This window comes from Acomys minous, assembly GCF_964271855.1.
Source record: "Acomys minous genome assembly, chromosome: 12".
In the NCBI taxonomy this organism is placed as follows: domain Eukaryota; kingdom Metazoa; phylum Chordata; class Mammalia; order Rodentia; family Muridae; genus Acomys; species Acomys minous.
This window is the reverse complement of record NC_140493.1, coordinates 83,594,736-83,738,914: the sequence shown is the minus strand read 5'-3', so window position 1 is coordinate 83,738,914 and position 144,179 is coordinate 83,594,736. Positions and strand designations below refer to the sequence as shown.

At 39.7% G+C, this 144,179-nt stretch overlaps 1 long non-coding RNA gene across 1 annotated transcript; it reads left to right on the top strand.

The window, feature by feature from the left end:
• The first annotated feature begins 35,408 nt into the window (after positions 1–35,408).
• On the top strand, positions 35,409–93,513 carry LOC311578323. The gene is made up of 4 exons (XR_014772833.1): positions 35,409–35,624; positions 70,548–70,574; positions 92,156–92,277; positions 93,315–93,513. It is a non-coding gene; the product is annotated as an uncharacterized lncRNA (long non-coding RNA).
• The last annotated feature ends 50,666 nt before the right edge of the window (positions 93,514–144,179 follow it).

Sequence of the window (144,179 nt, the reverse complement as noted above, 5' to 3'; positions counted from 1 at the left end):
CCCTCTTGATTAAGATCTATTTTAAAATATCTTTAATAAAACCCAAACTCTGATTCGTAAATTAACTAGTTCTAATTTTTTTTTCTGCGTAGAATCCATGATTTTTTTTTTCAGTTTTGCTTGAGTTGAGGTCTCTAAAGGATTTCAGGGATGACTGGGGCTGCTAAGAGTGACACTGTAGAGCTGTGTTGCTATCTTCTCACCACTGACAGAGTCATTATGATTTAGAACAGAAACAAAAAGTGTTCTTTATACTAGAATACACTAACATGACAGCAGCAAACTATACTAACTTTTCATTCTTAGTAGAATCAACTGCTGGATTTTTTTTTTTTTTTAGGTTTCAATTAAACAGTTCAGTTTGTCAAAGCACGTGACGTTTAGGCAGCTGGGCATCACTGTGCCTTTGTCACTGTGGATTCCAAAGGGCACAAAACTTCTCCCAGGTATCTTATTATGTTTCTGCAGTAAGTTTAGTCTCTCCTAGTTTTTATTTTATTTATTTATTTGTTTGTTTGTTTTGTTTTGTTTTTCGAGGCAGGGTTTCTCTGTATAGCCTTGGCTGTCCTGGACTCACTTTGTAGACCAGGCTGGCCTCGAACTCACAGTGATCCACCTGCCTCTGCCTCCTGAGTGCTGGGATTAAAGGTGTGTGCCACTACCGCCCGCCTCTCCTAGTTTTTAAATTCATTTCTTCCCCAGTAACTTAAAAAACATCTTGTAGCCAGTGAACTCATCTGGAATTTCCATTAAAAAAAAAATACAACCTGTCTAATACAAATGGCTGCTGCTTTCTTATCGTTACTCAGTTACCCTCTTTTGTTACTCCAGGCCCAGTCACTCTTCGGCCAGTCTTGGGGTGTGGCTTCTTCTTTTGGACATCACCTCTTCATCTACAATTCTGGAATTTGCTGGAAATCTAAACTCTTCATATTTTTTATATCTAACATAATCATCTTTGTCTCCATGTGAATGCCATTTCTAGAAACAAACCCTTTGATCTCCTTCCCTATCCCGGCCAGGAAATGGTAGCACTAGTTACAATGCCTTTGAAAGAAGGATTGTTATTGGGTAAACAAGACCATAAATTCCTCAGGAATCTCTTATGGTGGGTTTCTGTTTATCAGGAACCTTCCCCAACTGTCAGCTACCTCAGGCAAGGGCATATAGTTCTAGACTGATCCTAATATCCTGCATCAACTCCAAGACCCCATCTTGCCAACTATATAAAAATCCTCTTGTTTTCTGGCCAAGTTGCTGTCCTCTGTTATTCTTGGAGCCAGAGAGGCAGTTTATTCCCCAAATAAACTTCTCTTTCACCCCACAAAGTGGTCCAGTTTGCTGGTTTCAATGAGTCTCCACTTACCCTCCTCTCAATTCTACTCTTTTGTAATATCCTGTATTATAAGGTTTTTAGTGTAATGATCATTCTTTATAAAGAGACTTTTGCTACTGTATGTTTAGTACGAGGATCTGTACCTTCTATGCTTGACACACTGGACTACCATCTGCAATGTCAAATACAGAAGCGATTCCATGATTGTTATAGTAATTTAATGTGTTAGAAACTAACTTTCTGTTAAGAGGCTGCATAATCTGCCTTAGAAAACTTAGAAATTAATAGAACTGAAAACTCAAAATGTCTCTGTTCCCAAATTAAGAATTTTCATTTTACACACACACACACACACACACACACACACACACACACACACACACGACGCATTTGAGCCTTGGAGGCTTGATAATCTGGGAATGAGTGCTTCTGCACTCATACGGTTCTGAATGCATTTTTGAACACACACACACACACATCAAAGTTTTCCTCTCGTTTTAAAAGTTTTACCTTTTAGTTATCAAGTCTTAGCTTTGAATGATGAGAACCTTTAAAGGTCATCCCTGCTCTTTGATCTAGTAGAATATCATTACTAGATGTAACAAGCTTGAGATCGGCCCTCAGATCTTCCTTCAAGGAAGGTCTTCATTCAATTGCAGCCCATGTGGGCAGCCTTTAGTTATTGGTGTACACGGGAGCTACCCGAGTACAGCTCACTCACTTCCCAGGAAGTCCTCAGCCACCGGGCCAGCATTTGAAGCTGAGGCCCCTCCCCCACCACCCCATCGCACTCATTTCCTCTTTCCTTTCATTTTTATAGATTACAGGTCTGCCTTACAATCCTGTGAAGTTTGCGCGGATCAATAAATCTTTTTCACTTCTAAGGGCATCCCAAATGTCTGTTCCAAGGGAACTCAAATGTCAGCCTAGTGTAGGACCCCTTTTCTGTGCCATTGGGCAAGTCATCTCAATCCAGGGCACCAGAAGCTTTTGAAAAGTGTGTGCGTAAATAGCGTGAGCCAAGGATGTTTTTCAACTTGTGAATCGTTCCTTATGGCTCTGTGAATTAAATGTATGATATGTATTTATAACGACAGGCTTGCATGTGCACGTGTGTGAGGGCAGGTGTCTGCAGATGACTACATGAATGTGGAGGCCAGAGGATAACATCATGTGTCCGTTCTTGCTGACAACCTTGTTGGAAACGGGGTTTCCTGTTTGCTCCTGTGTGTGTGTCAGTAAACTTCCAGGTACTCATCAATCTCCACAGTCAATCCCAGCACAATATTACCAAGAAAAGGTACGGTTGCCTTTGGAATTCTTAGTCTTATTAATAAAATCATAGATAAATCATAGATAATAAAAACGTAGAGACTTTTTTTTTAAGCTGAAGAAAAAAACAGTATGGCAAGTGAGGTTGAAAATCCTATCAGTTGTTGAGGGGCATTAGATGGAAAATAGGAAGAAAGAAAGTCATGCCTTTAAATTTATAGTCTAAAAGAACCAATACATTTGTTAATGGAGTTTGGCAAGCAGTTGCATGGAGGAAGAGTAGGGAGTGGCAGAAAATAGTGAGAAACCTCGTAGTATCAAGGAAAGCATATTCCTACTTTTAGCCAGTATCTAAAATTAAACACACACACACACACACACACACACACACACAAATTTAAGAGCATAATGAAGCATGTCTTTAATCCCAGCACTCAGGAAGCAAAGGCAGGCAGATCCTTGAATTTGAGGCCAGCCTGGTCTACAGAGTGAGTTCCAGGACAGCCAGAGCAAGCCTGTTTCGAAAAGCCAAACACATCAACAAAGTTACATTTTTATTTTGTCGTTGTCACTGTCATTCATCCCTTTTAGTTTTAACAAAGGAAAGCAGGACCTGTTGGTAAGCTAGAAGTCATGAAAGTGGCTGCATCTTGGGAGGGGCTTGTGGGGAGAACCGAAGCGCCCTGTGTCATTAAGGGGATACTTGCTCTTCTCGTCGCTTAGCTTTTCTTCAAGAGAATTGGCTCTCCGCAGGAGTGGCCAGGCCGAGTGATTGATGGGGCCCAGCTGAACTAACTCTTCACAAAGGAGACAGTACTATGTTATCCTTAATGTTTGGAGTAGATAATAATGTCCTAGGGCCCAGAGCCAGAAGTACTTTCTATTCTTTCGACCAGGAGGAAGTAGCTTTTCCTGAACGGGCCTGTTCAAAGCCCTTACGGTTCCATCTTTTACTGTGGTGTTTCCACTACTAACAGGGCAATAGTAATGTTTTCTTTCTTAGGGTAATCAAGAAAATGGGAAGTAGGGTCCAAGGTAGACCGTGAAAGAAGGATCCTGAAGCCTGCTGATCTCTGGAACATTGCCCGATCGAGAGTTGACAACACCCTAACATCATTTAAGAGATGGATGAGTGTCAAAGGTTTTAGGGCCTCTACTCTTGTCGGCTCTCAGGCCTTGGAAGATGAGATCAAGGGGACCCAGACAGATGGAGTAAAATTGTAGTGAGACCATCTGCATATGGGTCAACGGCAAGAAGCAGAGATAAAAATTAATGTAGCAATTGAGTACACACTGATTAACAATGAATGAGTTATTAGGATTACAATAGATATCACCAATTTTCACTATGAAAATCCAGAGGCCTAATTCTAAAACTGCTCACTAAATGGAATAGCAGCATCTTGACTGGAGTTCTACTCACACTCAAATGTACAGCATCTAGACAGAACCTGAGCTTCTCTGCCATTCCTGCTTTCAGAGCAGAAATAAGGACATTTGTGGTTGCTGGCCAAAGAATTAGAACTACTTGCTTTCGGGTTCTTTTTCCTAAAGCTACCTGATTATCTCCTATCTTTATCACATGAGAGCTGAGTTTACAGACATGTGCTACCACACCTGGCATTGTGCTCGCTCTGTGTGTGAGAACGTTACCCAGTGAACCATCTTCCTAGTCCTAAAATACATTTGAAAGGCTCATCATGTACAGAGCAAGTTATGTATGTTAGTTTGGTGAGTCTTTGCAGTATCTTTTGATATGGGTATTCTCATTTTAAAGGGAGGTAACGGGAAGCTTAAATAGTTAAATATATTACCTTTTTTCCTCCCCCAGGAAGCCAGCTGCAGAGTTATCAATAACATATCACCGTGTGTATCCCTGAATAGTGCACTCTGACTATTAGACACATGACCTCCATTAATTAGGTAATATGTTCTTTCCTTTAATGATACAAGAATATCAAGATTCTCTTTGCCCCTTCAGCATTTCTAAGACTTCTTGATACTACTAGGAAGGTGGTAGTTTGTGAAATATGAATTAAATTTTCTTGATCGTCGATAAGGCTTGCAAAAGAAAGCTGTACTCCACGCAATGGCCATTGGCTCTTAACTCTTACAGCTAGAATTGTGCTACATCATATCCCAGATTTGAAACTGAATGTCAAACTAAATTTAACTGAGGGGGCCTGAAGCTCAAAGTCGGTCACAGATTATAGCACCGAGCCTGACAGCTGCTTTAGGGACCAGTCTGATTAGAAGTGTGGATGATACCTTGCTAGTGCATTCTGGCTTACTGCCAACAAGCCAGCTCAACATTCAGAGGTTGACTTGTTTATTTTTATATGTTAATATTAAAGAAAATGTATCACTTCTGATTGTGGAGAGAGCTTAGCCTCCAGAGTTCTGCCACCATGTGATCTTTATATCTCTCTGTCTTTCCAAATACTAATTTTCAAGATCAACTCCAAATACACCTATAAGAAGAAAGCACATTTATTCCATTGTCTGACATTCTAAATCTCTTTTTTCTGTATCCAAGACTAACTATGATTTAATAAGTGTTAAGATCTTATATTTTCATTCTGTCTAGCCCATTTATTGACCACTTAAAATTAAAACTAAAAATTAGGCACTATAGAAGACCAACAGGTAAACAAAGGTCTTGGCCATTAAAATCTGAAACCTAGTTGGAGGGTCAGATAGTCAAATAACTAGGTATGAAGGAAAAAAGAAAGAATATAAACTATAATTCATATTTGCTTTCCAAGCACCAGACAAATAAGGTTAAGCTATTTTCTTCTGCTGATATTTCTTGACATAAAAAAGCACAAACAAAGCAAAAATATTGCAAGCATCAAATGAAATAAGATACATAATTTTTTCACAGTAAATACCTATATTCTTTTAGATGTTGATAATATTTTTAAATGATTGATGAGTATTTTGTCAGTGGCATATTAAGATGGAAGCGTTCTTTACAAACAGATGATGGTTTGTAGAAATGTTTTCGCTAGTAAGGGGGAGAAACATTTTAGCTATGGAGAAGGGAAAGTTCAAAGATAAAGACTGAGAAACAACGATTCGTAACTACTAGGCTACCTGAAAATATGCAATGTGTGTGAGAAGTAAGTGTCCTGGTTTGTTCCAGAGATGGTCATAGAAGGGACCAAAGTCTGAAGAGACAAAGTGGCCCTCTCCTGCAGTGCCCTGATGTTCCTGCTAAAGGAGCATGGGCATTATTACGGCAGGAAGTTCTTGGAGTGACATGTGCTTGCCCTGTGTTTTACTGCCCCTGCTAAGCATCCATCCACGATGTTACTCAAGTGTGATTTTTCTTCATGAGACATCAGCTCACTCCAGACACTGTCATGCAGCTTTACCTAAATCAATCAAATGCCCTGCCCGAGAAGTTTGTGTTTTGAACAGAGCCTTAGCTGAGCTATTCAAAGGCAGGGTTCTAGAAAATTCTTGACCCTCTCAGATCTCTGTAGCTGTCCTACTCTTGCTCTCTGGCAACTGTGGTCTCTCAGCTTTTCTTTTGATCCACTGTTACAGCCTGCAACAGAATCTCTTTTTATGGCTGCTGCCACACACTTCTTCTGACCTAGTAAGAAAGAGCGTTGAGAAATTTTAAATGATCCGACTTGCGGTGATCTAAAATTAGCTTTTAGAGAAAAGTTCAAATGAGAAATTATTATAATGATGAGCACTTATAATTATTCAAACACATTCATTCTAATTCAATCTTCCTGAAACATATCTATAACTCTCCTCTGCTTACAAGTCTTCAGAAAACTCCATGGAATCTATAGGAAAATCACAATTCTCTGGTTAGTATTGTGATCAGAGAACGTCTCTCAGTTGCATAGTACTTAAAAGCACCTTTCTGCCTGTATTGTCCTTGGCTGGTGCCTTAGTTTGAGCGGGACCCCCGGGCACAAATCTGCCTATCATAATGTTCTACTTGTAGGTTTCTAGGACCCTCTGGATCCTTCTACTTTGCTATTCTCCCATGTTCTCTCACCTAGAGTCCCATTAGGATGTCTTCTCCTCTGTCCCAGCTTCCTGGCGGTAAACTTTAAACCCCTACCCAGATCTAGCCAATGGTCAGAACATTCTCCACAGTTGAGTGGAGAGTGGGATATGACTTTCTCACGTACTAATGGTGCCTCACATTTGACCATGTTCCCTGGAGGGGGAGACCCGGTGGCACTCAGAGGAAGGACAGCAGGTTACCAAGAAGAGACTTGATACCCTATGAGCATATACAGGGGGAGGTAATCCTCCTCAGGAACAGCCATAGTGGAGGGGAATAAGGGGAAAATGGGAAGGAGGGAAGAATGGGAGGATACAAGGGATGGGATAACTATTGAGATGTAACAAGAATAAATTAATTAAAAAAAAAAAGAAAAAAAAGCACCTTTCCAAGTATCCTATTCCCAAATTTGCTGGAAATCACATACTGCTACCTGGATAAAAATCAACGACAATGATGATGATGGTGATGATGATGATGATGACATCTCTATGTTTTACCTGAATTCTTGTCCATAAATGTCTCACTGAAAATGTAGCTGTAGGAAAAAATAAACTGAGGTCAAAGGAGAAAGCCCATTTTTTTTCCCCTAGAGCAACAGACTATAAACATTCCCCTTAATAGCCTGCCCCTTGTGTCTCTCTCTGAATGGCATCTACATATTTATTAGCAGGCTAGTCACCCTTGGAGGAACAGTGACATTATCATGTTAATGCCTTCGAAGATAAAAACAGTTGACGTTGTTCTGTTCCGAAGGTATTGCCCTTTTTCTTTTAATGGCAGAGTTTCTGCACCACACCAGGCAGATGAGCCCTGTAAATCTTCCTAACAATGAAGACTCCCTGAGTGTTCTTCTAGACAGCTTGGATTGTAAGCCAGAAGGAAGCCACCTGCTTTTTTGTGTAACAAGGCTCAGGAGAAGCTTGGGCAAGGAGTGATTACAAGTAGTTGATTGTGGGTGCTGTGTACTGAGCACCCAGGATGTTCAGAGACTGTAGATCTGCCACTATTTTAAGGGGGAAAAACTTCCCAAAACTTCAAGTGAACTCCCAGTGAGTTTACACTGGAAGTGTAAAACACATGCCTTGTGAAGAAAGTGAGCATTGGTTTAAGAAAGAGCAGTTAAATAGTGAGTACAGGTAAAGGCGGAGGCAAATAGAGATGTCATTCTCCACTCCCGTTCTTCTCCTCTCCTCACCCCCATGGCAAGGGACATCATCTTCCAATCGCCATGGGTGCTTATCTCTGGCACTTGTCAGCTTGAAGCCTAATTAGTGTTTACTTGTCCGTCTTCTTCTAGGTTTTAAATTCATATCAGATTTACAGCCATAACCCACCCACTGTTTGCGTATTACCTGGCACAGAGGAAAAACTCAACCCTACAACACTGAATAAAGAAACAGATGTCACCATGTGGATTTCAGTTATCAGAAAGAGATGAATTTTTTTGTTTCTGGGTGGATCTCCTCAGCATGTTAACACATTATCTATTTTTTGTATTAGAACTGGAAAGGGAAAAATTTTAATTAGCATTAAAGCAACCAGAACAGCAGAGCTCTCTAACTCATAAGTACAGGTCGACAGGTATGCTAGCCCAAGGTCCCAGATGATAAGTCACAAAGAATGCGGAGCTAGGAGACAAAGGCCTATTGAGTGTTTCAGGGACCGGCTGGCCATAAAAGATAGGGAGGATACACAAGGACAAATTCCTGAGAGAAACAGGTACCGGACATGGTCGAGTGAGTAATGAGCCAAGACCCCTCATCCGATCTTATGGTGTCTGCTTAATACCCCCTTGAGGCCTGCACACAATGTTCCAGGTTTGAGTTTAACCAGATGTGTCCTTAGCTCAGATAAACATCTACTCTCGGGTTCCAAGAAAAACAGGAACCAAGGACTGTTCCCATGTGATTAAGTCTGAGCTTACCCCAGATCTGCCTATGCAATTTGCTGATGTTCAAATGTTTGAAACAACCAATCGTGTGTGGCCGCGCCAAAACTTCCCACTCTCCCTGACCCTTGCCCATATAAACCCCTAACCCCTGGGCTTCTGGGTCGACCCCTCTGTCTCCTGCGGGAGATACGTGTCGACCCGGAGCTCCGCCAATAAACTGCCTCATGTGTTTACAGCAAGATGGTCGTTTGTGTGTCTTTGGGTGCGTGCCATCCCGAGGCTTGAGTGAGGGTCTCCCTTCGGGGGTCTTTCAAACTAAGACTCTGAGATTCCACTTCATATGGTGAAAAAAAGCAATCTCTCGTTTTTCTCTCATCCCATTAGTGCATTTCATCAAATTTGCAAATTAAAGTTGTGTAATTATTAAAATTAAATCTTTTTTGCACTGTTCTTTCAACATTTAAAAACAACCATTATTGGAGGCACTGAAGTATTTCATTTTGAGAGGGTGTGCATGATCAAAAATAGTGAAATTATGGAACATTTTGTCCCTGGATTTTAACAAAAAGAAGTAAGTATCTTTTAAAGTAAATAATAGAAAGTAAACATATTTTCTTTCTATTCTCGATTTAATATATTCTTAACAATAATTCTGATTCCCTAGGAGAATAATAGTAGCTGTTGCCATAGGCATGTGAGCTTAGGTACATGTGAGCGTTCCTGAACTCGCCACAAGTAGTCTTTGAATAGTAAAGTAATTCCAAGGTCTATGAAATTATCAACTATATTTAACAGTGTACAGAGCATGTTATATTTCAGTGCAGTAATTCAATACATATTTATTGGGAACCAACTCTATACAGAACACAAAAACTGAAACACAGCCTTTATTCTCTAAATCTGGTGGTATAGTAAAGAAGAAAGACACATAAATCGATAATTTTAATGGCACTTTGCAGAGAGGAAATAATATGGTGAATGCTCAATGGAAAAAATACACTTCGGTGCCTTATATAACATAAACGGGAGCACGTGCTTCTCTCTGGGAAGCACCGTAGCACAAAAAGATTTAGAAAGTAAGTCATAAGAGAAAGTAGTTGTTGGGGGATGGTCTGATGCATTTTGATGCTAATTATTGTTTGCTGCCTCTGTCACCCACCTTTTAATTAATAAAAAGCCATCCCACCTGGGCAGGGCAAAGGAGATAGAGGTGTGGCTAGGACTCCCTGGTTTAGGGGAGAGAGAGAGAGAGAGACAGAGAGAGAGAGAGAGAGAGAGAGAGAGAGAGAAAGAAAGAGAGAGAGAGAGAGGGGGGGGGGAGGGAGAGGGAGAGGGAGAGAGGAGAATTCCAGGAAGAAGAAAAAGACCAGGAGAGAGATCTGAAGGGAGAGGAGTGGAAGTCCGCCAAGGGTTAGATGGAGGAGAAGCATATGGCCGGGGTAGATGAGGATTTGGCTCAGATGAAGAACATTAGCAAGTATTAGGGATTATGGAGGGGAGGTAACTTGATAGAACTTATTGGAAGCAGATGGCATGGGATTGAGGCAGGTATCACATACCTGCCCCACTGTGGGAGTAGTTGGAAGATTAATATCTGCCCTGCCCCAGGTTAACTAAGGCTATTTTAAAATATAACAAGTGTCAGCATCTTAATTGATCGTTAGCCGGACCTACTGATCATACAGGTGATACTGATAATTTTAAATCAATAAGTAGTACTAGTTATTAGTGTATCTAAGAAATTAGGAAGAGACTCACTTCCTGTAGGTATAAACTGACTCATGAGGTCTCAATATAACAGGGTGCAATGCAGCAGCAACAGTAGGAGATAGCGGTGGAAAGGAGGCAGCAGCTGTATTGCAGACAGGGACTTACGCTGGATTTATGATCTTGTGCTATTTCAGTTGGTCAAAATAGTCAACTTTTGCTTCCGTTTTAAGGTAAAGAGATGAAATATGTGGTTAATTGGTTGCATCTAGTGGTGATAAATCTAGAGTTTATGTAATTCTAAATGTTCTCCATTGCCTGTGGCATGTTCTTCAATGATGCTAAAGGCTACCATATACTTAGTATAAGCTATATGCTGGACACATTTCAAACATGTTAGCATATTAATGAGCTGGAGAGGAATTTTATCCAGCAGCATAGTTGTTTTGGTAAGGGATTACATCCAAAGACCTAGGTCTGTGTGATTCACTGGAATACAGATGTGCCCGTAGTACATATCTTTAACCCCGCTGGTTGAAATGTGTTCATGCAGTTCAGTGTGTTCATGAAGTTCAGAGGCAGTTTTTCGAGGTAGAGTAATTCAGTGAGAAACAGAGAGAAGCCAGTTTGAACAAGTCATCTTGGGGAGGACTTTTGAGCAGGAACAGGTGAATTAAACCAGCCAGCCAGAGTTCAGAAAGAACTAGAAAGGGTAAGCTTATTTCAGCAGTAAGTCTCAGAGGCTGAAAACATTCTAGGCCTAGGTTAGCTGGAATGCTGGAAGCTGAAGCCTTCAAGATCTAGCCTTGCAGAATATTAGATTGTATGGAGGATGGAAACTTCCAGGCCTAGGCCTGGGGTAATTAGATAGAAATATTTTAGGCTTAGCCCCAGTCATGTATTCATGAAGCCTGGGTATGGTTCTCATCTTATCCACTCTTAAGAAATGAAAACATTTACAACTACTCTCTCTGTCTCTCTCTCTCTCTCTCTCTCTCTCTCTCTCTCTCTCTCTCTTTGTCTGTCTCTCTGTCTCTTTCTCTTTGTCTGTCTCTGTCTCTCTCTCTGTCTCTGTCTCTCTCTGTCTCTCTCTCTCTGTCTCTCTCTGTCTCTCTCTCTCTCTGTCTCTCTCTCTCTGTCTCTCTTTCTGTCTCTCTCTGTGTCTCTGTGTCTCTGTCTCTGTCTCTGTCTCTGTCTCTCTCTGTCTCTCTGTCTTTCTCTCTGTCTCTCTCTCTGTCTCTGTCTCTGTCTCTCTCTCTCTCTCTCTCTCTCTCTCTCTCTCTCTCTCACACACACACACACACACACACACACACACACACACACACCACATACACACAAACCAATAGTGCAGGAATATTTTCAGATGTCATGGGGGAACACAGATATTACAGCTCGAGTTCCTGAAAAACTCAGAGTGAGTCAGAAACCAGACAACAAAATGATCATCACAGATAAACATTGGGTAGAAAAGGAGAGAGAAAGCAGGTATGAAACAGACTGCACCCAGCACTTAAGGAGATTAAGTTATGCAGGTTGTTCTAATATGGAGAATAGATATGCCTCAAATAGATGGATCAAATCTGGCTGCATAGAACCAAAATTGTCTGATAGTAGGGAGGGAAGGCAAACAGATCTAGCATGCTTTCCTCTACAGGAGAGTTAACCAAAGCTTGACACAGAACCTCTACAACAGCATCAACAGTCCTCAATAGTTAATTAAACTATGGTACTCAGTCTTAAAAGTGGTATGGTAGTTGAATAGAATGACCCTCTCCCCCGCCCCCCAAAGCTCCTATATTTAAATGCTCTCTCATTAGGAAGTGGCACTATTTGAAAAGGATTAGGAGATGTCTCCTTGTTGGAGTAGTTGTGGCCTTGTGGAAGGGAATGTGTCAATGGGCATGGGCTTTGGGGTTTCAAAACTCATGCTAGGTGCAGTGTCTCTCTGCGTCTGTGAATTGAGATGGAGGGCTCTGCTACTGCTCCAGCCGTGCTTGCTGCCTGCCGTACTCCCCTCCGTGTAGATAATAGACTAAACCTCTGAAACTGTACTCAAACCCTGACTTTCTTTGCTAAGTGTTACCTCGGTAATGGGGTCTCTTCACAGTACTGGGACAGTGACTAGGACACAGGGGTAGGTTCAATATGCCCACTCTTCAAGCACATTGCATTATAATCGCCCTGAGCATGTCCATTCTCAGACATACTGTATCATCCTCACCTTGGGTAGGCCTGTCTTCAGACATACTGCATCGTATTCCCTGCAGCTGCCAAAGCTGTGGCATTCTAAAAAAAAAAAAAAAATCACCTTCCTTTCAAAATATGGAGCCTATTTGACTAAAATCTCCTTTTAGTAATACCAGCTTTGATATTCACACAAAATATCCACTCAAAATATTTGATGTCCACACAAAAAGGCTCATAAATAACAAAGCTCTTACATCCTTGATAATGCTCATTGATTTTTCCACCTGGAAAAATAATCTAGACTGACAAAGTTCTTGGAAACTCTTACGCTGTCTTGCAATCCAACCATCCTTCACATCATGTTTTAAAAGTAAAATATCTCCAATGTCAGAAATCAATTATTAAATTTTTAGCTCTACCATATTGAGAATGATTCAAAATCAAGATAATTTTACAAGTAGAAAAACTCTCATTGGTTAAAGTTACTTTTAAATGCTCATCCACTGAAACATACTTTGAGTAATGCCTCAGATAGTAAATCTTCTCAGGTTAAGGAAACATATACCCTCTGTTAAAAACTACTCAGGGCTATCATTTTTCTGGAAATAATCTATAAATAAGCACACACAACTGTGCCCCAATAAAGCTTTCTTTAAAAAATGCAAGGGGTTGACTCCTGAATTAACTAGTCAAAGCACAATCAATGGCTTTGAAGAAGAGAGCTATGGTTCTCCATACTGCTGCCCTGTTTCAGACAGTAGTATAGGATAAGTTGCTGATCCTTTTTTTTTTTTTTTTTGGCAAAATCCTGATCTCACAGAGTCAATAAAAATATAATTAAAGTGATCCCTTGTCAATAGGACCATCAGTAAAGGGCAGTCTCCTTTCAACATACTAAGAAAGAAAACAGAAGTTGAACAAGTACATTTGGCTCAAACATTTTGAGCTACTAGAAAACTAGGTCACCAGGTCTCTAGGGAGGCTATATTGACTAAATAAGTTCCATAGAGAAAGATATCCCATAAAAGTGCAAGGGTTGTCATTTTTTAATGTACAATTTAATATTTTGAGCTGAATTTAGTAGATTTAAAAGAATGAGCTGCGTAATTATTGCCAGCAGGGGACTATCTAAGCAGTGGTCTATCACACATGGTAGAAAACACAGCTGGAACCAAGTCAGCTCCTATAAAACAGGAGAAGAACGTGCATGAAATGTGGGAATGGTTAAGATAGTCTGTATCTGAAAAAAGAAAACATTAAACTGAAGAAAAAGTCTCAACAATAATTGTAAAAGGCAATTTATAAACCAGAGCTTTCCTTGGGTGTTTTATGATTTGACCAGGACCTTCACCTTCAACACCCATTGTTTTTTTGTGGTTAATAGTCAAAGGATAGTCTCACAATAATAGGCTCTCAGTGGAGGAGGAGGAAGAGGAGGAGGAGGAGGAGGAAAAGCAGGAGGAGGAGGAGATGGAAAAAGAAAGAAAGAAACAAAGAAAGAAGAAGACAAGAAATGAAGGAAGATAACTGCCGACAGGTGTCTTTTATTTCAAATTAAGGATTATATTCTCACAAAAATATCCCTGTAACTCATGACTCTATAGACTCTCCTTTCTACATGCTGAGTAGTTGTGGTTCATAGGCATCATAGCCAGATAGGAATATTGGGTCACTTCCCTCTTATGAGAGTTTGCATAGTAACTTCATTTGGGTAAGGGGCTTTTAGGACAGAGCCAGCCTGTGTCCAAAGTATGTGGTATCTTTAGTAGTAGAGACTTAACTTCCACCTCTAGGAGTCAACTGAGGCCAACAGCAATAGCCCGTACCATTTTGGGTTTTGTGTAGTTCTTAACCCTCCTCAAGGAAACTTGTCTTTGCAATAAACAGTGACTATTACAGAAAACCAGAACTGATCCAAATGCAGAGCTGTGGAGCACAGGCCGAGCTGATACATTTACAACACAACTCCTGTGTCTAAGGCTCAGGGATCACTGGTGAAAAGAGGATCAGAAAGATGATAAAGGCCAGAGGAACAGGAAGTTTGCTGTTGTCCTAGAAAGGTTAGAGAAGATGCACTCATGAAGTCTCATCAACATGGCCTCCAACAAATGACTTGAACAACATGACACCAATAGATCAGCTAATGTTGAGCTAATGCTCAAGACTCCTAAATCCTTGACAAAGAAAGGCAGACAACCAAGAAATGTTGTGAGTAAAAAAAAAAAGTCTTCAGGGGGAAGAGCACACCAATGATTATCCAATAGCAAATGGACAACACTAAAGAATATATACAGACTGACCATGTTGTATTTAGATAGTTAGGAATACACACACACACCACCAACACCAACACCGACACCAACACCAACACCAACACCAATACCAATACCAACAACAATGAAAGAAAAAGAGCCCATGAATTTGAAGGAGAGTAATGGAAGGGGTACATTGGAAGGGATCTAGGGAGGAAAGGGAAGGCGATAATGATTCTATTATAATCTCAGAAACTAAAAAAGTATAAGCAAAGGTTAAAAACTTCTTCCAACATCATATCCATATCAACATCTGCTCTCTGTAGGCACATGTATGCTAATGTCCCTTGTGTGCACACACCCAAAAAATTAAAAAAAAAATCAAAAGTGAAGTGTGATGTTTTTATTGCCTTACTTTCTGAATAATAAACAATTCAGTATACTTGCAAATTTCATCTCTCTAATTCACACTTTCCTGATATGTAAAACAATTCACATAATATTCTATAAACTATGGACCTGTAAGCTGAACAATGTCTTAGCTTCCTTTCTGTTGTTATGATGAAACACACCGACAAAAGCAACAAGAGGAGCAACTGGCTAAGCTTATTTGGCCAAGAATTCCAGTTTACAGTCCATCATTGCGGGAATGGCAAAGTGTCAACAATTTGAAGCAATTAATACCATTAGTTAAGAGCAGAAAGCAGTGAATAAATGCATGCATGCTAGTGCAAGTCACTTTCTATACTTTTAGACAGCCCAGAATTAGCTGCCCAGGAAATGGAGCCACCCACAGTCAGCAGTTCTTCTCACTAATTAAGATAATCCCCCATTGCTGCACACTTTTAATCCTAGCACTCAAGAGGCAGAGGCAGGAGGATCTCTATGAGTTCCGGGCCAGCCTGGTCTACATAGGAAGGCCAGGACAGCCAGGGAACACACACACACACACACACACACACACACACACACACACACACACACACACACACAGTAATCCCCAATAGACATGCCCACTAGCCGACCTAGACAATCTTGCATTGACACTCCTTTCCCAAGTGACTCTAGATCGTGCCAAGTTGACAACTAAAATAACTGTCACATAAGTTATGTATCAAAAATCCTCTAATAAAGTCTGAAATACTGTTTCTATTCAATGCATAATAAATGTTGTCCCATCCAAACCAATTTTTAAATATTAAATAATTAGTCATCAAAATATTTATCTACACTTAAATGTATTCTTATAACCTTCCTAAATCCTTTATAGCACTACAAAGCAAGCTGACTTGGGAGGACAGTGAGCTACTATGGTGTGTATTTAGGTTTGCATTGAAAGACATATGTTCTTTCATTCATTTTAGACTAATCCTAAATGTTTCACCTAAAATTATACTCAAGGACAACTTAAGTATTTGAAGTACAGTGCTTTCCAGGTCAGCAGTCTCTAACCATACTGTGTAACTCATGCTAGATTTGTACACTTGATTAAGCTAGAATCCATACATTATCAACACCCTTATAGCTCCTCATAAGTGTATTTACATCAGAATCCTATGAGCACAGGTTTTTCAACCAGATTTATGGTGTTTGAATTGTTATCAACCATCTTTAATCTGCTTGCAAGTAAAACAGGAAAAGAAGCAATGCTCAGATTATAAGAAATCATAAGGATTGTGTGTGTATATATATATATATAGACTATCACTAGATCATAGGCAGAAAGCTCAAAAATGTCAGAGACTATCTAGAATGTTTGTGTTAACTGTTGTGAGCATTATGTAATAAATTATGGATAATTATGAAGACATACTTATTGTCTCCATACTGTGGGTTTATGACATCAACAACATATTGGTCTCCTTTTCATTCCAGAGCACTTTGGGTGCCACGTTCACATTTGGTTCTCAGTTGTCTTAGACGAGATCTCGCCCTGTAACCCAGGTTGCATTTAAAGTCACACTCCTCCTGTCTAAACCTCCTGACTGTCAGAAATGAAGGGTTCTACCATATCAGACCTTTTGAGGCAAGCACTAGTATTAATTTACCCATTTGTTATTTTTTACATTGTACTAGAAACATTTAAATACTAAACAACCAAAAGTATTGGTATTTTGGTTATATTTGTGGAGTTTATACATAGGTATATCTTTATCTTCATAGATTTTCTTTTATTTCCACAGGATATCATTGTGATCCATTAAAAGCATGAGTAACCTCTGATAGGAATTGCTGATTAGCCAGGAAACTTGGCTGTCATGGGCCTTTCTTTCTTTCTTTCTTTATTTCTTTTTTTTTTTTTTTTTTTTTTTTTTTTGGTCATTGGTAGCACTCTTTCCCCTACTATATATTAGAAGACTCCAGAGTATCTTTCCATATTTGGGGGAGATTATTTTTCTGCTTCTTCCTTTAAAGCATGGCAGATGTGTGTATGTGATATTCAGGACTGTCCACCGGCAATTGTTTGGATATTAGTTACCACCTAAAGCTAAGACAGCATCATCAGGAAGACTGATAGCACCAAGGCAGGTCTACTAAACCCATTGCAAGGCGACCAGCTGCTGTTAATTAACAAGTAGTTATATCTATTAGCCAGCCTTGGTGGCATGTACTAAATTAGAGAAGAATGAGGCTCTCTGGGGGGAAGAGATGGAGAGCAGAGTTTCCCATCCCCAGGCAGAGTTTCCCATCCCCTGGGTCCTCTTCCCTCTTACAGCAGAGGAGGTGGAGGTGGCAGGAGCTCTCACACTCAAAGAACAGAGCAAGGAAAAGCAAGAGACAGGAGATAGGATGGCACATCTGGCCCTTCTCGCAGAGCATGGGAAGGAATTGTGATCTAACTGTAGTCATGAGCAAGTGGGGCTGGAGGACTGGCACTCCCATACACCCTCTTCTGCTGCAGAGAAAGGATCTTATCTTTTCCCCCTATACTAGGGGCAACAAACATATTCCTGTCATGATATCTAAGTGTTAACAGATGCTTGTTGAGTTGAAGAGGGAAATATGAGAGCAGGAATGGCTACTCATTAGCATGGGGATTTGAGAAGCACTTGATGAAAGGTAAAGAAGAACAAATGATTCATTCCTCCTCCCCCACTCCCTTGGTGGGTTCTTCTTAAGCTAGGATTTCTATGGATGAATTCACATTCTTGTAATCCTAACACTCAGAAGGACGAGGCAAGGAAACCTTCATTCAAGGCCAGCTTGAGAGACGTATTCTCAAGTTCCTGTCTCAAGAAGCAACTAACCAATCAACCAAACAACCAGTTAATGACTCAGTCATCTATGCTCTACTCATCAGACCTCGGTCTCTACTCCCCCATGATGGAAGAGGTGATATATATAGAACTTACTTCTTCAAATTATTTCCTATATTACATTATTAATTCTTCATTCAGTTAAAGTAATATCCCAAAGTCCCATCAAGTAGGTAATAAATTAACCTTCTGAGCTCCAAAAGTCTGTCTTGCTATGGACAGCCATGTATTCTAGCCTCTCGGATAAGTTGAAATGCATCTTCTCATTGGTCATGCATAGAGAGTCACAAATCAGTTCATTATTTTCAATGTAATTTATTTCACAGTCTTTAAAAAACCTTAATCACCAAATTAAAGGAATCGCCTATGAATTCAAGCTCATTTTAGATGTAGTAGCAAACATTGCTTGACTGTGACAGTAGTTGGCAAGGTTCAAAGGTCATTCACCTTTTCTTCATATAGCTGCTGTCTACAGGATTCTCAATACCTGGTGAGGGATAAAACTCAGCAAGTAATTGGAGAGTAGCTAAATGCCAATTATCTGGAGGATCTATGAGTTGATGTATATTTTGATTTCTTTTAGATTTATATCTTCCCCTGGTGTTTTGTCCCTTTGCTTTGATCCATTCTTCATTCTGATAGACCTATAGTAGCTTTTGGATATGAACTTTCCCCAAATGTCTCCATCACTCTTCTGCCCGTGTCTAATCCTCTATAGGATCTAAGCAATGGTAACCCTGCAGCACAGTTTTCTACAAGAGAATGAGGCTGGTATTCATTCAGGACTCTACCTGTGAGCTCTCTATTCATCTGCTTTCAGACACACTACAGGAGAAAAAAAGTAACAACTTTGCATGTTGATGTAAACATTTGACAGCCATGTCTTGTAAAACACATAGACATGTTGTCCCATGACTATTCACAGTGACATTTTATTTTCTGATTGACATCTACATCGTTTGGTTTCAAATATTTTTCTTAAAATATGGAAATGATTCAACATTAGTAAGAAAGCCTTCCTTGTAAGCATCTAGATAACATTTTAGGAGTGACACTCAGGAAATGTTTCCAGAATTCATACTGCATTGACAAAAAAAAATGGGCACGTACTTTGAAATGATTTTTAAGAGTCTTGTCTTTATAAGCTTCATTAGTACAAGAAAGCAAAGAGGCACTCAAATCATTTATTAAATCCATAGCTGGGACCTTCTTCTGTGTTCTAGTTGCAAATCATAAAGCGAAATGAGAATATTTCAGCCTCGGTGCATTAAAAACTTCAATATGTCAGCCAAATAGCCCATGTTTGCCAGAAAGAAATATAGCTATTTTTTTAAGGGAGTTTGAAGACTCGATTATACATTTGATTTTACACAATCAAGAACACATTGTATTCCACCTCTTAACTTATTTGAATTGCCAGCTTTGACAACTAGGACCTGAGGGGTTAGTCAGCTCTCTCCCTTGGGATTACAGCCTTCATGCACTTTCAATGTCCTACACACAAGCTGAAGTGTGTCCCCAGGGTTTCTTGCTATAAAAATTAAAATAGGTGATTTTAGATTCTAATGGACAATTTAATATAGGATCAATGTTAAAGATGTGAATTTCAGTCTTTAGGAACTGTGTGTCATGAACTCCTGCTTTCCAGTGCAGAGTGGTGGTCAGCCTTGAAACTATATACACACCACCAACAAAAACAGACTAAGAAAGTTGTATTTATATATATGATGCATGTACTTACTGTATACACACATACTATATACTGTAACATACATGTATGTTACAGCAATAATCATAGCAAATTAGACTAAGAGTTAAGAATGGGGACATGGGAAAAGTTCTACAGAGGAAATAGAGGGAGGAAAAAGAAGGGTAAATGACATAATTCTATTTCCATTAAAAACATATTTGAGAAATTGTGAGAGAGGGCCTCACTGTGTAGATCTGGCTGGTCTGGAACTCACTATGTACACCAAGTCAGCCTTGTACTCAGAGTTCCACCTACTTGTGTCTAGTGTTTTGGGGCAACATCACCTAATTTTTTAAAAATATTAATAGAATATTTTGTCTCCATGAACACTAGTTAAAAGAATAGACAGTATTTACTCATCATCACTTTTAGAGAAAAAAAATGTCATCTGAAATTTTAGTTTAGAAAATACATAGCAAGCATGTTAGCATCTGTGAAAAATGTAGCAGTTTCTTGCTCTATGAGATTGATTTCCAAGCTATCTTGACCCATTTCCAATGCATTCATCCATTAATCACATTTTATTGTTAATGGTCTTTCAAATTATAATCATGTGGAACCAAATAATAAATACAAATAAAATTATCTTGCTAATGATAAAGAAATGTATGTTTCTTTGGCCAGCATATTTTTGTTTTACTTCCCTTATGTCCAGTCCTTTATAAAGTAAATTGGTTGACAAAAACATGATAGGTAAAATATCTTATGAGGCTGTCTGATTCAAATCTTCATAAAATAAGGCAAATAAATATCACAGAAAAAACAGTTTCTCTTAACAGACCAGTCCCTTAGAAAGTGGTGGTGTCGTCTTACAGAACACTGTACAGTTTGGAATGACAATTGTTGGCAAAAGTTACTGTGTAGCTCAAATACTGATGTTTTCATCCCCCATATCTGGTTGCAAGCCTTGTTCTGAGAATTTCCTGTCTTACTGCTTTACAAACTCTGCTCCCCTCTTGTCCCCTTGTACGCCAATAACTTAGCTTACAGCCAATCACTGAGCAGGGGAGAGAATAGGGCTGGACTTCCTGCCAGGTGGGGGAGGGGCATTCAGAAGCAGCAGAGGTGCAGGAAAGATGAAGAAGATTCAGCTGGAGCAAAGAAGGAACTAAAAAGCAAGTAACTCTGGGCAAATTCAGGCAAAGATGGAGTCAGGATGCCATAGAGGGTTAAGAACAGAATTAAACTGTTCAAGATTGTGTTGCGAAGCTTATTATAAGCAAATATGAAGGAGTCTCAATGATTTATGTGATATCCAGGTTAAGAGAGAAACTAAGAGAAACAAACACAGTTATATAGAAATCACATTAAGAGCCAATGCTGAGAGGTGAATGATGGAATATAGTTTCCTGTCTAAAAATATTTACTTCTTCTTGCTTAAAAATGTTGCTCACAAGCATGGCATCAAAACTGTGGAGGCTGCAGAGTCCACGTGGTACATAGGCAAACATGCAGACAGCGCATCCATGCACACATCAGATGGTGATGATGCAAATGAAGACTGAGAGCAAGGGCCTCCTCCTCCGTGCATGACACAGCCTTTGGCATTAAAACAGAGGCCCCATGGGAGACCTGGTGGCACTCAGAGGAAGGACAGCAGGTTACCAAGAAGAGACTTGATACCCTATGAGCATATACAGGGGGAGGTAATCCCCCTCAGGAACAGTCATAGGGGAGGGGAATAAGGGGAAAATGGGAGGGAGGGAGGAATGGGAGGATACAAGAGATGGGATAACCATTGAGATGTAACAAGAATAAATTATATTTAAAAAAAACAGACAACAACAACAACAACAACAACAACAACAACAACAACAACAGAACAATTGTGTCCCCATGCCCTACCATCAAATTCTGTCTCTAGCTTCTTCACAGTCAAGCCCTGCTGGTCCCATCTCGGCCAGAATTAAAGGCATTGTCACCAGACCTGCATGAACATTTTCTTGACTCTTGACAACAACTTACTCCGCCCGTCATTATTTCAAATGATAACTAATTGAATTGCTTTATATGTTGCATTTGTATTATCAATCCCATTTGCTTGTGATGAGTAGTTTCATGGTACTACTTATAGTAGGTTTTTTTGTTTGTTTGTTTAATTTGTTCACTTTACATCCCGATTGTAGCCACCTCACCTCCCTCATTGCCTCCAGGTCCCACCCTCCTTCCCTCAAACCCTTTCCCTCCTCTGTGTACTTCTCAGAAAGGGGAGCCATCTTCTCTCATGTCTGACCCCAGCCTATCAAGTCTCACCTGGACCATCTGTATCCACTTCCTCTTTGGCCTGTGAACGCCGCCTCACCAGGGGGAAGTGATCAACATGTGAGGCCAGAGTCCCTGTAAGAATTAGTCCCTACTCCCCATATTATGGGACAGACAAGGAGATTGTCCTGCCTATCTACTACATCTGAGCAGAGGGTCTAGGTCCTCACCGTGCATGGTCCTTGGTTGGTGCATCAATCTCTGCAGCAAGCACCTCCTCTTCCTGGATTTGTTGGCTCCACTGGTCTCCTTGTGGAGCTCCTAGCCCATCTAGGTCCCTCTATCCCCAACTCTTTCGTACGAATCCCTGTGCTCCACCCTGAAGTTTGGCTGTGTCTCAGCATCTGCTTGGATCTCCTGTTGGATGAAGTCTTTCAGAGGACCTCTGTAATAGGCTCCCTTCCTGTTCCTTCTCTTCAACTGCTTCCGGTGTCTATTCTATTTGCCCTTCTGAATGAGAATTAAGCCTTTTCCCTAGGGTTTCTTTAGTTAGTTTCTTTAGGTCTGTGTATTGTAACATGGTTACCCTGGGTTATTTGGCTAATATCTGCTTATAAGTGCGTATACACCATGTCTGTTTTTCTGGGTCTCGGTTACCTCACTCGGGATGATCTTTTCTAGGTCCATTCAGTTGCCTGCAAATTACAAAATTTCCTTGTTATTAATAGCTGAGTAGGATCCCACCGTGTAAATGTAGCACAGTTTCTTTATCCATTCTTCAGTTGAGACACATCCAGGTTTCTTCTAGAATCTGGCTATCACAAGTAAAGCTGCTATGAACATAGTTGAGCAAATGTCCTTGTCGTATGGTGGAGCATCTTTTGGGTATATGCCCAGGAGTGGCTTATAGCTGACTCGAGTTCTTAAATATTCTGCTGAGCAATTTTGAGTCTGTGTTGTTGAAGGTCATTATGAGTTCATTGTTATATTTCTGTAAGGGTATTGTCATGGTTAGGGTGCTGTGGACACTCATTTAATCTAAGCACTGCCATATTCTAACTCAGGTACCAGGGTTTTGTTTTTTCCCTTCTCTTCCTTTGCTGTTCAGTTCCCACCACATTTTGTGTTATTAAATTGTGTTCTAAAGCTCTAATGCTGGTTAGTTATCTTCTATGTCTCAAATCTTATAAGTCTGTATTGTTTTACCTTAGCTATTCTAAGGATCATAGTATGAGACATTTTCTAACCTTTATCTTAGCACTTTAAGTGATATATTGAAGCATTTTCTTATCATCTTTATGTCAGATCCTTCTGGTCTCCACGAGTTTTATATGAAAACTGATGTATGTTTTCCTCAGTTTTATTTGTTGCTTTCTATGTTATACTGTTTTTTCATAAACTTTTTGAAGTTTGATTAACTGTCACGGACTTCTTCTCTTTCCTTCCTCTTTTTTCCCTTCTCTTCTTAACAATATGCTATCTTCATTAATTCTTTGAAGAATTTCTATATCTTTACAGATTTATAAATCTTCATAAAATTATATATCTAATATAGCTTAATCATATCCATCTTCAGTCCTCCCCCACAACCGCTCCTAAACTCATGTCCTCAATTTAAAATGTAAATCAGAGTCCAATAAGAGTTGCTCAGATGCCCATGGATGTGATACCATCAAATCTAAGTAGAGGGGTGAATACTCGGAGACGGAATTCAAACTGAGATGGATGAGGGATGGGGAAACGATGAGGATGATGCCAGGCTATCCGAAGTGTATGAAAAGGTCATATGGAAATCAATTATCTTGCGACCTATATAAGAACAGCAGGGGATAGTACCACACTTATGATGTGAATCAAAAGTGGGATTACTGGGGAATTGGCATTTGAGTGGTTGTGATGTGCAGGTAAGAAGATGGAAGAGAGTAGAGGTTTGGGGAGCTAGTTAACTAAGGACTTATGAAAGTGCTTTCTGGAGACCCACTAGTTTGTACGTGGATCTGAAATTTAAAACAGGATTGAGCAAGGGTACAATGCCGTGAGGGATAATAATCTTCCCAAAGCTGTTGGTTATTCAATAAAAACGTTCATTGTCTAGCAAGGGATGCCTCCTTAGGACCTCCTGCTGGCAGGGAGGGTCACAAAGGGACCCCCCCCCAAACAATGAAACTGTTGCTCCTCTTTTCTCTCTTGCTCTTCCTTGAACTTCACTGAGGACCTTGAATTTTCAGATCGTCTGGCCAAACTTAGGAAGTTTTCAGCCATATTATTTAAAGGTTTTCCCAACAGTACACACTTTCTCATCTAACAATCTAACGCTTAAACTTTTTGTAGCATTCCAGCAATATCTGAGAATCTGTCCATATTTCTAAATGTTCTGCTAGGACCTAGGGGAAAAAAAACTTACTTATATTGCAGCATTGCAGGGGGTACTTAATAGAACTAGATTCAAGTAAGTGAGGCTTTGGTTAAGTGGTTTTCAACCTGTGCATCACAACCATCCACACCATTGGAAAACAGAGCTATTTATGTTACACGTCATAGCAGTAGCAAACTTACATTTATGAAGTATCAACAAAAACAGTCTTCCGGCTGGGGTTCACCACACCATGAGGAATTGTATTAAAGGGCCGCAGCATTAGGAAAGTTTACAACCACTGCTTTTGGTTAAACCTAACACTTAATAAATCTTACTGTGGGCTCATTTTCTCATATTTCTTCCTCTTTGTTTGCTAGAACAGTTTCTATTCCCCTGGTTGGTGCATGCCTGTCCTCTCCCTAAGCCTCAGTTACACTCTTCTCTTCTATAGGCATAGTTAAGCCAGGTCTATGAATCAGCTACGAGAGACCCGAATTTTAAAAAAGATGCTAACCATTCCTACAGTGTGCGGTTCTTTGCATTATGATATTTTCAACCAAGCCAGCTGGAATTGCTGACACATCAGAATTATCCAAAGGCAGCTGTATTCTTTCATCTTGGTTTCGTTCTATATTTACCAATAGAAACAGAAAAGACTGTTTATTCGCTCTTACTAATAATGCCTTGAAATTTATGTTTAAATAAAATGAATGTACAGTTTCTCTGGAAAACTGTATTTACATATGCAAATATGCACTAAAAATGATGTTATAAATTATACCAAACACACTGGAAAGCATTTGAGGTGACTAGCATGCATCTTATTCTCTCCACTTTGAATTCTTTCTCACTCCATTTTCTAGGTGTGCCTACCAGCCACAATTACTCAAAGAGAAACACACGTTGGAGATTTGCATTACAAAGGTATGAGCCTTCTTTTTCATTATGTTACAGTATTGATTATTCTTTCTGGTATACAGATGCCTTCTTATTTCCACGTATTTACTTTTAGCCTCACTCCCGAATAAAATATCAGAATTTCAGCTCTAACAGATTCCATGTGCAGGTTGCAGACAGTGTGAAAGCACTGGTCATTCATCCACTAGGTACTTAGCAGGAGAAACCAAACTAAAACTTCAGACGTTCTTCATAGAATCTGCTGTGTGGGCAAGCTACACAGGAATATTTGAAAGGTCTCTGTAAAAAAAAAAATTAAAATCTTGAGTATGCAAACTTGTATTTATATAAATTTCATTCAACCCAATCATTATTTTAAAAGAACTATGTTATGGTGTATGAGTGTATTGCCTGCATGTATGTATACGCAGCACAGGTGAAGCCTCGTTCCCTCAGAGATGAAAAAAGGCATCAGATTGCTGTATCTGGCATTACAGGAAGTTGTGAGCTACTATGTGGGTGCTACAATCAAACGTGGGTCCTCCGCAAGAGCAGTAAATATGCTTAACCACTGAACAACCCAGCCTCTACTTCTTAAATTGTCAGTGGATAAAAGGCTTCATACAAAAGTTTGTCCTAGGACTCTATTCTTTTGCCCTCTCTCTCTTCTCTCTTTCTTCCTCTCTTCCTCTGTCTCTGTCTCTCTCTGGGGTGGGTACCCTTCCTCCCCCCTTTCCTTCTCTCCCCATGCTCATTTAATAAACCTCATATAATGTTTTTTTTTTAAAAAAAAGACTCTATTCTTTTACTCTAATGGAAATTTTCTCCTTCTTTACCTTTAGACTCATAAAGATAGAGGAACCTTCACTAGCAGCATAGCCAAAGTTGCATGTTTCAACTGCTCGTGTTATAAAATCATCAGTCTTGTTTCTATGATAAATATTGATATTTGACATATTTCCAGGATGTCGTATATTTTATTTGATTTTTACATCACTTATTTACTTTTTTTTTTCTCAAGTATATCATTAGCACCTTCCTGGCAGAGACCCAGGACTGTTTGTGTGTTTTACAGCTAATACTCTAAAGAATACTCCAATGTATGACTACTACAGAGCCCATATGAGAAAAATAATTTTTAAACAAACACTGTCACTTTGAGAAAATTGAAAGCATTTCCAGATGTGGATTGAACACCAGGATGTTAAAGGTACGGCAAGGCACCATTATTATTTATTGGTAACTTTCCCCCATTAGTGTGTGTCATTATTTACCAGGTAAGTTTTACCACTACCAAGGTGGAGCAGTTAGTAGCTCTATTGCCCAAGACTCTCTGAATTTTACTGAAGAAAGCCTGCGACAGCCAGATGGAGAGAAATGTGAAAAGAATTTGTTAGCCTCAGGATGCCTGTGGGCTTAGGGCAGCAATCAACATGATATGGCAAACAGGATTTGAAAAGCACATTTTAGTTGAACTTGCAGTGTTTCTAAAAACACTTTTCCATGCCATTACATTTGCATACCTCCGTGGGCCCCACCAGCTTAATTTTGGTAATGGCCATCTTATGTCAAGGAGAAGCATTTTCCAAAGGGATAAAGTGCACGTGCTGGACAATCAACCTCAAAAACGGGTGCTTCATTCCTGAAGTGACCAAACACACTAAACAATTAGACATCCGTTCACTTTCAAAGAACTATTTATTATTGGTCACTGAGTAGAATAGAAGGAAATATATATAATACAATAATTTCATAATCTGCTAAGTGTCTGTCCAAATGCTCCTGCAATGTTCTTACACAACCCACTCTTCTCACTGCGCACGCACACACACACACACACACACACACACACACACATTTCCAGCTCTCCTCTTTTGACTTTATGGCAGCTTGAATTCCACAGACCCTCAAAGATTCATAGTTTTCTAATTTTTTTCTATAGCTATAGCTTACATTGCCCCGGTGAAAAAATCAGCCGATGCATATTTATACCTTCTCCCCTAATCAGAGATTTTCAATTATGTCTGAGCAGGCTAAGACAGTACTTAGAAACTGTGAGGCTAGACCACATCTGAGGCAGCAATAGTGGCTGTTTGGAATCAAGATTTCCAAGCATCCTCTTAGTTAGACTAATCCCAAATCTCTGGATTTAGTGCCCAGAAATTTTTAATGTTAATAAACTCTTGTGAATTCCCTTCTTTGAAGGAGAGAATGGCTGACTTGGGGCTGACTTGGGGCTGACTTGGGGCTGACTTGGGGGTCCGTTACAGGAATCACTTTGTTAGGGCAAGATCTCAGTGAATTGCCTGGGAGAAGTGTCTGTATTTAACAATGACTAGAAAGCAGCATAGCCACAGCTAGCACCTATGCACTTACCATTATCCATGTGGTGCTTTAAGGAACTACGTTTTTATATCCTTATTTATTTCAATTAATTGTTTATTTATTTTATTTTTAACTTATTCACTTTACATCCCAATTGTAGCACCCTCCCTTGTCTCATCCCCATCCCCATCTCACCCTCCCTCCCTCATCCTCCCTCCTTCTCTCTTAGTCCTCAGAAAGGGGGAGCCCTCCTCCTCTATCATCTGACCCCAGCCTATCAAATTTCACCTGGACTGTCTGTACCCTCTTCCTTTGTGGCCTGGCAAGGTCATCCCACCAGGGGGAAGTGGGCAGTGAGTGGGCACCAGAGTCCATGTCAGAGGCAGGCCCTACTCCCAACATTATGACCCATAAGGGGACTGTGCTGCCGTAAGGAGACTATGCTGGCTATCATCTACATCTGAGCAGGGGTTATATTATAGGTCCTTGCCATGCGTGGTCTTCTGTGGTGCTTCAGTTTCTGCTGCGCCACCCCCTCCCAGGCCCAGATTTGTTGACTCCACTGGGTGGAATCTTTCAGAGGACCTCTATGGGAGGCTCATCTTCCTGTTCCTTCTCTTCAACTGCTTCGGGTGTCTATTTCATGTGCCCTTCTGAATGACAATTAAGCATTTTCCCTAGCATCTTCCTTGTTATTTAGCTTCTTTAGGTCTGTGGTTATCCTGTGTTATATGGTTAATAACCACCTTTAAGTTAGTATATACCATGTGTCTCTTTCTGGGTCTGGGTTACCTCACTCAGGATGATCTTTTCTAATTCCACCCTTTTGCCTGCAAAGTTTTTAATAGCTGAGTATTATTCCATTGTGTAAATGTATCACAGTTTCTTTATCCATTCTTCCATTGAGGGACATCTAGCTTGTTTGCAGATTCTGGCTATTATGAGTAAAGCTACTATGAACATAGTTGAGCAAATGTCCTTATTGTATGCTGCGGGCATCCTTCAGGTATATGGCCAGAAGTGGTATATAAGATCAGGTAAACAAATTAAATCATCCTATATCTCCCAAGGAAACATAATCAGTCACCAAAAGTCTACCAACAACAACAACAAAAAATAGTCCAGGGCCAAATGGACATAGCACAGAATTCTACTAGTCCTTCAAATAATAGCTAATATCAATACTCTTTAAACCATTCCACAAAACAGAAACAGAAGGAACATTACCAAACTCATTCTATGAGGCCACAATCACCTTGACACCTAAACCACACAAAGACCCAACAAAGAAAAAGAATTCCAGGTGAATTTCAGGCAAATTTCCCTTATGAACATTGATGCAAAAATACTCAATAAAGTACTTACAAACTGAATCCAAGAACACATCAAAAATCTCATTTACCATGATGAAATAGGCTTTATCCCAGGCATGCAGGGGTTGTTCAATATATGGAAATTCGTCACTGTAGTCCACCATATAAACACATTGCAAGGAACTAAATCTTTAAATATTACTAGTTGTGCTAGTTTTCTCACAAAACCTTGGACTTCCTTCTTCCTTCTTCTTATGTCCATACAAAGAACAATCAGGTTTTTCTTTGATTGCCAAATCACCAATGATTGGACACCTCTTTTTCCTTCAAAAAGTTTTAAGGAAAAAAATAACATATACAGGTATTGTATTACATATAATTAATTATATATAAACATGTATGTACATAGAGATAAAACTCATACATCTATGTGCATATATGTTCATTATTATCTCTCAGAATAAATGTTGAACACTGAAGTATTAGATGATTTTTTTGTAAGACTCTTCTGTAAGCTCTAGGAAATAAATATTATGATCATTCACTTCTTCTTCACTCCATAGAGCACAATAATGAAAGATATCTAGAGATCAAGCTCCTAGCCACGTCCATAAACCTGTATAAGAAGATTACACGTGCACAGATGATTTCCTAAGCAGGAACTAGCTAACCCTTTATCAATAACATAACCAGGAGATCTTGAAAGAACCACACTGTTCAGACCTGCTTATAGAAGAAACACATAATACCATGCTGTAAACGGAAAGATGTGTTGGGTGTCTGTGACCTGCTTGTGAATATAATGGACTTCATTAGTATTGCTATTTTCCATCACATAATTTGTAAACCTTCTAAAATTGATGGAAATGAAGAAAAGTGATGGGCAAGGCATGTAGCTCACTGGTAGAGTGTATGCTGAGCATAACTGAAACCCTAAATTCCATGTCAACATTAAAACACACAAATAAAAATGTTGAAACACCTGATGTATCGAACTCTGGCCATGCATGTTAAAAGCCACCTGACTTCTCTTGGGATAAGTTTCTGATGTGTGAAACTGTTTGCAAAGTGTTATTCGAACATAGCATGTGCCTGCAAACACACTCTGGATGAAATGCGAACTCATCTTTTTTCAAGCATAATGACTATATCAAAAAAGAAAGGAACAGATTCAGGAAGGGGTCAGCTGAAGATGGAACTCAGCTGGCAAAGTACTTGCACTACACACATACACACATAAGTATGTACACAATATACCCCCACACATATAAGCATGCACACACATACACTACACAGACATATCTGTATATACACATGTACACACCTCTAAGCATGCATACACACATACTGCACAGACATATATAAGTATATGCACAATATACTCCATACACATATAAGCATGCATGTGTAAGGCCCTCTCTCTCAGCCAGCCTGGGAACGTGACCCAGACAAGCTTGGGAAAATGACCCAGAAAGAATTGAAGGCCAGCTCAGCTTCAGTTTCTGAGATCAAGGTGGCCAGCCGAGATAAACAATTTCAACTAAGGTAAACAATTACCATCTGGAAATTCTCTGAAAACTCCCCAACACCCCTCCCTGCAGTAGCCAATAACATTTAGACAAGCACCCTCAGTGACGACCAGAGCCAATCCTAACATAGGGCACGCAGCCCCTCCTAACCTTTGCGGTTTTAGCCTTTAAAAATAGTCTGTAACAGTGACTCGGGGTGCCTCCCTCCCAAGTGAGTGCTGAGGTCCTCTGACGCGTGTCAGCAATAAACCTCGTGCTTTTGCATCAACACTGTGGTCCTCGAGTGGTCTCTCGCGACGACCCCCCACCCGACTCTAGGGTCCAACACATGCAGTACACCACACACACATATAAGCATACACACACATATACTGCACTCACATATAAGTATGTACACATGTACACATATATAAACATGTACACACAGAAAGATTCTGCACAGAAAAGCAAACAATCAACAGAGAGAAAATATTGCCTCATCATTTATTTGTAAAGCAGTTGATAACACTACATAAGAAACTCAAATAGCTCAATAATGTAGAAACAAATAACCCAATTAAAAATAAGCAAAGGACCCCAATAGGCATTTCTCAAAAGAAGACAAAAGCCTCGTGAAATCATAGTCCACATTACTATTCATCAGACAAATGCCAATTACAACCATGATGAGCTACCGCCTCCCTTGTTACAAAGGCTATTATAAAAAAGATGAACAGGGCACTCATGAGCTATTGATAAACATACATTTATTGTTGTTGCTAACAATAAGAAACTGACTTGATTGGATGGGAAATCCTTGTTTATGAAAAGTCAATTCTTTGTTCCTGTTTCCAGGACTCTTTCTCTGTGGATTTTGACAATTCAATTAGAATGTATCTCCCGGCAGCTCCGCTCCCACTTGAAGTTTCCTGGGCTTTCCTGGCTGTATAATTAGTGCCTTTCATCAGATCTAGAAGGTCAGCTCTAATTTCTTTCGTTATTCTTGTTAACAGTTGGTCTTTCTCCTCTCTTTCTGGCACTTACAACACGTATGTGTTTCTATGCTGACAGTGCGGCAGAAGGCCTATAATGGAGAATTTTTAATTGTCAGCTCGTCATATATAGTAGAATCCTCCTTGGAAGGGATCCTCAATTCAAAGATTTTCTGGATCAGGCTGGCCTGTGGATATTGCCTATAGCAGACTGATCGAGGATCAGTGTTGGAGGATCCTGCTGAATGGTGCGGAACAAGGCGTGCAGAGCGACCTAAAACAAGAGGACCCTAGCGAGAATGCCTCTCTCTCTCTCTCTCTCTCTCTCTCTCTCTCTCTCTCTCTCTCTCTCTCTCTCCTCTTGACTGGGGATGTGACACTTTAAATTCCTGCCTCTGTGAACCCCCTCATAACAATGACCTGTGTCTGGAACTGTGAACCTAACAGCTCTCTTTCCCCTAAGCTGCTTTTGCTCAGGCTACTTCATCACAACACAACGAAATCAGCAGGGGCGCCAGAGAGCTTTACTATGTGCTTCAGTACTTTGTCTCTGCTATTCTGACTGGGTAACCTCAAGTGCCCAGTCTTCTTGTTTGCCTGTTTGATTTCTGGGTGTTTGTTTGTTTCTTTGTTTTGTTTTGTTTTTTTAGACAGGGTTTCTCCGGCTGTCTTGGACTTGCTTTGTAGATCACTCTTGCCTTGAACTCACAGAAATTGGCCTGCCTCTGGCTCCCCAAGAACTGAGACTGCAAGTGTGTGCCAAGTACCAGGCGTCAAGTGCCCAATCCTTCAACTTACCAATTCTTATATAATTATTCAACCCAAATACTCTTGTACCAGCTAGTGAGAAGGAAAAGAAAGAACGGGGGAGGGAAAGAGGGACGGAGGGAAAGCAAAAGGGGGGAATGAGGGAGAGAGAGAGAGAGAGAAAAGAAGAAGAAGAAGAAGAAGAAGAAGAAGAAGAAGAAGAAGAAGAAGAAGAAGAAGAAGAAGAACCATTCCAGTTTTCATCTCTGGAAAAATTTTTTGCTCCTTTTTGAAATTTCAGTCTCTTTATTAAGAAATCTTGCTTTGTTCAAATCATTCTTCAATTAATTTATAGTTTTGCTTTGAATTTACCTCGGTTCCTTGAGAATTTTAAGGAGTTCATTTAAAGCCTTTGTTTGTAAACCTAAAGCCCAGTTTCTCCAGTGGTGCCTTTGTTGGTTTACATTTTGTACAGTGAAGAGTTTCTTGGTTTCCTCGTGCCTCATAATATTTTATTGACAAATTGATATTTTCGATATTACAAGGAAGCTTACTCTGGAAATCTGATTCTTACTCTTCCCAGCTGTTAGTGCTTAATGAAAACCATTTGTTTATCATTTTTTCTTGTGTGTGTGTGTGTGTGTGTGTGTGTGTGTGTGTGTGTGTAATGTAGTGGTGTGGTGTGGTGTGGTTATGGGTTTGTGGGTATGTGTGGTGTATGTGTGGTGTGTGTGTGGTGTATGCATGGTGTTGTGTATATGTGTTGTGTATAGGTGTGTATGTATAATGTGTGGTGAGTATGTGTGTGTGTGTATGTGTGTGTGTGTTTTGCTAGGTATAGAACATAGCTTCTCCTGCACACTAGACAAACACTTTACCAACTGAGCTATAAATCCCAGACCCCTAAAGTGTTTTCAGAGGCTCCATTCCTTGACCTGTGTAGTCACCGAAGCCCCTCATGTGTATGGTCAGTGAACTCCTAAGGATCTCCTTAGATGCCTAAATGTTACAGAAAAGAAGAAAGAATGGTACTCTATCTCTTTCAACCCCTCTGTTGACTTTGCTGGGGGATCAAAACATACAATCGAGGAGTAGTTGAGGGCAAAGTCCCTGTTGTCTGTATTGGGGCTAAAAAGCTACAGAAGCAAAGCAGACCACTGTCTCCATGGTGACCTTTTCTTATGCTGTGTTCGAAAGCATGGATCAGTACAGGCACAACATAAAGTTTAAAAAAATTTACAATTAACCAGCTTCTTTTCATAAACACACCTCCGTGCCCTGCAATAATTACACTCCACAGGTCTGAATTCTTTGGTTCTCATGTTTCTTGTAGGCATAACAAGCTGTTTGAGTCGATAGAGAGACAAAATCTAGCACTTCCTACTTGAATGAGTCACTGTCCTCGTTGCTGTGAACAAATGCCTAAAAGAAGAAACTCTGAGAAAGAGGGATTTCTTTGGCTTCAGTTTCAGTTCATGACAACAAGGAAGTCACGGCACACAGTCAGGGTCCTGATGCATCAGAAAGCAATACTCGCAGGCTGGAATTAGAAGCCAACCTCACTTTCAAACTCCACTTCCAGAAGCAATGTTTTTTCCCTCCAAGCCAGGTCACTGTCTCAAGGGTTCAAACGCCTTACAATAAGCTGGGAAGCAAAGGTTCAAACACGTGGACCTGTGCTGCAGATCTCACATCCAAGCCTTAATTGCTCAACAATTCCACTGGTACAACTATTCCTTGATTTTTTTTTTTTTTAGCATTTATGCGTTTTGTATACTCAAAAGAAACTAACAAAGAAACAAACATACACACACAGAGACAGAGACAGAGACAGAGACAGAGAGACAGAAAGACAGAGAGACAAGGAGAGAGAGGCAAAGGATACGAGAGAAGATGTCTTTTATATTGTTGTCATAAAACACCATGAACAAAGCAACTTATAAATGAAAAAATTAATTTGGCTTATGGTTTCAAGGGTTGGAGTCCATGATGGCAGAGTAAAGGAACAGCTGCAACTATGAGAGGGAGATGGGGGTGGAGGAGGAAGGCTGAGAAACCTCAAAACTGCTCCCAATGGCACACCTACCTCAATTCCAAGGGCCACTCCTGATCCTTCTCCACCAACAGGAAACCAAGCATTCAAGCATTTGAGCCTACGGGAGTGCCTTGGAGACAGGGTGCCTTGATGGAATTTCCTGTTGCTGTGATAAAATACTCCCACAAGAGCCATATAAGAGAGGATTTATTTGGTTCACAATCCCAGAATACAGTCTATCATTGCTGGGATGTCAAAGTAACAGGAACTCCAAGCAGCTGGCCACATTGTATCCACAGTGAGGAGAGACGAGTAATGACTTAATGGACGCATACTCACGTTCAACTCCCTCTTTTTCCCCCCTTTCATTCTTGTATCCTCCCATGATTTGTTGTTGAGACCTGCATTCAAGGTCCTTCCTACCACGTTTAGCTCAGTTAAGAAAATCATTCACAAGAATGCCTGCAGGCCAAGCTAATCTAGACAATCCCTCTTTGAGACTCTCTTCCCAGGTAATTCTACAAGGGTGAAGTTAAGAATCCAACTAACAACAATAAATAAATAAATAAATAAATAAATAAGAAAGAAAGAAAAGAAAAGAAAGAAAAAAGTAGAACAATTTTTACAATTTTTATTGTATGACATGGTATAAACAAGTAATTTTTATACTATGTTTTTATTAATTGTTTTAGAATTCATACTTACAATGTATTTTGGTTATATTCAAACCACTCTTGCCCTAACTCCTCTCAGATCTATGTCTACCTTAGCCTTTCCCAAATTCGTGTCTTTTTTTTTTTCTATAACTCAATGAGTTCAGTTTGTGCCACCCACATACTCATGTGTGTGAAGCTATTCCCTGAAGCATGGTTGATATACCAGGAGTCACACCCTTAAAGAAAGTTGAACCCTCTCTTCCATGGAAGCCATCAACTCTCAACACCTCTTCAGCTTGGGCAAGGCTCATGAACTACTCCCCATCCACGCTGGAATGTTGGCTTGTGCAGGTCTGACAATATCATCTCCTTCCCCCGACGGCTAAAGGACCACCATCCTGGGAGAGTGTGTGGATACATTGTAAGAGCCAGTGGCTAGGAAAGACTTGGGCTATCTAAATGTTTAATTCCACACTCTAGCTGAAGTGGAAGTGTCTGGTCTCTTTAAAAACTCGTTTGAGTCATGTGATGGTTTTTCTGGAAACTGTCTTGTGAGAGGGCATGTGATGTTTAGCTGACAGGTGTGAGGAAGTGACATATTGAGAAAGACTATAAGTCGAACCACATAGACAGTTAGACAACGCTTTTACGTTGCTACTCCATGCAATGCTTTGCTCTTCACATCTCAGAAAGAAACGTTCCAGAGAACTTCTCGTGGGACTCAGGCTGATTCTGGCTGCCTCTGCTGACTGCTGCCAACTTGGTAGACCCTTGCTGTTTCTGCTGGATCATCGTTCCACCACTCCGGATTAGCATTGCTATTTGGTGTTTACGGTTAGACCGGACTGCTGGTATCCTGGCAACGCAAAGTGGAAGTGGCCGAAGGAACTACGTCTAAACAGGTGCGTCACCCCTTTTTCCTACTCTTTCTCTCCTTCCTTTGATTGGTGGGACAGACATGAGGTTGAAGTGTTTAAGAACCCTAAATAATGTAGGTTTTATTAAAAAAAAAAATCTAAGCCTACATCTAGTCGTAGGGTAAATAGAGCCTTGGTGGAGCTGAGCTTTTAACGGTAAGGGGAAGCAGATATCAGAAGCTCAGAAAAAAAAAAAGGTCGCTGCCTTGAGTTCTCTCTTTCTGCTCGATGATTATTAACTTCCTTGTGTGAACATCAGGATGAAGGAATTGCCCAACTGCTAGCACAGTTGTGCTCTTATATTTTAATATTTGTTTATCCTTTCTGGGATTATTTTTCTTTCTTACCATAATTGGTCACCCAGATAAATTTGCAGCATTGATTTTATTTTAATCAGCATCATTATGCATTCTAGTTCTTTTATTTTAATGACATTTTTCTGAAGCTCCATTACTCTCCAGTCCTAATGGACCTAGCTGAGCTGTGCTGGCAGGGGGTTCTCAATCCAGTCCTCTTCCCCTTGCCCTATGTAGTGAATTTAGTAAAACCCAAAGGGGAAAAAAAACATATTCCAAACTCTCCAAGTGCTAAATGATTAATACACCAATCTAATTACGTGATGCTTTAAAATACATATTGTGTTTAGAGGGAGAAAGGAAAGGCTCTTCCAAAGCAGTTCTAAGGAAAACAAATCCAAATTGCATTTGTTAAGCAATCCACTAAATCCCAGCAGGGGCTCTTTCCCCACAGGGCTGCAGAAACACTTCCAAGATATGACAAGGCCTGCTGCAAAATGCACAGGTCTTCAAAGGAAGCTCTGACCTACTTTGTTTCTGCCCAGTCTTGTACTGTGTGCTGGCTGCTCTGACTTTGGGAGTCACACAGAATTGGTTTTCTGCAACAGGGTTTGGTGGGCAGTCTGCTCATAGGAGCCAGAAGTCAAGTGGGGAATACGGAAGCGTCTCATCTTCACCTGATGATTGGAGGCATTGTACCAAATATTTTTCTGGGAGTTAGAGGAGCCATTTGCTTTTATGCTTTCAGTGTGCGCCTCCACGAGACAAATTACCTTAAAAATGAGGAGCAGTGTAACTTTTCATACTATGGAGCAGCACATCATTTTAAGCAGTGGAGTGATTTCTAGCATGCCCTTCCTTGGGAGGTCTCACGTGGGAAGCAAATTAAGACCCTCAGGAAAGTTCCTGCTGTAACTTAATGAGTATGAACACAACAGGGCTAGCCTCGGGAAGCAGATAGCTTGTTACACGCACGATACACTGCTCCGCCACTGTCCTTGAAATGCAGAGATGCTTCAGTGCCTCACCACCACCAAATTAGGCAGCTGCCAGTAGGCAGACTTACTGTTTTCCAACTGAAAACGATGGCTTGATTGACATCGCTGCCATATAGGTGTCATTAGGCCCTCTTGTCCCCAGGCTCTGCAGCCAATTACAGATGACGTTCTTCTTGGATGTGATTATTTCTCACCTGGTTTCTCCTACATCAGACTGGGCTTGCAATGGCTTGTGTCCCAAACTGCCCCAATTCTACCTTTTTCTGGTACCATGGACCTATCTGAGGTCCTGCATTTACCTTTGAATTGTTTCTAGCCTGAGAAACCTGATTATCTGTCCGCAATGAATAGTGTATGCTGCCCTCTAGCAAGCTCTCTGTCTACTTCAGAGTCACATACAGTGTAGATGGGGGATAAGCAGTTGTTAGAGAAACGTCTTCAAAGATTCCCCTCTTTCTAGAAGCAAAACACCTCAGCAGAGAGCAGAGACTCAAGAAGAGAAAGAGAGAAGGACAGAGAGGGAGAAGGAAAGAAAGAAGGTCTTTTGAAGATTTCAGATTTATAAAGTTAGTCAACTTTTAGGAACTAAAGTCACAGACGAAATTTTTGAGAGAGCCTAACTTTTGTGAGTCTTTTCCCTAAGGGATTCACCAACTGATAATTGATACAGACAAAAAAAAAAGGCTTGAAGCCCATCAGAGAGTGTGGTTGCAGAGTCAGAGAAGGTTTTTAAGTAGTGTTGAGGAAGCAGGACAAATTTCTGATTACAACATCAAGACAGTGTAGGCTTATCCAGGCAGTGATGGGGTACACTTTTAATCCTAGCACTCAGGAGGCAGAAGCAGGCTGATCTCTGTGAGTTTAAGGCCAGCCTGGTCTAAAAACAAACAAATAAAAAACAGCAAAGCGAACAAACAAAAAGACAGGAGGCTTCATGAGTCAGTAGTCATTGACTATAAATGGTTTAGTGTGATGGCGCCTCATCCTGAGATGCTCTGACTGCCAGGGTATCCACAGTTGAAACAATAAGAATGAGGACAAAGCCAAGCTAAAGGGGAAAAGTTAAAAAAATCAAAAACAAAAACTGAGCTTTCAAAAGTCTCATTGTTCTAGAGAGACAGGGGCTGGGGTTTAAGGATTTCTGAGTAAGAAGACCACGGATAAAGACTTTAGGGTTAGGAATTTTAAAGGCAATAAGCCCTAAGAGATAAAATATAAGAGAACACAAAATAGAGTGAAAGTTCACCTCAAAGCATCTTGACTCCTACTCCCAGCAAGAAAAGGCTATCAGCCTTTACAACACTACAGCAGACACTAAATCAGATCGCTTACAATTTTGTGGATATAAAGTGCCAACTCAGTAAAACGTTTCAACTTGATCACAAGAATCGATCAAAGGAAATGAATAAGGGGAAGAGTTTCACGGCTAATGCAGACATTAGAATGAAAAGAACTTGAACTGTGTTTGGCAGCTTTAGAAACACAAGTGGTATAGGTGGCACTCACTGCAGAATTGGGGTCTAGAATGAAGAACCAAGTCGACTTCAGACTGAAAAGTACATAAAGAGCCAGAGGTCAAGGAGGAGTTCCTTTATTCTCCTTTAATTCCTTCCAAGCAAGACCCTAAGGTCTCTCTTGAGTTTCAGATTAGGGAAGCCAAGAATTGGTGAAATATCAGACATTGACCTCTGACATTCTTTAAAAAAAAAAAAAAAGTTTCAAACCTGAAGAACAAACCAGAATCTAAGAGCTTTTCTTTCTTTCTTTCATTGTCCAAACTCAAGCTAGCTTTAAAAGTAAGTTTCTATAGTAGAAATGAATCAGTAGAACAAAAATAGACTAAACATCAAGTTGATCAAGGAAATAAAATTGTCAAATTGCTGGGAAGTGGTGGTCCACACCTTTAATGCCAACACTCAGGAGGCATAGGCAGGTGGATCTCTGTGAGTTCAAGGCCATTCTGGTCTACAAATGAATTCCAGGTCAGCCAAGGCTACATAGAGAGACCCTGTAACAGAAAAAATTGTCAAATTTGTTAGATTGCTAGTTATTGGTCTAGAAACAGACTGGTGGATCAATGGAATCGAATAGAAGACCCAGAAATAAATTCACACACCTACAGGCATTTGATCTTTGACAAAGAATCCAAAACCATAAATAAGCACTTTGCAAATCAATTTGGTACTTTCTCAGAAAATTGAGAATAGTTCTCTCAAGACCCTGCTATACCACTCCTAGGCATATGCACTTATGTGTAGACACTGGCCATTTTCAAAAAAGCAAATATAAATTCTGTGGTTTTTAGTCTCACCGGAACTTTAGAATTTGACTGCAGTGCACACTGATACTTAGCTATCACAGAGCTGAAATGGAAAAATAAACACACCCAGGAAATAGTGGTGAGTTCATACACCACAATGCTATATGTGGTATAGCATACACAAAGTATTTCCAAACATTAATCAAAAGAGCACAATAGGAAACAGAGTCACTAGGGACGCACAGGACTGGGTTTGGAACAAGGCTTTCTAGGTTTGCATCTTTACTACCTCAGCTCACAGTTATGTTGACTTGAATGGATGACTTCAGCCCTCATTGCAAAGCTGCCATGATTCCTGCAGAACTTTAAGACCTAGCTTACCACACAAGCAATCACTTAAAATACCTATAATTTTACTAACCTACAGCTTCTTACTGTCAAAGTACAAAAAAGAATGGAGAGAAGTCCTATGTGCATGCATTAAAAATAACTATATTGTTCAATTACCCAAATAGATCTACATATTTAACACAATCCTTATAAAAATACCAATGCTATACTTTTTAGCAAGAAAGTAATTATAAAATATATATGGGATACAAAGAGTCATATACTAGAGTTCTCTAGGAAAACTGAACCAATTAGATGAAATACATGCATATATATTTATTTAAAGAGTTTATTAAATTGCCTTACATTAAAATAATAACAACAGTTGTCTCACATCTAAAAATAAGACAGACATCACTGGGCATTTGGGCCAAAAATTATAAGTGTTACTCTAATATACTTTTAAAAATAAATATTGATAAAAATTTTGAAAGAAAATGTAATATAAACACATAATAGAGTAGTAGTTATAAAAAAATGAAATTCTTATTATTTGTGACAGCATAGATGGTCTTGGACATAATGAGATTAAGTTTAAAGAACATAAACTTCCCAAGATAAAAAGGAGATTTACATGTGTCCCTTACATATAGAAACCTGGAAATTAATCTATTAATATATATTACATATGCCTTAAAATACTTATATATTACTGTATTAATAAAAATAGTAATCTTGGTTATTAATGGTATAGGACTCTTTATAATCCACAAACTCTACTTTTCAAAGATATTCTAGAGATATACTAGGAAACTAGTGTCGTGTACATAAAAAGACTTTGTGTACAATATTGTTTTTACTACTGAAAATACCAAAATAGGCTACCATTTAAAAATCACAAGAAGGCTGAAGAGATGGCTCAGTGGTTCAGGGAGCACGCTGACTGCTCTTAAATTCTAAGCTACTCAAGGTTTGTATCTTGAAGGTGGATCTGCCTTCCTTCAGTATTTTTTTTCTCAGATCCCCAAGTCATGATTTAGTCACTTATTCCCATCTTATAGATATTCATGTGTAAATTCACCATGTGCTCATCTGAATATGTTTACAAATAGACTCTTAAATTATATTTAAAAAAAAAAAAAAGAAGACCAGAGTTGTTCTGAGCGCTCATGTCAAGTGGCTCACAGCCACCTGTTTCCCAGCTCCAGGCCACCTGTCACCCTCTTTTGGCCTCTTTGAACATCTGCATTTGTATGCACATATCCACACAGACACATACACATAATTAAAAATTTAAAAGGTGTCCTTAAAAATGATTAAATAATTCAAATCATGAGAAGTAACTGTAGCTTTTGACAAAGAAGGAATAGTCATCATTTCTTTTTAAATAAGATGTGTCGGTGTAGTGACAATGGTTTAACACACCACAATCAAATGCATTTCTGTGTGTGGACAGGGGTCTCACTGTATGTTTCCCAAAGTCCTGTGTTGAAATACTGATTAACAAAGGTGGCCATGTCAGGAGGTGAGGACTTTGGGACATGATTAGTTTCTGAAAGCTGAAGTGTCTTAAATGGAATCAGTTTGTTCATAGAAGACAGAGAAGAAAACTAGCTAGTCCCATTCATCATATGGGAACACAGGAAGAGTTTGCTTGTATGAAAGTGCTCTGCACTGGATACCAATACACTGGCATCTTAGGCTTCATCTACTCCACCTACAAAATGGTGAGAGATAAATTCTTGTGGTTACTAAGCTATACTGTTTATTAAAATTTTGTTATAGCAGCTCAAAAGACTGAAAGGAGCTAGAGTGATGACTCAGTGGTTAAGAGAACTGGATGCTCTTCCAGAGAACCTGGATTTGATCCCCCAGTATCCACATAATGGGTCTTTATGCAATCTGTGACTAGTTACTAGGGATCCCATGCCACCTTCTGGCCTCTGTGGACATGGTGCTGCACGTGGTATACACGCATACATGCAAGAAGAACACCCATACACATGAAATAAAAAATGGTTAAGAGTATTTTGTGCGAGTGAGCAAAGTGTATTATAATTTGGATTCTAAAAAAGCATTATCATGTTTTCATGTGTATGTCAAAATTGTAAGCTGTGTTTTAGAGTGAAGATGAAATGTACCATTCAAAAACAACTTGTGTGGTTTTAGAATCAGAATGTCTTCTTTGGTTTTCCCTCTCATATTTTTCACAAAGAAGGAAATGTGTGACAATCACAAACCACCCAAGACACATAAATAAATCAGAAGCAAAGCAAGCACGAATCCAAAAATGCAAATGAAAAACAGGCTATTTCCTCTACCCTAAAAACTACAAAATGCTTGGAATTAACACGGCAAAAAAGAAACAGGAAGCACAAACAAAGCAAAACAGCTACAAAAAAAGTTTATTGTAGAACATAAAATGGAATCTGAACAAATACAAACTCATATCTCTTTCTTTATGAGGATTTACTCTCATAAACCACTTTTCTCCCTAAATTAATATAAATTTCATGCAATTCTAGTTGGAAAGACAACATGAAATCAAGTTAAATCGTGTAAGTAGATTTTAAAGTTCACTTCAAAAGAAAATATTTCTTTTTTAAAATATATTTTATTAATTTATTCATATTACATCTCAATTGTTATCCCATTCCTTGTATCATTCCATTCCTCCCTCCCTCTCATTTTTCCCTTACTCCTCTCCCCTATGACTGTGATTGAGGGGGACCTCCTCCCCCTGTATATGCTCATAGGGTATCAAGTCTCTTCTTGGTAGCCTGCTATTATTCCTCTTCTTAAGAGAAAGAGTAAAGGAGAGAACAGTGTCCCCAGTGTGGAAGATCTTGTCTTAATTTATATCAGGGGCTAGCCCAAAACCCTTTTGCCATTGGATTGATGTGTCACTGGACTAAATCAGATGTATGACTGGATGAAACAGGATGAATAAGAAACTGACTCTAAAAACATATGTAGAGAATATTAAGCATACTAACAATAGAAATTTTATTTATTGCAAAAAAAATGATAAAGTATTTGAGAACTTGACTACTTATAAAAATGTAAACAATATAGAATAACTTGCCCATATATGTGTGAATGGTGATTTGGATATATATGATTCAACTGTAAAACTAAATCAATTTAGTAAAGAAATAGTACCTTTGTAATGAAGTAGTAGGAGTTGTCTTAAGCAATATCGGAAGTCAGTGTGTATTAATAAAACAAAATATAAGTTTCACTTATAATATATTTCAAAGCTCCATACATTAAAAGGAAATACAGGTCAAGTAAAACAAGTGTGAACAAAAATTTTTAAATAATGAATAGAAAAAACATGTACTGTCTGTAATATAGGAAAAGAAAATGTCAAATAATAATAAAAGTTACCTATATTCTATAACAAATTTATATTTAACTAGTAATTCTTAAATAACATAAGAGTGTAAATATAAACGCTGCCGTTAGTCTATAAACACAGAGCTTGAGAATAGACAGTTAAGATAGCACCTGATCTCATATGAATTTGTTAAGATTATGTTTTGGCTTAGAACATAAGCATTGGGCTTGAGGATAGATTGGGTGGAGTTCTTGCCAGGCAAGTATAAGGACCTGCGTTTGATTCTCAGAACCCCTGTGAAAAGGGCTGATCTTGGTAGAACCTGTTTGCAACCTCAGCACTCAATAAGTAGAAATTTAGGGCAATCTATCCAGCTTGCATAGCCTAAGCAGTTAGCCTAAGACCCCAGAGAGAGATCTTGTCTCAAAGAATCCGGGTGGACAATGGCTAAGGAACAACACCCAAGGTCGACATCTGCTTTCTACAAGCACAAACACTGTTCACACACACACACACACACACACACACACACACACACACACAGACATATTCACCCACCACCATCACCACACACACACACTGCATTAAGGAAAACTTGACTAGTATTTATTTCTATTACATAAAATCTACTTCCAAAAGAATCAGGCATAAAAAATGTTATGATGCTCTCCATGTAAATGTGTTTTGAAAATTGAACACTTTTAATATTTATGTTTCTTCATTTAAAGTATTGGCAGGAAACACACAGTAATCTAATAAAAGGGCAAGGTATGTGACTAAAAAGAAAAAAAAACCTTCTTTTAAGCAAATCCTAGGGTCAACAAATCTATTCTTGGGGCTTGCACTATGGTTCAGTGGGTAAAGATGTGTGCTGCCAAAACTCGCGACCTCATTGGATTTCATACACACACACACACACACACACACACACACACACACACACACACTCACATGCATGCTTGCGTACTAAATTAATTAATTAATTATTTTTAAAAGTTAAAAAGATGCCTCTGACACGGACTCCAGTGTCACTGATTTGATCACTTTCCCCTTGGTGGGGAGGCCTGGTGTCACTCAGAGGAAGGGGAAACAGGCTATCTGGATGAGATCTGATAGGCTGTGGTCATATGGTGGGGGAGGAGGTCCCCTTCTGTCAGAGGGCTGGGGGAGGTGAGTAGGGCAGAAGATGGAGGGAGGGTGGGAACAGGAAGATACAAGCTAGGGGATAACAATCAGGATGTAATCTGAGTAAACTGTAATAAATTAAAAAAAACAAAAATTAAAAAGAAGTAAGTGCTCAAACTCACTGATAATTAGGAATCTGTGAATTAATGGAACACTGACTCACCATTTCACCACCATGAAACAACTGAACATTTAAAGAGGATAGTAGCTTACTCTCAGAACACAAGAATGTCTTCAGAGGGTACAATAAAACTGGAGTTGTTTACATAGTCTTTGTAATCCAATAAAGCAACACTTCATAAAAATGATAAATACATCATTTGAATTTCCCCTTGTAGGATTGCTGCTACCTGAGAAAAGTAATCTACTCAAATACATGTGCAGAGAGTACCTGTATATGTGTGCACGCGCAGGTGTATGTGTATTTATGTGTGTGCATCATGAAAGCCCACGCAGACATCAGGAATCATTTTCTTTTTCCATTTATTTTATGTTTATTATGCATATGTGTATGTCACATGTGTGCAGGAGCCTAGGGAGGCTAGAACAGGCCCTGAAATGCCTAGAGAGTTGGAGTCACAGAATGTCCTATTCCTCTTGATGTGGGTGCTGGGATCTGAACTCAGGACCTCTAGAAGAGCAGCAACCACTCTTAACCACTGAGCCATCTCTCTAGTGCCCTTGAGTGTCTTCTTCAATTTCTTTTTAGCTCTTTTTCTTTTTTGAGGTGGGGTGTTTCACTGAACCTACCTACCACTCAAATCACCAGTTTAACTAGTCTGGCTGGATAGAAAACTCTTGGGTTCACTTGTAGAAACCTCCTCAGCTGAGGCTACAGGATCGTCCAATCGTACCTACCTGGCTTGTTCCATGGGTTCTAAAAGACTGAATCTACAACTTCCTTCTTATGGGGCAAGCCCTTTTCTGGCTGAGCCATCTCCTCAGCACTGCACATTTAAGCATCCTGCGTGGTAGAGACTGAGTCTCTATTCCATGAAACACAGGCATCAACTATAAGAAATAAGTCAGAATTGTGCCTGTTGGCTTGAAGGAAAGTGAATGAGGTATTCGTCAATAAGAAGAGCCAATGGTGAAAACTTGTGTAAAACCTCATACTGGATGGGAAGGGCAGGCCTCATGTATGTGCATTTGTATTTTAAAATTGTATGACATTAAGTAAATAGGAACATAAACTTAGGACAAGTAAGACGGGGCTATGTGTTTTCGATAGGTGAAGAGGGCTATAAGTAAGGAGCTAGGTATGAGGAAGGAAATACGAGGAGGGGAGGCAGATTTTCGTGACTGATTCTCCATGTGGGTGTACATGATGCTGATTAGGACAACCCAGTAAGAACTGACTTAGCTCACACGAAACAGATTCACGACCCACCCTGTAGAAATCTGCACAGTGCTATTACAGGAGTGTGGAGGTGGAATTCCAAAGCTTTAGGTATAAGGAGGAGCATTCAAGAAAGCTAGGTTTTCAAACTGTTAACACTTCTCTTTTGTAGCAGGATTACAGCACATAGGAGCTGACAGCACCGTGACAATGGTGACAATGGTGAGGCAAGGGATACACTATGCAGTGTAGACACAAGCCAAGTGCTGAGCAAGGTTCTGCTTCAAGCACTTCACAACAATCCACTTAAAATTAGTTCTTGGAGCTGATAAAGTCACACAGTCCAAGCCAGTGTCCCAAACTAGGACAGTGTATACTAGTTTTATAAGTTTTTTTTTTCAAATACTTGAACCCCCTCTCTCAACTGTATCCACTCCTACCCTCTCAACCCTCCATTCCCTTCCCACCCAACTTTGAGATTACTCACTTTTTCCTTCTTTCCCCATAGTATTTAATGTAAAAGCCCAAAGGTTTTGTTAGACATCAAAGGGCACAGGACATCCCTCCAGGGTCATTAACTTAGGTCACTTAATAAAATCTCTTACTATTTGTAGACGTGGGACTATTATCTTTTAAAGCCCTTCATCACTTTTAGTTATCCAGCCAAAGCAGATATTGTTTCATTATTCGCTTGGATGCAGATGGTGGGTTTTCTTGTCTTTCTGCAGTTCTTGCCAACAGGCTTGCAAGAGATGAAATGAACAGAGTGGGCCAGAGAGTAAATGAACAAGCTGACTCAGAGACTAGAAGCAGGAAAGGGCCCAAATAAGCAGGCAAAAATGATAAGAAACACAAACTTGAAATTCTCTCTACAGTCTGCTGTATCTTACAGTAGCTGGCATGCATCCTAGTCAAGTAGTCAGGAGAAAAAGATGCTGTGGCCTCAATGCTGGTGTATATCCTCATCTTTGTGATGTGAGACATGTTCGAGTTAACACCTAGCCATCTAATACTCAGCCTTTCAGAGGACAGTGATTTTTTTTTCATTGTAATAGAAACTATCAAAACCCAGAAGAACATAAAGCATTTTTCAAATTTTATCTCCTTTAATTAGTTAATAGTATAATAGGACAGAAGAAAGTCCAGGAGTTTGACAACATAGAAAGAAAGAAATAGGATTAGGCCCGGTGGCAGATTCTGTAGGGTGCTATGGGAACACAGAGAGTTGGAACTTAGGTTAGACAGGACAACTTCTGGAAAATGAGTATATTCTTCTATAATACAGAAGATTCTTTATTGTAGAAAATTACACTAGTCTAAACTATTCTAGAAACCTCTATTTAAATGTCAAGCTGTGCTTAAGCAAAATTAAAGGTCGTGCTTAAGGAACATAAACCAATTTAGAAAAGCCACACAGAAACTCACTCTCCTGGTGATGTTTCTTGATTCTCGAAAAACTTGGCCTCAGTGTTGGAATAGGTAATATAGGCTTCTGTCATGGTAGGGTACTGGAGCTAGAATCTCAAACAGATCTTTGTTCCTACATTGATTTTTTTTTTTTACTAAATTCTTCCTTCCCTAAATGAAAGTAGAGAAGGGGGTGTGTTGAAGGTGAACTAAAAGTCTCTGCTTATTGATCAGTAAAGGTGAGCAAACGGTTAATAAGCAAATCACTTCAGTCTTGTACAAATCATCTTCAAGCATATGAAACACAAGAGCCCTTTTGCAACTTATTTTTTTTAAAAAAGATGTTTCATAAGAGATTTCTTCAACCTCAATTCATGTGGTATTTCTTTGGCTAATCAGAAACTTTTGTAAGCAAATTGCAGACTTTTTGGCGTCTACAGTTTTGATGTACCACTACAAAGCAAAAATACACAAGGTAGCTTTTTTCCTAAGCAAATAAATCAATAATTTAATACCCAACCCATAGCTTGTATGTTCTAAACAACAGAATTAAGGGCCAAGTTGCCTTTACTGTCCCATTTATTTGAACAATTCCACCATTCCTCTATTGCATATGTTTAATAGAAACTTCTTTTGTGATAAGAACTCTTTTATTATGTTCATCAGTGATATAGTTCCCTCCCCAAGATCCAAAGTGATACCTTAACGTATGTTAGCTGGTACATCTCCAGTTTGTATTTTAAATACAATCATCAGAGTTGTTTGTTCCCTTCCTCAAGCTCAGAATTCCAAGCAGATTGGATAGAGAATCATAACGGGCTGAAACAGCTCCATGATAGACCACTTAAGGAAATTTTCTAAAAATGCTAGCTCCTTGCCTAATCTAATTGCTTATGTCCTAGAACATGGAGGAGTCCACAGCGTGGGAAAGGGAAGTCTTAAAGACTTCTATTAAGCAGTAACTTCTTAGGTGTAAGCTCTTTGATAATTCTGTGAGACATTTACAAAGGAGGATTGAAAGGGTGAGAAGAACGAAGGAAGTCAAAGTGGGTTGTGTGTATGTATTTATCCCCAAAGGGGCCTTATTTCTCTAGTTACCCGAACAAAATTCAGATGGTTCTATTTATGATACCCTTTGAAGAATCGTGAAAGTTTTAGCCTTGTGAAGTCTTCAGGCAACAATTCTACCTCGAACTTTTTTTTTATTAGTTGCTGAAGGGAGAAGGCTCTACACTGTGAGATTTTCTGCGCCTGCTAAAATTAAGTGGAAAGGTCAAACACCTGAAGTTAGTGAATTCTCACTGCGATGACAAGTGCCATGGCTAGCTACTTTTGCTCTAGCCAATCAGTGAATAACACTTGAGCTAAGACACAAACTGACACTGCATGTTGAAAAAGTAAATAACATGATCGTATTGTCTTGCCACGGGACAAAAGCTGATAATGTGGTACTGTTTGAGAAAGTAGCTAGTGATTATGATCATAAGGCCCAATAAAATATTTCTTGTTTCCTCCTGAACACAAAAGTACAAAACATGACCTCCATGCCACCAATACAGCTGTTTATGTGAAACAATATGTACTTAAATAGGTATATCATAGATTAATAATAATAAAAAATCACATTTACTCCTACTCACCCCTCTATAATCATATACAAGAGAAAAACAAATTTCATCATTTTACCAGGAGTTATTACAACTTTAATCCTAAGCAAGTACTCTCCTATAATTATGGGTGTCTGTGCAGATCCCCTTCTCAACTATAAAAATAAAGTTTTAGTTCCAGGTGTGTATTTTATATACACAAGAGCTTTGATTTTACAGCAAACATAGCTTCTTTCGAAGACAGGAGGATACTTAGACAATACAAATATATGCATAAATAATAGCTTACTTCCAACATGCATTTTTCTCTTAGGCTTAATTATTTGTACATTTTATAGCTTTAGTTCTGTTACTTACACAGAACAATAGATATTAGTGGGAAAAGGACCAATAATAATGTGTGCTGTACGAAACTTTGAGAAATGACCTTTGCTCCGGACAATTAGAACACGAAACAACCCAGAAAGACAGATACAGCTTTTTGTAAATCCTGAACTTTGTAATGCATTATTTCTCCTAAACCTCATTTTATTTCATCTGTTACTCCAAGGAGAGGCTGATTAATTATGTTATATACTCCCATAAGATAGAATATGCATATTCATGAGGCTTCATGAATTATTTGTGAATCTGAGATGAATAAGCCTTTGTCATATAGGAAAGCCATTGCAAGTGCTTGTCTCTCATGGAGATGAGTCAAAGCAGGCAGTATAACACCCCCCAGGGCATACACAACTTAAAGCTGTACAACATGCAGGTCCATCTTGTGCTAGGTTAGGCCTCCTGGAGTGAAAATAAGATTCTAAGTATTAACGTTACCGAATGAGATTGTCAGCGCTTTGGTATGTACAAAGGCAGAGTCCATGTTACAAAGCGAAGTGGATGATTATTTAAAGCACCTAGGACAGAGTGTTATCTTCTGACATACTTGTGTTCTGAAAACCTAAAAGGTTTTATATTCTCATTGAATTACCTGGGTGACACTGAGAACCAGGAAGACTTCTCGGGAGAGGACTTAAATTTGATCAAGCTGCACGGTGGAAAATTAACAAATGATACCGGGGCCCCGTATCTTTCTGCTGCGTTCTCTGTGCTAGTGTAATAATCAAGTGAAAGATAAAGTTGTCAAACGCAGTGGATTTAAAGGGAATTGGGGGGGGGGTGTCTATAATTGAAATGAATAGGCTGGGATGGGAGAAAGAATTGATCATATGGCACTTGCACAGAAAAGTTAACAATCTGCATGAAGCAGCTCAGAAAACAGTGTTGTGGTGGCTTCTGATCTGTCCAGGTATTTCTCTGTCTTGTTGTCGCTCGGAAGGATGACACAGTGAGAGCTTTTACCAGAGAAGACTTTGCTTTCAAGAGTGCATATGTGATATGGTCAGGAATAACCCTTCAGTTCTGATGTTCTGACGGCCACGTACCCTTAGTGGTGCTGTGCCGTAGCATTAATTGGCATCGTTTAGCATTAATTGGCATCGTTTATACTGTTGGGAATAGTTTTAGTTCTTCTAAGGTGTCAAGATGGCTACTCCAGCTTTAAGACACATTTGGGTTTTTAAATCTTGTTTGTTTTATGTGATTGCCTCTTGCTTTCCTAACAAGCCTTTTTCTGTCAAACATTCTACTTCTTAAAAACAAGACAAAACAAAAAATAACTGTCTTCTTCAGAATGCTGTAATGAAAGGTAATTGGTTTTTTCTTGTTTTTGCTTTTATCTATCATTTCTCTATCTAACTATCTATCTTTTGTTTTTGGCTTTGAGACAGGGTCTTACTATGTAGCCCTGGCTGGCTTTGAACGCTCTTATGTCAACTAAACTGGCCTCAAAAATACAGAGACCTACCTGTCTGTGCTACTCAAGCACTAGGACTAAAGTCATGCACCACCACTTTAATTTCTAATGATTTCTAATCAAATAATTCCTTATTAGATATCTTATTTTCCACGGTCTCTGAAGCCTAAGATTATTTTCTTTGCTTTAGAAGCTTTAAAAGGGTGCTTTTTTTTTTTAATTGATATAGTGCATCAATTCAAATAAGCCAATTCCCAAATAGGTAAGAATAGTGGAAGAATAGCTGGCCTGAAATTAGGATTGGAGTCATGGCAGAAACCTCATTTTGATACTTGCTATTGTTTCCTAAGGAAATTGTCTTAACACACTCAAAACCTCAGTTTCATCTATGAAGCGATAAGACTTAGTGGGATAGTGAATTGAGAGCAATGTTGCATACTGTATAGTACTGTAAAACACGGAGATCAACTGTACGATGGCCACGGCAGCTGGGATGCTGGAGCCCTCTTATCCTATGAGTGGGGCTGCAGGTGCTGATGTTGCTTGTCCCTAGCAGCTCACACCTGGATGACTGCCACTTGAGATCTTCTGTGAGGGGCTTAGGAAATAAATGGCTCAATGTGTAAAGTACTTGTTTTGCAAGGATGAGGACCATAATTCAGATCCCAAACACCTACATAAAAGTCAGGCATGGTGGTGCATGCATGCCAGTACTCTCAGAGCTGGGGCCAGAACCAGAAGGATCTCCAGGGATTGACGGCTGGACACCTGTCTAGCCAACATTGGTGACCTTCAAATTTAGTGAGAGACACTGTGTCAAAAAGAAACAATTGAGGCCAATAGAGGGAGATGTCCCAGTGTCAAACTTCAGTCTCCATATGCAGCTGCACGGCCAAGAACACTTTCTCATCTCCTCCTGACACACACCTGTAAATACACACACATCACATCATAAAAGCACACACACACACACACACACACACACACACACACACACACACACACACACACAATCTGAGTATTTTATACCACAGGCTATCTATAACCATCCAAGTTCAGGCACGCATTCATCTTTTCATTTGGAGTTCACACTAACACACAGTTATAAGTCAGCATCAAGGAAAGATATGACTCTCTGCCATCACTTACTCAACTTTGAATGTACAAAGACTACAGATGTTTATGTCTTAAAGACCAATGACCTAAAATCCTCATGTGGGTTGGCTTGATGATACTTGTGAAAGTTTCTCATGAGGGGATCAGCATACAACACCCCCCCGCCCCCGGTTTCTACCATTTTGAGACTGCAGGAGAACTGACCTACAGATGGAATCTTCCATCCCCGGTGTTCCCTTTCTCCTCCCTGTGAGACTGCAAGCCCGTGTGCCGCACGTACACAGCTTCCACTTCAGCTGTCCTGAGTAAAGGACAGTCTCTCTTCGGAGACGCTAGTCTTCTTTTATGTTTAATGTTGGCTCCATCAATACCAACCAAACCGGGTCTGGGCTGGCACCCCAGGGTCCACATTACTGACAATTTCTCAAGATGTGAAACCATCACTCTGGGAACTGCACTTTGGTTAGCAAAGCTCAAAGGCAGTGGTTCCTAACTTGGGTCTATAAATCAGAATCACCTTAGATTAAAAAAAAAAAAAATCATACTCGTGAGTTCAACTTTCCAGATCTTTGATTTAACTAGACTGAGTCCGATGAGTTTGCGTTTATATTCTCTGTGTGATTCTACTGTGCAATATTTTTTAGAATCACCATTCTTAGGTGAGATGTCACATCTCTTCAGCTGGCAGATAAATCTGTGGCTACCTCACACTCCATTTTTCAAGTAAGTCCTTGGATCTCTCATGTGGGTCTTTGGTTTTTTTTTTAAGAATCTTTTGGATTTCAGTTAGCTATGAATGTCTGCGCACGCGCACACACACATGCGTGTGCATGTGCGTGTGTGTACATGTAAGTGCAGGTGTCCTCAGGATCTCAAGAGGGCTTCAGATTTCCTGAGAGCTGGAGTAACTAAAAATGGCTGCCGGGAACCAAACTTGGGCCTTCTGCAAGAGCAGTACACACTAACTGCTATGCAATCTTTTTTAGTCATTAAGAATTTATTTAAAATAATTATGTTTCTCCTTGCGCCAGGGTTCATTTCCTGCCTCCAATTCAAGAAGAGAAAAATACTGGGCTAAAGGCTTCATGGTGAGGGATACGACAGAGGGGAAACCTAAAAATAGCCTAAAAGAAATCAGAAATCTAATTTCTCTCAGCCTTAGCCACTGGAGAATTTAGAAGTGGGCACGAGAAAGCAAATGATTAAATAGAATAAAAATGAACAAAATTCCTGAAACAAAGCATTTAAGGGAAATCCTAGGTTTGGAGGCACAAATAGTCCTATTCCCTTTTCTGAAAACCCTGTTGCCCTTCTACACACTATTTCCAAAAGAGTATGTCAGCTTCACATAACAGCTTAACCAGACCACGGGCAACATGATAGCTAAGAAATGAGCAACAGAAATGGTGGGATGTCTCAGCAGCAGGCAAGTTTATTGATAATCTTTCCCCAGACTTCTCTTCCCATTCTCTTGAAACAAATGTTTAGTATACTAGGACTCTGAACCAATTTTGAGGTCAAGGAGGAAACTCTAGAAATAACTGGTCCTGAGTTTGGGTTATTCTTTTCTGAAGAACTAGCTGAATAGAGACTTTAAGTTGAAAATAAAGTTGATTAAAGGAAATTACGTCTGGTATGCATGATGCATTTTCTTTTACCACCTCTACTACTATTGTATTCTATCATCCAAGAAATATATTCTGAATTTTATGTGTCTTTCGTGGTCAAATTAATACGTAATTGCTTTAGAATATTAGTAAAAGACAGACACAAGAAACTCGTGGGATGAGGTATGGAATTTCTGCTTATCTAAAAGAATAAATGTTCTTTTCCATAATTTAGTCTCACTCTGGATCCTGATACACTACAGGGTTTGTAATCCATTAATGAAGTAAAAGTTACTTTAGACTCTTGTAGTAGAAAAGGATTCCTGAGCTCTTGGAACATTCTGCAACAAAGCATCTTTGTTGATGTTACAATTAATGTATTTTGTCTTCTGTAGCTATTCAAACATCATTTCATTTTATTTATTTGCCTCTGGCGATTCTCTCACTACGTCTTTGTTCATTATTGGTAGAATACATTATGTAAGACTACATCAATTTTATTATACTTTTAGCTTCATGTTGTATTTTATATCTGATTTTTTTCTAAAAGTAACTTTGCTCTAAAGCTTTTGACTTTTTAAAAAAGTTTCTCAGTAAGATTTATTGTGCGTGCACACATGAACCAAGTAAGTCGAGCAAAATATAAACATTTCATGGCTACTTAACACAGATAACACTGGGTGTTTGCTCACGTTGAATAACTATTCAGAAAATAGGAACAAAGAGAACTCCTGGCAACCTCTGACCATAGTGAAAGTAAAACGTCCAGTATTTGAGCCTTGTTTCGCTTTGAACATTTCCATTTTCCTGAATGGCATGAGTTGAGAACCCAGTCACCAGTAAAAACTCAACTTCTCTATATTCAAGACTTGTTTAAGTGTTGTCTTCAGCAATGGATTCTTGCTGTCAGTTTGTGGAGAACAACTATCGTCTTGGCAAGAGTCTCAGTTGTTTGGGGGTTCATATGTAAACCCTTTGGCCACCAACTCAATTAGCTGTTAACCCATCCCAGGACTAGAAGTTTCATTTAGTAACAAGAGCTGTCCAGTTTGGGGCTATGTCTCTCTCATTATCTTTGGCAATTTCATTTAGATTGCCTTCATATATGTATATATTTTACGAAGCTTCTACTGCATTAGGTTGCCATACTACCCCTCAAATGGTCCTAAATTTTGCTGTCTTATGAGATCTATTCTGAAGATTTGAAGGTGTCTGTATAGTTTTAGTACTACAGTACTATGAATTATTTTTCTCATTGTGATGACCAAATATCTGACAAGAAACAAGAGAGGAAACATTTTTTTTCCTGGTTCACAGTTTTAAGGATATAGATGACCATGCCAAGAAAGGCATGCTGACAGGAGTGATAGGCAGCCAGAGCATGCGCAGTCAGGACACAAAGAAGGATGCATGCTGGGGGATGGAGAGATGGCTCAGTGGTTAAGAGAGCTGCCAGCTCTTCCAAAGGTTCTGAGTTCAATTCCCAGCAACCACACGGTGGCTCATAACCATCTGTAATGTTATATGGTGCCCTCTCTGGCATGCAGGAGTACATGCAAGCAGAGCACTGTATACATAATAATAAATAAGTAAATCTTTTTTTTTTTTTAAAGGATGCATACTGATGTTCAACTCAGGACCCAACAACACTAGATGGTAAGGGTCATGTTCAGAGAGGGAATCTTCCTTCTTAGTTAAACCTCTCTAGAAACTCCTTCAATGACAGTACCAGAGTTATGCATTTTACATGATTCTAAATTCAGTCAAGTTAATAATGAAGTTTAACTACTTTGTTAAAGTCTACTCCTTGTAAATTTGACACCCAAGCTCATGAGTTTTAAGTCATAAATTTCATTCCTGGTCCTCATAGGCTTTCAGACCTTTCATGGCCAAAACTACATTTGGTCCATTGCTAAGAGTACTGAAAGTCTTAACATGTATAATGTTCAGAAGCTCAGGGTCAAAAGACTCTTCTGAGATGCAAGGCAAACTTTTATCTGGAAGGCCCCCTCAAGATCAAAATAGAAGTTGCGTACATTCAATATTCTGTGGCACAGAATTAGAATACCTACTTCAAAAGGAAGGAATGAGGGCATAATAGTAAGGAGAGGCCAAATCAAATCATAATAGAAAATCAACAGTGAAAACACTAAATCATGTAGCTTCATCTCGATCTCCTGCTGGCACCATCTGAGGTCCAGCTGCCTCCAGTTATGCCACTATCAGCTCCTATGGTCTCTCTCTTAGTTCATCTCTGCCCTGCGCCTACAGCTGTCTTTGGCAGCCATCACACAGTCCTGGCAGCTACAACATCATGCATCTCCATTGCTGCTGAAGTTATTTTTAGAAAACACTGTTTGCTTCTCTTAGCTTATTTCTTAACCTGGCTATCACATAAACAATTGAGACTCTTTTATAAGCCAAGGTTTCACAACACAATCTTGAGCAAGTTAAGTCTGTTCTTCACCCTCTATGTTATTTTGTCTTACTCCCTGCAAACATCCCAGCGATACATACACTTTATAGCTTTCCTCAGCTCCAGCTCCTTGTCTCATTTTTAAAAAAGTTTTTAATCGATACATTATTATGTAATCTATTTGGGGAGATACTATATATTCTCTCGGTCTTATGATCATCTTTTAAAAATTATTGTTAGATCTTTTCATAATTATCTGACATATAGGATTATAAGTTATAGCTGTAATGGGTTTCATGTCATAATGTCCAAAAGGTTGTTGCATTTCAATGGATATAGGTAGGTGCTGAAGCCACATCGGCCTCAATTTGCAAAAGCATCTCTAAGATCACACTCTGCAGAATTTAAGGCATGGTGCATATATTTCACTTCTCTAAGCTCTGCAAAACAGAGCACACCAGCCATTGTATGACACCAAACGCGATCTCCATTTCTATTTTAAACTACAAACCTTCCTCCAGTAATTGAACCTTGACGATACACATACGATATCCACTCTGAGCATGTTGGTCTATAGCCAAAGCCTTTCTAGCCAGCATCTCAATGGGCTGCCATTGTGCAGGTTCTTCAAGCCTTTGTGGATTGACCCCATCTGGAACACTTTTGGTGTTACTGTAAGTTCCAGATTGGATTTCCCTATTTCGATTCAAGGATCCCTCCAACCTCTCATCTGTGGCCTTTAATCTAGCATGTAATCTCTGTCTCTTCCTCCTCTAAGTCTTTCTCATTCTGATCTCTCTAAAGAGGAAACACAAAGCTGAAATTGTCGCTGAAAAAAAAAATTGTTTGTGTGGTAAGAGAAACAAACCCAAAGGCAGTCCAGAAGCACTGTGTCACCCTCTACCGTAACATAGAAAATAATCTTCTTTAATCTCAAAACCTCTCCTTACGGACTTTACTTTCTTAGATCCAGCTTCCTTTCTAGAACTTACCAGTTCAGTTGCTTGGGCCTTCTCTGTCTGCCTTTGGCTCCTGCTTTTCAGAGGGAGGCTTTCCCCTCACCCCTGTCTCCTTCTCTGTATCCTGATCCCTCCCCAACTCTAGGGAGTTATTGGGTCCACAAGTTTTAGCTCCTCTGGACTGCAGGACTCATGCCTGCAAGTGCTCATTCTCAAATCAACTTAGCTTCCTGTTTGGGCTAGGAAAGTCCACCTTTAGGGGGAGACCTGGTGGCACTCAGAGGAAGGACAGCAGGTTACCAAGAAGAGACTTGATACCCTATGAACATATACAGGGGGAGGTAATCCCCCTCAGGAACAGTCATAGGGGAGGGGAATAAGGGCAAAATGGGAGGGAGGGAAGAATGGGAGGATACAAGGGATGGGATAACCATTGAGATGTAACAAGAATAAATTAATAAAGGAGAAAAAGAAAAGAAAAGAAAAGCTTGCTTGTGTTAAAGAGCCACTTCCCCCTCCCCCTATCCCCCCCACCCCGTCTGTGTCTGTCTCTGTCTCTCTCTCTCTGTCTCTGCCTGCCTGACCCCCCTCTCTCTGTGTCTGTGTGTGTGTGTCTGTGTCTCTCTGTCTGTCTCTGTCTCTGTCTCTGTCTCTCTCTCTGTGTCTCTGTCTCTGTCTCTGTCTCTGTCTCTGTCTCTCTCTTTCTCTCTCTCTCTCTCTCTCTCTCTCTCTCTCTCTCTCTCTCTCTCTCTCCCCTTAAAAAAAAAACTGCCTCTCTGGGGTGTATATCTACCAGTTTTTGTTTTCCTGCAGCTTGCTGAAGACCTTGTTGCTCTGCAGGGGGTCTGTCTAATCAGGACACTGTGAGCTCCTGCTTTAGAAACTGACTGTGGTTCCTCTCTGTTTGAACAGAACTAAGAAACTGCTTTGTAGTCTCATTTTCTACATAAGTTCTTACAAGATTACTGTAAGTTCTGTCCCTCGTTGGGATGCCATTTGTTGAAGTTATTTTTATAAAACAGTGTTTGCTTCTCTTAGGTTATTCCTTATCCTGGCTATCATACAAATAATTGAGACTCTTTTACAAGACAAGGCTTCACAATACAATCTTGAGCAGGTTAAGTCTGTTCTTAACCCTCTATGATGTTTTGTCTTACTCCCTGCAGACATCCCAGTGACACATACACTTTATAGCTTTCCTTGGCCCCGGCTCCTTCTTCCTGATCATCTTTGGACCTCTACCTGTGCCTGAATCCCCTGCATCCTCTTCTAACTCCTCCTCCCCTGGCTGGCAGGAAGTCCAGCCCTATTCTCTCCCTTGCTAATCAATTGGCTGTAAGCTGTTTTATTGACATATCAGGGGGGAGACATGGGGAGCAGAGCTTACACAACATTTAGACAAGAAATCAGAATTTAAACTACACAATAACCTGATTCCTACACATTACAATTTAACACAATGGGCCTCCTTTCGGGGATGTTGGTCCTGCCACAGCTCCTGGCCTCAGTACCTTTTCTGTATCCTCAGTGAAACATTCCTGATCCCATTCTCTTGCATTTAGTGTATTGTAAGCCCAGTGCCCTGTGAAGGATGCTGCCAAGTTCCACTTGCCAGAACATACATCAAATGGCCCGTAGTCTAATTCCCAGTTGAGTGCTCACTCTTGGGCGACACTGTGAGCCGGAAGTTGACTGTCCGCTCTTCTCTTAGCAGTTCATCTTACAAACTCCTAACATTAAGTTCTGCTTAGGGTTTATCTTTCCAATTCCTCCTGTGAACCCAGTCCACAGACAAAGTTAACCACATGATGGATATTTCTTAGCCAATTCACTCACTGGAATTGGCAATGCTTAGAAGACAGATTTTTATTTTGTTACATTTGTTATAAATTTTATTTTTAGTAGTTTACCTAAAATGTACCTTATATTTTAAGAATTTGGTTTTTTGCGTGTGTGTGTGTGTGTGTGTGTGTGTGTGTGTGTGTGTGTGTGTCTCGTGTGCATGTAAGTGGTCACAGAGTGCATAAGAGGGTATCAGATATTCTGTACTTGGAGTTACGATGGCTGTGAGCTACAGAATGTGAGTGTTGGGAGCCAAACTCTGGAAATAGTCCTTTAGAAGAACATCAAGTGATCTTAACTGCTGACCATCTCTTCTGTCTTACTGGATACATGTACTTAGATATTTGATTATAAGGCAAATTTTATGAACTTTCTTAATTATCTTAATTTTCTTGGCTTTAGGATTTTCTTATTGGATTGCCTACATTTTAGTACTATATTGAATATTTAGGTAATGATAGATCTATCTGTATTATTTTTACATTTTTATTTAGTTGTATGTGCAGGCATGTACTGCATGTGGCCGTGCCAGTGTGCTTGTGTCTGTGTGCAAGTATGAGTGCAAGTTTGCTAGCCACAGACCTCATATAGAGGACCAAGTACAACTCTGGATCTCTTCTCCTACCTTTATGTGGGGTTCAGGGATGAAACTCAGGTTGTGAGACCTGCGTGAGTTTCTGTTACATGCTGTTATTTTAGTAGCTGGCTTGTTTTTGATACAAGGCATTTCTTTAAACTTCACTGCTTTGCTTATATTTGCTACAATTTCCCTGTATGACAGCCCTTTATCATGTTAAAACTAAAATGATATTTTTCTGTTCCTGTTTAAGAAATTATATCAATGGGGCTGGAGAGATGGCTTAGTAGTTAAGAGCACTGGCTGCTCTTCCAGAGGTCCTGAGTTCAATTCCCAGCAACCACATGGTGGCTCACAACCATCTATAATGTGATCTGATGCCCTTTTCTGGCCTTCAGGGGTACAAGCAGGCAATGTATACATAATAAATAAATAAATAAATCTTAAAAAAAAAGAATTTATATCAAACAACCTTTCCATACCTAACTAAGTAGGTATACAGTACTATGGTTTACTTTTAGCTTTTAATGCGTTATTAATATGACAAAGTATTTTTAATATTTAATAATTAGTACATTGCTTTGGTATATGATATTTTGATAGTTCCATTAGTTTTGTGCTTGCATTCATCTGTGTGAATCTCCACGTTTGTTCTGGTGCACGCTCATGTCTATGTCCATATTTGTGGAAGCCAGGGGTCAACTTTGGGTATCGCTGACAAGGAACCATGATTTTATTTTCTGAAACAGGGTTTCCTACTGGGACCTGAGGTTCACCAAATTAGCTAGGCTGTCTCTCTAACAAGTCTACTCATTCCAGACTGCCCAGTCAGTGATCACCATGCTTTTTGTATGGGTTCTTGAGATTCAATTTCAATTCAGCCTTGAGGACAAGCCCTTTACAGAATCGGCTAGCTCTTTAGCTCAGTTCAGTTTTGGCATTTTGTTAATCCATGAGCATATTCAGTTTGTTAATATTGCACATACAAGTGTCAAATATTTACATTTCATCACTATCACTGGTTTATGTTTGCTGTGGTCTAATCTTGACCATTTAGAACTTGAAGCTTCTTGAAGATTCGCAAAAATAAATTGATTAAAATGATTTTTATATGCTATAAAGAAGTTATCATTTTATAAACTTTTTTAAAATTAACATTTGTTTTTAAAATTTATTCACTTCACATTCCTATCATAGCTCCTTCCCTTTGCTCCTCCCAGTCCCACCCTGTCCCTCATCCCCCCATCCTCTAATCCTCAGAAAGAAGGATGCCTCCTCCCCTACCAACTGACCCCAGCCTATCAAGTCTCATCAGGACTGCCTGGGTCCTCTTCCTCTGTGGCCTGGCAAGGCCGTCCTGCCAGAGGGTAGTGATTGAAGAGCAGACCATAGAGTCCATGTCCAAAACAGCCCCTGTACCCCTTACTATGGGACCCACATGGAAACGAGCTGCCTCTTGGCTACATTTTTTCAGGGAATCTAGGTTCCTTTCCATGCATGATCCTTGGTTGGTGCATCAGTCTCCACTGGCCCACCTGGGCCCAAATTTGTTGGCTTTGTTGGTCTTCTGGTGGAGCTCCTGGCCCTTCCAGATCCTTCTATCCCCTCACTCTTCCATGAGACTCCCTGTACTCTGCCCAAAGTTTGGTTTCTGCTTCCATCCCCTGCTGAGTAGCAGTTTTATTTGTAATAGCCAGAAACTGGAAACAACCCTGATGTCCCTCAGCTGAAGAAAGGATGAAGAAACTGTGGTACGTCTACACAATGGAATACTATTCAGCTATTAAAGGCAGGGATATCATGAAACTTTCAGGCAAATGGAAAGAACTGAAAAAGATTATCCTGAGAGAGGTTAACTCGGACTCAGAAAAAACACTCATGATATGTACTCACTTATAAGCAGATATTAGCAATATAATACAGGAAAACCATATTACAATCCATAGACCTGAGAAGCTAACTGACAAGGAGGACCCTAGGGAGGATGCTTAATTCTCATTCAGAAGGGCAAATAGAATAGACACCTGAAGAGGTTGAAGAGAGGGACCAGGACAGGAGCCTATCATAGAAGGCATTTTTTGTGTGTGTTTCTTAATAGTTTTCTATAATTTATCTATAAAAATACCTGGTCACTGTAGAAAAGACACAGCTGACAAATTCAATAAAAACTGACCTATTACATGGCCCATTTAATGTCTAGATTTGGAATAATTTTTCTGTATTCATATTCATATGAACTTCTAGTTCTATTTAATCACTTTAAGTAATAAGCTTGGGTTTTTTTTTTTTTATTCATCTCTATAAACTATATGGACAATTCGTTCTTTTCTTTTTTATCATCTTGCTCACTGTTTTGGTTAAACTTTTAATTTGTTAGTTTCATATATATTCGTTCATATATATTATACATATATATTCTTAATTTTGATTCACTTCCTTTGAATACAGATGTGATAAAAAGCTATTCCATCACTATACAGACAGCAAAATAAATTACACAGACTAGCTTGGGATTTACCTCACTTGTAGATTACTTGTCTAGTATGTTCAAAGCCCAACTTTTGTTCCCAGCATTATAAGTGAATAAACACTGTTTGACACTAGTCACTATGAGGCATCACATACTCTTACTTTTAAACTGGGACTAATCACCATGAAAAATTGGGCTTTTCTACATTTAAAAAAGCCTTCACACACAAATACATATACATATCCTGAATCTTGGATGTTTAAAACAAAACAATTTTTAAAAATCTCTTGTGACTGTTCTTGGTAGGTTTCATCCCATTCACAGAATATATTTTATGAAGCAATGAGAAGGCGTGATAATACTCTAGTTTCTTTGTTATTATCAAGTCTCTCTAGTTTTATGCTTTCAGCATCATGTGCTCCAATCAAAAGCATCATCTGTACTTATTCAAAGAGGTGAAAACTTGTTCGTTATTTTTTTTTTCATAGAGTGAAAACTGGCTTTACTGTGCAAACTTTGAAGTGGACCATTGAAGTCCACTGCTGCATCTTTACAATGAGTTATTTTAGAGTTAAGTTGTATACTTGCGCTTTCAAATGACAGGATAACTTTGTAGTCTTATATTACTTTGGGACCAGAATCATTATTAGGATTTGTTAAAAAACCCAAATTGGGAGTCTCATTCCCACAATTCTGACAGGCAAGCCTGGTGTGAGGTCAGAGTTCCAGAGAGGTTCTAGGATTTCCTATTGAATCCTCACATACTGACAGTGCTGCTGTTCAAAGGATAGACACTCACTTTAAAAAAAATAATTTGGGTGATCCCTGGACCTGGCAGCTCATTTCCAATGAACACACAGATCGTTTGTTGTGGTTTGAATGTGAAATGGCCCCCACAGGCTTATGTGTTTAAACACTTGGTGCCTAGCTAGTGCTGTTGAATGCGGCTATTGTGGAATCTGGATGAAGCCTGGGGGCGGGGTGGGGTGGGGGTGGGGTGGGTCTTGACTTTGAGGCCATCACTTCCAGCTTACTCTTTGCTTCCTGTGTGTGGCTGCCGTGTGACCAGCAAGCACTGTGTTCCTGCCACCATACCTTCAGCACCTGCTGCCATGCCTACCCTCTCCGTGGTGGATTATAGCCTTCTCCAACTGTAAGCCAAAACTAAACTTTCTCAAGTTGCTTCCATCAGAGACTTTGATCCCTTACAATAGCTGAGAAACTCAGACCTGTTTTTTACCGCGTCCAGAGGTGAAAGAAAGAATTCCACAGGATTTATTAGCTGTCACCGGTAGCATTTTCAGGCATGCCCAACCTTTTAAATGTGACACGATGTTGTTATCTACAATGTGCACGCCTGAGAAATGCACAATCCGGTTACCAGAAAAATCACACACACACACACACAAAAAAAAAAGTGTCTCATAATATTTGAGGTGAGTTTACACTTTTGTGTTAAGTCTCATTCACAGCTGCCGTGGTCCTCCTGCCGGCCAAGGGCGGATAGGTCAGAAACACCTGCTAGTTTAGAATATCTGGAGACTGAAATTACTCTAACTTGTCTGTTGCCTGTATCCTTCAGGGCCTGCTACAAAGCTGTAGTGATGTTCACAGCCATTAAGCTGTTGAAATTTCCCCAATAGCTGATAATTAACAGTTGAAGATGATGCCAGCAGCCAGTGGTTGGTGATACGTTCCTTCTCCCTTCAGTTAAAACACATTGAGCAAAGCTCTTCTTTTGACAATTTAACATTTTGGCTGAGCAATTTCTGACATTTGTTTTGTGTTTCAATGCCATGATATATATATAACCTCCTTGCTGTGGCCTGGCAGGTGTTTCTGAGTTATCCTTGCTGGGATACAGCTCCAGGTTTTGATGAAAGATTTGCTCTTTGAATCGGTTATCTTCCTTGCTTATTCTTCTCAAGATAGAAATGTCTCTTTGTAGAAGTAATAAACAAACATTCTGAATTCATCACACTCTGAAAAGGTCAGAGAAGAAAGAGGAATGTTTAAGCCACCATTTAGGCGTCCACAGTGCAGCATAGATGCCCTTAAAAAGAACTTTTACAATCAAATTGTGTCTGATACACAATCTATTTCTCTTATTCTAAAGGTTGTGCAAACACAGAAGTTCATAAGAAGGAACAAAGATTTGTTTCTTTGCCAAAGTAATAAACTGAAAAAAAAATTATTGCCTGGCTTGCATGATTGCTTGAAGTCTCATTAAATGTTAAACACACAGAGTCTCTCAAATAAATTAATAAAAAGCTCTAGTTACTAGTTAGAAAACACCCGTCTGAAATTTGTAATGATGAGCTAATTAACAGAAGAGCACTTTAAGCAGATTTATCTGACATGTGCTAACTGTGGTCTAAATATGGCAAAGAGGAATCTTCTCTGTTCTTCCTTCCCTGCCTCGCTGTTGTTTGGAGTGTGCTGCTGTGCCTGTTGCACAGTGAAGTGTCTCTGGAGTGAGGAAGGAGGTCGGAACTAGGCATGGGCTAGGCACATGCATTAGTGGCTAACATACTTGCCACACAAGGGTGAGAACCTGTGTTCGAATCCCCACAATCATGTTTTGGTTTATTATATATATATATATATATATATATTAGTATATGTCTTTAATTGCAACACTGAAAAGGGAAGAAAGCAGCAGATTTCTGTCTGAGGCTAGCCTAGTGATGTCAAGGCTAGCCAGGGCATCCCTGGACAACCCTCCCCTTGGGGGTTTGCAGGGTGGACCTGTAACTTCTGTGCTGGAATACAATTCCAGGTAGATCCTGGAGGTTTGCTGGGCAGAAAGTGTAACTGATGTGACAAACTGAAAGTTCAGTGAGAGATTCTGTCTCAGGCGGACAAGCAAACACAAATGGTGACGATTGATGGGGAAAAGCCCCTCTGTTCTCCCTACAGGCATTCAGGGGCAAAGGCATCCATTCACCCCTGTGCACACTTACACTTGACTCTGCTGAGGTCTGAACATTTTCTTTTTCACTCACACTACATTTCGTTCAGCTTTTCAGGGAGACTTTCACACTCAGCCTTCTGAAGAAAAAAAAATAGGACTCAAGGTAGATTTTATTTGTGTATTTTGCATATTTTTCTATTGAAAATATAGATGTATTTTACTCAGGAATGTTGACCATTTATTAGGGAAAATTTTAAAAATCTGATATATATATTTCCAAAGCTAGATACATGTGCTTACTGGCTTGTCACTCAATGCAAAGTAGTTGCCATAACAACCACTTTCTCCACTGGAAGCAAAGAATGCTTTTTTTTTTTTTTTAGAACAGGCAAGTGAGTTTCTAAAAGAGAATACACTAACACCTCATTCTTATTATATTGTTTCATCAAACCACCAGAGGAAAGTAACTCATTCTCCACGAATTTAAATTTATCTCAGATGTCTCTTTTGGGATGTGCATTTTTACCTCATTCCTTAGATTAAAATATACCTTGTCACAATCTCTCCTCTTGTCTGAAATCCTCCTGCAATCTGCCTGATTCAGCCTCTGGGAGCAGCCTGGTATTGGGGCCCGGGAATGTTGTATGATCTCATTGCTACTTCCAAGAAGGCTTGGTACTTTCCTTCTCAAACTCTTACCTGGTGGTGCTAGAATGTGTTCATCCTGTGAAAATTATGTCTTAACTTTCCCACCATTTAATAGCCTTCTAGTTCTTCTCCATCTTTATAGGCCATCTTTCAGGTGTGTGGCTACCACTTAGCTTCCTGCAGAGGGGCCGTTGTTAGTTGTCATCTTTGTTAAATATGGGTCATTAGGAGCCAGTTATTGTGCCATATTTAAAATATTATTTTATTTGAAGACACTCTGGTTAACGTCAAGAAGTAGTAATTCTATAATCACTGCTCGTTTGTCATCTTGTTTGACAGTTTCGTATATTTAATATGACTGAATTTTAGTTCATTTCAATCATTGCTTTTATCTCTGATCCCTCTCCTTCTCTTGTTGGGACCCTTTTGTCACTAATAAGAACCGCTTCCTAAGGGTTGAGGAGATGGCTCAGTGGTTCAGAACACTGGCTGCTCTTTCAGTGGACACGGGTTCAATTCCCAGCTCCCACATGGCACTTCACAACTGTTGGTAACTCCAAGATCTGACACCCTCACACAGATATCCATGCAGACAAAGCATCAATGCACATTTTTAAAAAAAAGAAAGAAAAGAAAAGAAAGGGGGAAAAAAGAACCCCTTCCTACTTTTTCTGTGTGGCCCACTGAGTTTAACTAGTTTCTTGCCTGAGTGGGAGAGAAGTTATTTACTGGAGCAAGACGAACTAAGAATCACTGCATTAGTAAAGACAGTGACATGACTAGACTAAATGGTGTAGCCACATCACCACCTCTAAGGCCCAGAGAACGGAAAGAGTGTAAGACTGAAAGGATGAGTGTATGTGGTGCACAATGACATCTTCCGGATATGGCTGCTGAAGCCAGGAACTCGCTGTAGCTGTGGCTCTCTGCACAAGACCAAGCTGTCAACATTTTAATACGAAGTTTCTCATTTGGATGTACTTGCTATTACATGGCACCTCATCTTAACTTTTCAGTCTTACACAAGGACAAGTTAGGCTTATTGACTTATTAAAATAAACCCAAAGGTTGAATTTACTGTGTGTGTGTGTGTGTGTGTGTGTGTGTGTGTGTGTGTGTGTGTGTGTGAAACAGAGGAACACAAGTTCAATGATACTTTAAAAAAAAAACAGAAAGACAAACAGTGGTGATCCTCAACACATTGTCAAATTTATGTTCTTTCAGCTGCTGGAACATTACAAATTACAAATTGTGAACAGCAATTTAACAGCTAGAAAAGAGAGAAAGAAACTGAATGAAGCTCTGACACACAATAAAAGCGTAGTGTGTGTTCCTTCTCTGTTTCAGAAAAGGGGGCTGTTTGATTTTGAACATCTTTGGACAAAGTCACATTCTGACCAGCAACAAGTCATATAGAGAGAGTCTCCCTTCGAGGTGCTACTGTTCTGAACTATTTTATAGATGGCTTTCTTTGCAATGATGGGACTTCCAGGATGATGTACGAAATCTCTCCTCTGGGAAATATACTCAGGACCTACTTCATGGCATTGTTAGGCTTACGATGGCCCAAAAATACATCGGAGTGAGTTTGAGGGATTAGGTTGTAGGAATTAAGTTTTAGCTCCTTATGTGAAATGGCAATTAATCTGCAGCATCGAGCAGCCCTACGATTTCAGCCGTACATGTCTCTGGACAAAAAGGCGGACAAGTACACCCTTGTCACTAGAAATCTAAAGCTGGCAGGGTGCATAAAGTATGCCACTGACTTAGACAAGCCAATTTTCTCATCAAAGCAGAAATCAGCATAATTCAAAGTGCCTGGGTTTCTTCCTGGCTGGGGAGAGAAAAGTTGCTGGAAGATTGTGTTGACATTCCAGGTGGATGCCTCTTTAAGAGAGACGTCTATAGAGACCGAGGTGCTCCATGCATATCTGCCAGTCAGGAGCATGATAGGAGAGCCTTCTATATTTCCTCTGACTTCCTTATCCAAAGATCAGATTAGTAAAAAAGAGGGAGCTTGGATTCGTGTAGCCCACCTTCATAGTAAAAGAGACTAAATATCGGAAAGTTGAGGGTTTAGCAGTCAGTAATATTTTGTGTCTTTTAAGAAACAGTAAGCCTCCAATTCAGCCCTCAATTTATCTCAAAGCTTTTCTCCCCAGCCAGGAAGGATTGTGCATTCAATCTAAGTTCAGAACTCAGTAAGGCTTTAAAAAAAAAAATGTAAGTGACAAGGCTCTTTCTAAGCTAGTTAGGGAAGTCGGGATGTGTGCAGCCTTTTAGTGGCTCTTTCCTTTTCTTTCATCCTATGTGCCGGTTCTGGTGGGATCTTACTAGTTTATGATTTCAGGTAGCAAGGCACGGCTCAAGTAAAGTACCCACCTTGAGTTCCTCAGTCGGCACGGTCGAATTGGCTATTTAAGAAACTTTGGATATCAGTTCATAATATTAAATCCTAAGTGTACTGTCACTCACATTATCAAAGGAGTCACTTGCCCACATGACCAGCTGGCTGTTGGAAACTCCCATGCCAACCCTACGCCCTCCCCTGTCCCTGTCTCTTACTTAGCAGGATCTCAGAACCTGGATGGCAGAATTTCTCTTTCATTCTTTGTTCTTCTCAAACCGAACTTTCTTTCAGATTATGAGGTGCTGCAGTAAATATTACATAATTTATTTCAACTATAGTTTTCAGGATATCAGTTTAGTTCTTTTATATATTCTATTTCATCAACACTGTTAATCACAATTCTCTACGGTGTCAGGCACTCTAGATACCTGGGGCTCCCGTGGGTCTGCTTTTATTGTCTGCTACTTCAAACATTACTACATTATGACCATGTACTCTTATTTTTTTTAACTGAATAGGTAAAGTATTTTTTAAAAAAACAATTACAGAAGTAATTTTTTTTTTTTTTTTTTTTTTTTTTTTACTAAATGCTACCCTCCCGCATAAGGCATCTACAAGCCTTTGGCAATAAGTCATGTGAGAATCAGAGCAAGTTCACGCAGGGATTTAATTCATCCAGCCTTGAGTACAAAGTAGGCGCCAGTTGTTACAATGACTTGGTGACTATACTGCCATTACCTCAGGAAGGTTTTGAATGTTTTGTTTGTTTGTTGTTATTGTCTCTTGCCTTTCATAGCAGGTTCTGAACTCCCAATTTTTGGCTCCCTTAAGTGCCATAATGTTTCAAAAAAAAAGTTTTTCTCAGTTAACTCTCTTGAATGCTTTACTAGAGACAGCGGACTTGAAGATATGATTACTCTAGATGAATTTCATTTTCCTTAGTTTCTAAGATGTTTCCTGTCTTGGTATCACTCAAATAATATTTTTGATACCTTTGAATAGTCTACTTGTTTGTTTCTCTCTCTCTCTCTCTCTCTCTCTCTCTCTCTCTCTCAATTTCTTGTTTGCTTTTTCTGGGAGAAATTCCATTGTTGTGACCTAGTTACCTTACTGAAAATAGGTGCCTGAATGCTGTACAGTGTCTGTCACAGGTCTTTGCATACTGAGCCCTTAAATATCATTTAAGCAATGCTTGCTTAAGTTGCATGCTGCTCTTTTCAACAATCTTCATAAAGTCAGAGATTAAATACTTCTTTTTACATTGATATCCAGATATCCAGATATCTGTCTTACAAAAAAGGGTTTGTTTGACTATGGTGCTACATTTGAAAAAAGAAATACACATCATTCATTCTTCATGTAGTAATAAATGAACCTTTATGTATGGATATGACATAGGCATGTATATTTTAAAAAAAGCTTCATTTCTCAATGTGTGATTTTTTTCTTGAGACATTTACACTTAAGACTTCTACTGCTGTGATGAAAGGCCATCAGCAAAGCAATTAGGGGAGAAAAGGGTTTATTTGGCTTGTAATTCCACATCCTAGTCCATCCTTGAAGGATGTCAGGAAAGGAACTCAAACAGAGCAGGGACCTGGAGGCAGGAGCTGAGGCAGAGACCATATGGTTTTTCTATTTATCATTTATGTATTTATCATGTTGTATCCTGATCCCCCACCCACTTCCTTCTCTCCTCTCGGTCCCACCCTCCTGCCCCCTTTCCCCAACACCCCACTTTCTGTCTCAGAGAAGGGGAGGCCCTCAAAGGGTACCAATCCACCCTGGCACCTCAAGTCACATCAGGACCGACCTCATCTTCTCCCGCTGAGGCTAGACAAGGCAACGCAGGTAGGGGGAAAAGATCCAGATGCAGTCAATAGAGTCAGAGACAGGCCCTATGCCCATTGTTAGGAGACCCTCATGCTGGCCACACTGTACATCTGCTGCCTATGTGTAGGGGACGTAGGTCCATCTCCATGTTCTTTGCTTACTCCTTGGTTGGTGGTCCAGTCTCCTTGAGTACAGGGGACATATTTTCAACAGCTCTTTTGTAACAAAACCTGAGAATTGTCATATAGAGTCTTTACCTTCAGGAGATTTTTTAAAAATGTAGTTGGAGAGAAAAAAAACATATTCACGTTAAGTTAAACTGAAATATACACTTCAGTTCATTTTACAAGAAATGAACACAAAAGAAGTCATGAGAAGTAATGATTAGGGGAGACTATGATTGCCTAGTTCTTTGTGACCCAGTAGGACACATTACAAGAATACTAAATTGTATCCCAGAGTTCAACTTAATTAGCATTATGCATTTACAACAAGGAATGTAAAGTCCTTGAGGTCAAAATTATAGAAGAAAGAGTTTTAAAACTTCCAGTGCTGAAAGGATGTTTAACAACCAACTGAAGGTCATGGTGTTTTATTTGTTTGTTTGCTTGCTTGGTTGTTTACTCTAAAAGAAGGCTTAGGGTGCTCACAGCAAATCCAGTGAAATAAAAACAAGTACCCCTAAAACTGCTTTGCTTTCTCCACATAACAAGCCTCAAATATTCCAGGGCATTCTAGAATAACATCACCAGTTAGTTTGTTTGTTTGTTTGTTTTTTCATGTATTTCATATTAACTTTTTAAAGCCTCCTGATTTTGTGGAGAAGCTGCACTAAGTTGTAAGTGATGTATGAAATAGAGGAAACACAGGTTCTCCTCACTCTTTCTAGGTACTAGTGTATCTTTTTTCAAATAATCAGTAAGACTACCACTCCATTATATATAAGCCTTTTAAAGAAACCCAGAACAGCCATATAAGCATGCACCAGGGAAACAGGTAAGAATCACTCTGATCAAATTCAGATTTTTATTCAGATCAAAGAACATATCACCAGCCAGGACCAGAAACATATTTTCATTCTCTCCCCTCTCCCTTCCTCTTTATCCCCCTCCCTCCCTCCCTTCCTCTCCCCCCACCCCCATGGCTTTGTCCTTCTTCATCTCCCTTCCATGTCCCTCTGGTTCTGTTACACCACAGTCTGGATGCTGCACTGGACCAATTCTCCCTCTGAGGTGTGCAGTCTAATGACCTCCTGACTGCTGATGGGCAGTTAGGGGGCCTCTGAAACAGAAAGACAGAAGGCTTCCGTGCACCCCAACTTGGCATCTCAGGCTACCTCTCTCCCTGTTTCTAAATCAAGATGAGAATCCTACCACCAAGGTGTTTGTTACTTCAGGAATATCATTGCAATTCATTGCCTTCCATGAAACCAGAATGTATGTTGACACTATTTGCTAATTTGGGGCTTGGGGATGGGGGCAGGAAGAAGGCTTACTTTGCCTCCAGGAAAAGAAATGCAAACAGAAACAGAATTTACAGATACTATGAGTCTAATCTTTCAAAATCAAAGTTGGTTGAGTGGCTCCATAATATCTGTTTTTGTCTCTTGGTTACAGGTCTCTTGGTTTGTCTCATGGCTACAGGTAAGTGTGGCAGTTCCATGGCATCCTCCGGAGACACGTACAGAAGGAGGAATAAAGGAGAGGCACTTCTGTATCCACTAATGTTTTTTATTCAAGGAAAAGAAATCAATAGTGCCCAGAAGTCTGAAGTAAATGACATTTCCCTCTCACTGGCTAGCATCTTATCTCCTGTCTCTGCCTTAATTACAGGGAACAGTGGCTATCAGATTACATAGCAGGCTTGTCCTCCATATTAGTGGGCAGATTCTGTTGACAAGGAAGAGAGCTAGAGAGCTGTTCTTAATGCCTCCAATAGCATTTCCCACTAGAAGATCAGATGGTGTGTGTGAATGTGTGTGTGTGTGTGTGTGTGTGTGTGTGTGTGTGTGTGTGTGAATGTGTGTGTGTGTGTGTGTGTGTGAATGTGTGTGTGTGTGTGTGTGTGTGTGTGTGTGTGTGTGTGTGTGTGTGTTTTGTTCAGCCGGCGTTTTTTAAGTTCTTGGGGCTGAGGTTATGCCTCAGTCACCAAAGTGCTTGCCATGAGGATCTGAGCTTGATTCCCTAGGTATGATGTTGTACTCCATGATCCCAACCCTGGGGAGGTAGAAGAAAAATTCCTAGGCCTCAGCAAGCAGCTTGTCTAGCCAAAATGGTAAGTGTCTGATTCAATGAGAAACTGTCTAGGGAAAAGAAATGCAGAAAACAACTAAGGAAGTCAGAGCTCTGGCTTCCCTGTGCACATGTATATGTGAGTGCATACATAGTATGTACGTAACAAATTTAATGATTTTTAAAACGCATATTTTATTCACTTAACACAAATATAAACCTTTAAAATATATTATTGCATTATTTATGCATTTGTGTGTATGTGTGTGTATGCTTATGTGTATATGTGTATGCTTATGGTCATGCACCTGCCACATTATTCCTAGAGGTGAAAGAACAAGTCTAGAAGTTGGCTTTTTGCCTCCACAACTCTATTATTATTGCTAAATTCAAGAGTTCCCCCTTGTTCCACAAGTACCATTTCTTTCCACATAGGATATTTAAAGTATAATTATGTGACCAAACAGCAGGATAACAAATCCTATTCTTATTCTCTTACACATTTAGTTGATATAAATAGGTAATTGTATAGAATTCAAGGAAAATACTCAAGAATATGCAGTGTTACTGAGAGTGTTGCATGCTCTATATTGTATAAGTGTGCCCATATTTAAAAAACTATAGATGTAAATATTTAAGATATATTCTGTTTGAATTGTGACTCTGGCTATATGAACACATGTCATTAATACACACACACAAGTACATATATATGTGTACATATATACATATAGATATACATATCTTAAGATTGAATTGTGCTGTCATCTTGAGAATAAGAAGCATTTCCCAGTGCTGAGACTTGAATGCAGTTTAATAAATGCAAGCACTTAACCCCTGACCTAAATGCCCCAATTCAGGTCTTTTCTTATCAAAAAGTTCAATATCTCACCAACACCTTTTTTTATGAGAATCGTTATGAGTTATACGATTAATTAAATATGATTGTTTTCTGTAATTTTGTGCCACACATAATTTAAATTTTCATTAATGTTAATTGCCAGTGGCACCAGAAAGAAAGCCTTTTAAAGTCCCATTTAATTGTGCTTTAACTCAGTACAGAAATGAGAGTGTTTGCTTCATTATAAAGTGTGATGGCTATAGAGATTATGGGAAGGGGAAGACCAATATATGTTTCTGTCATGGGTCACCAAACATAGTTGCATAGTGATTCTGAAAGAGTCGAATACCCTGTTTTCATGTTAGTCCCAACAAATGGAGCTTGAAATGCAGACAGCTGCAGTCATGGTGCAGAGTCCTTCACTCAAAAGGAGAAATGATTACCTTCTGGTCTTTTCATTAGTTATCAGCAAGTTGCCACAATTAGATTAGGAATGGATGAAGAACTTATTTTCCATTTCATTCTGTGTTACATTATCTAGGCACTGCATATTGTGCCTTTAATAGAAGTTCAGAAAAAAAAAAGGTTAAATAGATTTATAATTTTGATGGGTTCGGGAGAAAACACAGCTGATTGCTCAGACTCAAATCAATTTGTATGTGTGAAAATATGAACTGCATTCAGTTACAAGGCAGACCCTTGCTGTGCCATCTTCACAGGGGTGCCGGCCTTGTCCTTTCACTGGTACCCCGTGATGTCTTTGTGGGTCCCTGAATTGTCACGTTGGAACAGTGTTTTAGTTACTTTTCCTTGCTGCAAAAAAAAAATTTTTTTTTCTCTAATATAAGCACCTGAAAAGAGGTAGGGTTTTTCTCTGGGTTCACAGTTGAATGATGCAGTTGACAGTGATAGGCAAGCCATGGCAGCAGGAGCTTGAGGCAGTTGGTTAGTCCGTAGCAGAGGGTGTCATGGAGAATATGCCTACGTTTTCCTTCGTACTCAGTCTGGGATCCCAGCCCAGAGAACGCTTCTACCTCATTTAACCTAATCTTGGTAGTTCCACAGAGGCTTGATCATAGTAGGGTAACTTGATCTCATATCAGGCCCTCCCCAAACGAAGACTTGCCTCCCAGTGATTCTAAAAGCCACTAAATGGACAATGGGGGGAATAACCATTACAGGCAATGATTATTTTAGCATTGTTAAAGAAAGATTCTCAATTTAACATTCTTGATTATTTGCCTAGCTCGTGGACTGAGAAATAGTGACCACAAATGCCTGCATTTTTATATTTTATAAGAAGATTATCTAAAATTTAAAGTGTACGATGCTACAAGACAATATAGACTGTAAATCTGGGAGAAAAATCAGGAGCTCCTCAGGCAATTTTAAGTTCACCCCTGAATACCAGAACAGATAGCACACAGGGGGGCTGTGGCATTTTATCTTTGCCTTAATCACTGGTGGCTTATTTTCCTTTAAATAGTCCATACCTGAATAATTAAAATGATTATTTTTGTCAAAAATTTTTTCTGTATTTTTGATTTATAATATAATATGTGATCGCTACAAATTCAATCAGAAAATAATGAAAGAGCATTCAGCCAAAAAACAAAATAAGTCACTACCCCTGAAATGATCTTTAATTTTTCATGTGCTTGTATGTGAGTTTTGAGTGTGATTGTGTGTGTGTGTGTGTGTGTGTGTGTGTGTGTGTGTGTGTATGTCTGTGTGCACATGTGGTGCACCTATGTGTGTTCTCTCTCATATGTGTCGGTACATGTGCACATAGAAGCACATGTGCATATGTACATACATATGTATGGAGACCTGACGTTGACATTAGCTGTCTACCTCGAATGATTTCCCCCTTATATACTCAAGCAAGGTCTCTTGACACACCCAGCTGAATCTGAAGAACTGTGTTTTAGCGATGCACTATGACGTTATTGATTGGGCTTACAGATGGCCCACTATGCTCACCCAGCTGTTTTGATTTATTATTTTTTGATTGTTTGTTTGTTTTTAACGTAGTTTCTGGAGATTCAAACTCCAGTACTCTCCACTGTATGAAAAGTATTTTACATGCTGAACCATCTTCCCAGCTCAACAATTCATAGTATTCAGGTAAAATAACTGTGCATATAGATAAATATATGTGTATCGTTTTTGTCTGCACAGAAATGAAACTATATTATGCATGCTGCTTGGCAACCAGTTATTCTTACTATATTGTGGGTGCTTCTCCTTGTCAACAAATATACATTTACATCCTTGTTTTTAAGGACTGCAGTCTTGGAACTAACAGTATTTATTGAGTTTTGCCGATGTAAAACATGCTGAATCTCATTGTGTGCATACCCCATGACATGTCTAACCAACCCAACAGTTAGAAATTTTCTATTGCTTGTAATTACTCACCAGCACAATCAAGCCTACAATGGATATTGCTATAAGCTCACAACTAAGAAGACAGTATGAAACAAGCATGTTCTGACACTCATGAGCTCAACCAATGTCACTGGAAATTTCTAGTTTGTATTGCCTTCACATTTGAAATTTTTATGTACATTATTAGAGAATCAATCAATACACAGCAAAAGACAATTCAATCAGTGAATCTTGAACTCTCTTTATTGTTGTTCACGCCATTTTCTCCTTCTAGTTTATTTATATACAAAATTATACTCCGATGAGAAAGCAAGCAAGGCAGAGGGAAAAAAATCAATAAAAATCAGTCTTCAAGCAAGGGGTTTATTTATGCCAAAATGTATACATATATATATTCTTGTATTCACTGAATATTTTCCCAATGCCAAATACTTATTTGGCAATCTCTCTTTTGGATATAAACAAAAGGACAGCATAGTGACTTCTAAATGGCTTACAGTATAGTGCAGGGGAGATGACTCCGTTGGTAAGTATGCAAACATCCTGCTATGATGGCAGGTGTGTGCAACTACAGTATTAGGGCGAGACAGCACAGAGAGATCTAGATCCCAGGTGTTTCCAAACTAGTCAGCAGAGTGGATGTTACAAGCTTCTACTAAGAGAAAGGCCCTTTCTGCCTTCTATATGTGTATTCCCTATCAAATGCATGCAACACACACACATACATAAGAAGCACACGCACAATCTTACAGTATTATAGTTTTGCTAATTACTTTCGAAAGCATATTCTTAAACTATTGCATGGAGAAAGCCCAATTGCACACTGTTTCCTGATACTCGTGTGTGTGTGTGTGTGTGTGTGTGTGTGTGTGTGTGTGTGTGTTTGTCTGTCATGATGATATAATTTATATAGTATTAATAAGCCTATAAAATGCTAATCTTATAAGTAGTTGTAAGTCAACTTCAAAGTTGAGATAACTGGTCATGAAAATACTACACAAATCAACTAAATACTGAATGTATTTAAATTACATTAAATTTCTAATATTTTCATGCATAGCCAAAGTCCTTTACATTTTAGGCCTATCACTATTTTTATTTATTTATTCACTTTTCATTTGAATAGTAGCCCCTTTCTGCCTCTCCTACTGGTCCCGCACTCCCTCCCTCTTCCCCCTGTCCCCCACAACTCTGTCCCTCAGAAAACAGGAATCCATTCCCTCCAACCCACCTCAACACATCAACTTTGATCAGGACTGAACACATCCTCTTCCAAGGTGGCCAGGCAGCACAACCCTGCCAGGGAGAAGTTATTGAAAAGCATGCAACAGAGTCCTTCTCAGTGTCAGCCCCCATTCCCCTTACTAGAGGACCCACATGAAGACCAAGCTGCCAACCAAATACCTATTGTAGGGTGCCTAGTTACAGTCCATGCATGGTCTTTGGTTAATGCTTCAGTCTCCACAAGTGCCCTGGGCCCAGGTAAGTTGCTTTGTTGGTCTTCCTGTGGTGCTCTTTTCCCATATGGGTCCTTCTATCTTTGACACTACACTTCCACAAGACTTCCCGTGTTCCAGCCAATGGTTGCCTATGAGTCTCAGCATCTGTTTCAAAGCACTGTTGGGGGGAGCCTCTCAGAGGACAGCTATAATAGGCTGTGGTCTACAAGCGTAGCAGAGCGTCATTAATGGTACCGGGGTTGTCTTTCTCTCATGGGGTAGATCTCAGCTTAGGCCAGGCATTAGTTGGACATTCCTCAATCTCTGTTCTATCTTTATCCCTGCACATCTTGTAGGCAGGGTAAATTTTGGGTCAAAGATTTTGTGGGTGGGTTGGTGTTCTCCTCCTTCCACCAGGAGGCATGTCTGGTTAGAGGGTGTCCTCTTCAGTCTCCATGACCCCTACAACAATGGGTCTCACCTCAAGTCACCCTCATACCCTCCCAGGTGCCTACCCGGTCATAAGTCGACAGCTTGTCTCAGACATGCTTCTACCCATGGTTTCTTTTCTCTCTGCAGGGTCTCTGTGCTCCCACCCCACTCTCCCCATATCTGATCCCCACTGCCTTTCCCTCAGCACCCCCTCGCCTACCCTGTTGCTTGTCTACAAACACTTCTACTGTTTATTCAATTTCCCTTTCTGAGTGAGATTCAAGCATCCTCCCTTGGACCCTCCTCGTTACTCAGCTTCTTTGGGTCTGTGAATTATAGTGGTATGGTTATCCTGTACTAGATGGCTATTATCCACTTATAAATGAGTGCATACCATGTATGTCCTTCTAGATCTGGATTACCTCACTCAAGACGATCTTTTCTAGTTCAGTCTATTTGCCTGCACATTTCATGATATCCTTGTTTTTAATAGCTGGGTAGTGTTCCATTGTGTACATGGACCACAGTTTCTTTATTCATTTTTTGACTGAGACATATCTGGGTTGTTTCCAGTTTCTGGGTATTAACAAATAAAGCCACCGCAAACATAGTGGAGCAAATGTCCTTGTTGTAGGGTGGAACATTTTTGGGTGTATGCTCAGGATTCATAAAACTGGGTCTTGAGGGAGATCTATTCCCAATTTTTGGAGAGAGCTGCAGATTGATTCCCAAAGTAGTTGTTCAAGTTTGCATTCCCATCAGCAATGGAGGAGTGTTTCCCTTTCTCTTCATTCTCACCTGCATGCGCTGTCACTTGAGTTTTTGATCTCAGCCATTCTGGTAGGTGTAAGATGGAATCTTGCAGTCATTTTGATTTGCATTCCCTGATGACTAAGAACACTGAGCATTCTTTTTAAGTCTTCTCGGCCATTGGAGATTACTCTGTTGAGAATTTTCGCTTTAGCTCTTATCCCATTCTTTTTTTAAATTGGATTATTTTGTTTATTGGTGTTTCATTTCTTGAGTTCTTTATATATTTTGGACAGTAGCCCTTTTTTGGATGTAGGATTGGCGAAGATTTTTTTTTCATAATCTGTAGGTTGCCATTTTGTCCTGTTGATAGTGTCTTTTGTCTTACAAAAGCTTTTCAGTTTCATGAGATCCCATTTGTTAATTGTTGATCTTAGAGCCTAAGGTGTTGGTGTTCTGTTTAGGAAGCTGTCTCCCCCGTGCCAATGAGTTCAAGGCTGCTTCCAACTTCCTCTTTTAATATTTTAGTGTTTCTGGTTTGATGGGGAAGTTTTGATCCAGTTAGATTTGTGTTTTGTACAGGGTGATAAATATGTATTTATTTGAATTCTTCTACATGCAGATATCCAGTTAGATCAGCACTATTTATTGAAGTTTTAAATTTCTTTATTTCTTCCCTGATACTCATTGAGTAAAGAGTTGTTTAGTATCCATGCATTTGTAGACTTTCTCTTGTTTCTGTTGTTGAGATCTAGCTTTAATCCATGATGGTCTGATAAGATACAAGGGGTTATTTCAATTTTCTTGTATCTGTTGATGCTTGCTTTGTGACCAAGTATACAGTCAATTTTAGAAAAAGTTCCATGAGATGCTGAGAAGAAGAGGTGTTTGGGTAAAATGTTCTGGAGATATCTGTTAGGTTCATTTGATTCACGGCATCTGTTAGTTTCATTATGTCTCTGTTTAGTTTCTGTGTTGATGATCCGTCCATTGGTGAGAATGTGGTGTTGAAGTCTGCCACTATTAATGTGTGGGGTTTGATGTATGATTCAAGATTTAGTGATATTTCTTTTATAAATGGGGGTGTCCTTGCATTTGTGGCATAGATGTTCAGAATTGAGATATCATCTTGATGAGTATGAAGTGTTCTTTCCAACCTCTTTTTATTAGTTTTGGTTGAAATTCTATTTTATTAGATAATAGAATGGCTACTCCAGCTTGCTTCTAGGGTCCATTTGCTTGGAAAGATTTTTTTCCAGCCCTTTACTCTGAGATAAGGTCTATTTTTGTTTCTGGGGTACATTTCTTCTATGCAGAAGAATGATGGGTCCTGCTTTGCATCCATTCTGTTGCCTGTGTCTTTTCATTATAGAGTTGAGGCCATTGATGCTGAGAGACATTAATGACCAATGATTATTAATTCTTGTTATTTTGATGTTGGTGGTGGTAGAGTGTATTTATGTATATGTGTGTGTGTGTATGTATGTATGTATGTATGTATGTATGTATGTATGTATGTATAAGGTGTGTGCTTACCTTCTTTTGGTTTTGCTGATGTGTCTATTTATATCTTGTGTTTTCCTGGAAGTAGTTAACCTCCTTTGGTTGGAATTTTCCTTCTAGTATCTTCTGTAGGCTGGATTTGTGGGTAGTTATTATTTAAATTTGTTTTTGTCCTGGAGTATCTTGTTTTCTTCACCTATGGTGATTAGAATTTTTGCTGGGTATAGTAGTTAGGGCTGATATCTGTCGTCTCTTAGTGTCTATAAATATATGCCCAAGCCCTTCTGGCTTTAAGAGTCTTTATTGAGAAGCACGTGTAATTCTGATAGGTGTGTCTTTATATGTGACTTGGCCTTTTTTTTTTCTTACAGCTTTTAATATTTTGTTTTGTTCTTTACATTACGTGCTTTGATTATTATCTGGTGGAAGGATTTTCTTTGCTGGTCCAATCTACTTGGTGTTCTGTATGCTTCTTGTTTGTATATAGGCATCTCTTTCTTTAGCTTAGGGAAGTTTTCTTCTATGCTTTTGTTAAAAAATAATTTCTGGCCTTGGAACTGGTAGTCTTCTTGGATTTGTTCTTTTCATAGTGTCCCAGATTCCTTGGATGTTTTGTGTCAGGAACTCTTTAGATTTAACATTTTCCTTACCTGATGTATTGATTTCCTCCATTATATTTTCTACAGCTAAGACTCTTCCATCATCTCTTTTATTTTGTTGGTGATGCTTGTTTCAATACTTCCTGTTCTCTTCCCTAGGTTTTCTATCTCTAGGATTGCCTCGGTTTGTGGGGTTTTTTGTTTTGTTTTTGTTTTTGTTTTTGTTGTTTTTTGTTTTTTATTGCTTCTATTTCCCTTTTCAGGTCTTGTTCAGTTTTATTCATTCTCTTCACTTGTTCTATTTTCCTGTGTTTTGCTAAGGGATTCATTCATTTCCTTCAACTGCTTGATTGAATTTTCTTGTATTTCTTTAAGAGATTTATTCATATCCTCTTTTTTTTAGAATTATTACTCTTTTTAAATATATATTATTAATATAATCATATTACATCTCAATTGTTATCCCATCCCTTGTATCCTCCCATTCCTCTCTCCCTCCTGCTTTCACCCTATTCCTCTCCTCTACGACTGTGACTGAGGGAGATTTCCTCCCCTTGTATATGCTCATAGGGTATCAAGTCTCTTCTTGGTGGCCTGCTATCCTTCCTCTGAGTGCCACCAGGCCTCTCTATCCAGGGGACGTGGTCAAATATGGAGCACCAGAGTTCGCGTGAAAGTCAGTCCCCACTCTCCACTCAGCTGTGGAGAATGTCCTGTCCATTGAGTAGATCTGTGTAGGGGTTTGACGTTTATTTCCCGTATTGTCCTTGGCTGGTGCCATAGTTTGAGCAGGACCCCATATCCTCTATTAAAGTCTCTATAATCTTTACAAGGTTGGATTTAAGGTCATCTTCTTTTGCTTTAGCTGTTTCAGGATGTCCAGGTATTGCTGAAGTAGGATAGCTGGATTCTGATGATGCCATGTTGCCATGGCTCTTGGTGATTGTGTTCTGATGCTGGCCTTTAGCCATCTGGTTGTCCCTGGCTGAATGTTTCTGATGCTGAGAGGACTCCTCAGTGAGGCAAACAGAGCCTGCAGGGTCTAACCTGGTTCTTTGTGGGGACCCCAGGCGGGCAGGGCCTAACCTGGTTGTTCCTGGGCACCTGCAGGACTAGGTGATCCTGGGGCTCGCAGGCCTCCGCCAATGGGGAAGTTATAGAGCTCTGATGGCTCTCCAAGGCAGGTAGGAGAAAGGCTAGGCCCTTGTCTTTTTAAAGCAATCATTTTTGGGTGGTTTTTTAAAACCACATTTGGTAGTATTTGGGACTTATTTTGGGGAGTGTAGCTTCACATACAGTTTAAATATTTAAGAGAAATCATTTTTAAGAGAAGACAGGGGGCTGTTATATATACTTCCTAGGCAAAGTATAAAAATAGCAGTGTTTATTTAAATTCATGAGGTAACTTCTCACTTTTGGCCAGTCTGTGGTTTGTGGGCATTTTTATTTACTGCAACTCAGCTTCAAGTTGTTAGGCTCCTCTTCTCTTGGTTTGTTTCATAAGGTCAAAATTGTGGACAGAAATAAGCCAAGCCACATAAAATCTTAGCTCAGAATGGACATACTATCCTTTCTGTGCACTTTGCATTGGACGAAATAACTCATGTGAAGAAGCCTGGGCAACAGAATGGGGAAATATACTCTTCTACAGAGGGGAGGAAGTGTGAGTGAATAGTGACTGAAGAGAATACAAATGACTCACATTCATTATCAGCTGTGGGAAATTAAAAAAAAATACTAGCATCAAAGATGGGCCAATTAATCAGATATATTGCAAATCAGTACAGACATCAAACAACAGTGTTGCTTCAAACAGATTCAACATAAATTGCTGGAGTGCATTATTAGAAATGCTAGTTGGCCTGGCTTTTAATTTCCATTTGTACTAGAGCTTCTCTTTTCTCAGGTCCATTACTGACATTTCTTCTGTATATGACTTTTATAAGTCTTCTATGACTTCCATTTCCTATTCTATTAAAGTGAACACACCAAATACTCTGAATACGTAATCCTAGATTCCTATCTCCCTTTATCAGGGTTTTTTTTTTTTTTGGCTTATATCTAATTTAGTTCCTATATTTCCCCTACTCATTTTTACAGAGACTGCCTAAGCACTCAACTTAGCTCTTATAGAAATAACCCTCTTGTCTTCAGCTGCATACGATTACATCTTGTGATTATGCTGATAAGTGTTGCTAATATAAAATGGCATGCTAGTAAACTCATGGATCATAAAATTATTGTGCTCAGGTGCAGATATCCACACTGCCACTTGCCACAGTCTTCAACGGCCTTTCCCACTGTTCTGGTTCATCTTAGGTCAACTTGACACAGGCTACAGTCATCTGGGAGACAGGAACCTCAACTGAGGAAATGTCTCATAAGATCAGGCTGCAGGCAAGCATATAGGGCAGTTTCTTAACCAGTGATTGGTGTGGGAAGGTCCAGTCCTTTATTGGTGGCATCACTCCTGAGCTGGTGGTATTGCATGTTAGAGGAAAGCAGGCTGAGCAGGCAGTGGAGAGCAAGACAACAAGCAGGACTCCGCCATGTCCTCTACATTAGCTTCTGCTCCAGGTTTCTGCCATACTTGAGCTCCTGACCTGACTCCTTCATTGATGGACTATGGTGTGGAAGTATAAGCCAAATAATCCTTTTCTCCTCATCTTGGTCATGGTGTGCCGTCATAGCAATGCTGACCCTAACTAGAATATCCATTAATAAATCATCGTGTTTATGATAGAATTGGGAGGCTTACTGAATCAAGTCCACCACAGGCAGAGCATCCACTGTTTGCTTTAACATCTAAATCTTTGATGACTAAAGAAGTCAGTATTTTTACATAAGTATTATCCATGTATATTTTCTTAAAGGATTTGTTTTTGTTTTAGGAATATGAAGTTAACCCTTTTCAAATCTAAATATCCACAGCAGTATACCACAGCATACTAACAGAATGTTTTTTTTTTCAAAACAAGATTTCTCTGTGTAAGAGCCCTGGCTGTCCTGGAACTCTCTTTATAGACCAGGCAGGCCTCTAACTCACAGAGATCTGCCTGCCTCTGCCTCCCAATGCTGTGATTAAAGGCGTGTGCCACCATGTTCAACTTAATAGAATGATTTTAATGAGCTTGCAAGCAAGAAATCTTTGGGGGAATATCATTTATAATTTAGATGTCATCAACATACCTTTTATAAAAATTAATAGTTTAAACCTAAGTACATACTTAAATGTAGTGGTGTCATTATATGGCAAATGTCTTGATTTGTGTGTAAATTTTGGTTTTAAAAATGTTTTTATGTAAACTACTGCTAATTTTAATGATGATTAAAGTTTACTCAACATTTGATGAGAGAAAACATGCCTCATCAACAGGAAATAAAAAACATCATGCCATCTGTTCCTTGATTCTTTCCCCACCCCCTCCCCATTTACTTAAATGTTTTCTGTGGGTTTTATTTGTTTGCTTGTTTTCTTTCTGAGATCAGTGTTGACATCAAGGCTCTGAATATGCTTTTGCTTCTATGTCAACTTGCTGGGGCACAGGGTACACATATATTTCCTTCTGTGAAGGTGTTCCCAGAGGAGATGCATCCGTGAGTCAATAGACGTAGTATAGAAGATCCACATCCCTTTTGTGAGTGGCTCTCCTCCAATCCTCTGGAGGGTGGAGGAGGAAAAAGAGGAAAACTATCCAAAGCAGAATCGACTATCTTTGGTTCCCTTTGAGCTGCATCATTTGTCTTCTTTAACCATCAGTCTCAGGCTTGCTGGAACTTACCGTACCGTAAGTTTTCAGAACGTCACCCTTGCACTTAAAGTACACCTTCAGCACCAGCTCTTCTGAGTCTGAAGCTTCTTGATATCAGATCCCGAGCCTTGCTGTGTGAGCAAAGCCATAATAATGGGTTTCTCTTTCTTTAGTTAGTTTTTCTCATTGGATAGTTAAACGATAGATGTATATGCATATTTGAGACTACAATCCATTGTATTTTGTTTATGTTTTTTTGGAAAGCCTAGATAACATGGCTTCATCTTCCTGCAACAAAGTCAAAGGTAAGGCCAAATACATATCTAACAAGTCTCAGATCAGGACTCCTGCTCATTATTGCTCTGAAATGGAAAAAAAAAAATAATCATCACCAAGTCTTCCTCAAAGATGGGGGAAAGAGACAGATGCTGAGCTCCTGCCAGCTTCGGTTACTTCATTTGCAGTCTGTTCTCAATGACAGGCAGGAAAATTGAGCTACCAGTTCAACATAAATTCCCCTGGAGTAGGAAGTGGAGCTGATGAGCTATAGTGTCAAGCTATTTATGATGATCAGACTTGATAGGTGTAGGTCACACTGAGTGCATTTATCTTTCACCTCACATAAGATTATTTTTGCTCAGAGCATCAGTGAATGCTGAGACACTGGCAGTTCTTGTATTTAAATAAGCCACACCAAATCTAGGCTCCTTAAAGAAACTAAAAAATTTGATATTTCAAGATGTATTTTTAAATTCTTCGGTAGACTAGGAAAGGTGGCTAATAACAGACCTAATTGAGAAATGCAACTTTTGTGTCTTCAGAACTTCAGATGACAGACTGACTAGTCTCCTTCTTTGTATTTATCACAGGCAATTGGATCTGGTGTAGGAAAGGAAATTAAGTTGGAGCGGGAGGAGGGGTTCCAAGTAAAGCTTAGAAAGCAATTTCTGCCCTTGAAGTAATTAATGAGTGAAATGGGTTTCTACATTAGCTCTTTGAGGCAAAGTTATCTTAATGAAAATCCTTCGGGAAATATATTCAAAGTAATCTGCCCCCAATGGTCAAGACTCAGCTGATTTTGAAGTAGTGAAAATATGTTTCTTTATTGGCACCAGGTCACCTTGCTCAACAAGGTATTAAACAAGGTCATTTCTTCCATTTTAATGATCACTGCCTTTCTGGTGGAAAATAGAGAAAAGATAAGAGAAGGTTGCCCATGCAGAGGAGTCATGTCTTAAACCATACATACATGCAAACAACAGGAATGGAATCACCAGGTTGTATTTACATATTTGTGTACACACACGCGCGCGCGCGCACATACACACACACACACACACACACACAGAGATGGGGGACAATAATAATAATAAAAGAAGAGGATATCAACTTGAGAGTAGAGGACGCATGAGAGGTCGAGGGAGGAGAAAGGGAGGAGAAGTGACTGTAATTCAATTAAAACATAAAAGATTGGTTTTAGAAATGATTTGCAGTGATCTTTGTCTTGTTTTAATTATAAAATATGAATGTCCTATTGAAAAAGATTAAACAAGTAGGAGTATAAGAAGCAAAAGACGTAATGATTCAGCAAACCTGCCGGTGCTCGAGTGTGCTCGTCGGTGCTTCCCAGGGTGAGCCACGCATCTCTGTCTCTGAATTTGGTCTATGGATTTTTTTTTTTTGAAGCTGACGGTTGCTAGTGTTGAGTCACACCTCATCTTCTCCTTCAAGTGAAAATCTTACAGAGACTTGTCTGTACTTCAGAGAAGTCACTTATCCCACTAAGAAATCTTTGACTCCGACCGAAGACTAAGGTTTAAATAACAGCACTGGAAAGGGAACCATTTCCTTTCCCAGGACTCAGAAGAAAGCTAATGACATGTGACTTTGTTATCACTGCATTGAAATACAAATCAAATCAGTGTCCAGTGTTGCCTAGCACTAAAGAAATTTCAAGGAATAATTCTTTGCCCCAAAATTGCTTTTCTTTCTCTTTGTCTTCTTTAGTCTATGTTGATTACATCTGTCTTGATTACCTGGTAGGCATTCACTTGTGATCCAGAATAAACCTATTTATATCCAATACAGTTTGAGTTTTTATGCAAATTGTATAACAGATATGATCTCTTCATATACGCAGTTCAGAATTTTGAGAAAAAAATTCACTGTAAGCGAATTACTTAGCTACCTATTCTTACCATTTAGACTTTCTACTCTATTCAATGTCCAAATATTATTCAAACAAGGGCTTTGGGGCAATTTAGTATCCAAACACATATTCTACCCATGGGTTACAGGTATCTCCATGAGAAGTTAGTTATATGGTTGGAGATGTAGCTCTGTGACGGCCTTAACCTAACATGGACAAGTCCCTAGGTTCAATCCTCAACACCACTCAAGTCAGTTGTGGTGGCACATGGCTAACCTCATCATACAGGAAGTAGAAGGAGGAGGACAGAGTTCAAGCTGATCCTTTGCTATATAGGTCACTCAAAGCCAGCTTGGGCCAGAGACCCGAGTGAAAAAATATTAAAACTGTTGAGCATGGAGTATGTGTAGACTTTAATAATTAATTTTGATTGTGTGTGTGTGTGTGTGTGTGTGTGTGTGTGTGTGTGTAAGAGAGAAAGAGCAGGAGGGAGAAAGGAAGGAAGGGAGAGAGAGAGAGAGAGAGAGAGAGAGAGAGAGAGAGAGAGAGAGAGAAAGAGAGAGAGAGAAATTCAAAGGACTCAGTTCTTTCTTTCTACCCTTCCACTGAGCAGGTCCAAGGTCCTAATGTCTGGTCCTCAGATTTGGCAGCAAAAACCTCCCCCCTCTGAGCACTCTTGCTGATACTCCTGGTTAGTCATTAAAATAGAACATATAGACAAAAATCACCAGCAACATCATCATCACACTGACAAAGCTGTAAGAGTCTATATGTTGTTCTTGTACATGCTCACTTTGACACTCATCGTTATGATTAACTTAAAGGAGAGGGTAATACTGAAGCCTTGACTAAGTAGCATTGAGCTGACTTTAGGGAGGTATCACATACCACCACAGTGACAATAACCTATTTTGTTTCCATGTGGTCTTTTTAAAGCAGTCATCAACATTAACTGTTCTTTGCAAGGATAATTTGAAGGCTATTTTTAGAGAAAACAAATAATTCTTGAATGGAGACTGGTTGTTCGTTATGAAAATGGCATTTGGGAAGAGTGATACAATGTGATTTTTGCTATATAGAATGGGGGTGCATCTTACACAACTGAGGAGGAAACTGGGGAGTCAGAGGAGAGCACTGGCACTCAGCAGGAGATTAGCTTATGTGACAGAGGAGTGGGTGAAGTCAGTAAAAATGCCAACATTTGAAGGGAGGGAGAGCCTGACCTTGCACAGTGTAGTAACCACTAAAGAGAAAACTTCAAATGTTTTTTATCTGATATATTAGTTAAAATCATTCCATTCATGTATGAGAGCTATTGTTCAGAGTGGCTAAGGGGATTACGTTGGGCCACACAGCTAAGCAATGACAGGCTTGGATCAATACTTTGCCAAAATTCCTCTGAGAGCTCTCTGTTTACCCTAGTTTGTCTCTGTCCTGGTTGCCATCCAACCAAGTAATGGACACTATTAGGTAAGCAATTATACAACCCCAGATGCTTTGTGAATGAAAATCCTATTTTCAGGAAAACTAATGATGAGTGAAATCCCAAAGACTAACATCCATCTCAGGTTTGTTCTGTCTCAGTGGTTTTATGAGGACAGATCCGGCCAAGACACATGCACTAAGTTTTCATCAAAACTTAGACTATGATCCATTTTACATTTTCCAGCCTAAGCTGTAACTTGACCACTCTATCTCTGGTTGTGGTCCTTGTTCTCTTACTTAATGCCATTTTCCACCTCAGACTTGATCTCTCCCTTTAATTCTCCTAATGTCTTCTTGCCTCTTGTACCCTCCCTGCTCTGTTTCTGAGAAAAAGCAATAGCCAAGTCATCAAAGATTGGCCAGATCTAAGTCTTGCCTAAAAGACTACCGCTTTCATTCTTGGCTTGTTGGCTGTGCCCCGATTTAGACCGCTTCAGCCTCGGCTCTCATTCTCTATTTGCCTTGAACCCATTCTCAGCATTGTGTGACTGTCTCCCCCAAAATAAAACAAATAAACGAAAGCTGGGCTCAGTAGGTAAAGCTCTTGCGGCGTAAGACCAATGACCTGCATTCAGATCCCCCAGAATGCACATAAAAGCCAGACAGAGGAACAGGCATCTGTGCTCCCATCATATTCCTTCAGGAAACGGGAAACTGAGGCAGAAGAGTCCGTAGAAGCTTGTAGGCTTGCTGGTGTATGCAGTGAACAGCAATGGGACGAGATCTTGAACAAAATCAAAGCCATCTGAGCTCGGCCTCTGACCTTAAGCAGCATACTGTGGCAAGTGTGTACCTACACACACACACACACACACACACACACACACACACACACACACTACCACCAACAAAACAGTTTCACTTGCACCTAATGTTACTATTCTAAGCACCAGATAAAATATTGGGAGAGAGCCACGCATGGGTGGTGTACACCTGTAATCCCAGCTCTCAGGAAGGCCGAAGCAGGCAGATCTAAGGCCAGCCTTGTCTACAAAGTGAGTTCCACGACAGCCAAGGCTACACAGAGAAACCCTGCCTTGAAAAAACCAGTATATATGTGGGGAGAAATGGAGGGACGTTCAAATGACTAGTTAGCAGAAAAAGTTAAAGGTATATTTACTTTCCCACAAGGTCGTTGTTTGGCTTCCACTCACATACTCAGTTTCTCTTTTTATACTTTGCCTTGTGATAGCCTTTCAAATCATCTTGTACTGCCCAGAAGCTTCTTAGAAAGTGCATTTCCGTCATTGTACAGCCATGATCTAAGGGGCACTGGGCTCGAGGGGGCTTGATTTTAAAGCAAATTATTAATTTACAGAATGAAACTTTTGGTAGTCTGTGAAATCACAGGGTTGCAGAAGTGAGAGAACTAATTCTAGTTTTTAAGAAAGAGAAAACTGTTCCATTTATTTTTACAGTGGTAATGAGAAAAGCCAACACTGCATTTTCACATTTCTGCTTGGTTTTCAAAATTATCTAACAATCTTCTTGATATTTTTAATAGATTTCTTTTCAGATTCTTATGTAGCAATGTTCATATTTAATAAAAGCATTCCCTCTGTTGCCAAGCTAATACAATAGAATGCAGAGGGAAATAAAGCCAATTCCTGGGAGGTAAAAGCTTTGCTGAAGAGAATCCTTGACCCACACACAGGCCTTTCTCAACAGTAAGAATCTGGTCCTCGAAACAACACAAAACATAAGCAGAAATGGTGGTTGTATAGTTGTCTTACATACTGAGAAAGCCAAGGTTACTAAGCATACAAAATTAGTATGTGACAATGAAAAGGTTGAAACCCATGATATCTGTGGGTGTGGTCATCCCAGGTAGTCACCAGTGCTTGTAACCGTAACCAAGGATATCTGTCTTTTCTTCTGGACACAACGACCTTGTACTTCCTCAGTTCAATGTAAGATGAGCCTTGTAAGATAAGGCTTGTTTTGCACGATTCAATACAAAGTAAAACAATGTATCAATTCTTGAAATAACCTTAAGAGCGGCCCTGCATCTTTCTCATTCCTTTCAATCTGCCACTGGGCTGAGATCCATATCAGAATGATGCCCTCCTCAGACCTATCGATGAGGTCTACAGGGAGAACAGTGGCATAGCAAACTGGCTTCGGGTTCATAACTGTACTCCTCTTTGTGAGGATGGGAGACTGTTCTTGGGGTTGCTTGCTGCCATAGGATGACTTAGCCCTTTGCGGTATATGCGTTTTGCCATCCTCTTGTCCTTTGTCTTGTGAAAATATCACACAGTACATGAAATTGCTGGATGGCAAATGTATAATATGCCGGAATCATTGAATCTGCTGTAATTTTTTCCTGCAGTGCCGGAAATGAAATTCAAGCCCTACACATGCTGCCCGGTACTGTATCCCTGTGCTTCAGGCAGGCTCCTCCCTCCCCAAGCTTCGCATCCTAATGCATTGATTATTACTGATCATTCTGATTAACAGAGGGAGTTACAACAGGGCTTGGCCCAGAATCATTTCTGTTGCTATGATTTGAAAATATCCCGACACCCCCAAAAACAAACAAAACCAACCAAACAAACAAAAACTGAGGCAAGAAGGAGTTTATTTGGCTTTCAGTCTTATGAGCAAAGTCAAGGTGACAGGATGTGAGGTAACTAGTCACAGCCACAGTCAAGAGCAGAGGGAGGAAGAGATGCAAATATGCTGGCTACTCGGCTAGCTTTCTCTCATTCCAGGACTCAGACCATGTGGACAATCAGAACTAAGCGTCCCGATACTTAACTGTACTAACTGATTCTTTCCTAACATAAAAGAATGACGAGGTTTACTCCCTACCTCCTGCCAACAGAAAAGATGACACAAGGGACGTGAAGATCAATCAGAGGCCACTACCGCAGAGTTGCGTGCAACGTTTTCTCCACAGCATTCGCAGGCCACTTCCTGTGTGGAAGAGACAGCAAAAACGCATGTAAAGAGATAAATGAATGGTCTTAATGAAGAAAAATAAAAACCAAACCAAAGAAAGACTAATAGTGGTGATTAAGGAAATAAAGTTGCACTCCTCTCAGATCTCAAACTGTGCTGGAAGTGAAACAGTGACAGTGGAGGGATTAATAAAAGAGCCAATCGGCAGAAAGTGACAGCGTAAGTGTGGGTGTGATTTAAGATACCTCTGGAAACTTCCCTGCTGTTTCTCCCATCCTCCTATCTAAGTAAAAGTGGAGTAAAACAACAAACTTGGGCATTCTGCAATGTCTAGGCTTTACCATATTTCCACACAGACTTAGTACTGCCCTAAAGCATTTTCCTTGTAGTTTTACCAACAGTGAATATTTCCAGATGAAACGGGTGGTGGTAATTTTAAACGGGGTCAACACCTTCACAAAATATGGTTCAAGGCCTGGTAGAGTTTGAGTTCACGATGCTTTGCAGTGCCAACTCAGTAAAAATTCAGTGGCCATCTATGTATAATCACTTGATGGGGTGTCTTAGTGAGGGAGGGTTATGGCTGTTGTGATGAGACACCATGACCAAAGCAACTTGTCAGGGAAGGGTTTACTTGGTTTACATGTCCTGGATCACCACTGTCTATTGAGAGAAGCCAGGGTAAGAACTCAAACCTTGCAGGAATCTAGAAACCAAGGCTTACTTACCCCGCTTTCAATTTTCTTCTTTTATTCACTTTACATCCTGGCCATAGCCCTATCCTTCCTCACCTCACAGCTCCCCCCTCCTTCCCTCTTCCCTGATCCCCTATTCCTCAGAAAATGGGAGACCCCCTTCCTGTTCACCGCAGCACATCAAGTCACATCAGGACTATGCCCACCCTCTCCCTCTGTGGCCTGGCAAGGCAGTCCTGCAAAGGGGGAAGTGATGAAAAAGCTGGCAACAGAGTCCATGTCAGAGACAACTCTTGTTCTCCTTACTAGGGGACCCAAACAAAGCCTGAGCCACATATCTGCTTATTCTTTCTGTTTATTTTTCCTAGCACCACACTTACCGCAGGTAGGTACAAAGTAAAGACAAAAGGAATAATGTTCATTATAAAAAAACTAGAAGTGTGTGTGTGGTGACATACCAAGGATGGGAGAAGCCTGACATGCTCAACCTTTTATAACATAGATATATAATGCATCTTTGTCATATCCATCCCTCACTCTCTCCCTTCGGCTCACCACACCCGACTCCTTGCCCAACGACACATTGCCTATATGTGTCCCAACTTCATGTTTCCATAGCCTACTAAGTCCAATTAATGCTACCTGTAGGTTTGTGTGTGTGTGTGTGTGTGTGCGTGTGTATGTGTGTGTGTGTGTATATGTGTGTGTGTGTGTGTGTGTGTGTGTGTGTGTGTGTGTGTGTGTGTGTCCAGGGCAAACTGCCAATGCCCCTGCCCAGATAAATGTGAGTCTCGCTCTTTCAGCAGCTAACAACTGCCACAACTACTCAGACAGATACTTATGTGAAAGACTTATGTTTTGTTTGAGAACGTCATACATGCATACAATATGTTTTGATCACTTCCACCGCCAGTCCCTCCACTTGCATTGCCTCTCTATGTTCCACTACCTCTTTTTACTCTTCATTTCCTGTGCTTTAAGAAAAAAAAAACTCACCTAGTTCCCCCAATGCTGCCTGTGTCCACATGGATGTAAAGCCCACCTACTGGAGGACGAGAAGCCTCTCAGGGGCCCCATCCTAGCAAAATAATAATAATAATAATGATGATGATAATAATAATGATAATAATAATAATAATAATAATAATAATAATAATAATAATAATAATAATGGATTCTCTCTCCCCCAGTAGCCATCCATTTTCAATAGTTCCTCACTAGAGGTAAGACTTCATGAGTCCCTGCCCCATCCACACTGGTGTTTTAGCTAGCTTGATCTTGTACGTGTCTTGGACATGTAGTCACAGCTGCTATAACTCCATGTGTATAACAGTGCTGTCAGGTCCAGGAAATACTGCTATGATGCAGATGTCAGCTACTTCTGGCTCTTCCAATCTTTCCGTCTCTCCCATAACATGAAGCATGAGTTAAGGAGTGTGGTGCACATGTTGCATTTAGAGCTGAGCATTCTGCACTCTCTTATTTTCTTCACACGGACCCACTCTGGGTCTCTGTATTAGTTGCAATCTATAGCAAAAGAAGCTTCTGTGATGAGACTTGAAAGATCCCCTAATATTCAGGTTACAAAAATATAAACATGATGTCAGTTTATTACTATCCCCATTTATCAGACTAATAATACTAGGTTCTCTTTTAGAACCAACCTACTGAGCAAGCCACAGTTTTGTTTTGTTTTGTTTTGTTTTGTTTTGTTTTGTTTTGTTTTGTTTTGTTCTGTTTTGTTTTGTTTTCCCACAAAAAAAATGGAGTCATGCATGACTCTTATGGACTGGGCTTTTAAAACAGTAAAAAAGTGGTTGGTTACTGCCATAACATTGATGCCATGCTTGATCCAGTAAGCATAACTTGCCAGGCAGGTTATTATAGCTCACGGGGTTCACAGCAAGCTTGTTGCTTATTTTTGCCTCTTGCTAACATACAGAGCATTTTCCAATACTAAGAAAGCCAGTCTGTAAGGATGATGGTTTCCTCTCAATACCAGCTTTATGCCCTGTAAGTCAAATAGATGATGTCTTTATCAATTGAATCTTAGCATCAAGTTTGGGAGGGTAACCAAGAAAAAAAGTCCATATTCTGACCTCGTGACATGACTGCACAGTTAAGGCTCAAGAAAAGTGCAATCCAAGAAAAACAAAGAAGCAAACAACAAAACGAGTAAGTTTAGAATTTTGTGTTGGGCCACATTCCCAGCTATCCTAGGGCCCATCTTGTGTAATAACCTCAATAACTATTGTAAGATTAGGTGTAACATTCAAGGGAGGAAGGAATTTAGAGAGAGACACTGCATGGAAATTCTGGAACATGTTCACAACTACAGGCAGATAGACTCCTACTCTGGTATGCTGTAGAACTGAAGTTGTTTTCAAACCACGGCTCTCTTAGTGTGCATTCGGCAGACAGACCATTGTCACTGTCGTGTCTGTGGTGCTCTGCTGTTTATAAGAAGCTCAAAAATCTTGACACATAGCTCTCCCTTGCTTCTATCAAAGCCTCAGATAATTAAGAGCTAAAACCGAAACTACAGGAGTCCTCACAGCTAAAGCCTTAGCAAACAGCGATGCACTCATCGAAACTCGAGTCTCCGGTAAATGACAAATGAAGCTAAATATCTATTTGCTGTAAACTGGCAGACATCGCTATCATTGACGGTGAGATGCAGCCCAACTGTTTGATAGTCAGTGCTCATCACTTGCCATGTTGCAGTTAAAGAAGCAGCCCTGAGTCATTCTCTGTGGGTGTGATGGCATTTATTTTATTGGGTGTTTTTTTTTCTTTAATTGGAAAAGTAATACAAGGCTTGTTGTCACAAGGCAAACAATATAAAGGTATAACAACTTCAGCATTCTCCTCTCTGGCTCTATAATCTGAATTCAGTATCCTGAGGCAACCTGCATTAATTTGTAATTTGGAATCTGTCCTCTATATTTTTAGTAGGCTTCTAGAAATACAGATAGATAGAAATGGAAAAACACATACACATATATTTCATGCTTTTGTTAAAAAAAAAAACTAGGTCATCCATGTATTTTCCTAAATACTGCTTTCTCATAATGATATGTTCTAATTCCCTCTGCATCATTAAATATGGATATAATTCATTCCTTTAAACATATATCTAGTCATTCAACGTAACTTATTATGATGCTTATCTCTTTCTGGTGATGAACAAACCCTTCTTGTTTCTCTTTCAGATGAACAAAACACACAAAATTCCTGTGTTCATTGAGTTCACACCCCATGAACACACAGATAAAATATGAGCATGTAACCTGGTGGTGAATGCTACGGAGAGCAGAGAGCCACATGCTCCAGACAGAGGGAATCCAGTGGAGAAGGTTGCTGTTTCTCATTAGTTGTTGGGAAGAATACATAAGCTAAGAGCTGAAAGATGAGGGAGCCAGATATACATCTATCTGGGGCAAGACCATCTCAGGATGGGAAGAGAGCAAGTACAAACTGCCTAAAATATCCCAAGACAAATCTTACACACTAAGAATTTTGGATTATTGGCCAAAGTACACATGCATTTATAAAACAACACAGCCCAGATTCCTACTGTAGCACCTTCCATTCCTAGCAGCCGTAGATAAGGATGCCCTTTGACAACAAATTTACCAGTGCCTGATACAATCGATCTTTTTAATTTTGCTTAAATTGATGTTTTCTCGTTTCTCTGATTACTGAAAATATTAGAAAACCCTTTGTACGTCCCAGCCAACACTACATTCTTATCTGGAGAGTTTTAGAATATTTCTGCTAATGTATTATTACTAAGCCTGACTTCTTTGTCATGGTAAGGTAGGAGGCACCACCCGTATGGCAAAGTAATGGAGTCATGTCTTAAAATCCTGAGATACTGAGACAGGTGAGGGAGACTGGAGCAATGCCCTTGACGATGAATTCTTTTGGAACATGAACAGGAAAACTTGAAGGTGGATAGATATTTTCTATAAAAGTTTAAATGGGAGAAGAAAGAAGATTTTTTTAAAAAGATATCATCTAGTCCAGACTCTATGATCATGAAGAGATCCTTCTATACAAGTTTTTATAGACAATTTAAAATTCCATATGTACACCCTTGCAAGGACAGGCCCACATAGTTACCTACTAGCCCATAACCACCAAAGAAAAAAATTTTCATTTCTAATGAGTCCAGTTTGGGAACTGAATCAAACAATGCCTGGGTCTTACTGCAATCTATGTATTTGTACGAACTGGCCCATCATTGCAGATTTGAATGACAGAAGATAGTGCAAACTGAAATGAAACAGACCTGGAAACAACTGAAATGCCCAATAGTGCTCTTACATACCCAGTCTACCTCACAAAGGATCTCCTATGGCACCTCTGGGGGTGTGGGGAGCTGGGAAAGACGAGTCTGGCTAAACATGTATTCAAACATCTGGCCCAATTCATAATTCACACATCCGTTTTTACAGAACTTGAGTAATCACAAAAACTCATTCGATTTTACTAAATAATTTTCAAAAATGATTTGTTCCTTGAACGTATTATTTTATAATGTTTTCCTTTAAAATAATTTAGAACATATAGGAACATGGGGGCATAAACGCTAAAACATGATATAAGTTCATACTTTGTATTGCTGTACCACTTCTAATAAACTTATAAGTAAATCAATAAAAATTAAGTTCAAGAACAACTTTGGTTAATAATGGACACAATGCCAAATTCAGATGTGCATGCTGTAGTCTATAATATTAAAGTAGCATATTTAAAACCAAGGACTTCTCTTGTTTTTTTTTCTTTCTTAAAAATAAGATGGGTTCCTTCAATTTAGAATGTTTACTTCCACCCTATCTTGTGCTAGATCAATAATGAGCTTTGTAACCATGAAAACCTTGTGAAGTAGGCATTAGCATTTCCTATTTTAGAGGCGCAAAATTTGAGGCTCCACAACTGGGTGCATTTGGAGCCAGACATTTCTAAGCCATATCGTTCAACCATAGCCTTTTAACCACTAGAAACACCGTTTTGTAGCTATCAGGGATGGAGGAGCCCACATTAATCGTTGCTTAGTAACTAATGATGACTGCAGTTATCACTGACATTCTTCCTCACAATAAAGAAAACCCAGCTCTGACAAGTAAGCAGATGGGCTGTGACTGTGGAGCATCCTTACCTGCAATGTTCAGGTCGGTAGGAAAGTCAAAACTTGTTCACAGGAAGAAAAAGTGTGGAGGGCAGTAACTTCAAATGTAAACTTTCCTTTTAAACAGCAGCATTCCTTTAGCAAATTCTCCATATTCATTAGTTATCTAGTTTTATCTTTTCTAAGAACTAGGTCATTACAAAAAGGTCATTTTGGGTCATGAAAACCAAGTCTAACTCAAAGGACTATGACAGTCACCAGGGCTAGAATTAGGACACTAGCGGTACTTAGTGCCAAAAGGAAAAGAAACTAGACCCAGCAAAGGAGCCACAGGTCAAGGGCTTGTCTGGTGCTAAAGTCTGAGACTGACAAAGGAGCATTCGCTCTCTTCTAGTGTTTCATATACCCCAAGACAATAGAGCTACCCGCACCGGCCCCAACACACATACATATACCCCAAGAGAGGAGTTTATCATGAATAAATCACGCAGATCAACATAAATGACACCAACTATAAAAACAAAATCTGTCCATTTCTTTTCTCTCGCTCCTGGAAACTTTAATCTACCTGCACCCGTAAGGTATTGGTTGTTGTTCCTCAAGTCTCCCTACTTAGAACAGACACTGCATTTGAAGGTTACGCAACAAACACTTTCCCCAGGCTCACCCTCCGGGTGTTAGTGTCCATTCAGCCGTGTCTTAACGAGCCAGAAAAATCTGAGATGCTACCAGTGAGTCAGGATGAACGTTTTCGCTGAGGTGATATTTATCATCTCATTCTAGCCCCAAAACTTACAGCTCAAGGGACTTAGGCATGTACGTGCAAGCGTGTGTGTGTGTGTGTGTGTGTGTGTGTGTGTGTGTGTGTGTGTGTGTGTATGTTTGTGTGAGAGATGTGTATGATATATGTTCTTGTGGGTGTGCACGCATATTGTGGAGGCTAGAGGTCAATGGTGAGGTCTTCCTTAGAGACTCTATACTTCCATTTTTTAGAGAGCTTCTCACTGAACCCGGATCTCCACACCACACCACAGAGATGCACCTGTCTCTCCCCTCTAACCCTCAGATTACATATGTGCCATGCTCTTGCTTTTAAGTGGTGCTAGAAATCCAAACTCGGCTCCTCTTCTTGAACAATGTACACTTTACCACCAACTGAGCCATCTTACCACCCTTGTGTATTTTGTTTCAAATATAAGGTGGGTGGGCACAAAAGACCATATACATAGACTTCATGCGTGGATCTTATGAAATAATTCATGTAAACCGTTTAGCACAGGGTGGAGCCCATAGTAAATCTTTTTTATGATATGCTATCAGCAGCCATTTTTGTTCTTGAAACTGCCACGCTGCCAAAAAGAGTTCCTCAGCCTGAAATTTCAGAGCCGTTTGTGAGCAGAGCCACACGGAGGCCTTAATTTTGCTCATCAGGCTGTTGATTGATGCTTGTTTGCTAACACTGAAAATGCTGGCAAAGGCGGGAAGGAGGGCTGACAGAGGAGCTGTGCTAATTACCGGAGGTGCAAATCCGACACACAGATCTCTCGTGAGGCATAATGAGCCTGCGCTGAGGTGAGGCAGGAGGTTTGTTGTGTACATTGAATCAGAAGCTGTAATTGCTCAGCATCCCAAATGTGAATGATTCCTTGGGAAACAGAAGAAAGCAATCCACCCCACCTCTGCCCAGCTATAATAGTCCTCTTCAGTCAGCCCGTGACTCACAGGAGGAGGGGGGAGGAGGGACAGAAGGTTAATTTCCTCCAAGCAGCAGCTGATTAGATAAACTGCTATCCGTCCTCAAACACTGTGGGAAGAAACAGAAGAATGTGATACAGGAACAATGCCCTTCATCAAAGCGAACCTGTAGCATCTCTTCACTGGTCAGTGAGGGGATTGGCAGCGGGTCATTTGAATGAGTATTTATTTAAAACTTAGGAAGAGAACCAATCAAGCTGCAATCAAAATAGGAACACAAGAGCAATTTCTTCTTCTTACCTTAAAGAATAATATACATTGTCTCAAATGGGCTGAAGCAAATTATGTTTAAAGTCTTTAGACTCTGAGACAAACAGTGATGCAGAGAGAATACGTGGTTTATATAATGTGCCAATTAAGTCACTTAATAATTATTCAATAGTGCCACCTCTAGGTGGGCATGAGCTTTTTAAATAAAGAGGTGAGGAGTGTATGAAAAGAGATACAGCACCACTCTAAGTTTAATAGAGACTTCCAGGTTAGACTAAATTTTTCATTCCAACTCTAAGTTTCGTGAGCTCTGTAAGATGTTACAAGTTTCTCAACCTTTCTGTGTAGTTGTTTTTCTATCTGAAGTGACAAGAAAACATTTTTACTAATAAACAGGATGCTGCAAAGGCCTTATATGGACAATCTGTTTTTTTATTACTTGCTTGCACATGTATGTGTGTATATGAGAGAGACAGAGACAGAGACAGAGAGACAGAGACAGAGAGAGACAGAGACAGAGAGAGACAGAGACAGAGAGACAGAGACAGAGACAGAGAGACAGAGAGAGAGAGCGAGCATTTGTAGAGTTCAGGAACAAGTTACAGGAATTGGTTCTTTTGTTCCACCATGGGGACCTAGGAACTCGAGTTTTTAGGCTCAGCAACAGTGCTTTTCCTGGGTGACACACCTACCAAGGAAGTAATTTTATTATTAGATCACCTGTTCTCACCTGGGACACTCAAATGTTGGATCAGCATTTCTTAAAATACCAGCATAGGTCATTTCATTTTCTTTCCCCCAGCCTAATTATTACTGGTTTCCCTAGACACCAACATCCACAAAATAAACATAAAATGCCATCAACCACACTATTGATTGATTGCAACTATTTTTCCAGAAATTCCTCTTACATCTATTCATTCTTTTGTTCCATTATCCTTCCCGTGTATTGTTATATATTGTATTTTTGTGAATTTGGTAAAACGGAATATTTTTTTAAACCACATAGGACTGTTATCCTATGCCTGGGGAAGGGTGCTTTAAAGTTTTGATAAAATCAATATATTTCCAATTTCTGTCTAGTCCTTAGCCTACAAACAGTGATCAATAAGTCACAAACTTTGCCCTTGGTACAAGGCTATCTGGCCTTCAGATTTAAGAGTATAAAAAGAAGAAAAACTGAAGATATGGGGTCCAAATTCTATTTTCTGTGTCTTGTTCTCACTTTCCAATGTCTTTCAAAAAATATCTTCTCTCCACAAACCCCAATAAAAAAACAAATCAGTTGCTTGTGTTGACCCTGTAAACACTGAGGCTGTTGTGTTTTCACACCAGCAGATAGAATTTACTGAGAAAGGGAAAAGAACCCCACAAGGCCGCTCTGCAATTTTCAGTTTGCACGCTTCTTCAGTCTGAGGGACCATGGAGACTTCAAACCTTGCTAGAGGTGTGCACCAAATGCCTTCGCTCTGGGCCTGGCTTCCTGGAAGTGTTGGCACGTTGACAAAAGAAAGAAAACATTCCTGTCTGGTAACAAGATGGAAGGCTTGGGGTCAAGAAGGCAGCAGATGTGTGAATCTAAAGTTTTCAGAGAAGAGAGGCACGGATTACTTTCCGAGCTATAATTTTCAGCTCAGTGAAAGCACTATGGCCACAGATCATCACTATGCAGCGGTTGTAGTTTGGGCATTGATTTTTTTTTTTTTTTTTTTTTTTTTTTTTGCGATGAGGTGCAGGGAACAAGGAAACACTGAATTTTCATTAGCTCCTTAAGGAAAGGGAACACCTTCCCCAAGCCAGACACTGCTTGGGACACATTAAGGGGTAATTTATAAGATCTGGGCAGTGTGACTTAAACAAATAGCAGCAATAAAAATAAAGCCTTTCTGGTACGTTGCTAATTTGAACTAGACCATGCCCATGGTAAAGACCTAGCCGTTGAGTGTACTTTTCTTTCCTTGAAAATTTTTATGGGGAAAGTGTCTTTTCTTCACAGTCTATCTTCTTTGGGAAATGCTTTACACAGAAGGTCACTATGACAAATTGCAAGAGGTGAGAGATAATCCTGGGCTGGATAAAGATACATCCTCACTGAGGAGACATGCAGAAACACTAATTCACTCCAGACCAGACATGGCACCAACAGATCAAAGATAGGATTCCACTCAAGTCCAGCTTATCGAGCCGATGAAGATGCTGGCGTTACTTACGGGAACATGGACCACTCTCTTATAGGCAGCTGCATCTTCCAAAAAGCCTTCCCCATTCACAAGAGCCATACCATTGAAGCCCCTGGCCCAGCAGACATTCTAACCCCTATATATCTTAGTCCTTCCAAGGACTGCATATAGCTCGGTGTGTACCATATGCAGACATGGCTGTAACGTTAAGCAAGGGTCTGATGATTCTCTTCCCTTCTCCTTGTACTAAAGATTTATGTGTATAATCACAGCAATGTTGATTCTAAGGCCAAAATTAATTCAGGTAAGAAGCAATGAAGGCATGATCTGCCCCTGATGCTCAAAGGGTAATGGGGAAATGAATATTAGTCAACTGGTCAAACATAATTAGTAATAAACTGTGTTATGGGGTCTGAAGAATAATGTTCCATAGAAGAATATACTAAGAGATCTGGTCTGTTAAAGATGACTTGGGAGCTTTTTCTAAAGGCATAATGATGGCAGTCAGCATATAACTGAGAGGCATGAAGAGACTTTGGGAGAGGAGAGGAGATTTCAGTATATCATACAAAGGAGAAAAGCAAGAAAAGTGAGCAGGTACCAGACCACGCGATGCTTGGGCCATGCTAAGGAAATTTATTTCATCAGAAGGATTTCACTGAAACATGGGCAGTGGAGACAAGAAACAGGAGCCTGTGTACATTTCAAGACGTTTACTTGTTTCACTTCTTTGAAACTGAAAGAAGAATCGTATTCAAGGCATCAGCTCATGTGTTTGAATGCTTTGGCCCATGGAGAGTGGCACTTAAAGTGTGGCCTCATTGGTGTAGGCCTGGTCTTGTTGGAGGACCTGTGTTGCTGATGCTGATGGGGTAAGATCTGAGGTCTTATATAGGCTTAAGCTACACCCAGGAGTGTACACAGTCTCCTCCTTGCTGCCTGCAGATCAAGAGATAGAACCCTCAACTCCTCCTCCAGCTCCATGCCTGCCTGCATGCTGCCCTGCTTCCTGCCATGACGACAGTGGACTAAACTTTTGAAACCATAGGCCAGTCCCAAGGGAATGTTTTCTCTTATAAGAGTTGCCAAGGTTATAATTTCTCTTCACAGCACTAAAGCCCAAGGGCAACATACTGTGCATCTGTACTTACATAGACATGTATACTCCACACACAAGAATACACACAAATTGGTAAGGATTAAGAAAAGTGTACACATTCAAGAAATATTTTGCAGATAAAACTGATAGAACTTGAAGAGGAACTTAGTTGGAACTAGATGGTAGATAAAGAGCCAAAGATGTTATGAACACACTCCTAAATATGTACAATTCCAGAAGGCCAGTGAGCATGCTGTGGAAGCTAAGTTGTCTATATAACATATACAGTATTGATCAGATAGGTGTTTATGGAGAACGTTTATGCTTACATCATGATTTTCCTATAAACTTTGAATAGAATTGTGCAGTTTAAAGAATATTTCAATAAATGCTGTGGGTAGGTGATTAACTAGTCCATGTAACTAGAATAACTAGTCCATGTAACTAGTCCACCAACCAGTCCAGCTGGTCAGTTATTGGGGGGCCGAGGGGGGTCGCAACCTGTAGTTAAAGATATGGGCGAGAGAGACGCAGAGCTCAAGCGAACAGTTGCTTGTCAAGAGCCGTTTATTGAAGGTAATGGCAGGCTTTTTAAAACCTGCTTTAGGGAGGGCGGGGTAAGCGGGGAGAGTAAATGGAAAAGTACAAAATCTTCTGGGGTTGAGCCCCGGGAACATTTGCAAGGGGAGGGGTCTTCCAGGTGAGACAAAGCAGGATGTCTCTGTGGTTATCTCAGGATCAGATTGCTGTCTTCTCAGGGTTAAGCCGGATGCCTTGCATACCTAATGAGTGGCCCAGCAGGATGTTTGCTGCAGATGCTGAATGGGTGGGGGGTCGGCCACAGGCCGTTTGGTCCCTGGCAGGTGATGAACAATAAATATCCGCAAGAGTGAGAGGCATTTGTGTACTTGTTGAAGCACGCCATCTACTGCTGTCACACACGTGTGTGTGTGTGTGTATGCATTGTTTCAATTTGGAAAGGGTGTTCCTCAAATTTGGTAACCACAGCACACCACCGAGCTAACACGTTCTGACATCAGTTTGTGCTCTTTCTCTCATACTATTTCCTTAAAAAGAAGCTATGGGGATAAATTGAAAACATTATATTTAAGAGATCAAATACTGGCAGGAATTTTAGTGAAGATTCATTCTGGGAGGAAGAAGCAAATATCATTATTTTGTAATAGAATTAAACGCATTTGGTGTCCTTGCAAAAGACTTAAACCAGCAAGAGAAAACTGTCTGTAAAGAAAAACATTTTTAATAGGATGTAAAAATCAAGACTGCGGGGACAGGAGGATGCTTCGGCGGGTGAGAGAACTTGCTGAGCAAACGTAATGACCCGTTTTTGGATTTCCAGCGCCCACGTGAAAGCTGACTGTGGCTGCATGGGCCTGGAACTCCAGCAAGCCTAAAAAGAAAAAATGGTGAACACAAACTTCAGTGAGAAATTGTCTCTGGAGAATAAGATGGAGAGTGATATAGTGGGGCAGCTGGTGTCCTTTCTTGTCCTCCACATGTGTGTATGTTTTGGGGGGTGGGTGGAGTACACACTTGTATGCACAAGAAATCAAGACTATACTAAAAATACATAGTCTCTGCATGTAGAATGATACAATAATATCACTTTCTATTTCCTCTCTATTTGCCTCTCCATTTCTCAGTACATAGAATAAAAGGGAAAGTGCTTGTCCTTTGGGGCAAAGTTTATCACTGAGTCGAGGAGCAATCTGTTGTTCTGAGGCATTATACGCCCTTCACTAAACAAAGAGACAGGGAATGGGTTCCGCTATTGCTCATAAGCAATTATTTGGGACTTTTCAAATCCAGTCATCTCTTTTAGCAATGTAAGCCAAAACCTTAAGTCGATTCAATTAAAGCAAAATTTAAGGAAAACATTTCATATGTGTGTGGGCGGCAAAGCTAACAAGTTCCTGTGGGTTTTTTTTTTTCTGTTGTTCTGGCTCAACTTTAATATAAAACTGACAATGGAACTGTTGTTGACAATAACAAAATGAGAGAAGCACAGCCCTGCTCTCAACGGTAGCAGTTATGTTAAGAGATATATGAACGTTTTCATATATTGAATTTGTCTATATTATTTCTTAGGCATATATATAGTTAAAATGCCCAAGACCTTATCAAAATATATCTATAAAATAAAAGCACACTTCTTATTTCAGTGCTTATCATGACACTAGAATTCCTAGGCTTCTGAGCATTGCTAAGCTGTTTCTTCCACAGAATTAGAACCACACATTGCAAAACCATGTAAATATAGTGTTGAGTTTCATTCAAACTGTAATTTCCATCACACATTGAAAACGGCCATCCTAACCGAAGTACAAAGGACCGAACAATATCTAATAAGGCATGCTTGTACAAATGAAAGGGTTTTTAGAATGATATGATTAAGCTTTGCCAATTTCCCTACCAATTTAGTTTTGTAACTAATAATTATCTACTAAAGGGCATGTTCTACATGGCGGGTTTCACGAAATAGACATAATTAGTGTTTGTGTATAGCGTACTATTTGTAAGATGACTTTGTACCAATTCCCACCATGACACAAGATCTACTTATTCGGTAGTGGAAATCTGAGCTAGCCTGGTGCAATGCTTTTTTGCTGAGAGTGTAGCAGAAGGTATGATGGCTCTGAACTCAGGATTAAAAGTTTTGCTTCTGCCTGTGCCTTTATTTGAATCTTACAGGATCACATGAGAAACAGTTTGGGGCAGTCTTACAGATGACCCCCGATGCTACCATTTCAGCAGCTGACTCCTAGCCAACCTTAGGAAGAAGACCCCCCTGCTGAGTTGCTCTATGAACTGAGCTGATCATGAATGCAACTGAGGATTACATCAACGTGAAACAAAGCTAATTAGAAGGTAAATTGTCTTCTCTATTTTGTAAATGAGAACACTGAGATGGAAAAAAATATGAACCAGTTGCCCATTTCATTAATTTTTAAGAAACACACCTCAGATTTTGTGTCAGGCATGATGGTCCCAGAACCAGGTATTTAACATCCCTCCTATGTTAAGGAGGAATGAGGAAGCTGGGTGCTGGATGGGTGGTGTGACACCCCTGAGGTTCTCCCCCACAACCCCAGAGTTGGTATGGTATTTGCTGATATGAACAAAGCTGAGGAAGGGGGAAGCAATTACATAGGGGCTTTGCCTAGCCAACCAACATTGTTTTGTAACTCTAATGATTAATCAATGAAGAAATCTGCAATAACTTTTACAGAATTTTAAGCTAAATCTTCAACATTTTATTCTTTTTGTTTATTCATATCTCAGGAAATACATCCATGTTGAAGTCATTCACATAAAAAAGATTACTGTTAGGTAACCTTTTTTTTTTTTTAAATCATATATTACATTCCACTGTAGTTTCTCTTTTCTCCTTTCCTCCCACTCCTACCTCCCCTACCTCTCATCTGTCCTGGGTCCACTCCTCCTTTATTTCCCTTCAGAAAAGGCCAAGCCTTCCAAGAATACCAACCAAACCTGCCATATCAAATTGCAGCAAGACTGGGCACCTCTTCTCCTATTAAGGCTGGTCAAGGTAACCCAGTAGGAGGGAAAAGGATCCCAAAAGTAGGCAACGCCATTTCCCACTGTTAGGAGTCTCACAAGAACACCAAGCTGCACAACCATAGCATATATGTAGAGGACCTAGCTCATATCCGTACAGGCTCCCTGACTGTCACCTCAGTCTCTGTGTGTCCCCATGAGCCCTGGTTAGTTGTCTCTATCGGTCATTTTCTTGTGATGTTCTTGACCCTCTGGCTCTTATAATCCTTCCTCCCCCTTCTTTTGCAGGATCCCCTGAGCTCCACTGAATGTTTGGCTGGGGGTCTCTGCCTCTGTTCCCACCAGTTGCTGGATGAAGCCGCACTGAAGACGATTATGCTAGGCTCTGATCTGTGAGTATAGAAGATTATCATTAGGAATCATTTCATTGACCTTTTTTATTTTCTTGGCCAGCTGTGTTTGGCTTTATCCTAGGTCTCTGAGCTATCCAGCTTCTGGTTCCTGGTCCTGCAAGCAGTGTTAGGCACGGACTTCCTCTTGTGGTATGGGTCTCAAGTTGGAACAGTCATTGGTTGTCCACTCCCACAAGACCTGTGCCACCTTTACTCCAGCACATCTTACAGGCAGGGCAAATTGTCACTTGGGGGGTGAGGGTAGAAACCTGTTGGGTAACTTTTATCTTACAGTATAAGAGTATGTTACTTTCAAAATCAGGCTTCCCAAGGCCTCAGCTCTAGTAATGTCTGCTTACCACTCTTAGGAACTACTTCTCTGTCGATGCCACCCCCGACCAGCAGGAAAGACACCAACACCGGGAACTCTTCTTGCAGCAGTTTATTCAGGAACCCTGATTACCGAAGTGACCCCGGGGGAAAATGCCCACAGAACCTTTATAGTGTGCCTGGTCCTATCAGAGACTGCCACGTTGTCACTCTTGGTTGGTGCGCGTGGATCACGCCATCTCACGCTATGCCCTCAGGCATGCGCATAAGGGGCTCACTCAAGGGCGCATTGCTCCGGGGAAGAAGCAGGAAGTGGGTTTTGTCAAGTCATTGTACTTGGCAAGCTTCCAGGTGCCATCTTCGTTAAGCACTGCCTGCGGCTCTCCACACTTCTCAAAACAACAGGTTTGCCCACTGAGGGTAACTCTCACTCCCCATTAAAGAAGTCAGAAACTACTATAGAAATCTATAACTGGTCAAAGTGTAGGGAGCAACTGACCACAGGGCACCCAACCCCAAATGCCTCTACCTAAGACTCAGGAAACACTGTAAAATGGAGCCAGAAAAAAAATGTAATATCCACAGGACTGGGACACCTGCTGTGCGACAGGGTTTTCTAGACAGGACAGCAAAGCTTTACCTATGAAAATTTAAAAATATGGCTGCCTAAAACAAAAATCCTGCATTTTGACATCACCAGTTGACATTGCAACTATGGATGGAAGAAATCTCAAAAGACTCTATCCTCAGATGAAAAGCTACAGGCAATCACTGGCTGCTGAGAGGAGAATCAGTATTCTCCAGGGGCAGGCTCCCTGATAGTTTACCTAATACCAAGTCATCAGCCCTAAGCATGCATATGTCTGTGTGTATGTGTGTGTGTGTATATATATATATATATGTGTGTGTGTATATATATATATATATATATATATATATATATATATATATATATATATATAACACACATGGACTCTATATGTGTGTATAGCATAATAATTAAGGAATAACAAAGTCATAAATGAAAGAGAAAGTTAAAGGAAGAGCTGGTGGGAGAAGAGGGAGGAGCAAAAATTATGTAAATACAGTACTCCTGTGTAAACCTCAAAACTTAACATTTTAAATGACAAAAAGATATATAGCCTCCAACTGGTTATCAAATACATAGTGGTCGTGGCCATCCCTGAAATTATAGTTATGTCTATAGAAACACTAAACACATACATACAAGCACATATAGTATATAATATAATTAACATAGTAATAACAACAATAATAATCAAAGGAAAAAAAGACATCAATTTGAGAAATAAAGAGGCATAAGAGAGGCTGGAAAGAGGGAACATGAGCAAGTTGGAGGGAATGGATATGGAAGGGATTAAATGGAAGAAAGGGAAGGGGATGTAATTATATTTTAATAAAAATTTAAAAATAAATAAAGCTTTATCAAATATTAGAAACAACTCGGATTTACAAATAACCTTACTTAGAAGCAAAATTAGGAATAACTTTTATTGATTTTTATCATCACAAAATTTATCACTTTTCTTGTTAAAAAATGTTACAGAAAAACAATGATGCATGAAAAAATGGGAAAGGGAAGCACAATAATTCTACCTCACATCACATGTTATGTGGGAATCCGTTCTGCTACATCCAAAGTCATATTTTATATGTATCTCTTGATAAAAAGTTCTGACACTTAGAGAAGTCAAATGGAAGTTGACAACAGTCACCAGGTGACTGTAATTCCAATGTGAACTAGCTTCCAATGTGTAGCTTAGACTACAGTCGGTCAAGAGCAGTTGGATCACCATAGATACCACTGTATGTTTAAAAAAGCAATCTTGCATCTAAAACCGACCTGCAAGATTGGAGTGGTCATGGGAAAGATCTGCTAAAGTATTGCTCAATCCTTCAAAATTGAAATCATGGAGGAAAATTGATGACTTTATAACGAAGATTGTTTTACACAGAAAGTGAAAGTGTCAAGGGAGCTGGAAATTATTGTCTAATATCTGTTGAGTTATTTATATCCAGTTCTGAAAATAGAAGGAAAGTGGCTCAAGAGCAGAGATAGAAGAAATTTTACTTCCACCTTACAACAAACTTTATAAAGCATAGACTTCCAATGTATATGCTCTAACTGGATCTTCAGAGGTGACAATGGAAGTAAGGAGAAGCCTCAGTGAATAAAAATGCTTGCCGCACAGTGTGATGACCTAAATTTGAATCCCAAATACCCATGCAGAAATTCAGCTATGACTTACCACATGAGCCTGAAACCCAAGCATTGTGTGGAACAGAGACAGAAGGCTCACTGGGGCTTACTAGTTCCCAGTTGAACACTAGGCTCACTGAGAGGTCTGCCTTAAGAGAATGAGGCATAGAGTAATAGGAACAAGACACAGAAGGTCTTTCTCTAGTCAACATGCACTCGTGGGCATGCACATATGCATGTATGCATGCACGTATATACATGCACCCTATTTGCATATTCCATGCACATCTGCCACATGCACATTCACACAGATTCATACACAGTGACAATGCTGAGGCTAGGAGATAACTCCTAGATGGTTTCTATTTTTGAGTTTCTATGATTTCTTATTCTATAGAATTTCTTGCTGGGAAGGAAGACTCAGAGGCATTCTATACTTAGCCAGAGTGAGCTGGGTCACCAATATCATGATCACTTTCAGCAATTTTTTAAGAGTTGGATATTTTTTTTTAGGTCAACCCAAAGATGCTGCTATTCAGGGCCTGCAGGAGGAGCCTTAGAATCTGGATTTAAACAGCATCTACACAATCATAAACTGAACCTCTTAGAATTTCCTGCTAGCGCTTGTCAGCTTAAGCATCTGAGCTGTGGGCTGGTCCTGGCAGGCCATTATCCACCCTTCCTTATTGGTGGAGGCGCTTTGTGTTTTAGTTTCTTTGGCCTTTCAAATATCAAAGGCTTATGTTTAAGAGGAAGAGAAATAAACACAGCAAAGTCTCCGGCCTCCTCAGGTAAAACTGTTGCTGTTGGATGCCATTCATTCTTCTGTCACCCATAAATGTAACAAAAAAAAAAAAAGAAACAAAGAAAAAGGAAAAAGGAAATCTGCAAACAATAGTGCCACGTAAAAATAATAAGTTTTGCTAAAATATCTTATTATGTAAGCATCCCCAGTGCTATTCACATCTGTGGATATCTTATGAAATATTCAGTGTCTGGAACTCTGAATACAAGTGCATAGAAACATCAAAAGGACCTTCACAGTCTTACACAAGCAAAAAAGATACTTAGCAGTCCAACTCTCTGTTTTAACAAGGAGCCCAGGGGTGCCTATAACAAACCATTGTATGTGGGCTCAAGTTAAATTTAAAACTTCTCAAAGCTTCTATCTCAGATCTCAATACCTCCCTTCCCAACTCCCTATTTGGATCCTGAATCTTAATGGAAAGTTTTAACTACCTAAAAGTGGACACCCTGCAGACACAGGTCCTATCTCCACTCTTATGAAGACAGCACACTGTAGACAATTCTACCTTTTAGGGCTTTCAAATTTTTCTACTGACCCTCTTTCTCCTCCCCTACAGCCAGCATGACGTGGGCTATCATAGGATCTAAGAAGGAATCTATGCTATCAGATGTCCAAACATCACTTGTGTCTTAAACTTTGGACATCCTGAACTTTAAAGGACCAAGTCCCAGATGATGAGCTTCCTGCTGCTATGACAAACTGGGATACTGCAAATTGCATCAAGTCAAGAACCACAAATTCGCTAGACACATAAAGATGATTCTCCGGGAACTTTCATCTTCTTGGCTAGAGCTTCAACATGTACCTAGTGAAGGCTAGAGAGAAAGCAGGGAATGCAATAGAGAAAGTAGCAGAGCTGCAGCAGATACCTCAGTTGTTAAAGTACCTGCCTTGAAAACATGAGGGGGTGAGTTAGAATCTATAGAACCCACAAAGAAAAGGACAGACATACTGTCATGTGTCTGTGATCCCAGAGATGGGAAGGTAGAGTCAAGCAGATTCCAAGAGTGTACCGGCCAGCATACTTGGTGAGTTACAATTCAGAGAGGGAGAGAAATGAGAGAGAGAGAGAGAGAGAGAGAGAGAGAGAGAGAGAGAGAGAGAGAGAGAGAGAGACAGAGAGACAGAGAGAGACAGAGAGAGACAGAGACAGAGACAGAGACACAGAGACACAGAGAAAAGAAGAAGAAGAAGAAGAAGAAGAAGAAGAAGAAGAGGAGGAGGAGGAGGAGGAGGAGGTGGAGGAGGAGGAGCAGCAAAGGGAGAAGGGGAGTGGGAGGGAGAAGGGAGAGATGGCAGAGGGAAGGAGGAAAGGAAAAGAGAGAGATAGGTAGATAGTACCTGAGAAACAATACCCAAATCCACTGGCCTCTATAAGCATACATACATGCATGCATATGCACCCACATGCATATACAAATGTACACATGTGATGCATACGGATGAAGCAAAAGGAAAAAGCAGTAAAATGAACATCAAGAGATACTTATTCTCCATTCTGTTCTTTATTCATTGTATGAGTGTCCTTTCTCCAGATAGCAGGGTCTCCATAAACAAAATAGTACCTTGCAGTTCAATACTTTTACTGTACATTATAGCACCAGATTTTAATGAGGTTTTGCTTCACTCTTTCCTTTTTATATTTTTCTTATAACTAAAAATCATGTCCTTTTGAGGAAAATGACCCACAGCCACATCATAAGTGAAAATAGAGTCTTTGCGGTCCTAATCAGGAAGTCTGAAAGGGTCAAGAAGGTGACACAAATGCCTTCAGAATAGCATAGTTTTCTTACTTTAATAAAATATGCATCTTCCTGGCTTTAGCACTGAATAGCAATTAGACTCATTGTCTCAATGAAGCTGCTTTCAAACCACTTTCTGGATATAAGATCACACTGCACTGAAACATAAAAAAGGCTGTTCTATGGTGCCCAAACTGGTTGTGAATTAATTGCCATACCAAGTCCTTTTCGAAAACGAAAGATCAGGTTGTATGTTTAGCTAGTGAAAATGGTCCTGAATTTTATAAGGAAAAACAATTAACCAAGAATAAAGAGACATTTAAAAATATCAAATTGAAGGGGGAAAATTATGTTATCAATAGATAGCTCATAAGAGCATGCTTAGACATGTCTGGGACTAGTTAGGTAACCAACCGCCCAGGGCTGGTGAAGTGATGAATCTTAACAGAGAACCTGCCACCACCATTTTACTAAACCAACATAATTCCTGTGGACTCTAAGACTCATCTTTATACCAAAAGACAAGTGTAGCTCTTACCCCTCTATTAAGAAGTTGCTTTTTGTACCAGAGACAAACATGGCAAACAAGCCACTGGGGAAAATGTCCTCCTTTCTACCACAGACAGAATTCTGCCTAAAAAAGGGCAAGCCTGGATGCAGGCAGAGTAGAAGGCCAAACTCTACCAAGACGGGGTAAGCAAGTCCTCAATAGTTCCTGCCTCACAAATATGTCTGTCAGATATTTTGGACCAGAAGGCTGAAGATGGTGCTCCAACATAATAGAGAGTTATGGGTGACTTCTCAGGTACCAAACTGTCTCTGTCATCTTCTCATTTGAGAAGCTGCTAACCTGCATGCCTTGTATACTCAGGTAATTAGTTTTATTCCTTCTCAAGTCTCTGATGGGGCTGAAGACCAGATAGTTTAGTTTTACAATTAAGCTTACTTGTTTAGGGGTTACGATGTTTTTAGGTCTAGATATATGTTTTAAGTTCATAATGATGAGACATGATAGATATTGATTTACATACAGAATTTTAGATGCACCAAGATAGGAAAGATGTTTTCTTCAAGGCTACCAAATACAAATAGACAAAACACTAAAAATGTACCATTTATATAATTCCCGACTGTTTCATGGTCCTTCTTGCTGTAGGTAGTTTATTATATATATGTTCAATATTATAAATGTATATGTAAAAATAAAAAATATTTAATAGTTAAAAAGATTTATATATACACACACACACATACACATCTGGTTCAAATATAGAGGCCAATTGATTGTGGTATGCCCAACACCAGTGAGTATGTCATATACAACATAATCCTGTTCCCAAGGCTCATTAAAGGGAGAAGATGAAGATTGCAAGAAGCAGAGGAGCAGCAATTTTAAAGTAAGATTGTGTGTCCTAGGGAATCTACACCTGTAATACTTCAACAGTGTGGCTGCCTAAATAAGACCTGAACATTGACAACACCAATAGCCCTGCTAATGTGGGAGGGGGACACCTCATGGCGGTCCCACTCCTAGACAAAGAATTACAGAAAATTAATGACTGCTAAGAGAAGGAGAATTTATGTTTCCAGAGATGAGTGCCTTACTTTCTTAACCAATACCAAATAATCAACCCTGAAACACTAAACACACAAACAACACTAAATAGACACAGCAGGTTGTATTTATACATGGACACACACACACACATCAAAAAAAAAAAAGAGAAAGAGGTCATAATTTGTATTACATATTTTATTTTGATATTGTAATATATAAACACATTATTTTCCCTTTCTCTTCCAGTCTCATGTTCCAGATCATCTCATATAAAGTCCATCAGTTTGAGAGGGAGGGAAAAGGGGATAGGAGCAGATACAAGGGGGAGACATGGGAGAGATTGGAAAAGGTGAATGATTTAATAATATTTTAATTAAAATATTTAAATATTTATTTAAAACACAATGCACACTTCTAATATACTCTCAATTGTAGCACATGATAAAGACGTAAAAAATTATAATATTCAATAACTCATGTTGGAACAGGTCACTAACATGTTCCAGAGAAATAAAAGAGTCAAATTACTAGTTTTTTCCCTAAAGCCAAAAAAATAGTAGCTGAATAAAAGACTTGAATATAAAAAGATTATTATAAAAGTTCCTGAATAAAATAAATATATATATATATTTTTTTTAATACCTTGGAGTTGAAGAGGCTTGTAGAAACAGCAAATACAAAACCCAGGATTATAAAATAAAATATTCATTGTATAAAGAAAAGATTGACTACATAAACACTTAAAAAACATCTGCAAAGAAAAAATTCAAGTGAATCTGGCAAACTGGGGAAATTATGCAATATACATGACCAAGAACTAATATCTTCAGTACATAAAGAAATATTTAAAATGGAAAAGAAATAGCAGAAAGATGTAAAAGGCCATAAATAGGGAGTAAACAGGGAAAGAAATACATACAGCCTTTTAGATGCTTAAAAAGATGTTGAAATTTACTTCAACACAATAAATATCTATATAAACACTAATATAATAGTGTTTTAATTTATCAAATTATCACAATGAAAAAGTTGATAGTATTTTGCTGACTATGGAAAAACGTAAGCACTCTTCCATCTCTGAAATGAAGATAAAGTATTATACATTCTGTGCAACACATGAAAATGCCCAAAGCTTGACTAAGGACTGAGTTTTCTAACCTCTGTGTCACAGATACACAGATGGGGACGAGACAGGCATTTAGAAGCTGCCTGTGCAGAAAAGGATTTTCCCATTACTCTGTGTGCAATGTAACTAACCGTGGTAAAATCTTGACATCTCTGCATTTTCTTTCTGTCAGCTTTGCTTTTGGTCACCTGGTCACCTCTTCAGGTGAGCATATGAACCACTCAAAGAGTATCTATCTAATGTACCTCAAATATCTGTTGAAAACACACACATGCACACCTGCCAATACACTTTCAATTTTAGCACATGACAAAGAAGTGAAATTATATCTTTTTCCAAGATACTAACTACTCAAAATAACAACAACAACAACAACAACAAACAAGAGCCAAGTTACTAGTTTTGTTCCCAAAGCTAAAAATTGTTAGATGAACTCAGGCCTAAAGGCACAAAGAAAAGTCATTTCCTTCAACCTACAGTTCATTCCCGGTACAGCAGACCCTTGCAAGACACACGCCTCCTCCTACCACACCCTCAGATGAGAACAGTTCTCCCTGGCGGTGAAGCTGCACCCTGGAGCAGAAATAACTGTCACCTAAAAAAGCCAGATTGATCCCATGTGACACCTATGAGCGGACTTGTTTGCAGCAATCAGCCCACAATCAGGCCACACTTTGACTAGGACAACTTGACTGAGCACATTGCTTGTCCCCAAACCAATCATTTCTCTGTTTAAATCAAACTCGTGTCAGTACCCAGAAGATAGACTTGTGGGGTCATCGGATACTTTTATCTAGTCCTATTCCTGATTTGGCCCCATCAAATCTCTCTCTATTAAATCTCTCTCTCTCTCTCTCTCTCTCTCTCTCTCTCTCTCTCTCTCTCTCTCTCTCTCTCTCCTTCCCTCCCTCCCTCCTTCCCTCTCTCCCATTTCCCTCTCCCTCCCTCTTTCCTGCTTCCTCTTTTTTTCTCTCTCCCTCCATCTCTTCTTAGTTCTTTATATATTCTGGATATTAATCCTTGGCAGATTCTCTCCCATTCAGTGGGATTCCTCTCCCTCCGGTCTGCAGGGGGCTAATTTCATTCTCTTCATGTAGACGTGCAGTTTTCTAGCATCATTTGTTGAAAATGCTTTATTTTCTCCAGAGTATGTTTTTGGCATCTTTGTCAACTATTGGATGACTGGAATTATGTGCGCTCATGTTCGATAAAAATGAATCACAAGAGGTCAAACAGAAGCCATGAGCTTTAGAGTTGCCAGATTTACTTGCAAGACTACAGCCAGAGAAGGCTCAGAGAGATTTGAGTAGAGCTGAGCAGACTGCTTTCTGCAGGAAAAACAAGCCAAGGGATTATATTTCAACTGACAAACAGTTGAAGAAAACAGAAAGAATGTATTTTTTTTATCAACCTGACATAGAAAATAGCTACATTTCCATTGATATTTTAAGGGAAAATATGTTTTATATTTAGATGCCTTAGAAAGTGAAGTCAAGAAATCTGTTATGCCAACTAATGTAAAACAGGAAAAAGAAATGGGTTTAGTACTCCTTGAATGATCATGATGAAAGTCTGTCCAGCATTTCTGAGCACACCTGTTTCTTTGAGGTTCATCCATGTCTGCTTTAAGACAGATGCTTCAAGTTGGCAAGGGAACCATTACTTTCTTCCTCAAGAAACTTTTAACAAAATGAACCAAGCAGAAATATGCAGCCCCACAAAGCACAGCTATCATGCCAAACACAGGAAATATGCTGATATCATACTGAGAGTGACCATGAATCAGGAACACGGATGCAGATGAATTGACATGCCAAGTTCCAATGAAGAAGAGCTGTATGAACCCTTGACAGCCACAGAACAAAAGTAAACTGTAAGTTGAGGCATTTACCAAATGCATTGGTGGGAACATCAGGTTGGTGGGTCACAACAAGCTAGGGACAGATGCTGCAGGCCTTAGATGCTACCTGGACTTTCTTAGTCTTAGTGTTGACAGAAGCTAATGGTCTGCTAAGGTACTGTGTTCCAAAGGCTTTACCTCAGTGTTGGAGTGTGTCTTTCAGATGGCAGGGACTAAACAGTGAGGGGGAAAATGATCGACATAACAATTTTGGCTCAGGATCTACAATAAACCACGTTAACTTCTCCGGAATTGTTCTTTTCTCCTCCACCCTTGGTGTGTTCATTGTCAACACTACAAAGCACTCAAGGTCCATCTCAGGGGTGGGGGGGCCAGGGCTCTTGATAGGAATACTGATAGGATGAAAACATCTCTGAACTTCCACAGTTTCCCTCACTTCCATGCCACCCTCTTTATATCTTTGGGGTCTTGGCTACTGTTGTCCCTTCTGCCTTTAAGTACATGTATTTTTTTTATATATATATAGTTTTGGTCTTTGGGCATTTTACCCCTCCTGGGGGAGAGATCTCCATACTCAGAACTAGAAAAAAAGCTGAGTGGAAACTGTCATTGTTTCATTTGTTCTCATCCTATTTACTCTGTTTTTAAAAACCAAGCTCAAGAGGATGGGGGACTTCAGCAACTATTTCCAAGAAAGTGGATATGTCAGTGCTTGCTGACGACTTAAGTCAGTCAATGTTATAGGCAAATGAAATTTGAAATACACACATATGTAGCTATAGATATAAGCACATAGTTTTGCCGAGGCTATTATGATTAAGGACTTCAAAAGCGTGAGCTCAATGTCTGCATCAAATCAGACCCAAAGAAAAAAGGAAATGTATGGATAAGAGGATGAGAATAGTGTCAGAGAATAGTGTCACAAGTTGAAAAAAAGCAGAAAAAAGCAAATGCTCGAAAGGAGGCTAGTAGCAGTGACACGATGTTATTTTCTGAGCTCTGCCTTGCGAAAGTACAATTCCAAACGGGGTCACTCAGATTACATGCTTAGGCCTCAAGCCTGTGGGCTTGAGCTAATTTGAACATCTGTTCAAAAGAAGTTCACTGCTATTTGTTTGACAGAGGGGGAAAAAATGGTTCTCACTAATGGCCTGAGCTGCTTTGACACAAACTGATTTCCCTATTGTTAAAATTTACTTGCAATATCAATCACAAATAGCTCTGACAATCTGAACCTATTCTTCAATGCTGACATACCAAGGAAGAAGTTTTTTCAAGATCTGAGATCAGCGTTTGAAAGAACATTACTGGTATTGTAACCAGCTCCCCTTTCTTCTCGTCTGAAGAAGAATCAGGAAGTGGGCAACTGTGGGTCATAGACGCACCCCTCGTTTGGAGGACATTGTTAGTCACCTTTGTTTTGATTGAAATTATTTAAAGCTGAGCTCCGTACCTTTGGAAATAAGAGAGATGATTGCATTTTATTCCTTAAGAAGGGTTTGCAAACCTTCTGATGCTGGAACATTCAGCGGGTTGTTCTTTGCTGTAGCATTTTCTTCCATTGCATAGGAAGTGAGATAGGAGATGCTAGTAAGTATCGGGTTGAATGAAACACAAACACTGTGTTGGCTACTGTTTGGAAATTATTTTTCTCTAATTGTTTCTATGGAAGAGGATAAAAGATGTTCAAAATAATTTCTCTTCAAGACAAAGAAGGTAGAGGACACAATGGAAACCAAGTGCATTCCTTTGGAATATATATATATATATATATATATATATATATATATATTATGAATTATAGTGGAATCATGGGGGAAACAGTACAGCTTTTATAGACGCTATCAGCTGGAGCAGTGGGAGTAAATGTCTTTCATTCTCTTTCAAAATTAAAGATCAGAATTTAGAATTCTCAGTTTTCCAGATAACCTTTTACAGTGATGGGATTTGGGATACTGCAGTTAAAATATTTCACTGTGTATATTATGTTCCTATTAAGAATCTGTGGTTTATTTTCATCTGTTCATTTTCATTAACTGGTAATGATTTTATCATTAGTGCATTGAGTATCTTCCACTTTATTTCAGCAGTTCGTTGATGTGTGAATCCACTCTCCTTTACAACTGTTGAATGAGCTTTCTTCACTCTGTCTCTTGAAAGGTTAGAGTCTAAACTGTTTAGATATCAAAGCTTAGATTATGTACGTGCTGGAAGACGAATGTTAATTCTTCATGCATTTTAACCAATTGTGTGTCATTATCCACATGTAATTAGCATACCCAAGGAAACAACCAAAAATACCAATTGGGACTTTCTGTGCTATGACAAATACTTTCTCATAAACTCATTAAATAAAAGCTTTCTCAGTAAGTCGCTCCAAGTCTTGGCTATCTGATTGTGCATGGTGCTCATTTTTGGTTTGTACACAAGAAATATCATTGTCCATCAGATCAATTGCCTCTGCCTGCTGCTCCTCCCTTGAATCCATCTCCTGGGTCTTTGCCATCATCTGACCAAATTCTTCTCATTATAGTTGGTTTTCTAGATTTAATATTCACTATTCAACTGTAGAACCTGGCTTTCAGAGAAAAATAATCATACAATCCCTTAGATATTTAGACCCCCTTCTTTATGTTAAAGTAGGCAGGCCTGATATTTCTTAGGTTGAGCTACTTATCAGTCTAATTGTCATGTAACAAACAAATCACTAGAATCCTTTTTAATTTTCTGAAATATGCCATTTAATCTCTCACGATACAGTGGAAGACAGTGGAAGATCTCTGCCAGGCATGTGACCAAAAAAAAAATGATAATAAATGTTTCTACCATTACCAGCATTTGGGAGAGTATAGGTCTTCAATAATTTGTATGAGATATTCAACTTTTATAAAAATAGGCTTTATGTTACATAGACATATTAACTAACTGGAAATAAATGTAAATTTCTAAGAACATTTTTTTAGACAGACTAGGCAATGCCATGATGGTCAGTATATGAGATAGATTAAACACATTCTTCAGTTTACAATGTTTGTGACTAATGATGCGTTTGTTGGGATGCAGTCCTACTGTAAGTTAAAGAGCAACCTCATTCTTGAATAGAGCCCTTGCATATTGAACTCTAGTTAAATTAGAAACTGAATTCCAGAAACACTAGAAACAAGTCTGACATCTCCTCCTTAAAAGAAAAAAAAATCACTATTTCTTTATCAAGTCTGTTAGTTTGATTTCTCTCTTAAGTGAACCAGAAAGATGCATAAACAACCAATAGTGTGTCTATTTATATGTATACGTAAAGAGAGAAGGAAGAAAGAGAAAAGGAGGAAAAAGAAGCGGAGAGGAGAGGAGAAGTGAGGTGAGGGGAGAAGAGAAAAGAGAAGAAGGGAAGAAAAGGACACAAGATGAGAAAAGAAGAGAAGAGATTTATTTTAAAGAATTGTCTTAGTAGTATTTGGAAGTAGCCATCATCAAAATCCTCACAGGAGCCAATACGCTGGAGACTGAAGAAAGCTAATGATTTAACTCTATTGAGCCTACAGCCCTGAGCACAGTTGACACTTTGCTGCCATCTGAGGGACAGCAAGGGTGAGAGCCAGGAAGAGACAGTCTCTGGGGATGGCTCTGCAAGATGGCTTTTACTTTTGCTTTAAGATCAAAACTTCTGCTTAAGCGACCTTGTTGCTTGAAACTTCCATTTATAGGAATATTATCTTACCAAAGCAGAAGTATCCTAAACATTTCACTTACAAAGAGTTGACTACAATACAAAAATATAGAGTAAGGCAGACAGCTGCTGTCAGTGGTGAGGCACATGCTTTGTGTGCAGGAGGTCCTGAGTTCAATTCATAATTCAAATATGAATATATATATATATGCATATGTACATATTTAAAAAACAAAATCTGAGCTGTTCAAAGCCAAGTATGGTACTGTACAACTGCAATCTCTGCCCTCAGGAGGCTGAGGCAGGAAGATCGTCAAGTCCAAGAGCAATCTGAGGTACAGAGGGAGAATGGGGTCAGAAACTGTGGCTGCACAACAGAGAATAAGCTACATGAGTTTAGATAAACTGAAATGCACGAGCTTTAGACCTATCCAGCTTCTGGCCTTAAGAGTATTTATTATTTACTTTGGTTTGTTGTGTGGCACTTTTTAAAAACTCTCTTTACCAAGTAGTGATTATATCACACACTAAAAATTGTTTCTCATGATAAATATATGTGTCCAGTTTTGGGACTCACTAGACATAAGACTCTCTCGTATAAAAACATAATTTAAATAATGAATAAGTTATATTGTGGAAAACTGTTTAAAATACATAAAAACTGACATAAAAGAAGTAATTTAACAGGCACTATTACATGTGAAAATAAAAACTGAAAGATTACACGTGATAATTTTTCCCTGAAAATGTTGCCAAGTATAAAGAAAGGATCCAGCCTTTTCTATGTCTAATACACAGGATGAGTGAACAACAGAAAACAAAAGGTTTTTAGAAAGAGAGTATTCCCTTAAAACATAAGACTCTAGAGGGCTTGTGTGACCCTGAAGAAAAAACTTTCATGCCTAACAAAGAACATAATTCTCAGGAAAAAAAATGTAAATAGAAGTCAGCCTCATGGAGATTTCTAGCCAAATTCAATTTTCCCAGGTCTGAAAAACTTTAAACCATGGTTAAGGTAAAGAGATGTTCATATTGGTAAAATTCCAGACACTAGACTCCTTAGTCTAGAGGCAAATCCTTCCTGGAACAAGGTACCAAGGTGTCAAAGAATTCTCAGAGAAGCAGACGATGTTGCAAGCAGCATAATGATTTCATTAAACAAACAAGCAAGGAAAACACAGCCTCAAACACAGAAGAAACAATGCATCATATACAAGAATGAGAAGAAAACAAGCCTGAAACATGCTTAGAGAAAGCCTAGATGCTAGGATTTTACCGAATAGCGTTCTTTTATATGTCCAATGCAAATTAAAACAATTTGGTAGGAAGCAGCAAACCACAATCAATCACCAGGCACAATTTAAAGGGACCAAACAGAATTTCTCAAATTTGAAAACATAATTATTTGATGAGTGGATTTCCAGCTATGATGAGGTGGCTTGTGATAGAACAATGGCCCAATTAAGGATGAGTGGAAACAAGCACATCTGTATGACGGCCCCAGAGAACTGCTGAAGTCATCACAAAGAGAGGATGCAGGAACACAGAACTGGGAGCTGCAGTGCAACGTGTGACTATGGGTAGTTACTTCTCTACGTGATCCATGTGCTCATGAGAATGGAACAAAAGGCAAAGATTTGGGGAAGAGGAAGCCTGACTAATGGGGAAGGAAATCCTAGCCAAATTTTGACAGTTTTATTACATTGGATAGACGAAGCATGAGACTCTAAGTGTTAAAAAAAATCCCCATCAAATTAGAAGGGAGAGCTTTAACCAAGTACACAGTCAACATTTACTAGGAAGAGCCATGAGTGGTAGAATAAGAAGCAGAGGATTGAGATACAGGTGATATTAATCTGGAGACAGAAACATGGAGAAGGGAACTCCAACTGGGGAGAGTCAAGGGAAGCCAACATAGAAGAAGATCTAATATCTAAAATATATAAAGGACTCAAGAAATTAAATGCCACCAAACCAAATAACCCAATTGAGAAATGGGGCTTGGAACTAAACGAAGAATTCTCAACAGAGGAATATCAAATGGCTGAGAAATACTTAAAGAAATGTTCAACCTCCTTAATCATCAGGGAAATGCAAATCAAAGCAACTCTGAGATTCCATCTTACACTCATCAGAATGGCTAAGATCAAAAATTCAAGCGACACCACATGCTGGCAAGGATGTAGGGAGAGAAGAACACTCCTTCATTGCTGGTGGGAATGCAAACTAGTACAGCCACTTTGGAAATCTATCTGGTGCTATCTCAGAAAAATGGGAATAGGGCTTCCTCAAGACCCAGCTATTCCACTCCTTGGAATATACCCAGAAGATGCTCCAGCACACAACAAGAAAATTTGCTCACCCATGTTCATAGCAGCCTTATTCATAATAGCCAGAACATGGAAACAGCCTAAGTATCCCTCAATAGAAGAATGGATAAAGAAATTGTGGTACATATACACTATGGAATACTACTCAGCTATTAAAAACAAGGAATTCCCGAAATTTGTGGATAAATGGATTGAGCTAGAAATGATCATAATGAGTGAGTTAACCCAGAAGCAGAAAGACTCAAATGGTATATACTCACTTATATCTGCATATTAGCCCAAGGGGCATGTATCACGAAAGCCTTCACTTACCAGGAAACTGAGACAGAGGGGAGGACATTCTATTGGGACTCTAGATGAGAGAAGCATAGGAGAATGGCAAAGTGGAAGGATCCAGAGGGTCCTAGAAGCCTACAAGTAGAACATTATGATAGGCAGATTTGGGCCCAGGGGTCCCGCTCAAACTAAGGCACCAGCCAAGGACAATACAGGCGGTAAACCTTAAACCCCTATCCAGATCTAGCCAATGGACAGAACATTCTCCACAGTAGAGTGGAGAGTGGGATATTACTTTCTCACATACTCTGGTGCCTCACCTTTGACCATGTCCCCTGGAGGGGGAGACCTGGTGGCACTCAGAGGAAGGACAGCAGGCTACCAAGAAGAAACTTGATACCCTATGAGCATATAGAGGGGGAGGTAATCCCCTCAGGAACAGTCATAGGGGAGGAGAATAAGGGCAAAATGGGAGGGAGGGAAGAATGGGAGGATACAAGGGATGGGATAACCATTGAGATGTAACAAGAATAAATTAATAAAGGAGGAAAAAAAAAGAAACCGTCTGTCTTAGAAATGGCTACATAAACAAGACCAAACAATGGCAATATCAGTAGACACGCGAAGGTAGAAGGGGAGGGAAATCTACCCAGGACCCCACCCCCAGACAAAAAAAATTACAGGCAACTAATGGCTTCTGAGAAAGGGAGAATTTGCATTTCTCAGGGATGCGCCCTTTAATTGTCCAACACAAATTAGTCACCCCTAAAACCATATACACAAACAAAAATGGATCTCACATGTTGTATTTATGTATCTATTCAGTCATACCTATGTATATGCAACATAATAATCACAGAAATACAGGCTATCAACGTGAGAGAGGTGGGCACATGGAAGATGCTGGGAGGAGGGAACTTGGGAGGGGCTGAAGGGGGGAAAGGGGAAACTGATATAATTTTATTTTAATTAAAAGTGAGTTTTCCCTAGGAGCAGACTCTTTGATAAGGCTTGTGGTTGAAAGGAGTTTATTTGGGAGGTGATGTCAGGAAACCTTAGCAGGGAGGTTAAAAAGAAGAAGAAGAAGAAGAAGAAGAAGAAGAAGAAGAAGAAGAAGAAGAAGAAGGAGAAGAAGAAGAAGAAGAAGAAGAAGAAGAAGAAGAAGAAGAAGAAGAAGAAGAAGAAGAAGAAGAAGAAGGGAGGATAAAAAGCTAGGAGGCAATATTCTTGTTGCAAAACTCACCGTAGGCACTTGGAACTTAATCCAACTGGTAAATTTCTGATACAGTATAAAATCCACCCAAAATGTGAAGGAAGCAGATTATTTACGTATTAATTTCTGCATGTCATTGACCAGAGAGCATTGATTCCTTTTGTCTCTGGAATTCTATATGCACATAGCAGATACTGGTGACTAGGGAAAATTCAAAAGGACGGGATATCCAAACGTTAGAATTTGGGGACTGGATGAGTGGGCGCTGCAATGGTCAGAGCTGGGACAGTGTGAGTGTGGCAGTGCAGTTCCTGCTGTAGGTAACATCTGGCAATATACGTAACATCTGGGCAACACCGTGGCCCAGGCAGTGTTCACTCTGTCCTGTGAATGGTTTTTAAAGGGTGATAGGTGGTTACAGGTTTTATTTTTTATTTATTTTCTTAATGGAAAGGCTGTGTAGAAAAAAGTAGATAAATTCCAGTCCCCACTTCTATCATTGTCCCTGATACAGTATTGATTTATGTTGCTTCCCTCGTTGTAGATTTCCTTCCTTCTTGGCAACTCACATACTACTAGTCTAAATCAAGGAGATCAACCAAGGTTTTTTATTCTTGAGGAGTCTAAGTTTGTGTCCTGAGCGCTTGTTAGCCTGCGTTTACCTCAATTTCTTGGTGTGTCTATGAGAGGGAAGTGAAGGGCAGAGAAGAAACCAAGTCAATCTAAGTTCCACGGACACTCCTCCTGGCTGATAATGTGGGATGTCAATCACATCTTCAGTTAGTGTTGATAACGTAGTAACTCCAAAATTTTATTGCTAATATACAGGACTAAAGTATCCCAAATGACCATGTGGCAGATGTAGCACCACATCTAATAAAAAGTTTACTACAGACCCAATGGACTGTCACTCCAGGATATTTTTTTTTTACTTTCATTTTGTTATTGGTAAAGGGCTAAAATTGGTATTTCAAGAACACATAGGGGACACTAACTAGAGAACTATTTATATTTTGATATGAATATCATAAATTCAATGAGATGTCCCTGTCAAAACAAAATTAAATGTCTTTTTTTAGTTACTGGATTTCTCAAAATCACTTTTTCCACATTGGAAGAATGAATATCCACAGGCATTGGCCTTACTGTGGAAGAATACAAATATTAAAAGAGCTAGAACAGCAATGTTCTGATATTTTACAGTATCCTCCCCAGGGAGGGCAGTCAAACAGGTGGCCTTTCCCAACTGGAAGCTAGCATTATGAGATTCCGCTTACAGCTGCCTACATACTTTCCTACATAGATATGTGAATCTCCATAAGACATAGGAATATTTTATATTTAAACAAAAATAATTTTACAAGAATTTAAAAAGAAAACCCTACAAACACATTGTTGGTTGCCTCCCACGCCCTTATTGCAATATGAAGAAGGTTATTTCTTTTCACCTCCACTGAGCCTAATTCCCTACAAAGAGAAGCTCTTCCATGTGGAACCCAGCAACATCTAAGTAAATCTACTCCCCGTGGATTGCTGTTGCTTTGATGAGGAACCAAATGGCACTCAAGAAGAAACTGACACAGCACAGAAAATGTTGCCGCTTCTTCTCGCCTTAGAAGAGACTTTCAGATTTCTTCCTTTAAATGCCTCACGTGCCTTTGGAAATAAAAATAGACAAAAGAGATATTCCTTTACAGAACAACAGTCAGAATAAGGAGTATGTTTCCTCGGTGGCCACGTGTCTGTTGTTCTCTGGAAGGACTCTATGTACTGCATTGCCTACTCCTTAATCATAGGCAGAGATTTGAACGTGGTATTTTCAAAAGGAACTGAAGAAATGGTGTTCCTATAACTTACTAGACACACACTATACTAAAGGTGCTTTGCAAGCAGGACAGATGCCCTTGCAATTGTCTTGCCATTTGGAAGCTGTCTTTGAGAAACAAAGAAACCCATCACAGGTTCTTCCTGATTTAACTAAACAGATGATGGGTGATGTTAACTGTAATGTGAATCAAGACTAATTACGCCTTGTTATTCACTTTGCCCATCATCTGTTGGAGGCCAGCTCTACCAGGGTATAAACTGTAATTAGGAAAAGAAAAATGGAAACTAGTAAAAAGCAAACCAGAATACCACCATGACCACCACCTCCTCTAGCTTTAAGTCAGCAAAAGAAACATGAAGAACCAATACAAGACAGTTTTACAGGATTGTTTTAGGCACACAAAACACTTTGGAAAATATGAAAAGTAATTATACCCTGAAGTAAAGGAGGAAGACTCAAGAAAACCTTGACATGAGAAGTACAGTTCATCTCATCCTATCCCCGAGAATATTGGCCCCTAAGATAAGATTCCTATAGACTTGAGTCCCATTCTGATCTCATTTTAAGATCTCCCAATTGTAAGCATTATGCTGTGTGTTGTCTCTCAAAAGGCAGAGAATACTAAGTGAAGCTCCCTTAAATCCTCTGTAGAGAGTCTCTAATGTCAACACTGCCCAGCGATGTTATTTCCCATTTTCACTATGATGCCATTCATCCTGATGTTGCAGAAGGAATTGTGGGTAAGCCACATGAATCCAGAAAAGTAGGGAGACAAAACTCAACCAGAAGATTTATTTTTCACTGTCACATTTATAACAAAAGGCAAAAGCCATGTCTACTTTAAAAGGTCCATGGAAAAGCAGTGTATACTGTTCGTTTTATTAAACCTGGACCTTTGAGTTCATGTAGTTTTATTATACTGTGTTACAATATAGGAATCACCATTGTAGACTTATTTATTCTTGAAGTAAAAATGACACTCTGATGGATCAGGACTTAGGAGATTATTGAATTGTGAATTGAGCTAGCCACCACTTCTACTTGAAAGTCACCAACAAACCATGATTTTTTTTGGACCTAGGATATTAGACATTTTCTCAAAAACAAATGAAAATCTTCTATTACAAAGCTTGAGAGATTCCCAACAGCAGAAACTCATCTATGTGAATATTAACTGAGTTTTTTTAAACAATTAGAACATTTACACACATTGAAAAGTGATATTTTCCCAAATGACCAATGCATAGTATTACAAAATTATGTTTTTACCTAAGATCTATTCTTAGTGAAAGACTGATGAACAAAATTTATGCATGAGAAATTAATTGACTGACTTCCCAGATTGCATATTATAATCTTTAAGAACTGACTGTATTTCAAAGCTTGGTGTAGGATTAATGACTATCCACAACTATTTGCAACAGATAGTAAGATAGGTCTTACTGTTGCCATTCTATATCTGTGTGGAATAAATTTTCTACATTTGGCTCAAGAAAAACAATAGGTATAACATGGATGTGATAATATATTTTTTAACCATTAACTGGATATTAAAAAGACTTTTTAGAAATTTTAAAACTATGAAATATTTATTAAAATTTTTAGAATCTAGTTGCTTTTACATAAAATAAATTAACACATAATAGATTTATTACTGATATCATTATAGTATGAATTATGCTTTATTATAAATGATTCCAATTTAATTTCAATACTTTAAATTTTATAGTTTTATAATGAAAGGCTCTTTGGACTGTTTAATAATTTTTAAGAATACAAGGGCATCCTAAGGCCAAAATTTAAAAATCTGCTGCTGTGTCAGACATAAAACCACACTATTATGCTAGATTAACTGAAACTCTGTGCTATTGATGCAAGAACATTTAAGCATGCCAATGAAGAGAATAGAGTCCAGAAATAGACTCATATATATGATAATTAAATACTATGATAAAGTTTGCATTTTAAATTAGAAATTATATCAAGCAGGGTCTTGACAGGAAGCAGATGGCATGGCCAAATGAGGTAATTGAAGACATTCTAATAAAGGAAGTTTTTCAAGGATAGGAGCAGGAAGAAGGAGAGCCACTCAGGAAAGAGAAGCAAGATTTTGTCAGAAAGAGAGACCCTTTTATATACTCACAATAGAGAAGAAAGAAGGTTGAAGAAAGAACTGGTCCTTTTTTTTTTTCTCCTTTATTAATTTATTCTTGTTACATCTCAATTGTTATCCCATCCCTTGTATCCTCCCATTCTTCCCTCCCTCCCATTTTCCCCTTATTCCCTTCCCCTATGACTGTTCCTGAGGGGGATTACCTCCCCCTGTATATGCTCATAGGGTATCAAGTCTCTTCTTGGTAACCTGCTGTCCTTTTATCAGAGGGAGGAAGTCAACCCATGGGGACTACAACCGCCAGAAGAGGAAGAGCCATTGCCAATCCATAGGCCAACATGGAGCTAAAAGAAATGGACTTCACTTTCCTCTTCTCCTTCTCTGACCCCTGGTTACTTCCTCCTGCTAGCCAAAAACAACTAAAAGGCAGATCATCCCCAGGTACAGGAGATAGGACTGGTGTAGAGCTGCCTAGAGGAGATTTCCATTTCAGTCCAACGGTCTTGTTTCTTAGCACCTACTTTGAGTTTTTGCCTAGACCCTCTGTGGCCTGAGTTCCCTTCCTCCTCAGTGCTGGAAGGCGCCGCTGATATTAACGATGCAGTGAATTTGGATAACACCCATATCAGTATGGGAAATTTTGATGCAAAAGTCTTTTCGTGTCTTAAATCTCTTGTCAAGTGAAGTCACTCTTGGGATCCGCACTGTTATAGACCATGAGTGGTGTTCTCTCCCAAATCCGTATGTTGAAACTCTAACCACGATTGGGAGAATACTGGGAGGCTAGACTTTCGGGAGGTTAGTGAGCCTTCTGAGAGGAAAAGCTCTCCAGTGGGAACTGGTTCTTCAGAACAAAAGAGGATAAAGTCATGAGATCTCAGTGGGCACTGAGCAAGGCCACATCACGCAAGAGGACCCTCACCAAGAATTTGAACGTGCCCGCCCCTCAACTTATTCTCCCCATTTTCTAAATGAATAACGATCTTCTGAACTACCCATTCTCCACCCGAGACATACGATTAAAGACAAATTTTTAAAAGTTACCTAAATCAAACCTCTGTTTGACAGGAGACTAATTTTCTTGACAAAAGGACCTTCAAAATACTAAATGAATGTCAATTTCACATGTAGTGACTCAAGCCCTCTTTCCGATTACTCGAACTAAAGTTGTGTTGCTTAATCTTTCATAACCTTTGATGGGCCCACTATTGAATTTATGAAAGTCCCATGAGCAACTAGCCATTGCTAAGACCTTTGCACTCGGAAACACTGAATTTCCAGGATTTACAGTAACAACTGTTCCCTTATCTTCAGTAGTAACATCAACATCCATCTGTCTTCTCCCTGTAGGAATCCTATTAAATATACAAACTTGTTGATGCAACAGATTTGATATAGGTGCGAAAACTTATATTGGGGTATCAAGCACATAATAGATGCTGGTGCTTCTATTTCCCCTCCTACACTGGCCTCCTCAGCACCCTTGAACCCCCTCATTGTTTCCCTTTTCTCAGTTCAATAGTTCTCTCTTTGGTTTCATATCATATGTACCATATTAGCCTCTCCTCTCCTTAAGAGCTCTTCTTTCTTATTGTCCTCTTTTTAGTTTCATGACCTCTACTCATACACACACACACACACACACACACACACACACACACACACACACACACACACAACTTAAAATATACAGTCTTTCTATGAGAGAAAAAATGTAGTTTTCTGTTGTTCTGAGTCTAGCCTACTTTTCTTGGCAGGTATTTACACATCTATCTGTGTCATTGCAAATGCCATTATTTCATTTTTCTTCAGAGCCTAGTAAAACTCCATTGTATACATGGACCACGATTTATTTATCCATTCAGAGTTGATGAACACGTAGGCTGGTTCTATCTCCTAGCTCTTAGGAATAGTGCAGTAATAAATATACATATGCAAGTCTTTGTGTGACAGGACTAAGTCTTCTGGGACATGCCCAGTGATGGTATAAGCAAGGTCATATAATAGTTCTATTTTTAAGTTTGTAGAAACCTCCACACTGATTTCCATACTGATGTACTAGTTTATATTCCATTAGCAATGGATAAGGATTTCCTAATCCTTGTAAGTATTTGTTGCTTGTTTTCTTGATGGAAGGCATCTGACTGGGATAAGATATAACAACAAACTTGTTTTGATTGACATTTCCCTCATGGCTAAGGGTGCTGAATTAAAAAAAAAATTTTTACTGCCTATTTGAGGAGTTTGCTGCTGCTGTTGCTGTTTGCATGGTAAATGCTTTACTACAGAGCAGTCATGCTAGTACCTCAATTTTAATGTGTTAAGGGGATTTTTTAAATTTTAGGGCACTGGTTCTGTCTTTGTTAATAGTTAGCGAAAACTTAAGTAATATCACATATCTGTTCCTTTTAAATGGGTATCTTAACATTCCACACTCTTGGCTCTATCTCCCAGAATAGTTTATGTTTTTAGGAAAGCTGCTAAGCCATGCACCATGGTTTGTTTAGTAAGACGCTGGATGCACACTCACATCATGTGGGGATTTTCATTTATTCGGTTTGATCTCTCACTTGACATAATTGGAAGTCACTTATTAAATGTGGTTGTCCTTCTTTGATATACTAATTGATTGTAAAAATCTAGGTTAGTCGAAATAATGTGCATCTTGCATGCATAAAATGTTCAAGGCCTGGGAAATAAACTTTCCTTCTGGTGCCGTCCCTCAGCTGACACACTCAGTGCTAAAATTTGATCTGCATCTGCCGAGCTTCTCCCTCGATCTGTGCGAAATAAATGAAGATGACCTTCTTGTGGCTGAAGACAATAAATTATTAACCCCTGGGGCCAAAGAGAATAAGGAGAGAGTCTTTTCTCATGCTAAAGCAATAAATTTAACACCAAAGATGTTTCAGGGACAAAGATTTGTCACTTTTAATGGAGGTTGAGGGCTCGACTGATACTGTAAAGTTTCACAGAATAGCTCCATGAAAAAACTCATTATTAACCTAAATATGACCACCTTCTCCTCGGAATTGCAAACAGATGCATGGAGTAGCCTGGTAGTTCGTCCCTCTTCGCCTTCTTTAGGCCTTAAGTTGCCTCCCTTCTTTATGGAAGATTGTGGTCCTGTTCTATGATGCTTTGGGTATACATTAAATTGTCCTGTTTCAGCTTGGATGTGACTTGTCAGAGAACGATTTCACAAATGGATTGAACTAGAAATTATCATAATGAGTGAGTTCACCCAGAAACAAAAAGAGTTAAATGGTATATACTCACTTATATCGAGACACTAGTCCAAGGGGTATGTCCCACGAAAAACTTTACTTACCAGGAAAGTGGGTCAGAGGGGGAGGACATCCTATTCAGACTTTAGGTGAGAGAAGCATGGGAGAATGAGGAAATAGAAGGATCCAGAGGGTCCTGGAAACCTACAAGAGGAACTTTATGACAGGCGGATCTGGGTCCTGGGGTCCTCCTCAAACTATGGCACCAGCCAAGGAAAATATAGGCAGTAAACTTTGAACCCCTACCCAGACTAGCCGATGGACAAGACATTCTCCACCATTGTGTGGAGGAGATCTGACTCTCACACAAACTCTGGTGCCCCTTCTCTGACCACATCCCCTGGATGGGGAGGTCTGGTGGCACTCAGAGGAAGGATAGCAAGTTACCAAGAAGAGATTCGATAACCTAAGAGCATATATAGGGGGAGGAGGTCCCCCCTAAGTCACAGACATAGGGGAGGGGAGTAGGGGGAAAGTGGGAGGGAGGGAGGAATAGGAGGATACAAGGAATGGGCTAACAATTGAGATGTAATATGAATAAATTAATAAAAAAAAACCAAAGTCACCTGTCTGGGGCTCACATAGTCTCTTCCACAGAGGGTTCTAAGCGTATGGACGCTCAAGTCACTACTCACACATGGTTTGCTAGCCGTTCAGACTCTGCCTGGGGTGCCAAAGAGCTTATGTGTAAGTACTTATTTAACACGGCCGTATTCCACGTGGTTCTTCTAACAGCAACAGAACAGCCAAGTCTGAACAGCGGCAGCAGGTATGGATTTGAGAAAGGACGAGCTTTGTTATCAATGTACCAGTGACGATTTGTCCTTTATTCTTTAGCTTGAGGACAGATAGCAACATTGAAGTTTGAGGAAATTAAACAGCAGTAAATTGGCAGGAGAAAAAAATAAAGGTTAGTAACACATCTTGGGCTTTGAAGCGCAACCTTAGCCAATACAACTTGCACGTGTGAGGTTCCTTTAACACACAGTTTAAATTTGAAACTGAAATATAAAGAGATGGTTCATACATTTCAGTTGTAGTTGTCGATGTGGGGAAGTATGCAGGACCTCAGGGGAACAACAGCAGTTGACTGAGCTTTAAGTGTCACTGTGGTCATCAAGAAAGCAGTTTCGTTTTGTTTGTTTGTTTTTCATTATATTTGTATTGATTATTTGAGAATTTCCCATCATGAACTCTGAGCACAGTCACTCTCCAGCTCTCCCAGGTCCTCTCCACCAGCCTTAGGACCTTTAAATACCTCCTTACCCCCTCATCGCCCCCCCAAAAAAAAGAAGAAAGGAGAAAAAGTCTTTTTCTGAGCTCTTCCCAACCTGCGTCCCTACCAGAACCCATCAGTTGTGGAGAGCTACACTTCAGCATGTTTAGCACAACTTTTAAGACATTCCCCTCCCCCCCACCCCACAGATTTCTGTCTAGACTGTTACTTCTTGGGAGTGGGGTGGACGTAGGGGTTGTCACAAAAGTCGTCTATGTCCCTTAGACAAAAATCTCTCTGCTCTCTCGCTTTCTCTCCCTCCGTTCCTCTCTGATTTTTGGTGTATTTGTTTGTTTGTTTTTTAAGAAAAGGTTTCTCAGGGTAGCTCTGGGTGTCCTAGAACTCACTCTGTAAATCCACCTCCCTCTGCATTCCTAGTGCTGGGACTTAAGGTGTGAGCCACCACCAAAAGCCACATTTTATTTACATCATTGGTTTCCTGTATCCATTGTATATAAGCGGGTAAGTCCTGGGTCCCAGAGCAACATGTCTCAGTGCCTGGCATTTCTCGGACACCTACACGCTTCTTTTTTTTTTTTTATGCTTATTTTTTTTTTTAAGATTTTAAAGATTTATTATTTTTGTTTTGTTTTGTTTTGTTGTATCACAGTACTTGAGAAATGGTTTCTCTGAAGACTGTAGTAACTTCTAAAAGTCAAAAAACAACACAACAACAGCAACAAAAACTACAACAAACAAACAAAACAAAACCAAAACAAAATAAAAAACCAGCATGGCATCTACTGTCAAACAGTTCTTGTCATAGATTTTGTAGGCCAACCTTTATCTTTCTCACAGGAACTTTAACCAAAGATGTCATAGGCACTTCCTGTAGAGCAAAACTGTTTTTATGGATGTATTCCTGATATATCCTTTGTTCGGTGGTGTTCCAAATGAGAATATCCCACAATTCCCAGCAACCACATGGAGGCTCACAACCATGTATACCCTCTAGTGCCCTCTTCTGGCATTAAATAAACAAAATAAAATTTAATTTTTTAAAAAAAGGACTCTAACCCTCTGGAACCCTAAGCCCAATTAAAGGCTTGCCTTGGTGATGCTGTTTTATCACAGCAATGCAGAAGTTACTAATACATGTTTGCCTCAGTGGTCAGAGGGTGATAATGCACCTGGCTTGCAGCATTTCTGTGAGAATAAATGCATACATTAAAGAATCTTAGAGAAAGGAAGAGGAGGTCCTCAATGGCAACTGAAGATAATCTTCTTTTCCTTGAAGACACTTTACAAACACTGTCAACAGTAGCCATCACCAGAACACCAAGCTTTGAAAGAAAACGTAGGGGTGGGGTGTGTGGGGGGGAACTTAGTAGAAATTTAATTTGTAAAGTGTAATTGAAACTGCCCACTTCAAAGACATGCTGGTCTAGACACAAAGGTGACGTTTATCAGCAAGAAAAGACTTTGAACCCAAATATTCTCACAGCACGTGCCTTCCGTTATCGTTAGAGTAGGCCCCGTGCTTCCCACTTTTGATTGTCTTGTTTAGTCTAGTGATGCACCCAAAAGAACCGAAGTCAGTCATGGTATCTATAAATGAGTAAGTAGGGTTTTATCCCCTTCTGGTTCCCGGAGGGAAAAAAAATGATAGAAGGATCTTCTGTGTATGTGTTTGTGTGTTTATATGTGTGTATAGTTCCATTAGACTGACCATTCTAGACTTACAACATTACTGCTGTAGTATAAATATACCTCACTGCTTCCAAGCCCTCTTCAAATTTAAAATATTATTTTCATTAAAATATTCATTTAATAAAGTATCATTTCATTAGAGGGCCAGATTACTGAATAATCTCATCTAACTGGAACGCAATCCAAGCATCAGCTATTAGATACCTATGTATACACATTCATGCACATGCATGCAAACGCACAAATACACACACACACACACACACACTCACTTTCTCGCTCACTCACACATTCTAATGGATTTCATAAATCACGCCCGTTTAACTCCATGCAGTGAGCTATAGAGAATATCACATTCTTCATTCAGAACCCAATTACTCTCACTTCATGTTCCCCGGCCACCAGCAGATTAACAGGGGTGGAGATAGGGGTGAGATAAATCATAAGCGGAAAATCATGCTAACGGTTTACACATAAGTTAAGTGATGAAGCAGAAGGATCCTCAAAACCCAGGCACAAATAACACATGGGCTGCAGCTATTGAGCGACTGCACCAAAGAGCGGCAAATCAGTCACAATCTCCTGTAAGACTGACTTGCTTAGTTTGTCATGGTGTCTACTAACTTTCGTATCACTCGGGCCTCATCTGGAGCGGTTATATTACACTTAATCTTTTTGTTTGCACAGGTGAGTGTAGGCACACAGACTTGCCTGTGCAGGCACGTGTGGCACATGAGGTGTCCTCCTCTATTAATCTCCATCTCATTTTTTTATTTTTGAGACAGATTCACTTACTAGATTACTTCACCAGCAAGCCCCAGGGTCCCCCGGGGCTACGATTACAAGCCCATGCAACCATGCTGGGCATTTTACGTGGGATCTGGGAATCTAAGGTCACATCATCAGGCTTGCATAGCAGTGCTCCATCAACCCAGCCATCTTTCCAGTCCCTTATTCACTAAGGCGGGAGCTTGGTTCTACTTGGAATCATACGTATTTCAATTAAGAAATAAATTAAGCACCTGTATGGTAAAGCTTTCCTACAATAACATGCAGTCTCGCATACACTAGAAAATGATTTTTAGAAACCAAGACAAATAGATTGTATCTACATTTCATTAACAAGGCATGCGATGAATGTCTTTGTTCTGTAGATCTCTTGAAACTCTGGACTTCATGACGACTGAAGTGTGAGGTTGGCCTATGGCTCTGAATCCAAAGCTCTTTGTAATATGTCCCAGCAGTTCCTAAAAGCATGTTGGGGAAATTTTTTATAAGAAAGGAATGCTGTAAAAAAAAAAAAAAAAAAAAAAAAGAAAGGAATGCTGTAGTGCTATACATTGTTGGAATAAACCCCCTCACGCACAAAAAAAAAATATAACTTCCAAAGAACATCATTTTGTTTGAATACAATAAATCATAGGCTTAAAAATTGCATTTGCACAGAAACTTGCAGAGAAAGTCCCAGATTTGTTTATTTTTCTGGCAACAACAACAAAAAAATCTGTCATCTTTTGTCTATAAAAAGGAGAATAAGTCTGAAAACTTGCCAAAGAAACCCTTTGCTCAGAATATAAGTGAAGACTGCATGGCACAGAGTCTGAAGCTACAGTTCAGATTCATGAATTCCCATGTGACCTAATTTTGGGTGTCCCCAAACCTGAAGGTATTATGCTGCTATAAAAGTCTTAAGGGATATTTAAAAAACCCTGGCTTAGCTAAAGATCAATAAATTTAATCAGCATTTGCTCCGCAATTAGGCAGTGGTAGGAACTGTTATCCATTACGTTTTTTAAAGAGATCATTATAATTTCACATAGTCTATTTGCTTCCTGAAAACCTCATTAAAATAGCTTTTTTTCTACTGGTTATAAACTTGCATGTGTGTGCATATGTATAAAGAAGAATTAATCATGATAGTCCCTACACTGAGAATTAATAACTTTGAATGTAGCAGTATAATTTAAATTAGTTCAGATCATATCATGCATAAAAAATGTTAAGGCCTGAGTGTTTTCTTTATTCTGCCCCATCGCTGGAATATTTCTCATCATATTTTCCCTGTGTAACAATAAGGGCTTGGTTAATATCACTTTAAATGCCATACTTCATTCGTTCTGAAGTCCACTTACTGATGTTTCTATTGTTTTTAAATGGACTGCGGATTTCATAGCTCCTGTGAGAAGTCCAGTTTTAAATGAGGAAGCAGCAATGGCTTATTGGTGCTGTGGAGGCATTAACTCTTCAATCAATCAGCATGTGCATATATAGTGTCTTTGAAATGCCTCGTGATGAACCATGGGCTGTAAAAAATGGCAGGTCAGAAGAGGAGAGCAGGGTGCGCAGGTGAGGGAGCAGTGCTATGGCAACGGAAAGCGCCTGACAGAGCCCTGTATCCTGGGTTCTAATCCCAGTCACACCATTTTGCATAGCAATGAACGCTTGGCACATTCCAAAACACTGTAAGGTAATTTCTGAAGTTATCCACCACCTCAGATGGTAGGTCCCTGACTCTGAAAATTCTCCCTGGTGGCTATTAAGACAGTCACTTGCTAAGTGAATGTGGGCAAACACTGAGATTCACAGTGTGGGTTCCAAACAACGAGCAACTGCTAGGAATCTTAGGGCACACAAAGGCATGCCAGTTAGAGCCTATGCCATCAAAGATGCTGTACTATTACTGATAGTAATAATTCAAACCGCTATTATATGTGATATGATATGCTAGAATAGGCATATATGAAGACATTTAATCATCAATAACTTTATAGATATATATATATATTTTATGGATAAATGGCATTTCCCCTCACAAAGAAAAAAATCCATACCTACAGAACAATGAGTGAATTTTCCCAATGCCACACAGCTTTTAGGAGGCAGGAAAGGCTAGGCCTCCTATGATTGGATCCAAAGTCTCTCCTCTGGACCAGTTTTCTACATTCCAGAGAGAGATGATGCACACATACAGACTGAGTGGTCTTTTTTAAGACATTACAGTTTTCATAACAGAGACTAATGCACTGAGCTTCCGATAAGAAAGAGGTCGCCCTGTGTCAGACCAGGCTGGGCTGCAGTATGACTTTTCCTGGGGAAACATGAGCAAGAGTCTCTTTGCCCCCAGATAGGACTCCAGCAACAGGCTGGAGTTAAGTACAGGTGATGGGTTATTTGCAGGATGGTGGATGACTCAAAAGTACCTGCCCTGCAGAAGTGAACTCCACAGCACAGAAAGTGACCTGACACAGCCCTGGCGATATCTACAGCTCTCATATTGCATGTGCTTAGCTGAACTTATACTCTATATTTTTGAGCATTAACTGCACTCAGTCGTTTTCATATGAAAGGTGTTTCATATGTCATATGAAAGGTGTTATATGTCAACCTAAAAGCAAAAGCATGTATTCAGTGGACAGTAGTGGATCTGTGAGGTGCCTTTCAGCTGACCAACTCACCTGATGTATCCTTGCATTCGTATCCTTCTCTTTTTTCACACTTTCTATCTATCTATCTATCTATCTACTTATCTATCTATCACCTATTTATTTACTTAATCACTTTACAGCCTGATCCCAGCCTCCTTCCTCTTCTCCTCCCAGTCCTACCCTCACGCCCCCCTCTCCCCATTCTCCCCCTCCTCAGAGAAGAGGAGACTCCCAGAGGGTATCAATCCACCCTGGCACCTCAGGTAGCAGCAGAACTAAGTGCATCCCCTCCCACTGAGGCCAGACAAAGCAGCCCAGCTAGGATTAAGGGCTCTAAAAGCAGGAAACAGAATCAGAGACTGTTTATTCCCATTCTTGGGGGACCCACATGAAGACCAAGCTGCACATCTGCTACATATATGTAGGGGGTCTAGGTCCAGCCTGTGCATTCTCTTTGCTTAGTGGTTCGGTCTCTGTGCTCCCCCACGGGCCCAGGTTAGTTGCCTCTGAAGGTTTTCCTGTGGTGTCCTTGACCCCCTCCGGCTCCCTCAATCCTTCCTCCTTTTCTTCCTCAAAACTCCTCAATAGAGCTTGGCCTATTGTTTAGCTGTGGGTCTCTGAATCTGTGTCCATCAGTTGCTGGATGAAGCCTGTCAGAAAGCAGTTGTGTTAGGCTCCTGTCTGCAAACATCAAAGAGTATCATTTATAGTGTCAGGGGTTAGCTCTCTCTCCCATGGAGTGTGTCTCAAGCTGGGCCAGTCATTGGTCTTCCATTCTCTCGATCTCTGCTCCATCTTTATCCCTACACTTCTTGTAGAGGAGACAAATTTTGGGCCGAACGTTTTATGGGCAGGTTTGGTGTCTCCCTCCCTCCGCTGGAAGTTTCACCTGGCTACACCAAGTGGCGACTTCAGCTTCCACATCCACTGCTAAAGCTCATGTAACAGGAATCATGAGAGGTATACAACAGAAGTTCTTAGCCAGTGGATTGTGACCCCTTTGGGAGGTTGAATGACCGTTCCACGGGGGGTCACCTAAGACCACTCTGCACATCAGATATTTAGAGTAAAATTCGTAACGATAGCAAAGTTACAGTTATAAAGCGGCAATGAAAATAATTTTGTGGTTGAGAGATCACCACAACATAAGAAAATGAATTAAAGGGTCACAGCATTAGGAAGATTGAAAGCCATTGATCTAGAAGCTCTCTGGTATGCCCACATACTTTGGACACATACTCGGCTGCAAAAACATCACAAAGCCCTATGGAATTATTCTCTCCCTCTGTGGAAAGTCAAAATTAAGATAAGCTTAATATACTAACAGATGCCTCTTAATTTATTTTTAATTGTGTGTGGCCGTGCTTGTGGCTGTGGCTGTGTGGCTGTGTATAGGCAAGTGTAAATGAGTGTAGATGCCCGAGAAGGCCAGAGCCATCAGATTCCCTGAGCTGAAGTTGCAAGAGGTTTAAAGCCACTTAACATGGGTTCTGGGAACCAATGCTTTGGTCTTCCACAAGAACAATATGGGCCCTTAACTTCTGAGTCATCTCTCCAGCCCTAAGGGGGCCTTCAACACGAAAAGGGGAGGCCAGCAGGATGCCTTTGCGAAACAGGCTCAAGTGGTTGTTGCTGGCTTGGTGATGCAAGGAGCTATAAGCCAAAAGTCTATAGGAGGCCTTGAGAAACAGGGAACTCTAAAATCACATTAGTTCTTCTTTTGAGGGTCCAGAAAGGAACATGACATAGTGATGCTTTGATGCCAGCTCTCTGAGGCCCTTTTCAGACTCCTGGTACTTCCAGAATAGAAGACAGATTTGTACCTGGTTAAGTCATTAAGTTTGTGATAATTTACATCAACAACTGAAAACCAATAAATCAGCTTTAAAACTGTTGAATTAGAATAAGAAGAGAACTATAAAATAATTTTGGAGGAAACTGTGACCATCTAGAAGAATTCTGCACCAAGATTATTTTGTATGTGTTCTCACTGCCCACTCAAAGATACTACAATTATACATTGTGAAAGATATTTATATTCTTTAGGCCAAAAAGAAAGAACAGAAAAGAAAGGAAAAGAAAAGAAAAGAAAAGAAAAGAAAACAGGGGGATTCTGTTGGGCACAGCTTATACAAAGTACCTGAACTCTTTTCAGAAATAAGTAAAAAATATGTCCTTTTAATTAAGATATTTTAAAAATTTAAGATGGTGGAGGGTTTCACATGAGTCTCTGCTTTTTCATGGTTTGGGGTTAAAATATTGTTTCATCCACTCTGTTCATGCCCACACGCACACTCACAGTGAGCACCATTCTGCTCCAGCCAGTCCAGAGTCTCCACATAAAAATCAAGCATAGTTCTTTCACGGAAGACATGGAAAACCAATGATTGAGATGTTTAAAATGAAAGTAAAACCCACTGAAGAAGCACCAAGTCTGACAGGAAACTTAACTTCCTAACAAGAAACAAACTACATTATACAAAATACAAATATGCAACCTGGTGTTGTGACTGAGTGATGAGGACAGTTTCCACGGGGTTTTATAAATAACAAATTGTGGTAAAAAGTGGCAGAGCTTCTTTTCATGTTTCCCTTCCACAGGTATTACCAGAATTGTTTAAAATGCATGCCATGTATTGTGTAAAACACACACCATAACATTTGAAACATGGCTATCACATGCCACAAGAATATAAAACTGTTTCATTGGGCTTAGCACTCTCCAAATCTCTGGTAGCTTATCCTCAACATAAAAACAAACAAACAAGCAAACAAAACACTGTTCAGTGAGTGGCGGATACGAAGAACGTCAAGAATCTTGGAGAAACTTCCTTCGCTGTCCTGTTGGGCAAGCTTTCCAATCTGCAACCTCTCCAGTACGCTGTAATGCTGAAGTTTCGATGCCTGCCTGGCCAGATCAATTTCCTTGCCTTCACCCTCGTCAGCAAGACCAATTTACTACGCTGGACCAGCCTCCAGGCTCAGCTTGCATTTTTAATGAGGCAGCTGCTTCCTTCTTCCTTGCCTCTGAGGTACCTTCGGTATGCTTGAGTGGCTTCGAGATTTTGTGCGGATGTAGTGGATGGAATTAGGCGGCTGGCGCGGGGCTCTGTTTAATATTTTTTCGTCCGCCTTTGTTCCAGGGAGTCGTCTTTCTTTAAATTCTCAGTGCTCTTCAGCACCTCAGAACAGAATAACATTAGCGTGCACTTGTCAGTATAGCAGCCGTTAGACATACCCTTCTTTTAGGAGAAAACTCAAGAGCTATCGCACTCATTAGCTCCTTACATTAAAGGCTTGACAAAAGCCAGGTTGGGGTGTGAAAACTCATTTACACCTGCTGGAAAGGGATCATTAGCCAGCTGAAGGATGAGAAGAAATACAAGTCCTCGCAAAGGTTGGGAGAAGCCCAGACTTCCGAGTTGTGAAGCTTTTAATGCCAACGGTGTTGAGCGCTTAAAAGATTCTGATCCGAGGATTTTGTTCTGTGACAAGACTCAAGTGAACACAGTCCCGAGTTACTTCGGGGATTTGTCTTCCCTCTCGGAAAGGGTAAGGTCAAGAGCATGCTGCTGATTACAGATCGTGGAGGATAAGATCAGTGATTTCGCCATGCCTTGCCTACAGTCCCCGCTGCCGTACGGTGATCTTTTTTATTTATATTTTTTTCTTCTCTAATTTTTATGGAGAAGTTAGATGATACGGTACAATGTCTATTTTATAGATTACTTATTCGTGTATTATTGTGTTTATGAATGAATGAGGGACACATGCGTGGACATATATGTTCCGTGCTACACACGTGGAAGTCTGATGACAGCTCTGTGCAGTCCAGTCTCTCCTTCCATGTGTAGGTGGGCTCCGGGGATAGAACTCAGCTCATCAGGTGTGCACAGCAGGACCTCACCGGCCACAGATTGATTTTAATGAAACCAAAAGGTGTACAACTAAGTACAAACAAACAAAAAACAAACAAACAAAAAAACCCCAAAAATCAGTAAACTGTGGGCTATGTGGCAAAGAAACCCATTTAGGTCAACTCTGTGGATAAAACAGAAGAAAAGCGATCAGGCCCTAATCTGTAGAAACTAGACTCATTTAAAATTTTGGAGAATTAGAACAAGAAATGAAATGGCCACTGGAGGAGTCGGTCGGGAGTCGGGGAGAAGGAAGTGAAAATAGGAAAAAGGAGATTTGGGATCTACAGAGAAAATCCTGACTCGCAGTACAGTTTTGCCCGGAGTCAGTCTCTCTATGTTAATGGAAGTGTATGCCCCCTTGCATTCGGTAAGTGTCTGTTGGGATGAGCGACTTCCACCTCCTATTGGCCGCTGCTTCTCAGACAAAACTCTCCAGAGCCGATCCTGTTTTTCACCACAGTCTACATTTTCTCCACCAGTCTGCCTTTCACCAAAACACTTTTACATTGTGTATTTTCAGGATTAAGCTTCCTTCTCTAAAGTATAGACAGTAAACGGCCAAGTCGTGGATTATGGGGAATACCAAAGACATTCAATTTCAAAAGATGGGCAAGCAGCCTCTACTTTCATGTAATGATCAGTGCCACATTTTACTTTTATAGAATGCATTTCCCTTGCCTATATGCAGAAAGGCTTCCACATTCTAGTAGCTCAGTAGTTCTGATGTCTCTGTAATTTTGTCATTTATAACCATAAGGAGTGTGTGCATTTTACTCTGGCATTTTAGAGATAACATTTTGTTCCTTCCTTACTAAGCCTTGAAAATAGCCATTATTGTAATTTTCAGGCCAATAGTTTTTGGAAGCTTGGGCCATGAAAGGTTAATTGGGGTGCTATTTTTGTTTTACTAACAGAGACTATGGTGCAGTGTGCACTGATCATGCCATGACACATATTTATCCTCCTCACTCAACGACTATCAAAATACCTCAACCTCGGCCTCTTCATGGCTGCCAAGGGGAGAAGAAAGACCTTGGAACAGCAGTTCTCAAAGAGTGCCTCAATGACAGACCCCCTCTCTCCCCAAGACTCCTTCAAGATCCCGGGGGCTAAAATCATGAAAGCGTGGTTTGGCTTACCTTTAAGTTGTACAATGATGATGATATGGTTGCTCTAAAAGCTAATTTACTAGTCTATTCTTGTGATTATTTTAGGATGTCTTAAGCTAATTTTGTATATAGCAGACACTGACAGATTTATCTCAGACTCAAAGAAGCTGTTTTTGTCCCTTAATGAATCTTGTGATTATAAAGGGTTTATTATTATTATTATTATTATTATTATTATTATTATTATTATTTATTATTATTATTATTATTATTATTATTATTATTATCTCACACAACACATCTCAACAGTGCCCTCCACTTCTTCCAGTCCCCCCACATCCCCTCTCCCCCCAGATCCACTGTTTCTCTGTTTCCCTTCAGAAAAAAGCAGGTCTCCCAAGAACATCAACCAAACATGGCATAACAAGATGCAATAAGATTAGGCACAAACTCTCATATCAAGGCTGAATACAGCAACCCAATAGAAGGAAAAGAGTCCCAAAAGCAGCAAGAGTCAACACACCCCCACTAACTCCAAATCTAAGAGTGATAGAAATAGAAGAAGGACAAGAATTCCAGTTCAAAGGCCCAGAAAATACTTTCAACAAAATCGCAGAAGAAAAATTTTCTAACCTAACAAAGGATGTGCCTATACAGAACACCAAATAGATTGGGCCAGAAAAGAAAGTCCCCTTGCTACATAATAATCAAGACACTAAACATGCAGAACAAAGAAAGAATATAAAGAGCTGTTAAGGGAAAAGGGCCAAATAACATATAAAGGCAGTCCTATTAGAATTATACCTGACTTCTCAATGGACACGTTAAAAGTCAGAAGGGCCTGAACATACGTCCTGCAGAGGCTCAGAGAGCACAGATGCCAGTCCAAACTACTATAAAGGGTTCTTACCACCAAAGAGGTTGGGAATTCTAACAAAATGTTGTCATAGTAAATTAAACTACTATACCATAACACCAAGAACATGGATAATACAGGTGGCTTCTACAAAAGAGATGTCTGTTTCTCAGAACTCAGGATGCTGGGACTTCCAACGTCATTGCCACAGCAGAGACTATGTTTGATGGGGCTTTCCCTGGGGTTTACAGATAATGCCCAACTTTATTCTCACCTGGGAGAGGGGGTGTGGGTATTTGGGGTATCTGCACTGTAAGAGAAGTAACCTCACCGATGAGAGCTCTACTCTTATGACTTGCTGAGCCCCCTGAAAACCTCGATTCTTAATACCACAAACTTGGAAGTTAAGATTACAAAACGTGAGTGGGGGACGGTCAGAGTCAGACCATAACAGCTGAAGAGTAATCCAAAGATGTCCTCCTAGAGAGAACACAGAAGCCTGAAATAAGCTTGAAATCACTGGGCACCCAAAATTTACTCCTAAAAGAGAAAAAGATACAGTATGTGCCGCTTTGCAGGCTCCCATCTGTAAGTGGTGGGTTCTGTATCCCAATGTATATGCCATATAATACCATGTTTTCATGATGTACACTTATTTTACATACTGCTGAAAGCAAAAGGCAAAAACATCAGAAATAAAAATAGCTAAAGCATCACCAATTATAAGAATGAATGGCTTTATAACCATTAATACACCAGCTTTAGGTTTTAGGGTGAGCGAAACGAAGCATGTGACATCTATCGAAATGTCTCGAGTATTAGAACCCAGTAAATAGTTTGATCTTCTGTTTCCCTTTCATCATAGGAGTAAGGGAAATGTTCCTGGAAATAAACTGTGTGTAGCTGCTTCAGTTGTCTGAACTCTGTGTGCACACATGCATACAGCCAGTGCTGCATTGGTTTCTGGTTCGGGTTTTGCAGCTGTGATCTCTCTTATCTCCCCTCGCTGTTCTATTACAACGTCCATTATGGGCAGATTCAATGGAATGCTGGTTATTTTTTTTAACTAGAACGGTTCACCAGTATGCAGTTTAAAACTCCAGTCATCATCGTCAGGGCTAAGTCAGTCACTGCACAAAAACTGACAGTTATTCCAACTCCCTCGGAGAATTGTGAAATAGCAAAGGTCTCTTCGTCTAGCCGAGTCTGTGATTGCAATTGTCATAATTTCTCTCCCCTGGCCTAAGAGCTAAGTGTGTGGTTCTATTGCTCTTTTACTTTACTTTAGCATCTGCTATCAAAGTCACTGCCAACGTTGCTTGCAGGTTAGAAGGCTGACCACTGGATTGCCTTCTCGGGCGGAACCTCTGCAAGAAATAGGAAGCCCCATCACTTGACTGTTGCCTGTCCCACAGAAGCCACCTAGCTATGCTTACCTTCTAAACAGCAGTGTGCAGGCTTACTGTTTTCTACGTTTCCCTCTCACCTACCCATGGAATCCCTAAGTACATATGCCTTTCACCCCTGGCCTGTCCCACTACTTTAATTAACCTAGTAGCAAGGTGAATGAGTAAGTTCCGCTAGTTATTTTAAAAGCCTGCGGTAGACTCATGGCCACAGCCTTTGTGGCTCTTTAAGACTGGCTTTTTAAATACAAAATGTAACATATAATTATTATGCACAAATAAAATTACAGAAAAATAATATAAAGGACATTCTGTACAAATAGGTCTCATACATGATGTATAAATAATCTGCAAAGTGGACTTTGCTACAAGGAGTTTCATTAAAGACAAGGAAAAACATTTCGTAACAGAATGGGTCAACTTGAAAGGATACCTATTTTCTAAAATTTGAAAGCTTTCCCTTAATTCAGTCCTTTAATGTTAACAAAAGCTTACTGTTTCCTAAATCCTTTATTCAATAAAATACACTCAGGTATTAAAAAAAAAAAAAAAGACTGGCTTTTTATTGCATCGATGTAGCGAGTCTTGGATTCCTGTGACCAGTGAGAGAGAAGAGGTGAGGCCTCATTTAATGCTTTTTTCTATTACGCCAACCTAATAAAAGCTAGCCCTGCCCTCCTTGTTAGAGAGTTAATGACACAATTTTCTTCCTGAATCAGCAATCACTCAGCTCAAATCCAGACCCAGGAGAGCTGCTGAGGGCAGTAGGAAGGATCTCCAGAAGTCTTCAGAAGACCAGTCTTTATCCCAAGGTAGCAAGCATCTGCTGCAGACAGCGTGTCTCACATATCACAACAATCTCAGGGAAGGCTGTGCAAGAGGCTGACAGGTCTGGGTTTCTTTCGGTTGAATAACCACTGCTGTCATGTTTAATTGGAGAACAAAGGAAAAAAAGCTGCTTTCCAGATGAACAATACAGAAAAGTTTCCTCGTAGGAAAAATATGTCGATTATTTCTTCTCCCAGAGCTCTTGATTGTCAGCCCAGGCACTACCCTTACTCTTTATGTGTTGCTAGAAGGGAAACAAGAATTGGAACTGGAAGACAATGGAGTTTACTAGCAAAGTGTCTTTTAAAGGAATTTTGGGCAAGTGCTACTATGACAGCAAGGATGGATGTGTTTCGGACAAAGGAGAGAAAGGGGGGCCTTGGAAACTTGATTTGAGCTCGCAATGTGCCTTCCCAAGAGAAGTGTGCCATTTGTTTCTCATAAAGAGAGCAAACCCATTCCGAACAGGGATTAAAAAGAGAGGTCCTGACAGAGATGACCGTTGCCCTGAAACTGAGCCCCACAAGTACATACATATGTCACACACACACACACACACACACACACACACACGTATATCATATGTTCATACATATATGCATGTCACATACATGTACTCATATACACTTAGGCTGAATCTGTATGTTCCTTTAATATCTTATACAGAAGAGGAAAAACAGACCTCAAAGAAAGTAAATGTGACAAGTCACAGGATGAAAATGAAAAAGACATAACTTAGGAACTCTAATATTCTTGCTGTTTGCTTAGACTATAGACAAGCAATAAAACCAAGAAAATTTAAGTCCTTGTATTAGAGTTCTCAATAATGTTGAGCATTTCCTTGGCTCTTCACCATATAAAATGGACTTCCTCTCACATGACCTCATTAGATCATCAAAACAATGCTAGAAAATTGTTCTTTGCTATCCCAGACATTATA